We start from the raw sequence: 144,179 nt of genomic DNA on the forward strand, positions 1-144,179 counted from the left end.
TTTTACCTGCATGGACCTCAGTTTTATGAAGTATCTAATGACGCTGAGTTCTTCAATGACTGTGTGATACACTCTCAGACCAAAGGTTTCACTCCTGACCCAATTTTGAATGGGCAAGCTTACGGATGAGTATAGAGAAAGCTTTGTAAAATCTTTCCTCTGGATCCCATTAGGATCCTCTTCACCTTATTAGTTTTGAGACAGCATTTGATCAGCTTACAATATGATACAGTTGTGAATATGACTTGTATGATAAGGCCAGCTGCAAAATAAGTTAAGTAAGTAAATAAATAAATAAAAAGCACAGTGATTAATTCAGTGCTTTTCCTGTACTGCTTTTAATCATTCCGTATGCTGTTAATGCAGGAGGTGAATGTGCTTATCATTAAGGTTGGAAAGCACCACTAAGATCATCCAGTCCAACCCCAACCCACTACCACCATGCTCACTATCCACGACACTCAGTGCCACGTCTGTGCAGTTCTGCAACACCTCCAGCGACGCTGACTCCACCACTTCCCTGGGCAGCCCATTCCAATGCATTATCACTCTTTCTGAGAAGAAATTTTGTTAATACCAAACCTGAACCTCAGCTGGGGCAACTTAAGGCTATTCCTTCTCTATCTGACACTGGTTTTGCTGGTGCTCCGCTGCTACACAACCTCATCTGGGTTCCCTTTTCCCATCAAAGGTTGGACCTGAGGATATTTTCGACCTGGGCTATTCTCTGATTCTCTGACGCCCAAACGCCGACAGCCGAGCAGGGCGGTGCCTTCCCCGTGCCCGGGATGCCGCACGCTGACAGGTGTCAGCCAGGCACCGACTGGGGGAGCACAGCGGTGTCACACAACGCCTTCCCTCAGCGGAGCGGCTTCGGGCGCCGGGCACTGAAGGGCCGATCCCGCCCAGCGCCGCCGGGAAGGTGCCGAGCCGCCCCCGCCGCCCCGCCCCGCCCCGCAGCCGGGGCCGCGCCGCCGCCTGGATCCGCGCGGGGCGCCCGGGGCAGGAGGGGAGCGCTCAGGGCGGCGGCGGGAGAGGGAACGGCGCGATGCAGGCGGAAAACCCCGACGTGCTGCTGGACCTGGAAGAGGAGGAGGAGGAGGAGGGGGACGAAGAGGTGGACGGGGAGGATGGGGAGAGCGGTGAGTACGTGGCTCTCCCCGGGGCGCGATAAGGGAAAAGTTGCGGGGCGGGGGTGGGAGCCTCGGGAAGCGTTCCTCGTGCCGCTGCCGCCACGGCCGTCCCCGTGGCGAGGCGGGGCGGGCGGGGGGTCTTTGCCGCTCCGTCTCTACGCACGGCATCGGCACGCGGCGGCCGGCAGGGCGCTGACGGTGAACCTGTCGGCTTCTGTCCCGCGGGGGGAGGGCGCCGCAGCGGAGCTTTCTGGATGCAGAAGCGCTGCACGCGCACGGTGCCCCTCTCCTCCGGCAGCGGGAGGAATGCCGCTCTGCTGCCGCCCCCGGAGCTCGGCATCCCCCGGGCTCTCTGTGGAAGCGGCTCCTGTGCAGCGCGGCTCCGCTGCAGCGTCAGCGACGGGGGAAAAAAAAGGGATAATGACGGGGGCAAAGTGGCAAAGCGAGGAAAGACGGTCATTTCGCTGAGGGATGCAGGCAATAAAATGACCGCAGAGTTTTACACTCAACGGCCGGGTGTTAGTCTGGCCCTGACAGCAGCAGCCCGGGACAATTACTTTTGTAATTGCTGTGGGAATGAATTCTATTAAAGCAGTTGCAGCAAACAGCCCCCAAAGGGGCAAGATCTCAGCAGTTCAGACCGGCGGGGTCTGTTTGTTTCGTGCTGACTGACCTCAGTTCAGAAGCTGTTCTCAGCAGCAGTACCCGATGTATTCTGAAGTGTTTTCTTTCTGCTCGTTGAAATAGGTCCAGCAGACAAGGAATGCGGGCAAATGTCAGATGAGAACACAGATGATAGATTTGTATACAGAAATTTTATCACATAAGAAGGGTTCTTTCGTGCTATTCTTCAAACTGCTGTGGTTATTTTTTTCTGACAAGTGCCCAATTTTGATAATGTTTGACTACTGAACTGAGTTTCTGCATTTGTACAAAGCTCTACTGATGCCAGCTCTGATGCTTGATCTGCCTTCACGTACTGATCCTCAGCAATGGCCAGTGCCAATTCAGTCAGCTCAGGCCAACAGTGCACAGAGCTGGAGCCTCACCCGGGGTCTCTGGAAATCAGGGCACGTCTGTTCAACACTGTTCAGCACTGTTCCAGATGCTGTGGGAGGAGTATCCTTTGCTGTATAGTAACAGTCCAAAGACTGATGAAGTTTTCCATGTGAAGTGCAGCAGAGGGATTGTTTAACTCCATTCCTCTAGAAAGGGCGGATCAGCACCACAGTGCATGAATCAACGCGTGCCTTTTCCTTTCCATTCTTCGCCCCAGAGAACAACAAAATTGTTTCCTACTCATGACTCAAGCGTGGGGTTAGTTCAGCTCCCAGAGCCAGCAAGTGTGAGCTGCTCACTCTGCTTGCAGGATGTGGCAGTTTGGAGCAACGCAACGTGTGGTAAAATTAAATAAAAATGGAGTGGGACGATTTCATCAGTTGCTATGCAAAGAAATTCCAGTGCACAGCCCGGTTGTTATTCTTCCTTGCAAAATGTGTGAGTAACACTCCCGAGGTTTTTATGTTAGGTATAATCAGAGGAGAGCTGGTTTATAAGGCTGAAAAGCTCGGTGGTCACCCCTTGGTCTCCAGTTTTATGGTGCTGTCTGCATCTTTACCAGGGAAGTCAGCCTTGCCTTGCTAAGGAGGCAGGACTTCTGAGTCTTTTCCAGTTCATTCATGATCAGCCCAAAGCATGCATAGCTCATCAGGTGAGCATTACCAAGTCCTGACACATCAGGAGCACTCTGGCTGTTGCTGGCACGCAGCTGGTTTGGGTTCTTCGTGCTCATGACAAGCAGAGCACTTCTGCTGGAGCAGATGTGGGCAGGAGCCCAGAGGAAGACCAGGACTCAAGAGCCTGAATTCACTGCAGAGCATTGCACTCTCTGCACATGTAGCATTGAAACCCATTGTTCAGGTGGCTTTTTGTTTAGGGAAGGAAGCCTCTTCCCAAAGGTGGGCTTTTTTGACAAGCTGAAAAGCTTTTTTTTCCCCGTGCTTAAACTTTTTGTTTTGGAGGCAGACTGTTTCCAAGGGGAGTGGTACGTCAGTGACATCCATTTGTTTCTGAGATCTCCTCTTACCAGGCAGGAATGGTGGGAAGGACATGAAGCTGTGGTTGCCATAGAACTGAAGCTCCCCAAGCCCATTATTTTCTGCCTAGAAACTGTCAGGCAGTTTCATAAGCTGTAAAGTTTTTCTTTCCTTGGTGCCAAACTTCATGTAATGTCTAAATTAGTTTCTTTGTGTTCGAGGATTTATAGAATATCTGAGTGTGCTTTCCAGAAAAGCCATCTTCTGAGGACAATACCAAGGGTATTCACTCCATCCAACCATTCTGTGCCAAATACTTTCTTCAACTGGGTTACGTGAGCTCTTCCTTACTCTTTTTTGTCTTGTTTTTGCTCACAAATAATTTCTAGCAGTTCCTTGAACCTTGTGTGTACATCTTTTCCTGCCTTTGGAAGCTGCTGCAGTACTCAAGACCCATTTTATAACTGGCCAAGAAATGGGAGTTTTTATTAACCTTTTCCTTGTCACTCAGCCTAGATACCATGCTGATGAGATTTCCACTTCTTTATGAAAAATATTTCATGCCAATGTTCAGCACAAGTTTTTACCAACCACAATAGAAATGTACAGCATTTGGCTGATCCAAGGAGTGTTATTTGTGGAATTACATCTTCAAATCATCTGTGAGGAAGCATTCTTCTGCAGCCTATTTCCTTCCAGATTTGTGCAGCTGCTGTACAATGGAAATCCCGTCCTAATGGGTGATGTTTAAGACAGTGAACAGCAGATACAGCTACTCTTTACCCCATTGCTTCTGCTCGCTGTTCTGTTCTCAGCTTGGTTCCTCATAGTGTATACTGAATTTTGGCATAGAGTCCTTTGGGTTGGAAAGGACTCTTAAAGGTCATTTAGTCCAACACCCCTGAAATGAACAGGAACATCTACAGGTAGATCAGGTTGCTCAGAGCTTCCAGAGATGGGGCATCTACCTCATCTTTGGATGATCTGTTCCAATGTTTCATTGCCATCACTGTAAAAAACTACTTCCTTATATCCAATCTAAAATGCCCCTCTTTTAGTTTGAAATTATTTCCCCTCCTCCTATCGTAACAGATCCTACTAAGTCTGTCCCCTTCTTTCTTTATGTACTGAAAGGCTGCTGTCAGGTATCCCCGGAGCCTTCTCTTCTTCTCCAGGCTGAACAGCCCCAGCTCTCTCATCCTGTCCTCATGGGAGAGCTGTTTCATCCTTTGACTCATTTTTTGTGGCCCTTCTATGCACCATGTCTCTCCTGTACTGCGAACTCCACATCTGGATGCAGTTTTCCAGGTGAGATCTCACCAGTGCAGAGAAGAGGGGCAGGATCACCTCTCTGACTCCGCTGGCCACATTTCTTTTGATGCAGCCCAGGATACAGTTGGCTTTCTGTGCTGAGGGCACATTGCTTCTCATCCAACTGTACCTCCAAGTCCTTTTTGGTAGGGCTGTGCTCTATCCTAACATCCCCCAGTTTGTATTGATAGTGGGTGTTACCATGACCCAGGTGCAAGACCTTGCACCTAATGAACCTCATGAGGTTCTCCACTGCTCAAATCCGTCTAGGTCTCCCTGTATGGAATCCCATCCCTTGGGCTTTTCAACAGCACCACACAGCTTGGTGTCATCCGCAAAATTTCTGAGGGTCACTCGATCCCATCGTTGATGTAATTGATGAAGAAATTAAATAACAGCGATTCCAGTACTGACCTCTGATGGACACCACTTGTTACTGATCATTTGGACATGGAGTCATTGACCACCACTCTCTGGGTATGATCCCACAGCCAGTTCCTCATCCATTGAACAGTCCACTAATCAAATCCATATTGCCTGCTTAGACCCTCTAAATTTTCCTTCTCAGTAGTTTCATTAATTTGACCTGCTTCTCATTTCCATCTTGCAAATATTACTGATGCTCCAAAATGAACATGCTCCATACTGATAAATAACTTCAATATTTGCCTTCCTTTTCTGAAAAGTGGTCAATTATGTACTGAACTGTCCTAAAGGCATCAGAAAGTCTGAATAGTTGGATTTGTCGACGACGGCTTCATTGTGCAATTTATTGATTGTAATCCTCATGCAGTGGGAAATTAAGAATTTGTGTACTCAGGAGTCGGTGCAGGGATCAGATCTGATAACAACATGCAAAGGTTTTTAAGTAGATTTCTTTTAAAAAGAAGTGGACAGTATTCTCCCTTTCATTCTATTTACTGTTTTAAGTAGAGCTGCCCCTCTCTACCCTTTCACACTTGCCTTTCTTCTCTGTTTTGTAACCAAACTAAGAGTTGTTGGGGCATCCTTCAGTCTTCCACTCTCCCGAAGCCAAAGAAGGCTGGGGAAAAGGTGTGTCTGATGAGCTAAGAATCTGGGATTTCTGCACCCCAGTTCTGTGCTCTGCTTATGACACTACTTTGGTAGAAATGTGAAGATGAGCAACTCTGTGTGCACAAGTTTGATTTCACTTTTCCTTTCTTGTACATGTGCATCCAGCAGGTGAAGAACATGAGTAAGCATCCCCATGGGGTGTAGGTCTATAAAGATTTGACTTCAATTGCTGTGACTTAAGGTATTGAGGCAGCAAGAGGATCTTCATCATGAACTGGGGCACAGTTCTACCATGAAGGAGAAACTGATCTGTAATACTGGCCACAGCATAAACTGCTTTTCGTGCTTCCCTTTCCTCTCTCATCTATCTGTTACCCAGTGATTTACACGCATTTCATCCTCTTTTCATGCTTCAATTTTCTGCCTTTGCACTCACCCCGTTTTGCTGAATCCTGACTGTGTGGAAGGAATAGATGGGTCACCAAGATTTTGAGCTGTGCACTGTGTGTACTGCTCACTTTTTAATTTTGATGTAATTATTTTTCTACAAAACTACTGAAAAAACACAGCAAGAATATAAATATTTAACTACAATATAATTACTGTTTTGTAGCTATTTATAATTCATAAACTCTGGAGGAGATTAGAATATTTTGAGAAGAAGACAGGAAATTAGGAGTCTGATAAGATTAACAGATTCCCCAGATACTCTCTTTTTTAAGTTTTTCTACCACAACAGAATTCCCAATTGTTCGTTAGAAACTTCCTGTATGTTGAGAGTATTTTTGAAAGATCCCATGTTTCATATTTGAGCTGAATGTAAGTGCAGCTTACAGATAAGTCTGCAGTCAGGAAATAGGACAAACTTGGTGTCTGCCATTGAGCCAGCTTGGGCCATTTGCACAACTTGGATAGTAACAGTTATGCTTTCCTGCTTATTAAGTCATCAGCTTTGCCAGATATGTATCACAGGTGATATAAACTTTTATTTACACAGCTGTTCATGAGGTTTTTAAAAGTAAAACCAACCTGAGCGTATTTATGCTAAACACATTAGGTTTTTAATTTTTTTCAAGCATTATCATTTATGCAAAAAAAAAAATTATTAAACTTATTACAGCTTATTAAACTGATAAAATACAGTGTTTGTGTTGATAATACATAGGGCTTGTGTTACATGGTACAGGATTGTGCCTAGCAGTTCCGTAGTCTACAGTTATTGGAAGCAATGCAATCCAATACTCATGAGGAATGTCCATGTGTCACAAGATTTGCAACTTGTGCAGTGTATCAGATTCCAGGTAGAGATCTTGAGTTTCAGGAGACCAGAGACACGAAGGGGTGATCTATCTGTGGTGTAACAGACGGCGTGTCAGTCTATGGGTCACATAGATAGGCGTTTTGAATGTGATTAAATATGGATTATGAAGTTGATCTGCTATTATATGCATGGAAATTTCAACACGATTTTTATCATTTAAATCATTTCATCTTAGTATGTCTTGGTACCTGTCACTTCCTGGGAAATGATGGCTTGCATGCTGTGGGATTAAGGTCTGCTTTGCCACGAGATGTGTGGCAAACCCCAAGGGGAACTGATGCTAGAAATGATTTTTTCTGCCATGGTAGGGAAAAAAAACACGAGGGTGATGTTGTCTGAGAAAAATTACCTGTTGTAAATTAAATAGTCTTGTAATGCTCTCCACTTCACCCTCTATAAAGATACTTTCCTTTTTTTCTTTCATTTTGTTTGTTTTCAGTTTGAGATGATATGTTCTTGTACCCAACTAAAAATAAAGAATCAAAAACCAAATAAAAAAGCAGTAGCCTTGAGTTTAACTGTGAAAGATCAGGAAAAACAGGAAAAACAGTTGCACTTTTTTTTTTTTTTTTACAATAGGTGCCAGGTTGTGTGACAGAATATCCTCTGCATGTTATGAGAACAGCTTTGAAAAAGGTGTTGCAGGCATGAAACATGTCGAGCCCCTGTAGGTGTGCATGTAACAAGTGTTCAATAGAGTGTAGGTATCAAGGTGGAGAGGCAGGAAAGAACAGGGCCATAGGTTTGGACTATTTGTAGTTTTTATATTCAGAAAACAAAGGTGGGGAGGGAAATATAATGCAAGTGCTGGGCTCTGTATCCTACTGAATAGAAAAAAAACATCTTTCTACTGCTGATCTGGCATATGGTTCTAGTGCATGCCTCTGGCGTAGTCCTCCCTAGAAATCTGAAGTATCGCTCTACAGAATTTATGTTATTTAACTGTTATTTGATTTATATTTTTAATTAAAAAAAAAAACCCACACTGCAATTCATGGGTCTGATATCACTTGTGACTTTTTATTGGACTTTTGAATCAAATCCAGGCCTTGCTGTGAACGTGGGTAGAGCGGTTTTGCCACTGGATGGAGTATGTTTCCATCCACTGAACAAGCTAAGATCAAAGCTCACAAGAGCATGGTTAACATTTTGTGTTAGAATTTGGGGTTAATTAATCTGGAAGTTGAAATTAAAACCTTAGGATGTAACATCATAAACGTGTCAAGCCAGCATACACTGGCTTGGCTACCAAAAGAAGTTTCCTCCCCTGGCACCTCAAAGTAACAGCTTCAGTGTTTGTAACCTTTTGGCCTTCATTGGGGTACATTATTGGTATCACAGTGGAAATAGGAACTGCAGAGAGCTACACAGTACCCTTTAACTTAGTACTGCTCACATATGCTGTCTATGAGATTTCTCACCTACAGTGACTGTTGTTTATCAGGGATGGACTGCTGAGTGGCAAAGGGCAGGGAAAGGAGAAGACTTACTTCTTCCACTAGCATCAAACAGCCTGGTACATATTCTTCCATTGCAGAGTACAACCCAGTGGGGGTTTAGTCCCTTTTACTTATTAATGGAATCATGGAATCATAAAGGTTGGAAAAGACCACTAAGATCATCTAGTCCAACTGTCAACCCATCTCCACTGTGCCCACTAACCATGTCCTTCAGTGCAGTATCTCCGTGTTTCTTCAACACCTCCAGGGACAGTGATTCCACCATTTCCCTGGGCAGCATGACCACAATTTCTGAGAGGAAATTTTTCCAAGTGTCCAACCTGCTTTGTCAGAGCAGCTTCCTCTTCACAAGCCTTCCTAAGTTCTAAGCCGGATCAAAATAGATGGCCCATTTCCTATGCACTGATTGACCTGTTGGAGATCATAGTATTACTTAATACAAAATAACCAGAGTCCTATTAGCTCTGTCAGTGAAAATAACCATACTAACAAATTGTATGCTGTGTTTGTAAAATGATAAGATTCAGACCAGTACAGGCGCTGCTCACAGGAAGAATCAGGAAGACCATATGATTTTGGAAAGAGACACATTTAAACATCTTTAATTAATAGCAGATTCAGATTGGAAAATTAACAAAGACATACTAAAACACAAAGCGTCTGAACTTTAAGCAGTGCAGTTACAAGTCTGCTGGAGCATAAACATCCTTCTTTAATTGATTTCATGCCTCATGTGGTATAAATTGCAGCTTAGTTGTGAAGTGTTTGATAGAAGCTAAATAAGACTGAACCCTTCAATTCAGTATTTACATTAAATAACTTCCAGCTAAGCTACTAATCATCAGTATTCTTTAGACATAGCCAAAAATCAACATTTTGTGGTAGCTTCTACCAATTTTGCTTTTCTTTTAGAGTTACCCTTCCTTCCAGACTTGTGTTGGTGGATTCCCCCCTGATCCCCTTCATCTGGTCAGTCAGGTCCTTCAGCATTTTTTCAGTGTGGTTTCTCATAGGTCATTAAATATTTGCACAGGAGAGTGTTCACTGCAGTCAGAATGAACTGCTATGCCAGTGCTTTTCTGCAGCAAACAGCCACCACCTCTCTTCTGCCCAGGTGTGGTCTGAGAGCTGCTACTGCAGCAGGTTATGTGACTGAGAAGTGCAGTGTCCTGTGGGCTCATGGTTTGCGTGAGTCTTTAGCAGAAGTGGAGAATACTGGAACACAGCCAGATTCTTGGCTGAAGAGTTTGATAAAATAAGGAGTATCAAAGAGATGGAAAAAAAGTAGCTCTGACTAAGGAGGTGGAAGTAAAGGCATGGCATCCACTGAGACTGGGTACAGAAAGAGGAGAGGAGAGGAGAGGAGAGGAGAGGAGAGGAGAGGAGAGGAGAGGAGAGGAGAGGAGAGGAGAGGAGAGGAGAGGAGAGGAGAGGAGAGGAGAGGAGAGGAGAGGAGAGGAGAGGAGAGGAGAGGAGAGGAGGAGAGGAGAGGAGAGGAGAGGAGAGGAGAGGAGAGGAGAGGAGAGGAGAGGAAAAAAGTGAGAGGGGAAAAACAGTGTATTAATAAGAGTAAAACTACCAATGCAACTGTTCACATATGTATATGATAAGCAATGGCATAAAGATTATTCCAGGTCAGTTCATCAGGAAAATAAGCTACAGCATGAGGCTAAGGTAATATAACTGTGAATTAAAACAATTCATCTGTGGCATTTTCATACAGTTTTTTAATATATACTAAAATTAATAACGTGTCTGTAGGTAATTTATCCATCAGTGAAAATACTGTGTTTATACAATTAATTATTTGCAAAAAAGAAAAAAAAAAAAGAAAAACCACTGCTGTAGGTTTAGCACTGCAGTTAGAGATAATAACATTTAACAAAATAAGGATGAGATGATGATCCAGAGGGCTCTGTTGTTTCCAGAGAGTTGTATTAGTTTGCATGTAATATTACTAAATTTATTTGATCTCACTATCTGTATGTTTTTTCTTAAACTGTCTAATGGAGTTTTTATAGGCATTAATGAACAAAGATCAGGTCAAGCAACACACACTTTACCCTTGTGAGCTGCCCCTTTGATGAGAGTGAGAATAGCATCATTTTTGTAAATGCTGTTCTTAGTAGAGAATGCAGAATTAGTCCCTAATGAAGGAGATATCCGTATTAAATATTTCATCATTTCAGCATATACTGATCAATTCTAGGGAAAATAATTCATCCAGTTATCTGTTATAAAAGACAAGTAGGAATTTACACAAAGGACAAGTTTAAAAACTGATGTTCGCATTTAAGAAAAAAAGCCAAGCAAAGATTGGATTACTTAAACATGCAATATATTTAAAAACGAAAGCAAAACCATTATGACTGGAAGAAGGAGTGAATGCTGAGTTTTAATATATAAGCTTCAATGGCAGCACGGCCCAACCGAATGAAGCTCCATTAGACCTCTCCTTCACAGAAGTAGGAAGTTTTAGATAGAAGATGGTTATTAAGCATGCAGCAGCTGATTAGAAATAAAATCAGAAGAGTCCCTCAACTGCTGAAACTACAAAGTATTTCCTGATTAGGAAACCAAAGTATGCAGTTTCTTTCTAAGCTCCATTTCCACCACTGGAAATGCTTACAGACATGAGTCTATGCACCTACACATGCAAAGCTCAAAAATTCACATAGGTTTAGACTTTAAACAACTTACTATTTTCACAGTCAAAGTCACTAAAAGTATCTTTTGGGGACCCTCATAGTGTATAACAGCTGACTGTAAGAAAAATTTTAAAGCTAACGTTCTGAGAAACTCATTACAGAAATTCAATTATATCTCTTTTGAGGCATGTAAATTCGAGAGTGTGAGGTGTGATTTTATAAACACTCCTCAAACTTCAAATTTCACATTAAGCAACTCATTGGTCCACAGGCACTGAACTCTAACCAAACAGCCATTTGCAATTACAATTTGGTTAATCATCTCTGTTCCTCCTGAGGAGGTCCCACAGCTGCCTGGAGGCTTAGCATTCCTGATGAGCACCATGGGATCATCTCTGCTGCTAAAAACAGCTGTATGTGAAGCTTGGGGCATCTCCTGTAAAACATGCTGAAGGCGACATACGCTGCTTTTCCATGTAATTGTGCTGTTGCTTTGATAGTAAGCTTGAGATTGATCTCGGCATGCCTGTTGGATGGCAAAAGTGGCTTATCTTCTTTATGTTTCCTGCCTAAGGACAGCTGGTTTGGTTGCTCTAGGATAAAAGAATAAGAAAGGATTCACATTATTTTAGGCAATGAAGAAAAGGCCTTCAGCTGAAGAAGGCATGCTGGCAGAAACGCTGGTGCATTTGTGGAATAATGTACTTCAGCTCTGGAGCAGATGAAAAACAGTTTATCTTACTGTTGTCCAGAGGGTTAAGTATATGGTTACTGCTGAAGTATCAAATCACAGTCCTTCAGCAAATCAGCATTCAGAAATATACAGGTTTCTTAGGCCTGGTCCTGGGCACGCATGTGGTCTAGAGAGGGAAAGTAGCAGGCTCACATTAAAATGGTGAATGGCTTTCACTTCTTGTTTTTATCCTTTGTACTTCTTAAAACAGATATATTTTATGTTTACCTATTTAATCCTATCAGGAGCAACTGAAGGAACTGAAGGAGCTGGGGCTGTTTAGTCTGGGGAAAAGGAGGCTGAGGGGAGACCTTGTTGCTCTCTTCCAATACCTGAAAGGTGCTTCCAGTGAGAGCAGGGTTGGTCTCTTCTCACTGGTGACAGGTGACAGGACCAGGGGAAATGGCCTCAAGTTGTGCCAGGGTAATTTTAGGTTGGATGTCAGGAAACACTTCTTTACAGAAAGGGTTGTTAAGCACTGGAATAGGCTCCCCAGGGAGGTGGTTGAGTCACCATCCCTGGATGTGTTTAAAAACCTTTTGGATGTGGTGCTCAGGGACATGATTTAGCAGAGGGTTGTTAGAGTTAGGGTAGTATAGTTAGGTTGTGGTTGGACTCGATGATCTTTAAGGTCTTTTCCAACCTGAGCAATTCTATGATTCTGTGACTCTATGATTGTTTTGGTATAAATACCAATATTTTTGTTCAACATAGCTGAGTTAAATTAGATCTCACAAACAGCCAATCTGAAATTTCTCAGGGAAAGAAAACACATGTGACCACTGATCTGGTGTTTTATGGTGTTTGAGCCAAGCAGTACTACTGATGGCTGTTACATTGCCAAAATTTAACTTGCTCGGTCCATGGAAGGAATCCTGATTTTTACAGGATTACCTGCAGTTTGCTCACACAGCAGCAAGGAGTTCTGGAGCAGTGGGCTGCTGCTATGCCTGCATGTCTGCCTGTGTAGGGACCTGCTGCTACACAACATGAGAAAACACTTTTGAGTTAAATGGCACTGTCTACATCCACAAAGTTATTTAAGTATGTAAATGCTGCAGTCTCAGCCCCCAGGGACTGTGCACTGCTGTTCAGAGTGGTGGGGGTTTGGTTTTGTTTTCAGTTTTTCCATAGCTATTCATATTAGAAGGATAAATATTTGTCTAAACAATGGTACTCCATCTTTTAGTTATGTTTGGTGGATCTGGGGGGGCTCATTTCCTCTGAATGGAGGAGAATTCAATTAAATGTTTTAGGGATAGATGTTTATCCTTCAAGCTAGGACCGAATGTGTCCATCAGAGGTGTTTCCATATCTGTCACTGGGCGTCAATGAACAAACCCAGTGACCCTTCTGCTCAATTAGATTTTCTTGAGCAACCTCCTGCATACAGAAATAAACTCCAGAGAAATCCTTTTTCCTTTCAGGAAGTCTCACAGTTCCCTTTCATCCCCTTCACTATTTTTTTCACCTTTATCTTCTGGCAGCTTAGCATCAGTGATTCTCTTGGCCTTTGGAGTGCCAAGCCTGACTCCACAAGAGCAGCTCCAGCAAAAGAGAAATGTCACTCAGCCATAGGTCAGAAGTGACAGGAGATATTCCCAGCATCCAGTCTGCAAAGTGCCAGCCTGCAGCAAACGGGCAGGAGGGCTAATTTATTGGATCCTAATTTGCTGTCAGTTTCTAGAGATCTCTTTCCTGATATCAGACTGCAATTCATTAAATTCCTCTAACAGAGAAGTTTATTCTCCTTCAGCCAGAATTTGAAGTTGACACAAGAGATAGGAGATGCAATACTCTGGCTTGTGTTGTAGGGGTCAGGCTGGATGACCTTCCTGCTGCCTTGCTGCCTGCTTGTCTATGAGCTGCATTCATGCACTTCAAAAGTTCATTTGTATTTCTCTCCACACAAAAAGTACAATCTGCTGTAAAACCACTGTGGTTTCTTCTTAAAACAAAATTTAGCATAGCCACTGTAGAGGGTTTACGACCAGCCTCTTCACAGCCCACCACACTCACTGTAAGCCTGCTGGTACACTGCATACAGAGCTAACCTAAGTGTAAATGAAAGGTAGCTCTGTAGGAGGATGCTTTGTTTTTACTTTTTTTTTTTTCATCCTCTCACCTCCACAGTTCTAAATAAGTGGATTAGAGTCTCTGTAGAAATGCATTTGTTAAGAAAGGCATGGCTGGATCTCTCAGAACTGGTTGTAGGTTCATGAACGTCTCTAATGCCATATGAAAAGAGCAAGCCAGTGGTTCCCAGACCACACGTTTTGTAGACATTGAAGTAAAATGTCTTTCCATGCATTGCAAAGCAAAGGTTTCATCCCTTCCCTCCCCCTCATTATTTTTTTTAAGATTTTGTGAAATTATACAGTGGTAAAGGTGAGCTAATAGGAAAATGAAAGAATTTCTCTTTCGCGTTTTACTCCTTGTTAGTTTTACTTCTTGGCTTTGTTATAGCTGAATGGCATGTAAGATTCAAAGCCACTCATTTTTCATCATTGTCATTAGTGCATAGTGTGACTTCTTTTTGTTTCCTCCTGAGATAAGTTATCAAAATACATCCTTTCCATGTTTTTATGCTACCTGCCAATCTAAAGGAAATTTGTGCTTTTAAATTCATCTGCTTTCTTTCCTGATGAGTACTAAAATTGAATTTAATCACTTTATGATGGCTGGTCTTCTGGGAAGGTGCAACAATTGTTAGAAAAAGTATACAAAAGGCACTTTACATCACATAATACCACGTGCTTACTTTGGTTGGTCTAAAGCTGCCTCCAGTGTTCCAGCTCTGAAAGACCTTTTCATGGTGGCCCATGCTGAAATCTGATATATAACAATGATCATACTATATGTATTTATTATACATGTAAATGTAAAATCTCTACAGCTACCTGAAGGGAGGTTGTGGTGAGGTGGGAGTCAGCCTCTTCTCCCTTGTAGATAGAGATAGGACTAGAGGGAATGGCCTCAAGTTGCACCAGGAAAGATTCAGGTTGGACATTAGGAAATGTTACTTCTCCAGGAGGAAAGCTGGAACAGGCTGCTCAGGGAGGTGGTGGAGTCACCATCCCTGCAGGTGTTCAAGAAATATTCAGACGCTGTACTGTGAGACATCGTTTAGTGGGAAACAGTGGCGACAGGTGAATAGTTGGAGTGGATGACTTTAGAGGTCTGTTCCAACCTTGGTGTTTCTATGATTCTTATGATGTATATATACATCATTGCTCATCACACCCTCAAAAAGTGCTTGCCAAGCATTGGGAAGCACTGCTAATCTTTTTCCTTGAAGATCTATAGCATCTGCTTCAGAGGGTGTAGCAGTAACATATGTGAGAACATTGCTGTGCCACCTTATAGACAGGGGAGGAATCAAAAGTTACTTGTCCTGTGTTTCCCATTGCCAACAAGTATAAGAAGCAGTTGCAGGTTTAACAGGTACAGAGGGAAATATACGAGTTAAAAAGCCACAAGATCATTTAAAACAAAAATATACAGCTTCTCTCTGATTGTGTCCTCTGGGAGTTTGACTACCTCAGCACCCATATTTTATGCTTTGGCACATAGGATGGCTGTTTTGACCCAGAGATCCTCTGGCCAGTCTTGAGGACAGGAAACTGGGCTAGATAGACCTTTAAGTCGATCAATAAGTACCTACTTGTGTTCCTTTGTACTCTTGATATCTTTTGGTTGCACATACATACTGTTTCTTAAAAAGCACTGGCCTTGCACAAAGCTGGTGGACAGCCTTATAGCCAAAATGCAGTACAAGAATATGAACAAGCTCAGGCTAAGACCTGCAGCTGAACATCCACCACCAAGTGGCACATTCCCTTTTTATGTAGAGAACACTGATCAGGCTTGCAAACAGTCCCAACGAGGGCTAATGATGTTACCAGCCTTTCAAGGTTATGCCACCATCAGGCATCCTTCCTGTTAATGCCTCTTTTCTCAGAAAGTAATTTATAAACCTCTATGTCTTGGAAGCTGTAGCTGTTCAGCATGGAGCTGTCAGCACTCACCTGGCTGTAGCTGAGGGGCACCAAGCACAGAATTGTCAGCAGAATCCAGAATTTTGTACTGATAGTGATAATAAGCTAAAACACACAGTGTTTTGTTTTTCCATTATGGCACTGAATTCACATTAATTACATTATTCTGAACTGACTTTTAAAACTCAATAAATTTGATATATGAGTTGCTAAGAAAAAGTGTCTGTAGTTATTGTGATTACTTTTCTAACAGTACGCTTTGAAATTACTCATCAGCAGTGCAGAGTGCTCCTACATGAGGACCACTAATCAAATTGTCTGATTAGGTGAAATTCTAGTCATTCAGCAGTTTCCTCATGCCAATTTGCAATAATAATTTTTCCATCACTTCTGCTCAAGGAATCTCTCAACTGCTTCAGATATAATTTCATTTCTAAACTGACTGTATAATTAAATAATACAGTATAGCCAGCAGTAATCTTTCCTCAAATTTAAATGTAAATGTTACCAGTTACCAACAGGAGCCATAGAATAATTGGCTGTGGCTAATTATGTATTATGTCTAAAAATTGTTAACATTATGGTTGCAAACTCAAGCACTTACAAGTTGGGCAACGTCAGAATGAACGTTGCCCAGGCAACTTCCATTTTCCATCCATTTGCTTGCATGCATGTTACACTTTTTAATTGCACAATCATGCTGTTCTTTTTTTCCTCTTAAGTCCACTGCCTCATTCAGTAAAGCAGTAATAAGCAAAGATTTCTTTTTATCTTCCTCATTAGGAGCATGCCTCTGAGCCTTATTTAATTCAGATTATTCCGGCCTTACACAGCATACATTTTTATTCATCTCTTTCTCTATGTTTCTATGATGCTCTGTCTGTGTCTGAGCACTATATCAAAAGGGTGTGTGTGAGTGTCAGGTTGCCTAACTTCCCATTTAGGCAGGGCTGGAGTTTAGCAATCCAGACTCCTGTGATAAGAATGCAGGCTACTTAAGTGATAAGAATTGAGGAATGCTAAGCATTTTTTAACTGGATTTATGAAGAAGATACAGGACTGAAATGCTTGTACCATCAGCAGGCCTCTCTAAAACACATCTGTGAAGGTCCAAAGAAAAGAATTCATTCTCAAGCAGGCACTTCTGTACAACCTAATGGCATCATCATTCTGTGTCTGTGGCTGTCAATACAAAGTTGTTTGATGGCTGTGTATGCTTTTTCACGCGAAGCTGTCAATTACTTGTTCAATCACTGATTTTTATGAAGCAGCATTTCCCAGGGTTACTATTCCAAGTATTTCTGCTCCATACCTCTATTGTACTTAGGCACAACTGCTGAACTCTGCTGTAAAGGTGCTGAGCTTTGCAAAGGTGCTGAGGTGTTGTAGCAGCCTGGCCAGTTAGCTTGAACATTTTGCTGGGAAAAGCTAGACAAACCTTGGCTCCAGTAGCTTGCTCAGCATGCTGAAGCCAGGGCATAGAATGCACTCAAATTCTTCTTCAATCTGATAATCTTTCTGCCTTCCTACAGTTCCTTCCATCTTGTATACCAAGGGAGGTATGGTCTTAAAGAAAAAGAATAATTTGGAATTTATAGCAAAAATTAAAAATTAAAAATTAAAAAAAAATCCTTTGCTTTAAAATTTAAATTTAAAATCCACCTCCTGTGATAGATCAAGTGGTAGAATGTACCTTTTACGTAGTAAGAAACTGACATGAAATGGGAAGCTTGGTTTTTTCCAAATCCTGTTTTAGGCACCTACATCCTTTTTTTAATGCCAAAGACAGTGTTCATTTCAGCAGGTGTATAGTTTAGTGCACACTTTATTTTCTAATTTGTTGTTAAATGACTTTTTCCTTACCTATTAGATAGTTGCTTTTTACCCACAGTATTCATTAAGATATGTTTTGTGGCAAGGAGAGTTAATAAACCATGGGGAAAAGCAACATTGAAACATGTTTATTCATTGTCCTAAATATGCTGTATACATAAAAAGAAGGTGCATCTGCAAAACATGTTGCGTTTGAAGTAGCTTATTAAGCAAGAGAAATATTAACAGTGGCTAATTTAAATTGAAGGATTAATTAATGAAATTGATTGATTGATTCTGCTCTCTGAGAGCCACACGTTGTGTTTTATATGTGATTCATGTAATGAGGCATAAAGCCTGCCATTGCACTTGGACACTCTTAAATCTCTCACCAGGAATTTATCTGTAGCTTTACATGCCAGCACCTACTGCAGATCTCTCCTAATAACCTCTGCATTGTTTGATTAGCAGATCTCATTGTCCACCAACTGGACTTCATTCACTTTTTCAGCCTTAAAGAGGTTTTCCAAAGTGAAAAAAAAAATTCTCTCAGAACTTACGAATGCAACTGAAAACCAGAGATGTCTGCAAGGTGGTACTGATGTGCTCTGTGACCCGGTGATCCCTTGTGTGCTGCGTTCCTAATGGAGCTGAGGTTGTCATTTTTCTTAACCCTAGAGACTGGAAGAGTTTGCAGTTTTGACAGCTAGAGTCACAGCGTTCACACTGTTATTAAGAAAATAAGGAAATAAAGTTTGTGCGTATGGCTGTCTTGGTATGGAACAACATGACATATAGCAGGAATCCAGCATGAAGTGGGCTCAGTTGACAGTCAACATCACAATAGCTTCCTACCCAATGCCCTATATTATTAAAACAAAGCAGCTGCTAACTGAAATAATAATAATAATAATAATGATAGGAAGCATACTTTATTGCATCATTTTAATATACTTAAGTTGGTTAATAGAAGAAGGAAATGGAGAAGATGATCCAAGCCCATGTTCCAACCTGAGAGTAATTCCTGAAAAATTATCACTCCGCAGCCATCTGACCATTACTTTATACTGTGACAATGTTAGCTTGCTGTGTGACATCTACAGCCAGTACACAGAGAACGTATAGCAAACATTTACAGTTATAGCAGGCAAGATGTGTTAGCGCATTCTAAAAGCACAAAGAATTTCTTCATCTATACAGACAGATGAAAGCCACAATAATTCTTACTGACAGACATTTCGGCTGAGAGTGGATGAATGGAAATTGCTCAGCCTCAGACAAAAGCATTTAGAATATTCTTATGAGCAACACTTCGGCACTGATTTACAGTCAGCTGCTGTCTGCTGTGCAGGCGACAGAGGAACGCGCGGCCCGCCGGGCTCTGCTGTGTGCTGCAGCACTGAGGACCAGGCGCCAGCGTTTGCATCTCAGTGGATTCCTCTGGACTCAAAGAATTGTAACTAAAGAGATGTCAGCCCAAGCGTCTGCTTTCTAAACTGAAGCTGGGGCCCATCCAGGTCTCGTGGAAATAAAGTAGGATTTTTTGTCACAGGTTTTGGGCGAGTTCCACTTTTGGTGGAATCTTTTTGTTCCTCTGAGCTCTGAACACACACGAACTGTTTTAAAATTTGGTTACTGAGCCTCTAAACCTTCCAACTTGGTGCCTCCTAAATGTTCAGGCGCTGCTATCAGCAGAATCGTTTCCCCAGAGTCCAATTTCTGGTTCTGTAAGTGCTTGCTAATTATACAGATTTTTGGTGAGATACCTCAGCTCTGTGCTAGCAGTTTCAGGAAGCGGGCTGTTCCATTTGCAATTCTCTTCCTATTAGCAAGTGAACATGCTCTCTGTTTATAGCTACTCATGAAAGAGTATTTATTTTTGAAAGTTATACCACGTGTTCCAAATGCTTTGTTTGCACAGCTGTAAGAAAAGATAACGGGAAGAACGGTCTCTCAAACAAGAAAGAATTGTCTTCCAAGATGGCCATTTCACTTCCTTTGTAGCACAGCAGCGTGGGTGTAGGTTCATATTGGACATGCTTGTATGTCAGAAATTAAAATCAATGTTTTTCTTATTATGCAGCATAGAATAGATTTCACTTTGACAATGCCTGCAGATCTGCTCTGTGTGACTGCACAAAAATGTAATTTAGTGACAGCTTGAAAAGCCATTTTGGTGTTACTAATTGTCATAAGTTTTCTGTAGGCAACCGTAGGAGGAGAACAAGAATTTCACACTGAAGGCAGCTGTGTAGATCTCTTATCATCTCTAAACAATAGGTTATTAAGTACAGTTTGTAATAAAAATAATTCAGTTTTACTTTAAAAACATACCTTTTTCTAAAGTGAAGAACATAAGTTCAGTAGCATGTTTTCTTCAAATAAGGCCTACAGATATGAAATAAAACTGATTTAAACATATTCCATTGAAATAACTGAAGTTTAAAGAATAGATACTACTGATTGCCAGCCAAGAGTGGAATGAAGTGAAACCATTTATAATCTGTGATGATAGCTCTGCCCTTGTGCATGAGGAGGAAAGGCTGTGTCCCAGAGAACAGCCCATCTGCAGCAGTCACTTTAACTCAGACACAGCTCTGACTATCAACAAGATCCTGGCAGTAAGGTCTCCTCCTGGCAAGGAGTTTCAATGAGCTACATTTTGGAAGGATAACCTAGGAAATAATTTTCTTTATTATTTATATTTACCCAATTAAGCTGTGAGACGAAGGAAATGAGATTAGCTCAGGAGGACTTGATGATTGGGAGATTTTTTGTTTAAAATTGTCTAGGTGATTAAACTGTATACGTGGGTTGGCATTAAGGATCATGGCCGTCAAGAATAGCTTATGTTTAAATCTGACTTTTAAACAAGTAGCTCAAAGCAGCTATTTGCCTTGATTAATTCTGCTTTAGAACTTGAGATCTCATTGTCTCTTTCTTTCTTTGATTCAAGGAAGATGCGTATTTCTAGTTTTTCAGCTCCTACATTTTTTAAATCTGAAAGAGCTCCTATACATTGAACAGAACATACAAAATAATATACAATGTAAAGTACTTTGCACTAGGAAGAGAGTTTGTGGCTCTCAAAAAACAGTCTAACAGTTGAACAGTTTCCTTCCAGAACAATTCCATTTGTGCAATGGTTTTACTTCTCATAAAATTTCAGCAAGTATTATATATGGCTTCAATGTTTTACACTTAACTGCAAAAACATTTTATGCAGGTTGTGATCAGTTCTGAGATGCTTTTTTAATAATAACTATTAGATTAATTTATATGGGGAGAGATATAAAATCTGATATAAATTAAGAGAAGGGAAGGTAGGTTTTTATCTAGCCTAAACAGCACAAATCTTTGTCCATAGCCTAGGAGCTCATAGTCGTGTCACGTGGATGTTCTTAAGAAAGCTGACATCCACATCAGGTCCCCTGAAGGGTTGACTTCAGTCCCCACTTTGGAGTCAGGTACTCCTCTGGTTCTTTAGACTCAACCACCTGCTTGCCTCTCGTTATTATTTCCACAACTCTGTTACAGACAGTGGCTGCCATTTCCTTGCATGGTACTGTCTTGGATACATCACTTTTAGATAATTCATCATTTTTTGATAATTCTCTCCAAAACATTAGTTTTATTCAAGGCAGCAGTAGTTTCTTCTTTCGAGAGAAATAAGGTGAAAGTAATTTGGCTTGATTAGAGAGAGGGGCTCAGAGTAGTTTTCATTCACTTCAGAGCTCACTTCATATCCAGTCGTACTTCATATCCTTCGTACTTTGCCATGGCTTTTGAGACAGAATCTGTGAGGTGGGGTTTCCTGCTGGCTGCCTCTCAGGTTCCTACTTGTGATAGGACCACAAAAGCATTTTTCTGCTAACACAACTGCAGAGTGCTGTGAGGAGGCATCACCACAGTGTGTCTCAGTTCCTGAGGAGCTGCACTGCGCAGCTCTGGCAATCTGACATCGCTTCCAGGCTTTGCAGGTGTGGTTTGCTCATGAGGTACCATATTCGGTGCCAAGGCTAAGATCTTGTATTTTGCAACGTCGCACAGGTTTGTTAAAGGAGGTGAAGTGCCAGGTGCTCTGAATTTGGTATTGTAAAACCATTCTGGCTTCTTTGAACAACCCTCTCCTATTAGTTTGGCTCATGTAGGTGATTTGCAAGCCTAAAAGCTGTTGTTGTCTTTTCCCACCTTGGGTTATTTTCATTAAAGAAGAAATCTATGATAGCCAATATTTTCCTTGACAGTTTGGCAGCCTTAGGCATATTTGGTAATGTCTTTGCTTACAAAGCTAAGCCCAGCAGTCTTATCGAACACCAGCTTATCCAATATCTTTGCGATTTTCTTGTCGTTGCGTTTTGGGATTTGTTTTTGCTTTTGGTTTTTTTTGGTTTTTTGTTTCTTTTTTTTCTGACAGCATCTTTCTTTTCCCTCTGGATATTGCTTTTTCCCCATTTTCAGGCCTCTTAATTTATAATTCCATAAAACTGTTTCATCCTCACTGCCTGTACCTTGGGTTGCTCCTATTCACTATTCAGACTCTAAGGAAAGGTTTAATTCTTCTTTATATTTATTTCAAAGGGGGAGCAGCTTTCATGCCTATCAGTATGCCATAGACTCTCACCTCTACCAGAGCAATGGGCAGAAATTGCTAGCAGTAATGTTTGTGAAAGCTTTTGAAATTAAATCATTAAACAGGAAGGTCACTGAACTTCCTGAACAATTCACAGTCAAAATCAATTAACTAATTAATGAGACTTTTTACTTTGCCTCTCAAAGAATTTTAGGATCTTTATTCAATCCAGTCACAAATGTTGGCCAACTGTGGTTTACTTGACTACGTGATAGTACTTCATAAGCATCTGCACTTGATGTGCTTTGACCCAAACATTAACAGAGGTGACAATGCTTCTGAAGAAGAAAAAGATCAGCAGAAATACTATTTTAATATAAAATCTCAACAGAGTTGTCATTGTTGACCATGACTATGAGAACACCATGGGGTCTGGAAAGGACCTAAAAAGCTGATCCAGGCCATCCTGCTAAGATGCATGCCAGATTCAACTTGGCTTACGTTGTTCCAGCATATTTAATTAATCTGTGATGAAGAATCTCTGATGTTGTAGACCTCACATGACCTCATCAGCCTCCCCAGGCAGTCTGTTCCTCTGTTCTCACAGCTAAAAAGTCCCAGGAACAATTTTTTTTCCATGTCCTCTCTTCTTCAAACTGGTTCTATTATAAGAGGGAAGGTAGAACAAATAAATGAAGTTATTTGGGTGGTAGAAGAAAGCACTTTGTATGGATGCGGCTCTTTCTGGCAAAGCTGAGTTTCTGCAGCTACCACTTCAGTCTGAGAGTCTGGAATCATCTCTTCCAGCCAAAAGCACAAGTGTCTAAATTGACATAGCTGTCGCAACAAAACGCCATCAGAACGTATCTGACCTAAGCACACAGTCCTGTCTACTGCATTCTTTGCTCCACACAGACATTAACCTGCTTTTAATCTGGGAGAAGAGAGAGGTAGGTTCCTTTTGCTGGACTCTTTTCATTGTACCAATGGCCTAGGAATTTACTGGATGATATTTCAAGTAAATATGTGTTCATATGGTAAATATTGGTAAAATGGTAAATTGTGCATGACATTACTGGCCACAGACAATGAGGCAGAAGTAAACTGTGCTCACGTATAAATTTCTCAAGAGGATATTCCTGGCCAGGCCCAGATCCATCAGGATTTAGGAGATCTGGAGTTATTCTTCCTACTGTGAATGCCACGTTTCCTTCTTCTTTTCAGCTCTGGCTGAAGGGATTCTTAGACAGCATTTTTGAAGGATGTGTGGTTACACACCATGTAGATATCAGAAATAGGGCTTTTCAATGCACAATTCTTGTCACTGTAGTTCAGTGGCTGCCATAAATTTTCATCTCTGGATATACCAGTGTTCACATCTGTTTGCCTTGTGTAATAACACAGGGTTTCAGAACACGTGCTTGCATTTCAGAACAGCATGCTTATCTTACTCCTTCAGCATGCCCATTATGTATGAGAAGAAGCATTCCCTCTTCTGTGGGTTTTCTGAAGCACTTTGTATCTGCATATCTTCATGTCAGAAAACTTAATACCAAAGGAGAATAGGGTGATGCCCTTTACACTGACATCAAGGGTACATATTTGTCTTTCTCACGTAAGAATGAGTTGAACTCATTAAATTGTGGTAATGTGCATTTAGCAGCAATTTTATAGCTGAAATATGCCCATGTTTTCTGAGTTCTCATGTTGCAGTCTCAGCATGTCCACTAGTCCACATTTTACTGTTCTCTTTTTAAAAGCTGGCAAACATTTATAAAGATGTTAATGCTTTTAAGAGCTCCCAGTCTTTGAATATTTACCTGGGTCAGACTTGAGGCTATGACTCAGAGGTTTCTGAAGCTATGTTGATGGAAAAAATCGTGGGTCTCTACTGTATAGTATACATTATCACTACAGTAGAGATCTGGAAACTGACAGTTCAACATCTGGAACAATATCCCTACCAAACTCTAGGAAACTGTGTTTAAACCACATTTAGCCACTTAGAAACAATGAGAGAGTTCTGTTGACTTGTAGAGCTCAACAACAATAATAATCTTTCAGTGCTCTATTTTTAAGTGTTTTGACATATCTTCAGCTGGTTTAAGTAAGCATCATCAATGAAAAAAAAGCTTTTTAAAAATTCTAGAGAATTTGGATACATATCAGTGAAGTTTTTAAGCCAAAAAAAAAAAAAAAAGAAATTCAGGCAGATCAGTTTTGTTGGTCCTAGCATTGTATCTAATGAGCATTTAATTATCCTCCTAAACATGCTGTAGATTTGATTTTTTTAGAGTATTTTTTATTTATTTATGTTTTAGAGTTTTGGACTGTTCTTGATAAGTGGAGGTTATCCTTTCCAGGTATTACTGTCATCATGGTACCAGTTACATCCATGACCTCAGTGTAGGGCAGATTTTGCTAAAATGCTTCAATATATTAAGGCAGAAAGCAGCCTTCTCCATCAGTGCTTTATTTTATCTTCAGCTTCAGGATGTTAGCTGAGTTGTTCTTAAGACACCCCCAAGATACTTAAACTAAAACAAAAATATTGTAGACATTCTTGTAATTTCAGAGAGCTATTTTAGGATGAATTTGTGGGTTATTCAGTGGGTTATCTAGTGGCCAGCTTTCCCACTGTGTTTGGTAATATGGTATCACAAAGTAGCATACTTCACAGGATCATTTCTAAATTTTGCTCTATTTTCAAGAAGGCAAGTTAGTTTGCATGTGTTTTTTTCTTCTAACAGTTGTTACTGGGGAAACAGGTGAGAATTCATCAGGACATCAGTACACAGCAAACCCGTAGGTGTGATAGTAGGTTAGGTGAAAATCATTCCTGTTATGTAGTAAATGTCACAGCATCACTATCTGTATCATACCCATTTCAGGATTTCAGAAAAATAGTCTGGTATTGTTAATTGAGATTGCCTAAGTACAGTGATCAAAGGCCATAGACAAGAGTTTTCTGAAGAACTAAATAACACATCTTAACAAAATAGGCTTTGCATCACTGTTGCTTGGTAGGATCTCCAAGCATTAACATGTCATCTTGGTGAAATCTGTTTTGCTCTCTTGCCACCTGTTGGTTACTACTGAAGTGTGAGAGACAAACATTCTTCTGAGAAACAACCAAGTGCATGGTTCATCCAGAAATCATTAATTAAAAAAAAAAAAAAAAAAAAAAGAGGAAAAAGAAATATTAATACACAAAATGCTGAAGTATTTTATCTTTGTGTTTGTTTTGATTATTTTCAGTCTTGGAATTGAACCAAGTGATTATTCCCACTTACGGAACTGTGCCAGATCAGCAAAACCTTCATGCTCCAGAATGGGTGGGTACTTCTTTACTTTAACTATGGCTACCAATAATTTTTCTCTTGTGCAGATCCTTAACAATGGATTCCAACAGAATGGCATGCCACTGCATTTGCAGCACAGCCAGTTCATTTGTGTGACCATGCTGTATCTCTGCTTCCCTAAAGATACCTGAAGTCTTTGGCTTGGATGTAAGAGTGCAAGTTGACACAGTGACTGAACACAATTAAGAGTGACAAGTCACTAGATCAGTTACAACTATTTATATTACTATATATATTACTATATATATTACTATGAACTGATAGACACACACACACTTTCTTTCTGTGTACGGTTTTGTGTCTGCATGTACAGGATTTCTGTGTGCTTGTACAAGGATAAATATATGAATACACCCTACATACAAATATACATAAATTCAGACACACCCAGGTATTAGTTGGCCAATGTGAGTTCAGGGCTTTTTTCAGAGAAACCTGGGAAGCAGCAGAGACTGAGGTGTCAAAAAAGGAAAAAGAACTGGAGGTCTCTATTCCCTGTATCCAGAGTTCAATTTCCCCAACAAACCTAATGTTTTCTACAGCTATCAGGCTTCTAGCCCTAGCTGAAGATCTCCTGGATCTGATCCCATTTATCTTTAAGGTCTGGCCTGCTGACCCTAACAAGCCCTGCCACTGGATGTGCCATGGCACATGCTTTGCCAACCTGATGCCCATCTGGCATACTGATGAGTCCAATTTCATTTTTTACCCTAGTGAGATACTAGTGCAGTTTGCAGTTGCACAGGGATATAGATATAAGCCTGGACTCAAAAAGCTGTAAAATCATATATCTATTATAAAGCTATTGGAGTTACTCCATAGAAACAAGCTCTGTGTTTCATTACTGTAATGGCAGAAGTCATTGTCATTGGATTTTAGTGTGCATAGGTTGTAATATCTATTCAGGATACCTTTACAAGTGGATCAGTATTAAAGGAGGACAAAGAAACAGCTTAAACATTGCCAAGAATTGCTTTCTGGCCTAATTAATTTTGAGCACCTAAGAGCTGGTCATGGTTTTCACATATGGGAATCCATTCAAGAAATTGCTGCAATGGTGCCATAAAGTAATGAAATCTAGAGCTGGTTCTCAGTCAGCCCTGTCCAAGATATTGACATGTAAACTATTGCCTATTTACAAGTAACGGAAACAACCTGTGCTTTTTTCTCATCATCATCAACTAAATAGCATTCAAGGAATGACAGCCTGCTACTGCTGCTACCAGCTATCCCAGTAGCTTGCAGAGGAAGGCTATTATATGGGTGTGGAGAAACAGGTCCTGCTGATGTCTCTATATATGAGGAAATATTTTGTTTTCTTCATATATCTAAAACAGTACAATACAAGGGTCATGGTGGTTTTTCTCCTGCCTCTGATGTAGGAAACAAATACCAAATCCACTAGGAATGAAGTATCCTTCTGTGAGCTAACCTTGCCTCTGAGTACTCTTACAGGTCTTCATTTGATGCTGCTCCAGGCTCTGGAAGAAAATATTTAATGGTTATCTGAAGGAGGAAATGGAATCAAGACCTTCCATTTCCTAACTGAGGGCCCTGACAAGGATGTTATAAAAATCCATCTGAGGATTTCTTTGTGGTTCAATGATTATTCTTTTTTATGTCTTTATATGAAATGAGCTAGCATCAGAACAAACAATGCCATGTACCTTGTGGTTAGAAAATTCTTCACTGAGCAGTCAAGGTAGAATTTATTTTTATTTCTACTAAAAATCAACTGCCCAAGTCAATTTTATTTTTAGTTCCTCATGTTGACCAGCACTTGTCATTTCTGTTCAGTTTTAGCAGAATCTTTTCCACACTGCTCATTCCATGTTAGAACCTCCAGGGCAGTTTCAGTGATCAAAACAGTTGAATAAAATTCAGTTCCACCAAGCCTGCTCATGAAGTGGATGTGTGCTGCTTCATACAGCTGTAGCTAGAAAGGGAAACTAAATAGGAAACCTAGCCTTAAACTATTGCATAGAAGGAAGTGCTCTACCAATTGTCTAAACTTACATTATGTTTTCTAGCTGGGTGTACTTCGTGAAATTGATCCAGCAAGGTTGTACATGTGACAGAAAATTGCAGAAAAAGTATTAGAGGTCTTATATAGAGAATCTGAATACGGTCCCAGGAAATTGGATTTTACTCTGACTGTACTATAGAGCTTTTGTGCAAGACCTGTGAGATTGTGTACATCCAGCTTTTTGTCTATTTGCAGAGTGTCAAAGGGGAGTGCCTGTGGTTTGTTTGCATTAGCACATTGTGGTCATATATGGGCCTGAGGGCATTCCTCTCCAGAGAGAAAGGCTCTGCCAAGCACTCTAGAAAACCCAGTGTCTTACACTGGAATTCCAGATTCGGGAGCCAGGCAGCAGTTTTGACTAAGATTCCTCAGTGATCCGTGCAATCACTGTTAAATTAGGATTATACTGTTACTTTCTCTCCAGAGAGATCTTGTGAAAATTGATTTCTTAACACTTGTATGAGTAGAATATTGAGATTATAGAAGGAGAATACTGTGGAAATAGAAGGAAATCTCCATTTTTGGTGTTCAGACTACTTAGATGAAGTATAATAAAAAAGGCATTGAATAAAGAAGACAGTAAAGAGTGTAACAGAATGTGCCTTTGCAGCCAAACCATGTGTCATACAGTGTATAAGGAAGACAGAGTTACACAGACAGCCTTCATCTAAGCTCTTCCCAGCTCTCAGATGTTTTGCTTTGCAGCCTTAGCTGCTCCATAGATGGATAACTTGAATTTGGATTTGATAGTAAACACAGTTCTGAGATTCAGCATCTGCAGAGGGAATTCCTTGCCATTAACTGCTTTCCAGCTGTGTGAATGCTGTTCCTCAGACATGATTTCTGCAGCAGAAAGGCTTCAGCGAATTCTGATCAAGTGCTAGATGTTCCTGCATCCAGAAAAGGAGAGGTGCTGAAAAATGTGTTTTCAGGGGAGTACTGTCTTTGCCTTCATTAGAAGTGAGGGCACATGGTCTGTCTATAGGCAGGAGGAGCTGGGATTCTTCCTGCAGCCAGCAGCTGTATGGGGGCTCAGGAAGAAAGTCCAATGGGTGTCTCATCAAAAGTTAGCTCAGGAGGTGAGGCTTCCCAATTTCTTTGCATGTTAAGGTACTGAGAAAAACATCTTCTGATTCAGAACTTGCTAATAATCTCATTGTTACTAAAAACAGAACTGAAATAGTCCTTTGTTGTTATTAGCAAATATGAGTCATGAGGGAGAATGCTGAATGCACAGCAGTTATTGCCCTATAGAGGCACATACCAACATTAGCTTCTCCTGGTGTGCAAATGAACTTATAACCTGCAGAAGCAAATGCTTACATTGGTCTTGGTGTCAGAGCAGATGTCTCTAGTGGTCACTCAGAATAGAAAGTAATTAAACATCATATTATGTAGCTGTGATAATAATTAAAACTTCACATTTCTGTAACATTTTCACCAGAGGAACTCAAAGCACTGTACAAATAATGATGTTTCACGACATCCAGGTCATATTATGCATTTCCTTTTTAAATACGTGATTAAAGAGAAGTATCCTTAGGTCTGCAGAGAGAAGGGCAGCACTGTGACATTTCCACCAAGGCCAAACTCACTACTACCATGCAGCCTGCAATGCCTTGCCAGGTGGGTTGTGTGCTGGAGGGCTCTGTGCTGGGACTGGATTACATGGTCATGCTCTGCTCACCTGTCCCAGCACTGGTTTACCTCCTGCTGTGCTGCAAGAACCTGTTTGGAGGTTCTCTGAAAGCTATGTGATATTGCAGACAAGTCTTTTAAACCTCCAGTAATGATTAGTTTGCCACCATTGACAATCATACCAAGGGCTCCTGTGGACTAAACAAAGGACTTCTTTTATCCTTCCAATTAGTTACGCCTTTCCTGCAGAAACTCTTTTTTTTTTTTAATTTAAAAACAAACAAACAAACCATTTACAATACTGAGCTTGTTCAGGATGTAGTAAGTAATAAAAAATATCTGCAGTTCCCATTCCACCTATTTTTTCAATATCTAAAGGGGAGCTACAGGAAAGAAGGGGATGGACTCTTTAACAGGATCTGTGATGATAGAACAAGGGGAAATGGCTTCAAGCTTAAAGAGGATAGATTTAGGTTGGATATAAGGAAAAAGTCTTTTACAGGTGAGGCACTGGAACAGATTGCCTAGAGATGTGGTTGAAGCCCAGTCCCTGGAGACTTTCAGGGCAAGGCTGGATCAGGCTCTGGGCAACCTGATCTAGCTGTGCATGTCTCTGTTCATTGCAAAGAAGTTGGACTAGATGGCCTTCAGAGGTCCCTTCCAGCTCTAAGGATTCTATGATTTTTCTTCGTTCCTGTCTCTGTGCTGCCCTTCCCACCATTACCCTGCTGTTTGTTTAACAGTGCAATACCCTGAGGAAGCTGAAGAAGCTAAGACAGTTTCTGTGCAATGCCACTTTTTCTGCTCTGGAATGGAGCACTGTTGCTGCTGAGGAGAGTTCAGGTCTCCTTTATCAGCTACTGCAGCATCACACGTAGCTTTGGCTACAGGAGCAGGCTCAGAAGTCAGGTACGGCAGCTCCCTTGGGCACAGCCATCCTTGTTACATGTGAGGAATCCTGAGAAGCTCAGGGGTTTAGGGCCAGTTCCACCACCAGGGTTTGGTCACTCAGTCTGGGGCACCAAGCTGCTGGGAGCCAGGGGCAAAGAGCTCTGTGCCACGTACACATGTGTGGCAAGGCTGGCTGGGCTGGGCCTGAGCCTTCATGGCTCTTGCACGTCTGTCAGCGTGGTGCCTCACAGCACTGTGTCCCACTGTGCTGGCTGGGAGCACCACGGCACCACGGCTGTGACAAGCACTTTTGATGTTGTACGTAATGTCTGCACTATACACATTTCTGGGCTTTTTGTTGCTGCAGACCACCACCAAACTTATCCCTTGGAGCCATTGTCCACTGATCCATATCCAGATGTGACCTGAAGCACAGAGGTGCACTTCCTTCACTTTGCTGGCCTCACTGCCTCTAGGCTGACTCCCACAGAGGTACCCAAAGTGTTTCAGATTCCTCCTGCTAATAAAGCAGAGAGTGGCTCCCTGTTTCTCTGATGGCAATGATTGTACAGCACTCTGCAAAGTACTAAATATAATCACTACTTTACAGCTAAAGGTATTTTTTGTGTATTTATTAGTGTTGTTAATCAATATTAACCTGCTATCCACTTGAGTATCATTATAACGTTAAGGTGCACAAGCAGTTGTCTCCCTCAGTACTTAAAATGATTAGACTGAGGTTAAGAAAATTAGAAAGTGCTGTAAATAGACCCCATGTTTGCTTCTTCCAGAACAAAGAAGTATCAATGGACCTGTTCATTATTTTCAGTGATAATGTGCTGCTGATACTTAAGCAAAATTATGGATTGGAATTTCAGCCTCCATTAACTTGTGTGTGTGCGCACAAAGTTGTGTTCATTTGCCTGATAATAACATTTGTAATATTGTCAAATAATATTACATATTAAAAACAAAAACAAAAACACTGTCTCCAAGGAATTATTAACTTCAGTGTATAGCACATCTTTTTGGTTTCCAGCCCTGTTTCTCCCCCAGTAATCACGTTGAATAATATATGATTTTTCATTACAAACTATCCAGTAGGGATTATAAGACATACCACACATCTGAGTTAATGTAACTGTCAGAACCTTAACCATTGTGTTCCCTTTTGTGTTTTACTTCTTACTTTCTATTGCACAACTTTAAATGTTATGTTACAATTGATTTGTATGGGTCTTAATATTCTCTCTTAATTATTCAGGCTTAACGAGTCAATTATTTATTACTTTGTTGTTATATAAAACATTTATTGATAGATCAATAGGACAGTGGAAATTACGTTGAAGAAGTTAGCTTCATGGGTATGAACTCGTCTGTCCGGGTTCGTGCAGTCCAGTATTGATTAATCTTTCAGCTATATTCAATAATATATACCTGTAGTTTGATATATGTAGAAAAGTATGTTTATAGTAACATGCATAAACTTACGTCCACAAAAACATGTACGTAAGCAAATTCATGGGTCAGGATACTGATTACTGGGAATTCTCTGCAGCTGGTTATTGCCATTCTAGTTAAGCCATTTATTGCTGAGTTACACATTGGCTGTAAATGCTTGAAAGTGACTAGGTTTAAAGGAAAAATACTCAGTGAAGTTACACAATCACAAATTAGGAAAAGCTTGATCTAACATTTGCTGTTTGCTGTTTTGTTCTTTTCTATCCTTTTTTGTATGCATAGGTCATATAGGAAGAATAACTTAAAAATGTAACAAGACTTGAAATCTCTTAGTACTTCTATGCTTTGAAGTGCTTAAATTTTACAGCTAGACTCTTTTTCTTTAAACGAAAGTTACAAAGCTGCTGTTTCTAAAATTTAATCGGACCTCTTCCTCTTTTGAATATCCTTCTTGTTTAGACGCTGGTAACACTTCCCCTTGTTATTCACTGTCATAAGTCTGGGCTCTGTATTTCCAGCATTGCAACACAGGGCAATTTCAGCCAGGAACAGAGTCTGCTGGGTTCCCAGCAGAGCACATGGGCTGCAGGGGATGTGTTTGGGGTCCAGCTGGCCTTGGTCCTTGTGTCTTTTCACCTTGTGATTTTTTTACCTCAGTTCATACCACATTCAGACACAGTGGTGCCTGGGCTCCATGTGCTCCCAGTGCAGCACATAGGTTTTTCTCAGGCTTATCACTGTCCAACCCCATTTGCAGCCCTGAAGCTAGTGAGAAGCATCAGCACTGCAGCCAAGCAAGTTAGCAGCTGTGTGTGTAACAAGGGCATCAGGACACCATGCTTTTCCTGACTGCATCTCTCCTGAGCACAGCATGTGGTGCTCATGCTCAGAATACGAGGAGTGGCAGATAACTCCAGATGGGAGACATACAGCAGGGTCCACCTGGGAATTACATGTCTTAAGCTCTCACTGCAGAGAGATCTAGAGTGTCTAAGCATTGGTATGCAGTGGTACTTTACATTGCCTTCGCATTAGCCTATAGTCACCAGAGTCTAAGGGATAATTCTGCTGATCAAACATAATAATCTATATTGTTCCGTTACTACGAATTATTTGTAGATATTGGTACTGAGTTAACTGTTTGATAATTTCCCAGTTGTAATTTATTTTTAATGGGAATGCTTAGAGAAATTTTCAAGGCAGACTTTCTGATAAAGGCATCTGCCCTGTTTTGGACATGGTCTGTTTCTTTTGTCAGCCCCAGCAGACAAACATAGAGAAAGTTCATAGAATCATAGAATTATTAAAGTTGGAAAAGACCTCTAAGATCATCAAGTCCAACCATCCACCTACCACCAACACTGCCCACTAAATCATGTTCAAAAGTACTACATCTACCCATACCTTAAACACCTCCAGGGACAGTGACGCCACCATTTCTCCACGCAGCTTGTTCCAGTGCCTAACCACTCTTTCCTCTTGGTTGTGTTTTAAATGAGACTCAAAATGGTAGCAGCAGGCTAAATGTTACACCTTTGCAAGTCCTTAGTTGGAAGAAGTCTCACAAGAATCAAGGCTATTTGCTCAATGGGACTACTTCAACTCCAGTTCTCATGAATATAAAAATCTGCATCTGTAACTTGCTTTGGGCAGCAGAGATGCTCAGTGCTGTTGTGGTCCATCAATGCCATCTGAAAGTTTAAACCATTTCTCCTAAACCATTACAGTGTGCATCTGTCTGTTGATTTGATGGCTGTGTGTGGATATTACCTGATTGCTAGGCTAGGCTTTGAAACCAATACGTGACGTATCTATATGTAGTCACAAACCTCTTAGCAAGATGTAGGATTCAAAGGGAATGTTCTAACCAAGAATCTGCTCAAACTGTTGAAGCAAATAAGTTAACAGAACGTCTTTTTATATACAACAAAAAGTACTGAGTCTAAACTCCCCTCAGTTCATTTAAAATACGTAGTTTCTGTCTAAATTATGGAGAGATGCATTTTGGTCAACTGTTTTGACTGAGCCAATAAGCAGTAACAAAATAGTCTACAGAGAGAGGTCTAGAATAAAAATCATAGGGAAAATGTTATTTGGAAAAACTGCTGTCTTGTTGCTTAAATGCCATCTGCCCCTTGGAACTGGGGTGCTCCTGACAGACTATTGCCATTCTTGTTGATTTTACCAGCATCGAAAAGAAAACAATTCAAGCTGCAGGTGGGGAGACTCTGAGAACACATTTCCCTAATTTTCATCTGTGGACCAGGCATCCCAGAGTTCCTAAAACTGTATTCTGGGTGGCTGATATGCCTGCCACGCAGTTTGGTCTTCATTGACAGAGATTTCAGCGAGATTAAATCTGGGAATCTTTTCAGTGAACCCAAAGGCACAGTGTGTTCTTGAAATTATTTTGGGGCATTTTGCTGGTCTGAACCTACCCAAGGCCATCCTGCATGTCAAGCCCTCTGGAAGGGCTTCTCAACAGTTTTGCATGGGAGTCTTGCTGGCTTTTGGACTTTTACTATCTCTAATGCAATGCTGAGTCCTCCTTCAGACATTTGATATCCACTAACATTAGTGGCACTACCCATATTAATATCATGTATGGATCTGGCCAGGTATCTTGGAGTTTGCTACTCACTGCATAACATGACAACACTGATAACATTACAGTTATGTATTAATGGAGGGGAGGGATTGTAACATGTGATAGTGCCCACAGAGTATTCAAACTACAAGACCATTATTACAGAAACATTTGTGAGTATTCAGGTTTGGCCATCATCAATGTGTCTGTATTGTTACACACAAAATAACACATTAAGATGTTATTAGTGGATATGACAGTCTTTTCTACTTTTCTCTGGGGACTAGATAATGACTTATGGATATATTAATCCTTTTGATTTTTGCATATATTTTAACATGATGGATGTGTGGTATTCAACAATGTGTTCTGCTTGCTGAGATTTTGTTAATAAAGAGGGAAAAATAAATTCACATAGGATGGGTCCATTTTGAGAGCACATCTGCAGCCTGACCGTGTTCTTAATTCTCTGGGCAATTATTGTTTTGAATGTTAGCATGCATTAAGTGACTGTTTTTTGTTGTTGTTTTTTTAATTGCAGAGATGTGTAAACTTCCAGCAGGTACAGGGACAGATGGGAACACGCTAATTCTGAGACTCCCAACAGGAGACAACATATTTTGTAGACAGAATATTGTATCATGACAGCATGCAAATTATTTGACAGATGCGTTACTCAGATGTAGTGCTACATCCCAGTGCTCCTCCCATTGCCAAAAGCTAATATACCATTTGAAAGAAGAAAATTAGGTTAAAGTTCTGCTGTCTTTATATCATGAAGAGATCTGCCAAACTCATGAGGATGATTTTTTTTTCTCCAATTTACTCAATGCTAATTGTGATTCACTGTGGACTTCTTACTATATGTGTCTAATACATAATAATGAATAATGAATTTCTCTTTTCACTGAAATACTGTGTAACAGGAAGTAAGTAAGGAAGCGATTAGTAACATTCTTCAAATTACCCTAACCTATCTGCCTTACAGGCTGATTTTGATAATAAGCCTGACTCCTTGTTCTTCAGCGATGGGCAGCGAAGAATTGACTTCGTTTTGGTATATGAAGATGAAACAAAAATGACTCATAAGAGGAGTAATCATAAAAAACAAAAGGTAAGTTATTTTTTTAATAAATCTGAACATCAGTTGGGTGCTAGAGCAGTGAGCATAAAGGACAGTGCCCTTAACCAAAATGGCAATTGCATTGCCCTGCTGTGGGAGTACTCCTGTGAGACAAGCTCATAAACCAAGCACTGTGTCCATCAGCATGTGCTGGGGGACCTCAGAGCATGCTCCTTGGAGGGAACCCTTCAGGAGGTGTGAGCAGAAAAATACTGGAATCAGGATCGCAGTTAGAGATAGACACCAAGATCTTCAGACTAGGGCAGTTTTCTTTTTCTATATCTATGGTGCTTGAATTAGGCCCCCAATCGACTTTTGTATTAAAATCAGAGTATTCAGGATAAGCAAGGAAGAACCAGCTGACTGAGTGCTCCAAATGACAGTTAAATACGTAAGCTATGATATTTTGTCCACTGAAGTATCTGAGTTGTTTATGGGGAATACCTGTCACTTTGCCATCAGAATTTCCCACGATGCTTCAGCAGTTTGACCCTCTTTAAAGACCCTTTCTCAAGCAAATAATTGCTTGATGCTTCCTAGCAAATGTGAAGAGCAACCATAAATATTTTTTTAATGTTATTTTTTAATTATTTTCACAAGTCTGTCAGAGAACTTTATTCATTATGGCATCTGAAGCCATAAAAATGGCTTCAGATGCAGCATGACCGAGCTTTTTAAACTGCAAACTGCCTGAGAAATATGCACCCACTGAATGGTAGTTCCCTTGGAATTTGCACTCTCCCACCCACCACTGTCTTCTCTGACTTAGCAGTTCTCCATGTTCCAGCAGCCTCTGGTAGAGGCAGGCAGGCAAGGAACAGAAACACCAATGAAAGCAGCTCATATACAAACAATGATTAGAGGACAGAAGAGTAGGAGTAAAAAGGCCATAGCTAAACTGGTTGATATTCCTTACACGGTGTTGTCATTGGCACTGTCAGGGCAGCTGTAAGAAATGTGGTTAGTAGAGCTCAGGAGAGTCCTGCAGTGGGTGGACGTTGAATTACACATGTTCAGAAGATCAGCGATAAAAATGAATTGAAAGAGGTAATTAGCAACAAAATCTGCCCCCTTGGAAACAACTATTTTTATCAATTAGCATTTTAAATTTGTTTGTTTAGCCATTACTAGGTGTATGCAAAAACATGAGTGTATTTTCTAAATAGTGAACAGTGAAAAAGTATTTTTAGTGCTGCATGAATGTTAGAACAGTAGACAGAGGTAAGCTGTGAAAAATTAGACCAGAAGATTGTGAGCAAATGCACTAGGTTCATGATTAAAGGTCCAGGGCAAGTTCAGTGGTGGGCTGCCACGATGGTTAGGAGCTGGAGCACTTGTCTTGTGAGAAGATGCTGAAGGAGCTGTGCTTACTCAGCTTGGAGAAGAGAGGATTTCAGGAGGATCTAACAGCAGCTCACTGGTATCTGTGGAGCTATGCAGGAAGACAAAGTCAATTCTGTACTGTGTGCATAGGAGGTGGACAAAAGACAGCAGCATAGACTGAAGCAAGAGTGGTTCACAGTAGTTGAAGATGAACCATGAAGATGGTGGAACAGGCTGTGCAGTCCCCGTCCTTTGAGCTTTTCAAGACCTGACCACATGCTCCTAAGCAATGTGGTCTGAGCTCAGAGTTGACCCTACTTAGAGCAGGAGGTTGGGGTGACTTCCTGAGGTCACTTCCAGTCTGAATTTCTGTGTGATCCTCTGATCCTAAGGTATAGCCAACACATTACCAAGACAGCTCTCTATTTTCGTCATGCCTTTCAGTATCACTCTTCATTTGATTGAGTTTTTATTTACGTTTTGGCGAAACCAAAGACTATTTTCAGTTACCTAGCAAGTCTGCCATTGTGAGTCTGTAAGACTGCAAGGGATGGTGAAGATGTGTGCAGAGTTGATAGCAATTGTTGCATCTGGGATAGACATAAACAGTGAGAACCTGAAGCCAGAGGGGTACTGAGGAAGGCATGGGCAAGAATTTTGAGACTGGAAACGCGTATAGTGCTGAAAGCGCAGTAAAAAGCATAGAAGATTGGGATGAAGACGTGGAAATCATAGAGGATTTCCTAGAAAAATAGATACAAGTATGATGACACCAAGCTGAAGAACTAATGAAGAAATCCAAAGTTATAATGAAACAGATAGAATGTTACACAAACTCAGGTACCTGAGGACACTTGAAGGAAGGAGGAAGTAAAGAAAGGATTTTGTTCGTTAACCCTATAAAGATTGAAATGAATCATCTACTCATGACTAAATGCTTGTAATACAAATTGGAAATACTGACTCCCTTTCACCCTCCAGCACTTCACATACAGGTGTAATTAGTTTAGAAAGCATTTCAATTATCTATTGTTGAAGAAAACTTAAATAGGTAGAGATTTCCTAAATTCTCAGCATGGACAGGTGCAGGTCAGCCCCAAGCATGCAAGTACCTCAAAAATACAGAAGTACTTACTTTCACTTGAAGTCTGTTGCTGCGCAAGTGGAGGAAGCTGTATTCCCATGAGAGAATAAACATTTTGGCCTATGACAGTTCTGAGAAGGTTGCAGAGATTATGTTGCTCAAGATATATACAGGTTTCATCCATGTAGGCATAAAAGCAATTTGATAGCTTATGTCTGCTGACAATATTATTTGCTTGTTTTTTGGGGTGAGTGTTATTGCGCTTCCCTCCTGATCATGTGCTGCTGGAATCTGGTCTAAAGGAGGCAAAACTGAACTACTAAAATCACATCCTCATGGAAGCTTCTAACATAATTTACAGATTCAAAGGTTAGCAGATAAGGTTCATATGTGCAACTCAGTTTGAACTCCAAATCCTTTTAAATTATTTTACAGTTACTTCTGCAAGCAAATTTACAACAAAAGCAAACTATCAGGAACAGATTCCAGAAACTCTGCCTAGCAAGCAACTGAGATTCCAGCCCAAAGCATGTTTTTTAAACCTCACAAATTTATGTACTGTATTTGTCAAGACAGGTTGCCATCAGAAGAGAAATTAAATATCAACATCTCTTCCAGTATGCTCCTAAATATCACTTTTATCTGTCGGGATCCTGAAGTAACTCATTGTGAAAATTAAAAGGTCAATGCCAGACAGACAAACTCAAAATAAATTGGTGTGGAATGTCATTCTAGTCCATCTGCTTTCCCCTAGCAGAAATAAACTGAAAAGCTGTCAGTGACTTAAGTAGGAATGTAGACAATGTGGGCAAGGCTGGATAAGTTTGTCTTTTTAGGCAAACAATGAGCAGTTCCCACATCTAGATTTGTTTGGATTAGATAGCCAGAAACAAAAGCTTGAATAACTTTCAGCAAACCAATTGCACTTCTCCCTGTTGTCTGGAGAGTGTCACACCCATGGAGAAAGAACAGTGTTTGGGGTTACACAAAGAGCAGTAGCTGGGTGCTGTTTTATGCTGTAATTTGACACAGTGAAAGATGGCAGGCTGTATACACCTGTGGTGTGCCCAGCCAGCCTACCCAGGAAGTTTGATAGCAAAGGTGAAAAAGACCTTTGAACACTGGTATTGTAATGGGAAAGTTTGCTCAAAAAAAATTCAAGAAAAATATGAGCTGGCATTGTTCTATCACTGCAGTCAAAGGAAGCGCTCCCTACAGTTCACAAAACAGAAAACCCTGTTAGTGGTCTGTTACCAATTTCCAGACTCTCTCTTGTTAGTCTCCTCAGCTTGGCAAGACAATGGTCAGACACTGAAAGCAGCGCGGTGAGAAAGCAGCTCCCAAGAGCTAACCCTTATACGTGTCTGTAATTGCTGATAGGCATTTACACTATACTTTCCCTTTCTTAAAATTATGTCTGATTTTATATCCCATATTGTCTCAGACTGTTGTCTTGCAATTCAGTCATGAAAATCCATGTCAGTTTTACACTGGCAGCATTGCCATAGCTATGTTGTTGTTACGACTTAATCGTGCAAGTAGCTGAGCAAAATACCAGATACCAAAATGAAGTTGGAATAGTCTCCACAATCCAGCCAAATAAGACATTATATCTTTACACTGCATTCCCAAGTCAGTGCAAAACCACTGTAGAGTCCTTTGGGTAACAGTCTAGTTTCTCCATAGATAATCACACACATAATTCAATCATTTATATAAAATAGCAAAGCCCCTAATTAGCAGAAGTTCCCAGGGGCTTTATTTCTCACTGCTTGCATTAATGCATTATTAGAAATCTTAATATTGTCAACATTCCTCTAAGATTTTGAGGGCAAAATTAATTTGGGGAACTCCTCACCATAATCAATTATTAAAACAATCTGAATGGTAAGATAAATAATAATAAAAAAAAGCATTAGATTTATACAAATGTAAATCACTCAGCATCTGTCTTTCTTTAAGAGACATGAAAAAGGTATCTGGCCTTATACTTTATTAGCAAAAATGAAACAGAACTCAGGTTGAAATGTTTTCATAATTCAGTATTGTTCACCTTAAAAAGAACCATGTGAATAAGGAAGATACAAAGAGGTAGAATGAAATGAATAATTTTCAGCATGGTGGAAGAGTTAATAATAGAATGACAAATAACTCCTGTGTGCTACATATTTCAGTGATCAGGCAAAAGGACTGAGAGGAAATAATTATGTAATAATTGCTCAGAAGCCAAGATGACACGAACCTTTAGCTTTGAGGAAGAATGGAGAACACTATTACCCGTGAAATGTTGATAAATGCAAAGAAAGATTTCTGTGAGGAAAAGCCTCATTCACATTTAATTGAGCACTCAATTCAAGAAAAAGACTTAGATTTCATGGGAAGCATACATATTAAGGTACAGTTACATTGACACTATTTTATATATTTACATATGTGTAATAAACTATAAATATGCATTGTATGTATACAATATTACATACATAGGAAAAAAGCATAAAGATCATTACAATGTCATTAATAAAGAAGTGAATTAACAGGACATGGAGAAATACTTCTGTGAAAAGTGTGGATTGAAAGATTTGGATCTCACTGTTCCTAATCCATACAGAAAAGAAAAAAGAGGCAGAAAAATCTAAAACATGGAGGAAATATGTTTTTATAAAATACAGTACTAGTAGTATTAGCCATTATGACTATTGCTACAGGCAGATGCTGCAGTTGAGAACTATAAATTATTAATTTCAAGAACAGCCAGTTATGGAAAAGTGTTTTTTCTCCTTCAGAGATTTTTGACAGTCTTTAAACATTAAACAAGAGGATGAAATTTATATGGAGATAAAACTGACCCATTTCTGTGGAACTCCTGAAGACTTTTGCCCCTTTGCTGAAGAGTCTCAGTTTTGCCCCCTGGATTAGATGGGTCTTCATCCTGGTCCTGAAGACCAGTTTCCATATACCTATCAAAGTTTCAAAGACTGTGTAATTGCTTATTTATTGACTGTGGTCCTTTTGTGGCCACTGTTGTGGTTGCAGAGAACCAGGCTATCGAAGCCACTGGACCATTCCATCTTAAAGAAAATCAGAGTTGCTGTACTGGGAGCATAGAATCCCTTAAGCACAGAGTATATAAGCAACCAAAAAAAAAAAAAAAAACTGCCCAATGGCATGAAGATATCTATGAAGCAAAAGACTAATATATAGAAATTACTTTGAGGACTGCACTGCATACCTAGCATTGCCCGATTCAGGAATGATCAATTGTAAATGCTATCATCTTCTGCTGAAGTGCTCACAGAGGCCTCCCACCTCTCACAGCTGTCTACGGCCTACCCACCTTCTTACCCACACTGATACTTTGATATGCAGTGCATAGGCCAAGGAGAGCTGGCCACACTCCACTTTGTGAACAAGTAGCTCACTAGGGAACTATCCGGTTGGTGTAGATGGTTTTCAAAGTGGAAAGCTATACATGAATTTTCAGATTTTTTTCTAAATCACTTATGGAGTTCTGTATTTTTTATTCTGAGTAGAGAGGCTGTTGTTTGTTTGTTTGTTTGTTTGTTTGTTTGTTTGTTTGTTTTTGAGGGAGGGGAGTTGTGTTTGTGAATAATCAAATTCATTTCAGATTTGAAATATCAGCCAGATATGTTTCAGATTGTTTGTAACTGCCAGCCAAGTGCAGCTGCTGTGAGCTGAAATGAAAAGGATCTACGTATTTCAACTTTACTGAGGGAAACTTGACATATCCTTCTGGGGACATCGAATGCTCATAAGAAAGCACCACTGATTCCACAAGTGTTACAGCTATCAGTTTCTTCCTTTGGGGCTGCTTATCTATGGACTACAATGTAGCGGGATCCTACATTTTGAACCACTCTGTGAGCACATATGATTACTGTGGAAGAAGAATAAGAAGAGATATAATGAGAAGGAAAGTGGTTATTGATTTTCATGGAAAATCCATGAGAGAAAAAATACTGTTTAAAAGGCAGATTAATGGGGGAAGGGAGGCTGCCCTCAGTAGGTCACTTAATGCCTAAAGGCAGAGGAGGTCATAAGTTTCAGTGGTAATTGCTGTTAACTGTCAAAATTTAGGGCAAGTTTTTACCTCTGTAATATTCTATAGACTAAGAGAGTGAATTCTCCACAATTGCATTGGAGTGCAGTATTGCTCATCAGACCAAAAAAACCCTTATCTAGATTAGCAGGGAAAGCTGCACCACAGTAGATGTCAAGTGGGTTGTGGAGATAGTGACCCAACAAGTCTTCATTTTGGGAGGCAATTCTGTTATCTTGTGCATACACTTTTGGAACAGATGCTTTACAACTTCAATGCCTTTTAACAGAGGAAGAGACAAGTATATGAATCTAACCTGATAAACAATGGCCTGCAACTTGAAGCAACACGATCGGTGAGTGCTCTTTCCTTTGTGTGCCTGAGAACACAAGCTGCCCCTATGTGGATAAAGAACTGAATATATGAACTGGCTGTTACATTTTTCTCCTCTTCTTGGATTCTAGGTTTTGGATGAAAAAACTATTTTTGTGAAAGTACATGCACCTTGGGAAGTGCTGTGCACATATGCTGAGGTCATGCACATCAAATTGCCTCTGCAGCCCAATGACCTGAAAACTCGGGAGTCTGCTTTCAGCTGGTTTACTAGATTCTTCAGCGTGGATGAAAATATTATCAAACCCGAGCAAGAGTTTTTCACCGCTCCTTTTAAAAGGGAACATTTATCCAACTTTTATATTCAAGACAAAGATGCATTTTTCAATCCAGCAACAAGAAGCCGAATTGTAAGTCCGTGGAGTATTTATAGCCTGTAGTCTTAAAAGGAAAAAAACATTTAATCAAAACAGTGTAATCGCCCTCGTGAAAGTATCCTGAAAAACTGGAAAATATTGGGGATGCAACCGTTCTGTCATTTATGAAAGAAACTGGGGAGTCTCAAAGGACAACAGTACATACATCTGCCTCATTTCTGTTCCACTAGAATTTAAAGGGGGGGTTGAATGGTTCCACGTATGATTAAATTTGTCTGCATTGCTTACCCTTTCATAATCTGTGTGTTGAAACACGTACAGCCACTTACTTTCAGGTTGCAAGAGACACCAAATGTTTTCTAAATTTTAGGTTCATTTTATCCTATCCCGTGTGAAATACGCGACCAAACAGAATGTAAAGAAGTTCGGCATTAACAAATTACTGGACACTGGAATCTACAAAGCAGCATTTCCCCTTCATGACGTAAGTCCAGAACTTGCAGTAACAGTGTATATTTAGAAATAGAAGTCTGCAGATCAAGAGTGTGCTTTTGATAGTAAAAGATATAAGCCTTACTCACTGGTGTTTTTATCCACATGGTAGAATATGACATAGTCCATCTTAAGAGGATTATCTCCAAAACGCTGTTTGTTAAAAATGTAGCTCCATGACTGAAACATGATATATTTTATTTAGGATATGTTAGTCTTGTATTCTCTGGGAGATATAGGTCAGTAAAGTGCCTGGCTAACAGAGGAACCTGGGAGCACAAGAGTGATGGTTCCCATGATGCACTCTATCATCATTTCTAAATAAGTTTTCACGTTTTTGTACTACTTCATTTTCCAGTATAAAAATCCATACCAAATGTCAACACTTTAATCAAGATGTAGAACACAAGTCTTGTCTGTGAGCAAAGACAAAGATATGATTGTATCTACACCCACACACCTCCTCCCCCATCAGAACCACTCTTCTGTGCCTGAGGTGTATTCTGCTGAGAAGAAATTGAGAAAATGGGAGGTCAGAAATGGTAACTACGTGAGATGTTTGTACTCTGCAGAAAATATTCGTGAGGCCTCTGAGGATTTAAAGAAAATTTTTAAGTCAGAATCAAGACTAATCACGTTTTTTGGAAGTAACTCAAAGCTTTACAGGATAGAATTAATATCATTCGTGAATATCTGTTTTCAAGGTTGTCTTTTAAAGATTTAAAACCTGCCTTGTAGTCTAATTCTGTCATGGCATGGGGAATTTGGGCTCAGCATGCCTAATAATTAATGACAGTCTTTTTATACAATCAAAATTATATATCAGAGCTACTCTGAAAATCAGAAGTCGCCTATTGATTTCTACAAAAGTGATTTTTCTTGTCATATTACAGATACGGAATGGAAAATTCCATCAAATAAAAAAAGGTTTTACTGAAATAGGTTTTCAAATAACTTGGTAAAAAACATAAGGATTACCTCCAAGTCAACTGTCTTTTAAATATAAATACAAAACAGAGACTAGACTCCCTGGATTCGTCCCTTGAACTTTCCAATCTTCATTCCAGAACAATATTGCTTTAGAACAAAGCATGTTACCATGTGAAAGCTACTTAAAATCCATATTAAAGCAGTCTCAAATTAGAATGGATCCTTTTTTGATTTGTTTTACGAAGTGCCAAGACACTGACATGGGCTGAGAATTTAAGTTCATGGGGAGGGTCTGTTACTTTCAGTTCACATGTGTAAAGTACTTGCTTTAGTATTCAGAGTCTTTCTGACAGCCTTCCAGCATAAATCCTGATGCAATCTCAGATCTACTTCCCAGGTGTTTTCCTGGATTGCAGTGGCAATAAGGCTGTTCCAGTGTCTGGGTTCATGTCACAAGATCTGTGGAGATGAGAGTTAACCCATGCATTAATGGTTACATTAATTATCTTCTTCCTACATTTTCTGTTTTGCAGTCTAGTTTTGGGCACCCATCAACTGATCCTGACTGCCCAAGCGAACGTTATCTTCTCTACAGAGAATGGGCTCACCCTAAAAACATTTTGAAACTGCAACCCCTGGATTTCATCAGGTTGGTGGATGTGAATGAGCAGCATGGAGCTGTGTCAAGGTCAGGCTGGGTATACGAAAAGATTCTTCATCAGAAGGGTGATCAGGCACTGGAACAGACTCCCTGGGACAGTGGTCACGGCCCTAAGCTGCCAGAGTTCAAGAAGCACTTGGACAGCAGTCTCACACATGGGGTTTGGATTTTGGGTCCTGTCGGGAGCTGGGAGTTGAACTCGAGGATCCTTATCGGTCGTTTCCAACTCAGGACATTTATTCAGTGATTCTGTAGTGTGACTATGGCTGGACTAATGCTGAAGTATCTAGGAATTTATGTAACTAGGAATTTATGTAACACGTTTGGGTTTTGAGATGTCAAGACACAGGCAGGTACATATACCTCTATCAGCTTATGCATGGGGGCACACTCTGGGCTTGCTTTCATGATGAATCAATTCATGACAAACATCCACTTAAAATTTTTCTTTGCTAGGTATAATCTGTCTTTTATCATTTTCTTTCCCTTCCAGTTCTCATATGTGAGCATAAAAGAGGTGACAGAAATACATAGAAACACCTAACCATAATACTTCTGCAATCCCAATGTTCAAACTAGAGGAATCTGACAATGAAAGCTGTCATATTTGAAACAGAAATTTGAATTTACTTGCATTTAATTAAATAAAAAAATACATTCCTCTCCACAGGAAATACTACGGAGAGAAAATTGGAATCTATTTTGCGTGGCTGGGCTTTTATACTAATATGCTGATCGTGGCTGCAGTTGTAGGAGTTGGCTGCTTTCTGTATGGATTCTTCATGAAGGATAACTGCACATGGAGGTACCTAATTGGGTCTATTTTAATATTACATGCATTTTTTTATCACTCCTCCACTGAACACAGTTTGCAAGACATAGCACTGTAGGAGGCTGAATGAAATGAAATGAAATGAAATGAAATGAAAGAGCACAGGTTATGGATTTGAAAGAAATGGTATAAAATATGAGATAGATAAGTAATAGATGTCTCTGTGCCATTAGAGCACTAGACATGTGAGTCTGTTACCACAGCATTTTCTTAATACATCAAGTCAGCACATGTTGTGTAGAAATAAAAAGAACAATAATCAGAAGTCAGTATAAATTTCTGTAACATCATTTTCAGACTGGCAATCTTTAAAGGATGTATCCAAAGGCCCTGATAAAACCCCTGATCTTGCTTTCTTCTATTCTGAGAGAAGAAAACAGGAAGAGCAAGAGCACATGGGGCTTCAGCTGCCCAGGATACACTGGGAAGAGAAGCATAGAGATGACACATATTGTCTCATCAGAACATGGTGAGATTGAACCATGACACAAGGACCAATGAAAGAACACCTGGGTGCCAAATCACCTACATGACATCACACTGTACAGCCCCAGTCAGGGAGGGAGTTTGTCCTTATAAATCCTGCTGAAAGGCTCTTCCAGAACTCCACTCCAGTGGCCACTTTATACTCATCTAGCCATAATTATCACTTAGTTAAATTATAATAAGCCTCCGCCATATCAAACTAAAGAAGTCAGACTCTTGCCACCCCTTAGAAGACCAATTTCCAGTCTGAGCCTCTTTGGAAGAACACAGGTACTAGTTAGCCATTTTGGTTCTGCAGCTGCTCCTTGCTCTGACAGACAGCATTCCTACTCTTTCTCCCCTTGGCCTTGCCATGATAGCCCTCCCGAGTGTGCAAGTGTGTATTTCCTACTGAAGGACGTGAGCTCTTTGAAGAGATTTTATTTTTACTGTGACTAGTTTTGAGAAATGCTGCTACACATAAAGGATGAAAAAAGTATTTTCTGTCCAGGTCATCCAGTTTAGAGCTGAGGGCTAAAAAATGGCAATGGAGATGTTTTGAGGGAGGGGGGAAGATTCTCAAGAGAAGGCCACTGGTGAATTATTTCTCTTATCCCTGACATGATTGCACTGTCTTTGTGCACAGAAGGACTAAAGAATTTAGTGTTGGTGAGTGACTGACTAGTTTTGTTTTTAGCCAAGAAGTATGTGATCCCAACATAGGAGGTAATATCATAATGTGCCCTCAGTGTGATAAAGTATGTACCTACTGGAACCTCACCATCACTTGTGAATCATCCAAGGTAATTACATTTACAGCTTACAGACATGCTATTAACCCTTAGTTGCACTTTCCCTAGTACTGCATATAAAACAATGTTGTTCTCCTCTAATGTCCTGCATAATTACTAGAGCTGTGCAAATAGTTATGCCTTTTGATACAGCAACTGAACTATGAGAAGTTAACAATTAAAAAAGGTTCTATTTTGATCTAAAATGAAATGAATAAGACTTTTTAATTTTAGATAGCCCCCAATGTCTAAAAGATTTTTTTGATTGAAAATGGAACATTGTGGTTTCATTTTGGAGTATTCCTTTCCTTTTTGGTAAACAAAGCTAAACAAAACAAACATTCAATTACTAAAGACTTGATTGAGTAACTCTGAGTCAATTTTGCTTAGGAAGAGTTTAGAGCATGTTTTGACATTTCTAAATAACTCTCCCCTGTTTCCCCAAAGAAATTAGCTGAACCTGTGCCTTGAATTTGATACGAGCTGTCAAGAAGTGATGGGTACATGGGGAGGCCAATATTAGCCATGACAGGTGCTGTGAATTGCGTCCTGTTAACCATGGCATGGCATGGCCACACTCTTGTACTCAGTCCATGTCCAGAAGAATCTATCTTTCTTTATCTATGAACTTTTGCCACTAGGCTAGTGTTAGCCTTTTCTAATTCCTTTCCATAGATTCAGTCACTCCAAAGTTACATTTTTTTAGCTATTCGTTAAAAGTGCTTTGCCCTGCTTTAATGAATATTCTTGCTTCAGTGCACTTAACATAAAAGGCAAAAGAAAGAAGACAGGGAAAAGTATACTAGGGAAAGAAAAGACAAATACCACAGAGGTATCTCATCAGAATGCATGTTACTAACTACCTTGTTTTGTTGTCATCTCACTTATGAGAAGCAGAGATGTTCATTGCCTTTTTGTGACTGTATTAAAAATACATAGTTTTATACCCAGTTCCCAGGCCATAAGCACTGCTTTTCCTCTTCCAGTGCAACAGATGGAAGGAAGTTTAACAGCACACCACTCTATTATCCTCTTGCTGCATATTTCATTTATACTTTTAATGCCAAGCTTTGCAGTTAATTTCCTTAGTTTGCTGGAGGATGTTGTACATTGACAGAAGCTGAGAAAACTCTAACAATGAAGATTGTTTATTAAACTACACAAAAGCTAAAAACAACCTGTCCAGCAGCTTCAGTTCTGTTTCAGTGTAGAAGAAATTACTGTTTATTGTGTTTTAAGGCCTTTTTTCTGTTTCTTTTTTCCAGAAACTCTGTATATTTGATAGCTTTGGAACACTGGTGTTTGCAGTGTTTATGGGAATATGGGGTAAGTCAGTTTCGATGGCTGTGCTTTGTTGTGTAATTTTGGCCAAGCATACAGCATTGGCCAAAAAAAATGGATAAATTTACAACTGCTTCATTTTCTAGCACTCGGCAGTTCACCAGTAGGTAGTTCAGTAAAAGATACATACATTCATGATAGATCTTTTTAGCAGCATAGATGAAAACTTAGTATGAGCCAGCAGTGTGCCCTTGTGGCTTGGAAGGCAAATGGTATCCTGGGCTCCATCAAAAGAGGGGTGGCCAGCAGGGACAGGGAGGTGATTGTTCCCCTTTACTCTGCTCTTGTGAGGCCCCATCTGGAATACTGCGTCCAAGTGTGGAGCCCCCAGTACAAGGGGGCTCCTTCCTGTCTGTTGGAGCTGTTGGAGAGGGTCCAGAGGAGGGCCACGAAGATGATCAGGGGACTGGAGCACCTCCCCTATGAGGACAAGCTGAAGGAGCTGGGCTTGTTCAGCCTGGAGAAAGGAAGGCTGTGGGGTGACCTCATTGCAGCCTTTCAGTACCTAAAGGGAGCCTACAAGCAGGAGGGGAATCAACTCTTTGAAAGGGTGAGTGACAGCAGGACAAGGGGAAATGGTTTTAAGCTGAGGGAAGGGAGATTTAGGTTGGACGTCAGGGGGAAGTTCTTTACAGAGAGAGTGGTGAGGTACTGGAACAGGCTGCCCAGAGAGGTTGTGGATGCCCCATCCCTGGAGGTGTTCAAGGCCAGATTGGATGGGGCCCTGGGCAGTCTGGTCTAGCATTAAATGGGGAGGTTGGTGGCCCTGCGTGTGGCAGGGGGGTTGGAGATTCATGATCCTTGAGTCCCTTCCAACCCTGGCCATTCTGTGATTCTGTGAATCATAGAATAGTTTGGATTGGAAAGGACCTTAAAGATCATCTAGTTCCAATTCCCTTGCCATGGTCAAGGACATCTTCCACTAGATCAGGTTGTCTGAAATCCCATCCAACCTGGCAGATACTACAGTTGACAGATGTCTGTTCATCTGTTTTTCCCCTTACTGCACTGTTAAGGATAGATGGGCAGGTAGGTAAAAAGAGCTTATTGTGCAAGAGGATGAAAAGTTGTAGAACTTAAATATTGGTCTTCTGTACCTGTGTTTGTTTTAACTTGGAGAAAAGTCTGAAAGAAGTGATTAGAGCTGCCTTGTGTTCATCCAGCAGGAGCCACATGCTTAATTCCATCCAGGAAAGAAGCTGTTTTTTCCCAAAAATCCTTGCAGCTGCCTGTGCCTATTAACAGCCACGTGACTGTGCAAAGCAATTGAAAAATAGCCATTTACTGTATTTCCCATTTTTTTTCCTCTTGTCTTCATTTAAGAAAGAGTTTTTTGCAAAATTGTAGTAGTTACAAGCAGTAGAGATATTTTTTATCAGAGAAAATATATCTGAAACCAGGATATTTCCTGTGGGTGAAACCACTTAGCATCAATGGATTAGGAAAGGTTTATTTTCACAGAAACACTTTTATTTGTTCATATTAGCAACTTTCTTAACTGCCTTTTATTGCACTGCCTTATCCAGAAATTGTCAAAATAATTTACAGTTGAGGTATAAAGGGTACTGCAGAGAAAATAACTCATTTGACACTTACAGTTCATATGTAGGCTGACAAGAACGCATAAATTGTTTTCTTTGTAAAACACACTCTATACTTATTTTCCTAATAAGACCTAGAGTGCTTTAGAATAACTACTTCTTTAAAGAATTTTAAAATGAACAGTCATTTCAAAAAGAATATTTCTTTCAAAACACTTGCTAAATTCAAAATGCCAGCAGGAAATTAAAAATAAAAATAAAAGAATGAGAAGTTTGATACTAATGTAATCTTCCACCATTTGAATAGCTAATTTCCTTGTAATTTGCTTTTTAATTAAAAATTCTGCTTCCTGTTTTGAGGAAGGTTCCAAGAGTAATAATTACAAAGTTAAGCTGCATGGTTGTAATGATGGCTGCAAGGTCTATTAGTCTTCTCATTGTAAGTCCACTACAGAAAGAGGTGAATTGTATTACAGCAATTTGGACAAAATTGTACTGAAACCAAATGACCCAGGGTTCTGGTACAATTCCAGCTGCAATTTCTGCCTTGCCCTGTTACTTTGGTAGACCTCCTAGTCCAAAATAATCAAAAGACTATTTGATTTTTACATACTTTATCATTTCATCATCATCAATATACTTTTTAATAGATTTTTTTTTTAACTATTTCATTCAAAGATCTCAAAGCACCATAAAACAACAGGGAAGTTGGCCTCAAGAATTAACCCCCTGCACATTGGTGCTCTGGATGAGGGCTTTTGCCAGTTCTCCCCTGATGGCATGAGCAGGTTGGCAAAGCTCCTGGACAAGGAACAGCTTCCACTTCTCTTGCTGCCATCACTGGAGACCCTCTCTGAGCAAGATCAGCAAATGTTCTCCAAAATGCTGGTATAAAATAAAGGGGGAAAAAAAAAAAAAAGTAAAATATTGCAGCAGCTCCTTCCCAGTTCAGAAAGAGTAACTCGGCTGCTGTTACTTACTAGTAGTTTTCTTTGCCCTGGAGCTGTGAAAGCTGCCCTGTGTTATGAGCCCTACTTTTGCTGTTCGCATAGAGGGCAGCACAGACATGGGCCCTGCACTCCTGGTCTCCCCAGCAGCAGCTGGATTTGCAGCTGGAGCTAATCAGGATTGCCTACAGTTTCCCTCATTTGGGCTGGGGCCGCAGCAAGCAGTTAGAGGCTCGTGGAAGGCTGATCTCTTTGCTCTGCAGGCAGAGGCAGATGTGATTCCCAGGCCCACTGCTTGGAGTGGCCTTAGTGCTTGTGAGCGTGAGGTAGCGGAGAAATCCCTGTGAAAGAGGCCCTTGAGCAATCGGAGAGGAGGATTTCCAGGGGTTCTGCCTGCATGCAGATGCCAAGGTCATCTCGCAGCCCAGCCCTTGGAGTTTATTTATTTATAAATGCTTCAGTATGAGGTATATTGACCACACCTGAATTTGGAAATAACCTTTAATGTTTGGACTTATAACTGCATGCCATCAGTGCTTCATCATTCAGGATGAGGTGCCAAACTAATAAACAAAAAAAAGCCAAAAAACAACTTTGTGGAGGTTAATTACTCCCAGACAATGGGAGCGATGAGAGAAGTACAGTGAAGGCACACACTCACTCCTCCTGGAGGCAGTGCTGCAGAGCAGCGCCACTCATTGAATCTGAGGACATGCGACCACCATCAGTACAGCACCCCTGCACTCACACCCATGTCCTGAGCTCCTCCAGCCTTCCCAGCTGAATCTCTCACTGCATCAGACCTACCTGCATCACACCTCAGGTCAAGATCATGAGCTTGGTTAGATTGGTGTCTTTCAAACACCACGTATCTATGTGCCTGCTTCTCTTAATGTTCCCAGCTGCAGGAACATAGTCCAGGGAAACTGCCGACTCAGCCCAGAGGGTCTCAAAGCTCCTTGCCATGCAGAAAGATCTGCAGTCACTTCAGATTTGTGCCAGCAGAGGAGGAAAGGCAGCTGTGGTTAAGCAGTTTTACCTGAGCTAGCATCACCAGTTCACATAGTCTGCAAACTGATCATTTGTCCACACAAAAACTGCAGATTGAATGAACACAAGCTTTTCCCTGTGGCAATTTTTTGCTTACTAAGGTTTTCTTTGCAATAAATCCTGTGCTTTCCAACATTTTGTCTTCATCTGTCTAAACAACTTGCTGTCTTATGTATCCCATGGTAAACTTTTTCAAAAGCAGTCCATAGTATGAAATCCAAAGTGATTATATTCCAGCCTTGGGCAGAAAGCAGAAAAATGTACGTGTATTTTTTAGGATGAGCTTATGACACCACTTAGCCCAGGTTTCTTTTACTAAAGTACCTAAATGTCCAAAGCAGTAATTCCATAAAGAAGTATGTAAGTTATTTTCATGGGCACTTGACACCATCATACCCGCTAGTAAGGGTTATGTTCCATGCCTGTGGGAAGTTGTATGGAAATACGAGCCCAGCAGTTCAGTGTCCAACTGTTGCTCCTGTTGTTTGTCTTCTGGACAGTTACATTGTTTTTGGAATTTTGGAAGAGAAGGCAGGCTGAACTGGAGTATGAATGGGACACAGTGGAGTACTTAGAGCAAGAGGAACAAATTCGCCCAGAATATGAAGCTCAGTGCACTCACGTAGTAGTGAATGAAATCACACAGGTAAGGACTATTTTGGTAACTGGTCAGAGCTACTGCAATAGACATGTTATGGGAGCACTGTGAAAATGATGAATCTGGAATGGAGCAGAATAAATTGGCAGTGCTTCAAGGAGAGTTGATAAGCTGGCCTGAGGATAGTGAGCTTATAAATTCCAGATGTGTAGGAGGGAAGTTCTACTAATCATAGGCATGTCTTAGTTGCCTGTTGGAGGAGCTATGAAACTCCTGTGTCATTAATGAACAGAAATAGACTTTGTACCTAGCTTAGGAGACAGACTAAGTCTGCCTTATTAAATCCCCCAATAAACGATCCTGTGCTGCTGCCAGAGGCCAAGATCACAGAGCATTTGCTATCTTTGCCTAAAAATATGTCAGGAAAAAAAAAAAAGAAAAGGTGAAACAGAGGGAAGGATGTTGCATTATGTATAATGGCAAGGCATTTTTTCTATCCTGTTTGAAATGTATAAATAGGTATTGTTGCCAAGTGAATGTAGATGCAGTTACGATTAATAACAGCAAACTCACAGGACAAGGATAATCCTCATTTTAATGAAATAGGATTCATATTTATGAGGATCGTCGTTTAGATTTCTACTCATTATATATTTTGAGTAGCTTCTGCTTTTGCAGCTCACTTTAGCCCATCTTCAGTTTTTATTATTCTCTGTCAATATATTGTTCTAGCATTTATCAGATTATTTGCATTGCTTTCACACAAAATCCACATTATACTACTGCTTATTAGAGGACACTTGAAATGATTCCAGATTAACTGGTTTGAAAGGCAGTGATCCTAGATACTATGATCAGCGAAGAACGATGGATCCATTCAAAAAGACTATGCACTGTATTGTAGCTAAAGTCAATAAGAGCTGAGGACATGCAGCCTCTCTGGAAGTCATTTTTGTCCTAGAATAGGCAGTAAAAAGAGGCAGCTGTAATCAGGTAAGTCTTCTGAAATCATGAATAAATGTGAGTTTCCAGGAAAAAAAAGCAAGATATTCAGTGTCCTGTCACAAAGGGCTAACTGGTGCGCACAAAAAATGTATGAAGAAAAGATTGGATGCATCTTTGATCTGTTTCTGAATCTTTTACAGCAAGAAGAACATGTGCCGTACACTGCCTGTGGGAAGTGCGTGCGTATAACTTTATGTACAAGTGCAGTCTTCTTCTGGGTAAAGTTCTCCTTTTATTCTTTCACCTCATCAATTTACTTCTTCACTAAGTGTCTAAAGAAAAATTGTCCTAACCTGATCAAAAGATATCAAGAGAATTCAGTTAAATTTCCATCCGATGTGTAAAACAAGGCCATGAAATATGGATCCACATGGACAAGGTCACTGTAGCCAGCAGATAACTTATTAGCATGCAGTCAGGAGAAAATATGCACTGAAATATCCCACAGCTGTAGCTTTGTGAATGTAATCCGCTGTTTTTTCCCTCATTATTTAAAGATAAATGTATTTGCTTTTGTGAAGAGAGCAGGGAAGAGTTGTGGGTTTTTTTATGTGTTGTCCTCCCTGCCAGTGTCTGCCCTAGTCATTCCAGCTGTTTGGTTCAATATAATGTCTCACAGCTCTGGACTTCTTTCAGGTTTTTTGTTTCACTTAGAAGAGCAAAGCCAAGCGCTCTTTAATCTTCCAGAGCTGCCGCTTTAATTAAAACTTAAACTTGAAAGAAATTCAGCCACCCATGAAACTGTATCACATGGTAAGCATGCCTAGAGAGGTTGCCTTGAAAAGCTCGGTGTTTCAGCCTGCTGTATGTTCTCCTCACGTGTAGCATGAGCAGCAGCTGCAAAAGAACTCAAGAACTCATCCTAGATAATAGGAGACAAGACAACACTGGGACAGAATGGTGGCTGGCAGTCCAGAAGCACCTCTTAACAGCTGAAACACAACAAAAAGAAGACTGGCTTGCTGCTAGATTTAAATAGGCAGGCTTCAGGTTGAAGGCTTCGGGTTGAAATCAAAGAGATTTGATCTAGTTTTGCCATTGTGTTACTGTACTCTCAAATTCTGTGCTGGGAGCTTGGAGGGAGAAGAATTTATGGCATTTTGCAGATAGCAAATAAAAAATGCACAGCTCTGAGTATCTGAGTCTGAATAATAGCTAGAGAACTAGCAAGAAAGCAGGAAGAGAAGAGATGGAAAGTAACGTGAGGTGCCTGGAGCATGAGTACAGCTCCTGCAGATCGTATGACATGGCTTAAAATGTGTCTGTAATACCATCATGTGAAGGAGAAGCGACAGCCCCCTCCAGGGTCAGCATGGACCTGCTAGCACATTTGCCGCCCCGCTAGCTAGCCAGTGTCCTCCTGGAACCATCATGTGCCTTCAGGCATGAGATTTGATTACACATCTCATTATCTTATCTCACATGGCAACAAGGCTTGTTATTAGTCGTAAAACAGACCGTCTCTTTTTGTTACTGCAGATTCACTACGCTACATGAAAAATGCTTCTTTAATGGACTCTAGATTTATTGCCTTCTATCCCATTTGCACACCCTCTTGTACACATGGGATGGAATAAAAGGCACACAACCACTTTCTTTTTGCCTATTGTAAAATGAATTTCAAACTTTCTTCCCAAATCCGGTAGTTCAACATTAATATATTTCCTACATTCTCCTGGCAGATTCTTTTGATTATTGCTTCAGTTATTGGAATCATTGTCTACAGACTCTCTGTTTTCCTGGTGTTTTCTGCCACATTGCCGCGGCACATTAATGGCACACAAGCAATCCGCAAGTACCTGACTCCACAGACAGCCACCTCAGTAACTGCTTCAATCATCAGCTTTATAGTCATTATGGTTCTGAACATCGTTTATGAAAAAGTAGCGATCCTCATTACTGACTTTGGTATGTCTTCGCTGTGCCTCAGATTGAAACTTTGGCTACAACAGCAAGCAAAAATAGCATTTGTATTTATGGTCAGAACTCCAGTAAATGAATATCTATACCATGCTTTTCAGAATTTTCCCACCAAATCATATGATACCATCCAGAATTTTTCAAATACAGATTTTCTGACTGTCAGAGGAATGTGATATTCAGCTCTTTGCCTGGAAACTGCTTGTATAGCCAGCATCAAAGATGAATTGTTTACAATTTTGTGCTTGTAAAACAGGCAAAGCAAAGAAAATTACTATAATAACCAAGCTTTATGAAAACAGATCAGTAATGCATAACGCATTCAATTACATTAGCTTTTGTTTATGGGGAGAATAGCTATTTTCTTGTAAATAAATGAAACAGGGTCACTGTTCCAAAGCTAGATGCCATTCCCTTGTTATTAAATAGATAAACAGTCACAAATATTATTATTCTTTATATCCAGACCATCAGCTCTAAAGTAGCTATTTACTTTAGATGTGTGAAGTAGTGTTGTGTTTTAATATAGTTCATTTAATACTGTTTCATGAGTTGAAAGCATTACATTTGCATCTTTCCTGAATGTGCTAGATTTGGGAGATTTTTTTTCCAAGTTATTAGATTTTTTTCTTGCTTTTTACTGTCAGAAAACAAATTCTTTCCTTTTTACTACCCATACAGATTTAGAATTAGCATAGTGGCTACCGTATACATAGGGATTATATACAGTCTAATTTATAATGCTCTCAGTTACATTAAGGAATACAAGTCATATGCATACTTTTCCAGCTGAGGCTCCAAAGCAGCTTTTAGATACTTGCTGGTTGGCCTTTTCCTTACTTTTTTTTCTATAATTGCAGAGCTTCCAAGGACACAAACCGAATATGAAAACAGTTTGACCACAAAGATGTTCTTGTTCCAGTTTGTCAACTACTATTCTTCATGCTTCTACATAGCTTTCTTTAAGGGTAAATTTGTAGGTTACCCTGGAAATCCAGTTTATTGGCTAGGAAAGTATCGCAATGAAGAGGTAAGAATATATCCTAGCGCTTGCTTTTAAAATGCAAGAGCCATTAGTCCAGGTATTCTGCTGCATTTAGGATTGTACAACATGGTGGTATATAGTTGGAGCTCGGAATGTGACTGCCTCCCAAGCTACCCCAGTATAAGGACCAAACTGTTATAGAGAGTCAAGAGGAGGACTGCGAAGATGGTGAAAGTTCTGGGAGGCAAGGGGTATGAGGAGAAGCTCAGGTCCCTGGGTGCTCAGTGCAGAGCAGAGGAGCTGAGGGGAGGCCTGATGGCGGCTGCAGCTCCTCACAGCGAGTGGAGGGGCAGCGCTGAGCTCTGCTCTGTGTGACAGCGACAGGGCCCGAGGGAACGGCATGGAGCTGTGCCAGGGGAGGGGCAGGTGGGGGTTGGGGACAGGGTCTGCACCAGAGGGTGGTGGGCATGGAACAGGCTGCCCAGGGCAGTGGGAATGACACTGAGGTCCTGGAGTTCAAGGAGTGTTTGGACAATGCTCTCACACATAGGGTTTGAATTTTGGGTAGTCCTGTGTGGAGCCAGGACTCAAGGATCCTTCTGAGTTCCTTCCAACTAAGGATATTCAGTGATGAGCATGAGTAGATGCCTTCTTTTTCTGCAGGGTGATCCTCACTGATGGCAGTACAGTACAAAGCTGCAAGACTTCACCTGGTGTTTTGTGCTTTCAGTAGTGTCCTGTAAACTTATCATATGTGACCATATTTGGCCTGGACTTTTGCATAAATTAGTGTAAACATTTGCCTAAATAGTCTTCTTCTGTAGCTTAAAGAAGTGTTATTATCATAAATCAGAAATTCATTATTTTAAATGCTTCATTCGTGGTTGAAAGGTTTCTCAACTTCAAAAATTTTTCATGTCTCTCCCAACCTGTAGTGTGATCCAGGTGGATGTCTCCTTGAACTCACAACTCAGCTTGCCATCATAGTAGGAGGTAAAGCAATATGGAATAACATTCAAGAAGTGCTTCTTCCGTAAGTTCAAACTATTCAGTAACTTGCCCTTTTGCATTTGAAAGATGCTACTTTTGCTTGATCTGTTCAGGCGTTTGGTCACTAAATTTGATTGGAGCTTATTGCATTCTAAAAGAACATGGCTAGTCTTTTCTGACTTTCTGGAACTTTTTAAATAGTTTGGTTATTTTTGCTTTGGTAGTTTTGAGCTTCTGTTTCTGTCATTTTGACCAATATGAGTTCTAATCAGAATTGCTTTCCTCCTCTGCAGATTAGACTTCATGTGCATTGTTTTTGATACTTAAAATTGAGTTAGCAGAAGCTCTGAAAATACAGAACTAAATATTATTGCTTAATGTTGAATACAGTGATTTGTTGCTATACATGTAAAAATTTTGAATAATTTATTAATTTAACACATTTCGTTTTATTGTTATACGTAACCTTCAGAGTCCCTAAAAATGCCTTTTTTTAGCATGGCAGATCTCTGGAAGGTCATGTTTTAATGTAACAATAAACAAAGTGCTAACAGTGAATATTCTCTGTGTAATTTAGATGAAGTTACTATCCAGGACTCTGTTCCAGCTCTCAGAACTTGTTCTTTATTTTAAACTGATCGATAAATGCTTACACTACTTGGAGTAGGAAACTCCAAGTTTGCTCATGCCCTCCTGAATGCCATAAACACCAGTCCACAGCATATTCCATTTGGCTGTGGTTCTTCCAAACCCACAAATTGTGCAGCAAAGCACAGTTTCAAAGCATGTCACAAATACTGTGTAACTAGCGTGCTCTGCTGAGGTACGGTTTCTCCAGACCCAAATGCTGCCAGTTGCAGGATGGGACAGTAGACCCATCCCTCTTTTCAGCATCTTTTAGCTGGTTAAAGTGTCCCTAGAGTGAGCATGCCTGCAGATGTCAGTTACAGCCATAAACAACTGATTCCTACTATTTGTATGTAGGTAACACATTCACCTAAACAGAATTTTGAATTCACTTTCATAGATGACAAGTAACTTTTAGGTCCTGAAATACTGAGTATCATTTCTGGATGTGATTTTTAATTGAGCTCTCATTCTTCATTTCTGCAAGTAAAAGAGAAGTGTTTTATTTTCTTTCTCTGTTGATAGACATTCCTCCACCTTCTTTTTTGAATGTAGTCCTTTGACCACTGAAAATGTCTACAACTGATTCATCAGTTTTCTTAAATTTGTGTGCAACTCTTTTAGACACAAATTACAGCTGCACTTCAGTCTTTGTAGCAGCTAATCCAGGCACAAGAAAGTGATCAGTAGTTGGCATGGATTCACTCAGGGAGAAGTCTTACTTGACCAACTATTCTATGATGGAATGACTGGCTTGGTAGATGAGGGGAGAGCTATACTGTCTGCCTTGGTTTCAGTAAGGTCTTTGACGCTGTTCCCCATAAGACTGATGGGCTGGATGAGTAGACAGTAAGGTGGATCATCTGTGTTCAGAGAGTAGTGGACAGCTGAAGCACAGAGTTTAGTTAGAGGCCAGTAATTAGCAGTGTACCTTAAGGATCAATGCTAGAGCCTGTCCTATTTAACATCTTTATTAATGATCTGGATGAAGAGGGATAGTGCACCCTCAGAAAGTCTACAGAAAATTGGGAGAAATGGCAGATATATCAGAGGGTTGTGCTGCCATCCAGAGGGACTTTCTTAGACTGGAGAAATAGGCTGACAGGAATCTCATAAAGTTCAGTGAGGGAAAATGCAAAGTCTTGCACATGGGGAGGAACAACCATAGGCACCAGGACATTTTAGGCACCACGCAGTTGGAGATCATCTTTTCAGAAAAGGACCAGGGAGCCCTGGTGGATACCAAGTTGAACATGAGCAAGGAACGTGCCCTTGCATCCAAGAAGGCTAATGGTATTCTTCACTGCATTAAGTGAACTATTGCCAGCAAGTCAAGAGAGATGATCCTTCCACTCTAACATGTATGCTGCATCAACAGTGCTGAGTTCCCCAGTGCAAAACTACTGGAGGGAGTCTAGCAAAAGGCTACCAAAATTATTAAAAGACTGAAGCATCTCTCCTAAAACACCTAGGACTATTCATTAAAGATCAGGAGAGATTTTACCGATGTCCATAATTACCTGAAATTGCAGAGAGGTTGGAATCACACTCTTGTCAGTGACGCCCAGTGCCAGGACAAGAGGTTCCCTCTAAACACCAGGAAGCACTTCTATGCTGTGCAGATGATAGAGCATTTGGCACAGACTTTATAGAGAGGTTGTAGAGTTCCTCCTTAGAGATCTTCAGAAGCTGCCTGGACATGGTCTCGGGTAACCTACTCTGGTTCTGCCCAGAGGTCCCTGTCAACCTTAACCATTCTGTGATTCTGTGATCAGAAGGGATTAATCTGTCTGTCCAGAGGCCTACTTTTGTCTTAATTTTCTTCTACCTTGAAATGTCATTCACCTGTACAATATAAGTGTAAAGCACTGCAATTCTGATTGGCTTCCTTTTTACAATTCTATTTGTTGTTCTAAATAACTGCATTCAGGATAAAATGATACTCATGTTTGAAGGAAGTTTTCAGTAATTTGGGGATAACTAAAACCCGCTGTGTTATAACAGCAGGAGAATTTTTGTTTGTTTGTTTTGGGTATGTTTTGTTTGTTCACTTGCATTTACTGAACTTTGTAGGCTGTTTTACCAATTTTAGTGGTCTTTTTCTCTTTGACTGACAGTTGGGTTAAGAATCTAATCGGAAGATACTGTGCAGATGCTAGATCAGAAAAGATTGTTCCACGCTGGGAACAGGACTATCATCTGCAGCCCATTGGAAAACTCGGATTGTTTTATGAGTATCTTGAGATGGGTAAGTAGCCATTTAGTTCCAATTTCTTGTCTGTACTGGATACAAATGTGATCTAAGGAAAATTTTCATACAAGTAATACTTAATATGTTTAGAAACAGGAGATATATTAAATTTTTAAAAATCCAGTACAAGTTTTGATGAGCCGTTATAGCTTTGTGAGCTTTTATTAAGCAGCTTACCCCTCACTTCAATTTCTAGCTAAAAAACAGAATGAGCAGTTGCAGGTGTGCTGCTGCTTCGTTATCCCATCCTCCAAGAAACATACCCAGAAGTCAGTGGGTCTGCAGTCACTTACATGTTGCTGGTTTCCTGGTTGCTGACAGAGCTCTGGCTTGTTTGCCACCATCTGTTCTGCAACAGAATTGCAGCATACTTGTCACAGCACCCAGGCACCCATTACATCACTGTTAGCTCAGGCTTTGCATCACAGCACTGAGACAGATAATCATTAGATTTCCAAGTCTATACGGTGAAGAAATGAGAAATAAGTGAATGTTTAAATACCATAACAGTTCCTTGTGATGCATTGTGAGTTTTAACATTGTTCCGTCCCCTCCACGTAGAGGGTATTTCCAGTAGTGTTATGCTTATATATTCTCATGCACATAAGGTTCTCTAGGAACTCTGCTACTCTTCCTTGCCCCTCATTCTCTCAATTTGAGTATACAAAGTCTATGCTTATCCCCAGTAAAAGAACGCATCGAGGCATGTGACCTCTCCCTTTGCCAGTTATACAGTTTGGCTTTGTCACCCTGTTTGTGGCATCATTCCCCCTGGCTCCTCTTCTGGCTCTTATCAACAACATGTTGGAAATCAGGCTGGATGCGTGGAAGATGACAACCCAGTTCAGGCGCATGGTTCCGCAGAAGGCACAAGACATCGGTGCGTGGCAGCCCATCATGCAAGGCATAGCCATTCTGGCTGTGGTGACCAATGTAAGTACTGTGCCAGCCACTACAAAAGGTAAAATGCCTTCACTGCAAGTGTTGCATCTAAATTTGGAATGCCGTTTGTATCAATGTTTGTTTGTCATGCCAGAGTGGCTACATGAAGCACACAAATGATCCAAATTAATTACAAGTTTCAGTCCCTTGTGATGTTAGCCCCTGTGAAGCAGGCTTTGAGTTATTTTTCAGATGGTTTGGAAATATGGCTACAGTCTAAAATATTATGTCTAAATAAAAGAAATTGTAGTTAGAAAGATAGAGTTACTACAGCTTTCATAAAAAGTTATACATATAAAGACATATCTTTTCTGAGATAGTAGCACATAATAAAGAGATATTTTTGAGAGCCTACAATTAAGTGTATTAATTTTGAAAAAAGAATAGGGTAGAGATCAGCTAAGGCTTAATTGATTGTTGTTTCCAGCTTACGATTCTTAGGGTTATACCTGAGTTTAGCTTCGAGCAGATTTGCAGTTAAAGCAGTAATTCAGCTTCTTTCTGTATTTAAAAATCCAGTACATGCTCAACATTACAGTACTTATCTCTTGAGATAAGAATGAATTTCTAAGAATATGCAAATGAATCCATTTTTCACTTGCAGTTAGAATTAATTTTGAAATTGATTTATTTAACGTATTTAGAAAACTGTATCCTTTCCTCATGAATATACTCTTTAACAATGAAATTTATATGTTTCAAATTTCTGTATTGCTATGTCACCGAGATCTTGTGCAGGCTGCACAGTGGGAACAAAAATATTCCAAGTAATCCATTGGACTGTATCATTCTGAGTTGTTTGATTTATTCTTAAGCAGTAACTCATATGTGTTCTGTTTCTAAGTTTCCAGTGTTGCCCTTTCTCAAGGAGCAGTGACCACAGCTTTCCTCTGCAGTAGCAGTAGCTGTCCGTAGGGATTCATTCTGACATGCTCTGAGATGGCCACTTCCTCCAGGACCTCCTCCTCGCAGTAACAGTGCCTTGTTGCACTCACTGGGAGTTTCTGGAGAAACCTGTAAACTCTGAAGTTCACCTCAGCCTAAGCTGTCATAGGAGTCTCTGCCCATTTTGAGGATGGTGGAATTTGGGTAAGAGGAGAGAGATGGAAGTGAGCACTCTACCATATATACTACAGGGGACTTGTTTCAATGAACAGAGCAATTCACATTTAAACCAGGACATTAACTTACTTTCCTGTGTCTCAGGCATCTTTTACATTCAGTAGGTGCTCAACCACATGTTTGGGGTCTCCACCCCAGGGGTTCTACTTTTCAGAAATCATGAGACAGATATGTGTACCTCCCCTCTCCACACCCAGACAAGTTCCCCTGCATACTGCTCTTTTTTTCTCCACTATTACATGTCTTTGTTTTGCCCTGAAAGGAAGTGGATATTTTCAAGGAACGGGAAGGATGAGCTCCCATGGCCTATTCAGCTGCCACCTTCTCAGTAGTTTGTTTTCACAGTTACTGAAGCTGGGAGTTATGACCATACAGAAATTAGAATGTAGGACGGATTTCAATGATTAGGAATATTTTACATGACAACTTCAGATGTATTTTCAGGTATTTGGCTATAATTCCTTTCTAGAATTTTATCTCAAACTACAGAAATTTAACAGGCATGGTAAACATAGATAGGATGTAGAGAAGAGACTTAGGAAAACATAAAGCAGAGAAATAAACACAAAGAAGTATCAGAAGTAAAAAAATCTTGAGGATGGAAAATTTACAAAAGAATCTAGAAGATAGATAGACAATGAACTGGAGCATATGCTCCAGTGGTTTCACACAGATCTACTGAGGCACATCAAACATAAATGCAGCTGTTCCATAGGTGTGTGAAACATCCAAGGCCTACCAGCAACTGTGATGTTAAAATTTAAAATAAAAATGATGTGACTTTTGTAACACTTGTTCAAATTACTAGAAATGTCGAGTGACACCTGGGATCCTGCTGGGATCTTTTGATTTTACTGTTTGTGTAAAAAAATTGTTAATGACAGCTTTCCCAGCAAATTAGGGAGATTGTGTGAACACCCAGATGTAGCATAGCTATAGAAACATAGAGGCAAAATTAGTGCTGCATTAATGTCCTCTTCTGAGCTATGCTGCTACAAAACCTGTAAAATATAAGACAAAGCTTCTGGTGTCCTAGAAGGAAGAAATAGGTAGATAGATTGATATATAATGTGTATTAATTATGTATATTATACATATTATATTAAATATATATTATATACTTTCTACATAAATTAAAAAATAATATATATATATATATATATATATAATGTTATTGGGTAACCTGACTGTCTTTCCTCATCAATCCACCTAGGACTTGTAATACAACCATGAAATAGAAGACTGAATATATATCTTAAGATTATTATAAGCATTGTTACAAGTACCTTAATCGAAGACCTTATGATATTCAGTGCAGAGTTAAAGTTGGTGACCTTATGGTGACTCAGATGTGCAGGCTTCTGTTAGGAGTGTTTACATGACCCTGCTTTAGGTCCTGCAGAAAAGTGACCCAAGGATAGCTTTAGGTGTCTGTCACTACCCATTCACAGCCCATCTGAGGCTACTGCAAGCTTTACAGTGTTTCCATTCCAAATTCCTGATGTACTCCATCCCTGAAGTGATATCTCTGAAAACTCAGACCTCAGTGTGCATAAGTGCATTTACAGCTCGGTTTTGCTCCCTGTCCTCCTTGCCAAGCACTCAATCCCAGTGCTTATGTGACTGCTAACAGCAGGCATGTTTCTTTTCATAACCCTGTTTGGAGATCTCATGTGTCAGATGCAGTTAATCTTAGTATGAGCATAGTGCCTTGGCCACTGGCACCAGGCAGGCTGTTAGCATACAAGAGGCACAACAGTAGAGGCCATGCTCAGAAGTCTCTGCTGCAGGTGTTGCAAGGAGTTCAGAGATCCATATTTCTTCCTAATGAAGTGTGGTCTATAAAGCCATGTACTAGAGATCAGCAAATACTGAAAGCAGTTTTCTTCCATTATCTTTAAGTTCATTTTTTTCTTGTTTGACATCCAGGATCTGGATCTAGTGTAGGCCATTAATCTTGTCTTTGTCATTCCTCTGCCATCGCTATTTTTCATTAGAATATAGAAACTGCTTCTTTTCTATGTGACTCCTACCGCTGATTTTATTTGGGTAGAGTATCTTCCTCTCCTTCCCACACTGGCTTTGTAACACCTACAAGTATCTTATGAGCAACTTTTGTCAAAATATGTCCATTTTGAGGCTTGCCACTCAGGCACTGGACTTGCGACAGCATGATATCAAAGCATCTGTTGTTGGTTTAAAGACTGATTTTAATTAGTTACGGTATAAATGAAAAACTGTGCATGGTATAGCTTGGGAAGTAGAGAGTGTGCTATTTGTTTGTAGTTCCCCAGTACAATACTCTAAAATGCAGCCCATAATTCAAAAGGAAGAAAAGCTTTTCCTTTGAGAGGATGCCGTAGGATTAGCTTTCGTTTTTCTGTCCTTGTAGCCCTCTGGAGCACATCTGGAGATCATTCAGGGAGGGGGAGGAGAGTGAGACGGGGCTCGGATTTATGGTGATGGGAGACCTGGGGCCTTGCAAAAAAACCATAAAGAACAAACATTAAGTTATATAAATATTGTATTCTAGCATCTTGCTGAATGATACATAGAAGCAGCAGCAAACCAAATTGGTACAAAGGGAAAAGGATGTTTTCTGCCTTACTGTTCAGTTGCTTTTAGTTCTTTTATGGTCTGACTTGATGCAAACCTTATGGGCTAATAAGCAGTAAGAAATTATATTTAACTAAAACTTTCTGTGCTTATACTTCAGCTAAAAACAGTGTAATTTAAGTGTGAGGTCTTCTTCCTGAAACTACAAGGCACGGTAATATATATTTCTTGTCAGCCAAAAACACCTACACTGCATGTAAATATAAACAACACATAATTTTCACTTCATTCCTCACTGGCACGTATTGCTTAAAAACAGTTTTTAAAAGTGCATGCCACCTACATTTTATTTAAGCCAGAATACAGTACAAAAAAATCTTTTTGAAGTGTTGATCTTTGAAACTTTTAAACACTCTTAGTGATAGGATGCCTCTCTTTTCTTTCTCATCAGCCAAATTAACGTTCTCTCAATTGAACTAAATTGCAACAACATTCGGGAGAATGAGAGAAAGATTTTGAGCCACAGCCTCATACTTAAGTCCTGTTTCTGCAAGTTTGTCTTATGGTGTAGCAGAGCAGGGATGGGCCCAGCTGGGAACCTTCCCCACACAGGTTGTTGCCATTCATGTCATCAGGTATTGTTGTCCACTGCCATAGGACTGAAGAGTTCTCCTCCAGCCATGGCATGCAAATAACCCCTAATTCCTGGGCCCTGGGCACATGCCTGCCGTATTGAGTTGGCTGGGCAGCCTCGTGCTGGGCATGCAGCTGCAGTGGAAAGTCTTCCTCACGGGAAAGCCTTTTGAATTTGCAATAGCGGAGGAGGACACTGGATTAAACATAGTAAACCTGTGCTCCAGAATAGGATGTTTTGGGAAGTTCGTGCATTTTGGAAAGACTTCCTACGACAAACCCACAGATCCAATTTCCTGCCCAGTTTGTGACTAGCAGACTGAGTAGGACAGAGTAGAACAGGGCCTCTCTTGGGAGCTCGATAAAAACAAGTGGTCACGTCATATGTAAAGCAGCACTGTGCAGCTGCTACTAAAAAAGTGATCTTGGCATCAAGAGCAGTTTCCACATGTACTGACACTGAAACTCATGAGGCAACAACTGCCAGGACAAATTTGGACTGGCTGTCACCTCGGAAAGAGTGGGATGTTTCTAGGGTCAGAGCTGGATCAGCTATATATGTCATTTATTTAATTCTTTTATGCAAACTTCAGGCTTCCTGGTGAAATTTAATTATCTGTTGCTGAAGGATTCTGCTGCGGTTTCCATAAGTTTCACCAGGCAGAATTTCTTCAAGCATCTCATGTGTACCTCTGATAGCGAGCGTGTTTGCTGGAGGTTATCCTAGCATGGTGCGAGGTGAGTTTGGTTGCTGACCTCCCCGCCATGCTCAGGAGGATAAAAGTGTATCATAGCACAACTTTTTTGAGGCATCCAGCAGAGCCAGTATAATTTAAAAACTAGATGGACTGCACATTCCAGAAGGAGATTGCTTGTGCCTGTGAGTGCCTCAGTCACAGAGGGAACCACTGACTGGAAAAGCACATACTTTCTGTTTTTAGCTCGTACTGTAAATTTTGAGATACTAAATATATGGCAAGGCTACGTGTAGTAAGGCTTATTTCTTAAATGCTACTCTGCTTTTTTGTCCCCTCTTTCTAAAATGCAGGCCATGATAATTGCTTTTACATCTGACATGATTCCTCGTCTGGTTTATTACTGGTCCTTTTCAGTCCCTCCTTATGGGAGCCACAGCAGTTACACCATGAGGGGGTATATAAACAATACACTCTCTGTCTTCAATATATCAGACTTCAAGAATGCAAGCAAGCCATTTTCCCCCTGGTTTGGGAACCACACGACATGCAGGCAAGTGTCAAATAACCAACTTTTCCCAGTGACAAGGGTAAATATCACTGTTTTAATATCTAAATAATCCAGATCCATTAAAAATACGCAGTAAGAAATGTTAGAACACAGTGCAAGCAGCATACTTTGAATGGCAGAACTGAGTAAACTATCCACCTATAAGTAATACTTAATTCATTTTGTTTTCCTCATAACTTGTGCTGTCTCAAAAAAAAAAAAAAAAAAAAAAAAAAAAAAAAAAAAAGCCCCAAATGCTTTAAAAGTGACTTAAGAAGGTTTATCACTGCTGCAGTTGCATTCAGCAGTCTGTTCAGGCTGCACTAAGCCAGGACACGGCTTGCTCCATCCTCTGGCCACAGAGCCGTACTGCAGGTTGCTGACACTGGCTCCTGACTCTCTGCATTGCCTTCAGGTACCGTGACTTCCGCTACCCTCCTGGGCACCAGCATCAGTATGAGCATAACATATACTACTGGCACGTCATCGCAGCCAAGCTGGCTTTCATCATTGTCATGGAGGTAAGCCTGTAGGGGTTTTCAGCATAAGTGATTTAGACTCCTCTTTCCTCCCTGCAGAAAATCCTTGGAAGACGTTCTGTTCAGGCACAGCTGTCAGAGCTTTTAGTACGCAATGGTGCTGGCATGGGCTCAGGAGAGGTAAATTAAAGTGTAGCACTGTTAGAAAAAGTCTCTGAAGTGATGGCATCCATTGAGGATTGCCCCAGTATTTGCAGTCTCTCTTCTCGAAAACTGTCAAGCGATTTCTAGTATCAGAAATAGAAGGGATAGGAGCACCAAACATTTTTATATGTTTTTAGAGGTTTCATGAATACATGCAACGCAGCACGTGTGCACTGAGTGACCTGTGTGAAGTCAGTCACTGCAAGAGGTGAGTCTGTAGATGAGACTCTTTGGTTAAAGAGCAGTTGCTCTCTCCCGTCCAGCAACAGTGTGGGGTTAGGAAAGATAGGAGCCAGTCCAAGATCAAAGGAAAGGAATACCAAATATTCTTTCATTATAAAATGTACTTAGTGCCTGATCCAGGGACTACTGAAGTCACCAGAAATGTGCAGCTTGCTAGAGCACAATTCCATGGCAGAGGAATGTCTGTAGCCCTGGAGGCATTTGGACAAACCTGAAACAATTTAAAAAAGATCTGTAACCAATATTTCCACAGTCTGGGGGTAAAGGAAGCACTGGGCACCAGGATTCCCCCAGAGCAAGCAGAAAAGTCATTAGTAGCATCGGGATTAGAAAATCAGAAAGGTTTGTTTATCAGACAATTATTCTGTTCATCTCTGCTTTTTAGGATACTGTTCCAGTGTGGTAGATACAAAACCCACTCACAGCCTTAAGAAATAGGGTGGCATTTCAATATTTCTCAGAGTAATAATACCATCCTGTTCAACCCAACTGACATTTCTTTTCATTTGCACCTTCCCCAGCATGTCATATACTTTGTGAAGTTTATTATTTCCTACATAATCCCCGATGTGTCACAAGAGACCAAGAGCAAGGTCAAACGAGAGAAGTACCTGACGCAGAAAATCTTGCATGAGAACGACCTCAAAGTTGTGAAAAAAACCATAGGGAAAATCGCCGACAAAATTATCGAAGGAGTGGACAGCACTTTCCGGCCTAAAACTGAATAAGGACTTTTTTTTATATGGAGGAACAGTTTTTAACCAGCTAGTGCCTACCCAGGCATTACCAATTGCTAATCAAACGCTTTGGATGAATGTGCCTTACTAAACATGGTTTCCTGCAGCTGTCACCTGCTCTGTTGCCTGTTTCCCTTAGGCAAAAGCAACCACTGAGACTCAGTTTACAATTACCCATTTTTTTAAACCAGCTTTATTAGGACATATTTTAACATGTGAAGGTAAAAATTATCGTCTTAAAACGATGCAGATTAACTCTGAAATATACAGAGTGCTTTCCTTTTTATTTAGGTATACGCTAGTAGGTCTGAACTTGAATAAAACTTTAATACAAGAATTACTTGTTGTAAGAACACCACCACTTTCTCTGAAGGAGCTTCAAATACTTGGTGATGCAAACCCCAGCTAAAAGGAAAAGCCAAAACATGGAGGAAAGAGAAGGAAAATGCAACTCGCAACCATATTGTTAAGCTGTTGCAGTTGACTTACTGAGCACTGTTGTGTGCTTCGCTGACTTCGAAGTGCATACTGAGACTTAAATGGATAACAAGATATTTCAGTTAATCATGGGCTTGGATCACAAGAAGCAGCGGGACTGTAAGCCCGTCCTGTTTGCCAGCCTCTGTTTAAACATGAGAATTGAAATCCATGCATACAACTGACTTCACTGCACTTGGAGCAAGTGGAAAACTCGGTTATTTTATCTTTTCCCTCATCAGTGTACCTTCATTAGCTCACTTGGCCATTCTGTTCTGAATGAACACAGCCTTTAAGGTCTCCCAGCTGCAACAGTAATGAGTGTTAAAATTCTTACCATAAACTAAATAATTGTAGAGGGCTGTCTTTTGCCTATACCATAGGCATTCTCTACCCTGATTTTAACACAGAAAGAATGCACAGCTGGACCTGTTCTGGTGCAACACTGTAAGATAAATTAAATTTGGACAAGACCATGAATCTATCGAAGCTGCAGATCGGAATAAACCATTGAATATGCATTTACTGCGTTACAAAACTTTAAATAATCAGGAAGGTGTTACAAGTGTGGATGAACTTGCCAGAGCCATCAATCATCTTCACATTATGCTGCGGATCTGCTTGGCTGTTTTGGCCTCAGTTGCATCCTAGGAGTTCAGGAATTACAGGGTAAACGTGTATGTAGAGCTCCTGCAGCAATGATGTTTCCAATTATTAACTTGCTTTCTTTTTTAATGGTTCTAGTGCACCAATCCCTATGAATTGTGAAAACCAAAATCTTGAAAGAAAGGCAAAAGTATGTCTGCAGTCTGTAAACCAGATGATTACTGCTGGGTTTGTAATTTCGTACTCTTCAATGTAATTCATATGCACAATACTTAGGCAGATATTCGCATAGCTTTTTACATATTAAGAAGTTCGTTTGCAGAAACAAAGTAGCATTGGTAAGTTGTATTTTATCCCATTAATAATCAGAAGGAGTTAAACATCTGAATTTTGTAGAAAAACTTCAAAATACTGCTCAAAATACCTCAAGCCCATCCTTTTTAATGGCAGCATATGAACCAGAAGAGGCAACACATGAAGGGAATTATTTCAGCAGATGTGACACACAAGCTTTCACTAAGCACAACTTTGCAAAATGACTGCATAGGAGAATATGGGAGGAAAGCTTGATTCAAAAATCAAACAAAGGTTGAAAGATGAACGACAGGAACCCGAGGTTCCAGAGAAAACTTACATTTCTGACAACCAAGAACTGAAGTTTGCTTTATATACTGCCCAGGAAACCTGCTGCCAGACACTACCTGAAGATGAAAAGATGCAGGACAGAAAAACAAGATCATAACCATAAACAACGACTGACCAGAGCCATGATAAAACTGGTGCTTCTTTCCACAGGAAATTCTACTCTTTGACATATATTTTTGTTGCCAGTCAAAATCACAACAAGTCCTTAAATTTACGAGGAATCAAATATAAATTGGCAGATGGATAGACACTCAGAAGTTTCTAAACAAGACAGGACTTCTTGTTGAAATAAATCATCCCAATACTGATATAACCTTTTTCCAGAATGACAGAATGATTAAGGTTAGAAGGGACTTCTGGGTCCATCTGCCCCAGGCCCTGCTCAGCAGGGACACCCAGAGCAGGGTGCCCAGGCCCACATCCCAGCAGCTGCTGAAGGTCTCCAAGGAGGGGACCTCACAGCCTCTGGGCAGCCTGTGCCAGTTCTCCATCACCTTCTTAAATACAAAAAGATATTTTCTTATGTTCAGATGGAATTTCTTGTGTTTCAGTTAGTGCTTGTTGCCTGGCTGTCACTGGGCGATATACCAAGCTTTTCTTTATAACAAAATTTTGTCCAGAAGATCATTTCATGGAATAGCTTTGATGGAGTACTCAACTCCATGCAAGCTCAGAGCTTCTGATTTTGGCTTCAAGTTGGCATTTCCCCATATATGAAGTAGTATTTTCCTATCTGCAGCAGTGTTCAGCTGGGAAGTGCCATTTCCATCTCCTTGTAGAGGATCACGGTGCCAAAGTGCCTTAAACACCCTCTTAGGTGCTGTGTTGGAGAGCTGGTGCTAGCAAATAGGTATCGTGTGACAAAGGCAAAAAATAAAAATCACGAAATGGGCCATCTCAGTTAATTGTTTGGTCTTAAGGAAACTTTGATTGCCCTCTTTGACAAGTAAAGAGACAAGGAAGCAAAGGAATTAAATGCCTTGCCTGAGGATACACTATGAACAGTAGCAGAGCTTAAGACAGATTTTCAGGAGTACCTGGTATTCTGATCCTTTTTTTCTTCCTGTGCCTCCCAATTGCCCCTTATAACAAGCACTGCCTGAATGGGAGATGGCCCTGAAGGTCAATATTAAAAAAAAAAAAAAAAAAGTAAATAAAAACATGCTACACCAGCAAAGTCTATTTATCTATGACTTAGTCTCCTTCTTTAATAGACTCCTAACCACCTAAAATCATAGAATATCCTGAGTTGGAAGGTACTCATCAAGTCCATCACCTGGCTCCACATAGGACCACCCAAAATTCCAACCCTGTGTCTGAGAGTATGGTTCAAACATCTCTTAAACTTTATCAAACTTGGTGCCACGACCTGGGGAATGCTGGATGAGTTTCTGCATTACCATTTTGTTCACATCAGGAGTATGCTTGAAACTAGTCTTCCACCTGTCCCCCCATTTTCTGGGTGGTGGCTCACATCTGGTCTCAGAGCTCATGAACTGGATTTTTATTGTCCTGAGCCAAACCAGGTGATAGATCTGAGGTATGCACATAATGGCATACTTGTCTTTGGCAAACATTTTAGTCCACAGCTCTAAAACCAGAGCTAGTCTGCAGAGAGCAGTGAGTACTGGTGGGCATCAGCTTCTCAACATCAACATTTTGCTCAGTTATTTGCTTCCCAAGTGCCATGCTACTTGCTTAGTGTAGCCATAACATCTAATCTCAGAAAACACTGCATCAGGAATTCAGTTCATTTTGCCATATGCGTGGTGCTTTTGACAGCACAAAGTGCCTAAACCTCTTAAGCTGTGCAATGTAAATAAGCCTCTACCTCCACCTGCTGAAACCTCCAACAGTGAGCTCTGCAGAGGCATAGGAACAAAGTGCATGTGAGGTGGGGGCAATTGCCAACATACTCGTGTTTTTTTCAGGACTAGGTCACTTAAATGATGTTTAAAGATATGCTTGAAGGAAAAATTAATGTTGATTTTAAACTTTAGATCAGTTTTACTATTTTTACATTTTGTACAGGTCTGTTGAAGTCAGGATGAATTTGAGTCAGTCACCATTTCATTACCTTAAAATAAGATATGAGCAACATAAATTGCAGGCTGTTGCCACTGTTTTACTCTGTGTATGTTGATAAAATTCAGAATGGAAGAATGTACTTTTTTGTATTTTTTCTAAGAATGTTTGCTGTTAGATTCTGAACATTGCAATTTATATTTATTATCATTAAATAAAGTCTATTTTAAAATAATAATACATTTGTTGTTGATTATCCTTGTTTGTTTTTGTACAAGTGATACTGCTGCTGCCAAAGCCACATTTAAATTCTTAGAACATCATCACTGTCTAATTTCCATATTCTCCCTCTTTTTCAATCTTTTGTCATTAAACTGTTACTGCTGCTGTAATTTATCTCCTGTTTTTCCTGCATCCTCTAGATGGAAGTCATTCCTTTCAACCCCAAGTCGATGACAAGGACCATTATGTTCTCATACAAATAAACAGTTTAGGTCTTTATACCTTTTCACTCCTGTCATGATAAGCCCTGTGTTGTGTTTCAGAGTCATCATTTATTTCTTCATCTGTATCAAGTATGTGAGATGCTCCCACCTCCAGGCAGGCCAGATGCTGTGTTCCTTATGCAGCCCAGGCAGCAAGCAGTGGTACAGCACAGCACAGCCTCCAATGTGGCAGCTGCTTCATTTTGTCTGAAACAAAGGTGACTGGCAGAGTGCAACTAAACCAACTTCCAAATCTCACTCTCTGTGTCTTCTTGTCATCTGTCTTGATCGTCATCATGTCCCTTCTGCTTCTACTCCAGTTCTTCCTCACTGCAACACCAGCATCCAAGACATTCCACTGCTCCTGTTTCACAGGGACACCCCTGCATCGGTCTGGTTTTAAGTCAGAGTGAAACCAAAAGCAGCTTCATCACGACTGATAATAGAGTTATTTTTCTACAGGCAGAAGGATATCATCACAGGCCAAATCTGTATGAGGACAGTATGTTTTTAAATCCTTATTGACAGATACATTTAAAACTCTTCAAAGAACAAGCTCTAGAATTTTGTTGATAGCTACACAGATAGCCAAAGTAGCATATTATGATGTTCTTTCTATGTTCTTCTGATGTTGCCTGCTTAGTTTCAGCTGTTTCTGTCCCAGAATGGATGAACTGCTTTTATTTTGGATAAGTGTACATGCCAGATCAAAGTGCTCTGTGCTCTGCCCTATCTGGTACACCCTGCCTGTTCACTATGCACATCACAGGAGAGTTCAGCAAAGGTATCAGCAAGGCAGGTTCACCATCTACACCAAGACCCTTTTTTTTTTTTTTTTTTCTGTTATATTTCCGTTTTTACTGTGCATCAATAACAGATTAAAAAAGCATTGAAAAGATACGGATGCAGTTAGTCCTCCTCAAGGCTTGGGGCAATATTTTTGACACAAGAAAATAATGTATCTTAATAGGCTGGGAAAAGCAATGAACATTTTCCAGGAAAGCTGACAAATTCATTTCTATTTACAACCTGGAAGTGCATCAAAAAAAGAGCCTTTAAAAGTTTTTTTGTTGTTGTTTTGTTTTTTTTTAAGCACGTTTATTACATTCTCCGTTACAGTTATCCTGTATAAGCAATGCTAATAACTGGGATTAAATTTACATTTTATCAGTCAGCAATGATGCAAAGAAATTAAATCACTTCTCCTGCTTTTAGAACATATTAATCAATTCTGTACTTATCCCAAGCAGCTCTAGCACTGTAACTACGTAAGGTTACAGAAGTGCACGTGTGAACACATATCTTCTGCCCTCTTTCCAAAACACACACACATGCACACACTGACGGGTGTTCTGCCAGCTATGAAGAACATAACTCATCACCTGCCTCATTATGAAAGGCATTCATTTCCAGTAACAACAAAGAAAGTCTTCCATCCAGCAGTATGAAGGTAGACCATTCTCTATAAACATGTAAGATACACCAAATGCTAACGGGGACTAAAAAGCACACAACACAGATCATCAGACCATAGAGAAAATCCCACTAAGTTCATTGTTACAGCAAGCAGAGGCTTGGGCACCAAAAATCCACTTCTGGCATATGAAGAGAGAGTGGAGAGGGAAAAAGTCAAATTCCTAAGTTGTGCAAGAATAAGTAAATCACATCCAACTATGACAGCATTAACAACACAATGTCAAGGATTTATATTTTTTTGATGTTCCTGTAAGCCTCCCAAACCATTTCTCTGCTCCTGGGCAGACAACAGATGACAAGTGGATAAATAAGCTGTGCTCCCAGTCACATGCACCTGCCAGCTATCATCTTACCTTCCCGCTCTTGTGCGATCCCATTTGGACACCAGTAAGAAGTCTCCCCTTACAGCCGCATTGTGCTCATTCATGCAGTCATTCTCTAAACCAGTCTGGCAGCTCAGAGCGAGCAGAATTACACTTAAGCCTCTGTGACCAGGGCACTGCAGGATCCTTGCTTTTGGTCCGTTCCCTGCTGGAGTGGGAAGTGGTGACCGATCCCTCCCACACAGTGGGGAAGCCCAAATGTCCACCTACAGCACCAAGGATCCATAGCTTATAGAGTCTGTCAGGGTGAGCTCACCAAGAGGTGAGCCAGGGGTTAAAGTTATTTGTCTCATGACACATCTGCTCTTCAGGTTAGCTGGAACGGGCCACAGTGTGCCTTTAAGAGTGCTCTTTATGACTGCAGGGCTAGTCTTGGCACCTGGTCTCCACTTTCTGAATATCCCCATTCAGGGAGACCTATTGTGCTTTGACTTTTTGCTTCACCTTAATCCAAATGAGTTTTCAAGTTCAGACAAGCCCTGTGCTTGTTCATAACTTTAACTACATAGGACATAATACAGGCAGCCACAAACTGGCAGAATCCGGCCCTTTACTATTGTCTTAAGCACGGTTTTGAAAAGAATACGGCACTGTTATTTCTGGGTTTGCCAAAGCAAACTGTGACCTGGCATCTGAAAAAAAGGAAGGAGACTGGGACGCGTGGCAACAACAGATGTCTGCCGTGCAGCTGGGACGTGGACAAAGTCAGAGGGAGGATCTGCAGGAGGCTGTGGTAGGAGGCTGAGGCTGCAGGGCAGCTCCTTCCCCAGCCACAGAGACCCCATTTCAGTGCTGTCAAATGCTCCAGAGCAACAACTAAGAAATTCTTTCCATATCTGCTGTTAATTAGTAACTGCTTATTTACATCTAGGAAAGGCAAACGCTGGTCTGCCTCTCCTGGAGTGCCGTGCTTCAGGATTAGCAACAGACAGACCTTCTGCAGCTCACGACATTTACCTATTGTATTCCCTTTAACTGGTACGTATGCTAAAGCACACTGCATATTATAACACTGTTTTCACACCCTACTACAAATTAATAATAAAGAAGAAAAGGCCTGCGTTTGTTAAAACCTCGTGCTTCAACAAAAAATAAGTAAATAAATTAATAAAGAAAATCTGATTTCTTTTCTTGTCAGTCTGTTCCCAATTTTTTTCCCCAATGATCTATAGGGGAAAAAAAATGTCACCACCCCCAAGAGGAGCCATTAACAAATCCTTTATTACCTTGCAGCTGAAGTAATGAGATCTTATTGACAGCACAGCAGAGCAAACAATGTCTTACTGAAAGCTTCAGTGCTGGATTTGGGCTGTCCTAAGGACCTGGGACCAAGTAAAGTAAACAGGTTTTGCTACTGAATGAAAGACAATGGTTGTTCTACTTCATCAGTGGCCTGTAGCACTCCTGGACATTCAGAAAGTATGCACAGTTGACTGAGATATCATTTGCTAATTTTGTACTTCACACAAGTAATTAGACCAGCTACAGATATTTCTGAGGACTGAACTGAGTCAGTGATTTGGGTTTTTGTTTTTCATTACTGTGTAAGATTTTACTAAAATTACTAATGTACTTTTATTCTTTAGGTAGTGTCTCCCTCTAAAATCTCCTTTCAGCATCCTGTAGGTAAAATGAGATTTTTGCAGAACCAGTTATCTAAATTGAGTCCATTATATACATTTGATTTTGTCAGGTGTGTTCTGATGTTGATGCAACTCACCAGTCCAGCCAAAAAATACCTCTATTTTCATATATTCAATCTTATTCTGGATCAGTGAGTCAAAACGCCTCATTACAGACCCAGCCAGCACCAGCAGCAGTAGAAGGTATGGTACATGCAGGCAGAAACTGGGGCCCATCAAGACCATTTCCACTCTTCAGGTATCCCTCTTCAGTGAAAGCTGAATTCTCAGGGAAAGGAAATGTTAATAAATACTTATGTTGACTTTTTTTTAATAGAGAAATATCAGGACATTCCCAGTGGTTCCCTCCCCTTGTTCACTCCCGTAACTCCTACACAGACATTAGAGGCTCTGCACTGCACTCTCCTAAGGGATCATTCCTCATCTAATGAGCAAGAGACAAGCTGTGGATTCAGACAGATAGAACCAAAGACAAACTTCAGCACAATGTACAACAGGATCTCCAATTTGCATATTCTTCACCCAGGAAGGAGATATAAACATGCCTGATCTTTGAGGTGGATTGCTTTTCCTTCTTCCTGACTCAGGATTGCCTGATTTGTGCACATGGTCCAATAAGCCTACTCTGATTTGTCTTGCTTTCATGTAAATCAGAACCACCTACTTCATCAACTTCTAAATCCCTGAATGAGACAATTTGGCAAAAATTCCCAAACCTTTACTTTCTCTTTTGCTTCTAGTTTTTACCTGGAATTGCAAAGAAAGAGGACCAACTATACTTACATTCTATAATATTCTATAGCTAATGCTTACAGTAGCATCACAGCAGTAGTTCTTCACCACCCCACGCTGGTGGTGCCCCTCAGGTATGACATCCTATGGACTTGTAAGAATACAGCACACCACATCTCAGTCCAACATGTGGCCCTGGTCAGCCTCAGACATAGACCCCGACACTCAGCATCCTATATCTTGTTAGCCTTTTCTGCTTTATTTTCCCCGTGATAGAAGTTTCATCTCGTTTAAACAACCTATCTTTAAATACAAACAGATTCATTTGGCTTATCTATAATGAAGAGGTATGAGAGTAGTTTATTTTCAATTCACAAAGTAGTATCATAGATCAACAAGTACAAAAATCCCACAAATTATGTGTCAGGCTTCACACTTATTCCTGTTGTATGGCCTTAAGTGAGATTATTACTTGAAAGGTCGTGGTACCATGTAGATAAACTTTCTTGAATGTCCAAAACCAGAAACACCAGGAAAGCTGAAACCATGTAATCTGAAAAAGCAATTTATTTGCCAAGAATCTCCAGCACTCAGTTCACAGATATCTCAAATTCAGGTTACCTCATTATTTATCTGCAAGCACACTTATGAGAATGGAAACACTGCGCTTAGTCAGTTTGTAAAACTGTTGCAATTAAATCTAATCAATTACTTTCACCAGTTCTAACTGCAGGAGCCTGAAGTATTTCACCTCTATTCTCAATGCAGACAAGTGTCTTTCCAAAAAGGAAATAGGGAAGATCAGAGAATCATAGAATCTTTAGAGTTGAAAGGGATCTTTAAAGGTCATCTAGTCCAGCTCCTCTGCAATGATCAGGGACACCACAGCTAGAACGGGTTGCTCAGATTGCTAGATCAGGTCCAGCCTGACCTTGAACGCCTCTAGGGATGGGACATCCACCACATCTCTGGATAACCTGTTCCGGTGCTTTATTATCATTACCACAAAAAAAAAACCTTTTTCTTTATATCCAACCTAAATCTCCCCTCTTTAAGTCTGACCCCATTTCCCCTTGTCCTATCGCCACAGACCCCGCAGAAGAGTCCGTGCCCTCCTTTCTCACAGCCCCTTCAGACACCGCCTGAGCCCAGCTCTCCCCGCAAACTTCTCGTCCCCTGAAGGAACGAGCAGCGGGGGCAGAGAGCCGCAGGGCCGGGTTTCGCCTAAATCAGCATGATAATCACATTGCTTTGCAGAACATTGTCCTTAACAGAGGTTGTTCTTAGCCTGATCCTTAATAAAGGGGATAATAGTTCGTGAGAACAACGGTCACAGGAGATATTTCTAGTCAGCTTTTGTTCTTGTACTTGGCCAGTTTGTGTGCTGCCTAAGGGTATAAATAGAGGGACTATAGAGGAGATTAGCAGACTTTCTTTCCAGCCGGACTCATGTGCCAAAGCGATGACTCTATTAGCATTGTTTCCCCTGAAAGGTTTGTTTCACTCCGGCTTTCAGAAACCAGCACAAAGGCACCAAGCCCTTCCTGAGGCCCCGTTTTCTCCTCCGAAGAGGAGCAGAGCAGATCTTAATACCAGGAGCCTATGCTTCCACCTGGGACAACCCAACCGCTCTCCACCTCCCCTCGGCACCAGCGGCAAGGCTGCTCTGAGGGTTTTACACCTCCGCGCATCTCAGCACCGCGGAGCCGCTTTTTGACGACAGCATTTAACACTCAGTATCTGTAGATGAAATGGAAGTTAGCGATGGCTTTGGCCTTTCATATGCCTCAAAGATAGAGCACCCCAACACCACGTGTTAGAGGACAGAGAAACCAGGGAGTCAAAGGCTGGGCCTCACCTCCCTGAGCTTTAGAGCATGGACAGCAATATATGAGAAAGTCACCCTGGGATCCCTTTGTAATTAACAAATAGGCACCTTTCAGGTCTGATCCTTCTGATCCATTTTGACTGATGTTGGTATGCAGTGAATCACCTGGGGGTAAACAAACACATACACCGTTGTCTGTAGGTGACCAGGCAAGGTTGCATTTCTGCTTCAGTTCTCTATCACATGGGCAATTTACTTTAACCGAGAAGCCCCCAGCTTCTCAGTTTTCTTTCTCTCTTTCTTTCTGATTCTTCCTTCCCTCCTTCCTTCCCTCCTTCCCTCCTTCCTCCCTTCCCCCCTTCCCTTCCCTTCCCTTCCCTTCCCTTCCCTTCCCTTCCCTTCCCTTCCCTTCCCTTCCCTTCCCTTCCCTTCCCTTCCCTTCCCTTCCCTTCCCTTCCCTTCCCTTCCCTTCCCTTCCCTTCCCTTCCCTTCCCTTCCCTTCCCTTCCCTTCCCTTCCCTTCCCTTCCCTTCCCTTCCCTTCCCTTCCCTTCCCTTCCCTTCCCTCCTTCCCTCCTTCCCTCTCATCTTTCACAGTGTACTTTTCATGGATAGAGCTCACGGTAACACAAATGTCACCGAAACACTGGAGAGACACACAGGAAAGAAAGGTGACTTCCCAGTGGAGCAAGCACATGGAAAATGACAAATGTGACCACATCCATCACAGAAGGAGCTGCCAGATATAATTGCGCTGAACACTTCATAGGATCCACCAGAATGTCTGTACATGTGTTTAAATGAATTTAAACATCTTTCTGGACTGGCTCTAGTGCCTATCATGGCAGAGGACTAAGCTCTTTCAGTATAGAACCACCAGCATTCCCAGAGACCAATCTGAAAAATCAATTGTTTTGATTGCATCCATCCATGTGGTGTGCAGAGCTTTTCTGGTACAGCATAATCATCTCTGTGATCCAGTCCAATATGCACAGTGCTAAATTTCAGCAACTAGAAACAACAATTTGAATTCCAACATAATCATTCATACCAGGTGCTTAATGGAACACCAGGATGAAGGCTGAGAGCCATCTAAACAGCTAAGTGTGAATTACTGCACCATAACTCAAAGTCATTGGTAACTTTTATTAATAATTTATAGAGCTGCATATTATTAATATATGCAGAAACAGCTGTCTCTCTCTCCGGTGGAATTTGCTTTTGTGAGCGATTTAGGGGAGGCCAAGGAGATTAAGAAGCAGAAACCCAGCAGAGCTTTCCTGAGCAACGAAGAGGAGAGCTGCAGAAGTAGGTCACAAAACCTTTCAGTAGGTGGATGGGTCCTTCCCTCATTAGTCTATTTTTAAATAGACAGGACCCAATCCTTAGCTGGTATAAAAGAACTTGGTCCCATTGACTCATATGCAGCCATCCTGACATATTGACACACTTTGAAAACCTGACCCGTGCTTGTTTTAAGTGTAAAGAAATACCCTGACATGCACCAATTACAAGCCTGGGTGATATTTTGAGTGTGCAGTAACACAAAGCAGGACATGCAATACGCTGTGATAGCAGTGAAATTTGAATATTCTTCAAGACAGGGGGCCAAAGTGCTGCTGTGTGAGTGCCATACTGCTGCATGATGAATGTATTACAGACATACAGCTGCCTCTACATATTTGTAAAACAGATATTGCCTTCTTATTCGCCAGCCCATGTGCTTTACTTACTGACTCGTTAGAGCTGCCCTCTAGGATTTCTTCCACTTGAGGACTGAATCTCTGATCTACTCTGGAAGATTAAAAAGCACTCATGGTTTTACAGAAATCAGTTCCTCTTATTTAAACACATAATTAATTTCATGGCAGGCATTTCCCAGCATTTTTTTTTTCTTTCCAGTCTATTTACAGGCCTACTGTCTGCAGCAGAGTTTGTTTAATGTGCTAAAACTTGTACATCAATTACTTCATGAGAAGACAACCTTCAGAAATGAATTATCTATCTCTTAGCTACCCTTAAAATTGAGCATAATAATAATAATAATAATTTCTAAGGCTGAATGGAAAATATTTTCACTCTCCAGATTTAGGAGTCCAAGATGTTTGATATTGCACAACCAGGGAAACACAAGAACTTGGGAAGTTTCCCACAAACAGATTAAAAAGCCTGAGAAAAGCTGGGCTAAAACGTTTTCACCTGAAACTCAGAAAAAGCGAAGTGAGATCCTGATGTCAATGTATAATTATCTAAAATGACAACATAAAATGATTTCATAAGAGGAAATTCAGGGAGTCCTTCTCAGCCAATGTCCAGTAGTTGGATGCGCTCTTGCTGAGTTTGAAGGTAGGAAGGTCTGGTTTGAATCAAGATCTTCAGCATCCCAGGATGGGTAATGGACATTCATCCACTGCAAGAGGAAGAGGAGAGTCATCCTCTCTGATAGTCTTTTCCCTTCTCCTCATCCTGTTTCCTCCCAGCTTGGAGCAGAAATGCAATAGTTTAGCCAGGAACATTAAAAATTTCAACTGTCAAAGAGAGTTGATTTTAAGATTTTTGTTTCCCTTTTAGCTGGTTTTTGGTGTTTATATCTGTCAAGAATGTGGATTTGGTTTTTATCCTTGCTGCTCTGGAGCTTTGAGGAAAACCTGAGGTTAGAGGGGTTTTTAGATCATCATAGGTGTGCTTTGGGATCTAATTCTTAAGTATGTACCAAATATCAATTAACAAATTTTCAAGATTGTAAATTGGAGAAAAGCACAATATGTAATGATCTTGCCTTAAACAGAAACAAACAGACAACACTTGAGTACTTACTTTGGATACTTACTTCAGATACTTACCTCACTTGCAAGGTCTGCAAAATTTTCTGATACACATTTCATGTTTGTTAGTGGTGATTCTAGACTACAGATATGAGCAGAAGGTGCTGCATGAGGCAAAGCACTAACTCACACTGCTTTGGATTTCTTCTCAAAGCTCCTTTCCTGATTGTAAAACCAGACCGGTTTTAATCACTTTAGCACAAGTGTGCAGTGCCTCAGGATACCCTGGGGTGAGCTGTGCTCCTGCTGCAGGAATTGCTGCCCGCTCCTGGCACCATGGGAGACCTGCAGCATCACATGGCTTCTGAAGGCATCTTCCAGTCATCGAGGGGTTTCTAACCCCATGCTGTGCTGCCAGCAGAGCTGTCTCTTTCGGAAGTTTTTAAATTATCCCAGGTACTGCTGACTTGAAAGTTTTCAACAGTGCATATTCTTTTCAGAAAAAAAAATAAAAATAAAAAAAGCCAGTTCGTCAAAAAGGGAACTTTGAACAGAAATCTGTTGAGAACAAAATGAGAGAAACAAAGAAAAGAAGATTATTGTCCTTTGAGAAAGTGGAATATCTGCTCTAGTCTAGAGAGACTGAAAGCCCCAGCCTCTCAGAACAGCATCCTTACCTGCAATAGCCATTACCTCCACATCTGTGCAACTCATCTGGCAGAAACAGCCTGGGGTTGAGTCCCCAACACACAGAATCCAAATTAGATTGGTTATTTCTGCAGCTAGATAAGAAGGCGATGCTGCTGCAATGGCTCACCACATCATCAATCTCAATGCTGAGGTTTCCCCAGTCACACCTGCATTCCTGTGTTGAAAGAACTATTGCAGCACTGCAAGATCTGTCTTTGTTCCACATTTTCTCATTTATTAATATGTTGGTTGCAATTATCCCGTTTGCAAGAGCTCAATTTCAGTAGTAGCTTTTCAAGAATTTTTTGGTGGTACAGCTTAAAAATCATACCATCGATAGCATTTCTCATAAAATGGATGCCATGCCACCAGCCCACAGACACTCTCTGTGATGGCCATCTGGAAACACGAGGAGGTCACAGCTACCCTGAGATACCCTTGCAAAGCTGGCAGCTGAGGTTGCCAGCTGTCTGGCAACTGGGGCTGAGGTTGTTCTCCCCATGAAGGTAGACCTGAGATGGTGTGTGGATGGAGGGTCTAAACCTATCCTTTTGTGTCTAACCACACCTGCCAAGAGATGTTTTTGAGGCTTCATTTTCAAGTTCCCCACAGCATCCACAGTACCACTGGGAGGCAGCATACGGCCTGTGCAGTAACAAATGAGGAGATTTTAAAGGGACTTTTCTAAGCTTTGTGACTCACCCAGAAACAGGTGATACTGTCATCCTTCCAAAGTTAAACTTTTTCCCTCAGACTTTTCTGATCTGGGTATGTCTCTCTTCGACTAGTAAATGGTAATTTAATGGGTTGTTTCCTCCAATATCCCACTTGTGCTGGTTAAATGCAATACAATTTACCTGTCTGATGGAGAGCATTTCCTCCTCATGTAATGTGAAGCTTATAAGTCCCATACCTCTGCTCTCCCCATAAAGGTGCAATATAGAGTTTCGTTGTTCTTTCATAAGACAGGGCAAACAGGAACAAGGCAGAAGCTGGATAGTTTTCTTCTATATTCATTTATTTATCTGTTGCACTCCTGATTTTTGGTGTTTCATGTTTGCTGCTGCTGTAGTGAAGCCAAGACACACACATACACGTCTCCTCATCCCTACAGCTCCATGTAAAGCCAGCCTTAGTGAAGTTTAGAGCTGCCTGTATGCTGAAGGGAAATCAGCTGGCAGCCAGCAGCAGAGTCCATTTCTAAATTGAGGTCTGCACTGAAGATGGGCTGCAAAATAGTGTTGTTAGTGAGCGTGTTAAAGAGGAGCAGTTATTAGCAGTTGAGTGCTAAACTGTACTGAACAGAATAAAGGTAAGAGCATTTCATAACTGAGGCAGTTCAAGTTACATTATAAATTTCAATGGCATGCTACACAGTTACATTAAATTATTTTCCCTATATTTTAACTTTTTAGTTGTCCCCTCTTTCCTTAAACAGGGCATTCTCCTATGCAAAATCATTAAAAGCCTATTATCATGAAAAGGCAAACTTCTATGAATATTAATAGATTATGAATGCATACTGTTACACTTGTCTTCCTTCCTTTGTTTGGGCCAGGCCCACTTCCAGAGGTGGGCTGATAGAGCAGGAGTGGAGCATGGCTGACCCTCTTTGCTCTTAGCAGTGTGGGTACCTTTGTAGGTTAACCTTTGCATCCATATGCTGAGGTGCTGATTATGAGTCTCCAGTTGTGAAAATCTTCAGAGAATTAAGATAGAAAGATGGTGGTTTCTGTCTTCTTCCTTCCAGCTGACGTGAGACAATTTTTCACAGTCTAAAAGCAGATTACTTTTATTCTGGAAAAGAACAATATGGAAGGCATCAATAGATATGTTAGAAAGGTGATTTCTTTAGAATCATAGAATCCTTAAAGTTGGAAGGAACCTCTGAAGGCCACCTAGTCCAACTCCCCTGCAATGAATAGCAATATCCACAGCTAGATCAAGGTGCCCAGGGCCTATCCAGCCTCACCTTGAAAGACTCCAGTGATGGGGCATCAACCACATCACCAGGCAACATGTTCCAGTGCCTCACCACCCTCACTGTAAAAGATTTTTTCCTTATATCCAATCTAAATCTACCCTCCCTGAGCTTGAAATCATTTCTCCTTATTCTGTCACAACAGACCCTGCTAAAGAGTCTGTCCCCTTTTTTCCTATAGCTCCCTTAGATATTGAAAGGCCACTCTCAGGTCACCTTGTAGCCTTCTCTTCTGCAGGCTGAACAGCCCCAGCTCTCTCAGCCTATCCTTGTATGGGGGATGTTCCATTCCATGAATCATTTTGTGGCCCGTCTGTGGAGGTGCTTCAACAGGTCTATGTCTCTCCTGTACTGAGGACTCCAGATCTGGACACATCTTTACTATGTCTACTATTTCACTGTTTTGTCCATATACAATAGTCAGTTTTCATGTGAGCATCTCAAAATACTCTCAACCTCCCATAAACTGGGGTGTATGTGACTGCCGATGTTCCTCAGATAAACTCACCTGAGTGAGTTTGTACCTGCAGACCTCCAAGAACATGAGGAGCAGAAGGCCATCCCATAAAACCACTCCAGTATCTACTTTGCAGCTGGTTTCTTTCTCCACATCTCCTCTAACAGCTGTACAAACCATTTCAAGTGAAATGACATTAACTGGGTGAGAAACACGAGAAGAAAAAAAAAATAGAATAAAAAGATAGCAAAAAGTATGGTAAGGGGAATTGAAATGAAAGGAGCCGTGTTTGCAGAGCACATCCCATCCAGCTGCTTCCCTTTGAACTTGGGGTGTCCCAGTTTCTGTGGGGGCCTCAGCATCGCTGGGGCCAGGGAAGCAGTCAGGGAATTGCTGCAGCCAGACCCTTTGATATGAAAAGTGAAGGCTCTGCAGGCGGAGGGAAAGGAGTGCCTCGCTCACCTCCAGCCTGTTCTTTTTTGGGGGGAGGTTGTTGATTTCTTGTTTGAAGTGATAAGCGCTGAAAGCTCTGTGTCTGGGTTTCCATGCTACACACGTAAGCTAAAAATAATTTTACAAAGCTCATCAGAGAAAGTAGCACTGCATCAGCCAGGCAGTGCGGAGGCTACTCTGGTAGTTTTTCTTCCTTGATTGCTTACAAGTTTAAGTTTGCTTTGAAAACTAAATGGTACTTCAAAACACGGGAGATTTAAGAATAAAATTCCCATTAGCAGCTGTTATCAAGAATTATCAGGGCAAATCCCTTCATACAAAGACAAGAACAAACTTCTAAAATTCAGAGGCTCTCACAAGAAGAAAAAAAAGGAAAAGCCCCACAGATAAGACTCCCACCCCCGCCTCCAGCACACATGCTCACCTGCAGGGCTCAGTCCCCACCAGCAGGGGCTACAATATCTCACTATCATGCACAAAGTGACCAAACACCAACTGAACTGCAGTAACACAGTGCATGTGCGTTGCCAACCTCCAGTAAATGCGAGATTAAATGTGTTTGCTCTGATTTATTTTCATTACTTCACAAGATGCTGTGTCTCATGCTGACCACTGGGTAGGAACACGTGGTGCTCGGTTCAGCTGGTGTGTGCTGAGGGCTCTGCTCGTGCTGCTGGCTCCCTGCTGTGGCTGAAGCATGGTACCCGATCCTGGCCTTTCCCAGGGATGCACTCTTGCTCTCTCTCCTTGTGCTGTTGTCTCCCTTCTATATCAGTGAAGCTATGATCAAATCTCCTAGCCAAATAGAAGTGGCCTGCATAACACTAAAACATTGGCAAAGGAACTGTAGCCAGTGCCCCAGTCAGCTGGTACAGCTCACCTTTACCAGGCTGCTGATATTCCTTTGGGACCAATGCATATTCAAAAAAGAGAAATGGGACTCATTTCAGTTGGGAAAGCAGCGTCTCACATTGTCTTATCACCTGCCTGCTTAGCAAAGCCATTGTTGAAGACAGACGTATGAATGATATTTTTAATTACATCAAACAGTGGGGGAAAAAAAAAAAAAAAAAAAAAAGGAAGAAGAAGAAGACAGAAAAAGAACCTGAGCTGAGTGTCTTGTATCAAAAAGTGGAAGCCAGTTGTCTCTTGCTGCAGTGACAGTCAGTTGACTCAGGTCACCATCCAAGCAGCTCACTGTTCCTGTTTTTTTGTCATGTTATGTTTCTGACCGCAGTGTGACCACATCAGCTCAGCAGAGCCCAAGGCAAATACCAGTGGTAGGAATGGCAGGGTGCAAAGTGCTTCTTCATTCAGTGGAAGCAACAAACTGCTAGAACAGCTCAAGACGTAACGTATTTTAGCCTGCTTATCTTTGTCTTTCAAGCTTTGATGACTTCAGTGTTACATTAGTCCATAAATAATAACAACAAAAATAAAATGCATGTGGTCTTCTCAGCCATAGGAATGGCTTGTGCAGAGATGTAACTAAGATAGAGTGGGGTTCAGAAGAGCACAGGAAGATCCCTTTTAAAAACATAGTCCACTGTCTGAAATGAAATTATTTGTACAAGTTTCTCTTCTAGACAGTGCATTGCTGGATTTGAACTCAAGGTAGGAGCTATTGCTCTATTGAAGAAGAAATTACTGGATAGAGATCAAGGTGGCAACATGGCACCAGTGCTAGCACAAAGATGTGGCCATGCTCCTTCCCATCCTGCCCATCCTAGCCCATTAGGTACCATGAGATCCCCTGCATTAAGCAGGAGTGCCATAATTAGTGTGTCACATTTTGTCCCCGTTGCTGTAAGCTGCTGTAAATGTGCTAGCAGACCCTTAGCAGCTCTTATAACTTGGTGAAAATCTTGCTGCAAAGCACAATCTCTTCAAATGTCATTTGTTGTCTGGCCTCATTAACTTTTGGATATCATGCAGAAAAGCATCTCCCTTTCTTCTAGCTTGGAAGATGTGAGCCTCCACTTTCTATGACTACCCCTTTCACGAGTGGGAAATGTGAACAGTGGCTGCCTCACCTTCCCTATAGTACTGTACTGGTTTTCAGTCTTTGTATCCCAGCAGTTAAAAGAGACTCAAGCAGAGAGCCCAACAGTGCAGCCAGCCAGAGAGGAGAGAGGAGACAGGTAGCAGGGCCTTAATTTGATTACATTGCCATGGACCTCTAGAGGTCCTTTAGCAGATCACAAAGGGTGTGTGGATAAGTCCTCCTAGACTATTTATTATTTTGTTTCCTTTTTTTATGTCTCCTTTTTATTTGTCTCATTTCTAAGAGAAACAACTTCAGCCTTATCAATCTCCCTTGATATGAGAGCTTTCTTCTGCTCTAGTCATGTTTGTCACCCTTCCCTGAACCCTTCTGAATTCTCTTGTTATTACTTTGAACAAAGATGGATAGAACAGCATTTCCCCAGACACACAATTTGCAGAAAAACAGGTCAAGGCTGGCCTGAACTCTCTGAGCTCTAGGGAGGTCAGTGGAGTCACCCCAGGAATGAGTGTACTCTTCAGTTTGGTTTCTAGCCAAATTCAGTTTCCTTGCTGTTGCTCAGGCTACAGAAAAAAAAACATGTTATTGACAACAGTGCATGCAGCTGAAGTCTTCTGAAACATACATTGGCTGCTACAGAAGTAATGCCTCCTATTTTATTACATTGGCCCATGACGTCAGAGGAGGATGGTGGTGGTACAGCAGGAAAGGCTGAACCTTCCCACCAATATTGCATTCCATGTTGTTGCTGTGTGACAGATGGCAGCAGAGGGGCAGTCTGACACATTGGTGTCTGACATGGAAGGCATGTCACTGAATTCCTCCATAGAGAAAAAATGGCACCCACTGACATTCATCGACACTTGATGAATGATAACAGAGACCAACCAGTGGATGTGAGCGCAGTGGGGCAGTGGTGGGGCATTTCAGCAGTGGTGACAGTGACAATGGGGCAGATTTTTTACAAGGGCAGCATGCAGGTGCTTGTTCATTGCTGGCAAAAATGCACATCTAATGGTGGTGAATATGTCGAAGAATTGTGTTTTGCTCTATCAAACAGTGTCATTGTGCTGTAAACGTGGTGCCTCTTAGGAAATGAATGCCTAAAGCCATCTGAACAGAACTATAACACCTGACCAGAGAATTGATCTGGCCATCTTAAGCTCTTGTTCAGATCATTGCTAAAATAAAGAGGCAAGAAACCCACTAGCAGTTAATTAGGGTCATTTTTTTTTTGTCACGTGGTGCTGGCAACAAGGTTTAGGTTTTTCGTGTTCTCCATACAATGACATTTCTTCACTTTTATTTTTATTAAATCCTTCATTTTGATGCATCAGTCAACACTGTAAATTAATAACGCACCACTCAGGATGGGCTGCTGTTCTCTTCCATTTAAAATTGTCTTGTTTTGGCATTATGCAGAGGAACAAATAGGAGACCTTGATTTTCTATGACTTTCATTATTTTCGGCCTCCTCCGCTCCATATAAACTATATTCATACAGTTACTTTTTCATCTGCTTTCTGTATCAAGCAGCTGTGTTCCCTCCATCTCTACACAGAAGTATTTCCATGTTTGTGTGGCAGGACTCTGCTTTGTCCAGCTGCTCAGTGGCAGAAAGGAACCCAATTACAATACAACCAAAGTTCTGCTAAGTAGAACAATCAATTATCTCTTTATATGTTCTGGGGCCTTAGTGACTTTCAATCAGGGAGACAAATTTAGACCAGTATGATGCATACTTCCTACCACTCCATAGTCCTTGCTGTGCTGGATTATGTACCTAGGGCAGCTGGCAGTTCTCAGCTCCTGGGACTTTTGTCATCCATTGGCTTAAGGATACTGTGTAGAAAGAGTGAGATGAAAGCACGTCAGATGAAGTGAACTGAACCAAGATACATAACAGGGGAGCACTGGAATAACTCTTCGTTGGTCTGTCTCACAGCTACACTTCATGCCCTGGACCTGCAAGACCTTCTTTAGGGTACATGTTTTCAACTAGGCAGTGACTGTAATTGCTTTTTGTCTTAGGGATACACAGTTCAGTACAGTGATTTGTATTCAGAAGACAACTGCAGAGTCAACATTAATAAAGAACTAACCAGCAAAAGGCAAAACAGATGGCTAGTGATACGTGTGTTAGTGCTGAGCTCAGAGAGGTTCCCACAGTCCTGAATTTCTTTATCAAGGACCAAGCCAAAAAGCTGAGAGTGGCCCAGTTTCATGGAGCAGGACCATGGTTTAGGAATCATTGTGGACAGCTTGCTCTCCAGCCACAGCCCCCTGCACCTTTACCTGCACCACCTGTACTGGAGTAACCTCATCTTCCTCACCTTGGAGCTGGGCTAGACTTGCAGTCACCTCTCTGAGTGCTGCCCTCCTTCTCCATGGAGTGCAGAGGGCTGTGCAGTCATGGCTGGCTCCCAGCTGGGCTGTGCTGACCTGTGCACCACAGATCTCTGCAAGATTTGCAGTCACGTCCAGCAAAAGAGATATTCATGAATTCTCACTTTAAATCCTGTTCCATTTCAAAATGCTGTCCCCTTGAGGGCTCTTTTTTTCAGTACCTGCAAGCCTGCTAGTTTTTTTTAACATATAGATAGGAGCATTTAGTAAAAAAAAAAAAAAAAAAAAAAGGGACATTTCCTATTTTTGAAATACATCTAATAGAAATACATTTCTCTATCAAAATACATCTAATAGAAAGAGCTTTTAGGAGAAAAAGAACTGAAAAGATTCACTGCTTTTAAGGAACAGTTGAAACCTATCTTTCATTACAGCAAGACTTAGGGGTGGCTTTGATCTCTCAATATTATCGGACCAAAGCCAGTTAATACCTAGAGTAGCAGCATTAGCTTTTGCACAGAATTCTTTAAATGACTTCTAGGGCCGTTAGAGTCAATTGTAAAACACCACTGCGTTTACCTTACCAGAATTTCCCCAGCAGATCAGTCCACAAAAAGCTTTAGATGCTGCAATAGCGAATGTTGCAGTTTTGAACTTTTAGTACTTTGATCCAGTTACATCCCACTGACTTTGGGAACCTTAGCCAGGAGCATAACCTTGCTATGCTCCTCTAAAATCACGGGAGATCTCTGGAGAACGAGTCAAGCTGACTGTCACATGGGATGAAGCCACGATCTTAGCAGCTGCTGAAATGCCCAGCCCTGCATTGTGTACCTGGGCTCCCTGTTGAACACATGAACTCACATGCCTCTGGATGGGATCTAGGAAAGCCACCTGAGGAGTCCTCTTACCTCACAGACACGAAAGGGCTGGAGATGAAAGTCCCTTCCCAGCCCCAAGAGGCTGCAGGTGCCTTCTTGCTCTCCTTCCTTTCTAGGAGCAACAAGGACACATCTGGGGCTGTGGTAGTCTTGCTTCCACTTTCTTCTCCAGCCAAGGTAATTTTAACCTAGGCCTTCACGTGGCCAACTGCCTGTGACTGGGTGGTACCCTTGGTTTCTCCAGATAAATTCTTAGTACTGCTTTCAGCTCTCTCTACAGCATGAATCTTGCAGGAAAGTCCAGTGGCTGCAAATAGAGGACACTCTGGGCTCCTTTAGTCTTGATCTCTCCCACACACATAAATGGAGGCATGCGTGAAGTCCGTTTTCATGAATAGTTGAAAAAATAGGTGAATAACTATGTCACTTTTGAATGACTCAAGAAGCAAGTTGATCTGCTGTCTACATAGTACTCACCATGAAATACTGGCATTATGTGTTTGCCAAAATAAATAAATAAGTAGGTTTTTACCTGATAGTCTGAAAAATAAAGCTCGCAATGAGAAGATTTGTTTTAAAAATGTAAACAGTTGTTAAGAGACAATAGTGTACCATTCATGAGTCTACTAAGGTTTTGTGAAAAACTGAGGAGACAGAACAATCTGAGGATCTCCACCGAAGGGAATGGAAAATCAGGTACTTTAAGCAAGGAATCAGTTCAAGGAAAATGAAATATCAACATAAAATATTGAATTATTAAATGGACAGGATACTAAATTAAGAAAAAATAAAAATGAAAAAAGGAAATCCACACAAGGACACAGAAAACAGAAAAACTGTAGAAAAGAAGAGCCATCAAGGTCACCAATGAACAAAAGAAACTTCTGAGAGTTGTTCTCATGCATTTATGCACTGGAAACAAGCAAGTTTCTATATATGTAGTGTGTTTTTTGTTCCCAGGGCAATCTGAAAAGTTATTGCACAATATATTCTTTATTTTATAAAGCTCTCATAGAAACTACAAACATACACATTAAATATATAAATATTATAATAAGGTTACTCATTCCTTACCTTCATAGTGAAAATGACCTAGCTTTTAGCAATGAAGAGGAGAATCAGATTCAGGTCAATGAGAACATTTCTCTGATCAACCTTCTCTGTAATCAATGACTTGAAGTGGTCCGTCAGTCATCCATGCCTAAGTAGCGTTGCCAAATGAAGTCAATCCATACTAAAAAAATGTATAGAAAAAAATCATGGTCCACTAAATAAAATCTGGAATAGTGTAAATGAACACTAGGAAGAGCTCACTGAGAACACTCAAACACCTCAAGATATGCTCTTCATGACCAAATTAATAGAGTTTACGGTCTTACCGGTATTAAATACCCAAGTGAAAATTGAATCATAGGAGGAAAAAAATTCATGGGCAATTAAAAATCCCATAAGATTTTTACTTGTTAATGAAGACTATTCTGCATACTAGTGACTGAAAGATAATTGTGCTTAGCAATTGGCAGATGTCATTCCTACATGTAAAATCAGCTGTTAGTCTTAACCCATCTACTAAAAGTGAGAATGTAGCTGTATCATTAAACCCTGTTGTGCTCTGGGCTCATTGAATAAGGACTGAAGTTTGAGAAGCCAAAATGAGGAGATGTGATGGACTTGACTTAATTCCCTCTGTCAATACTGTGGTTAAATTATCCGTATAGAACAATGTGAGGAAAATCTCTTTTCCCTTCAGGTAAAATCCATTTTTCCTCCAGTGTGAGGAAAATGCCCTTCCAGTATCTGTTACGGAGATAAATACAGGTGTCCTTATCCTGAAGCAACCAAGTAAATACCTGAAATGCCACTAACTTTTCTTTAAAAAATAAAATCAAAACCAAAACCACAAGATGCAAGTTCATCCCAAAACTGGTCTGCAGGCTGTCAAACACTCAAAAGTCGTTGTGGGAAGAGATGTATGAAGCCATTTGGGGTTTTCATTGCCCCCACTGAAGGTATAAATCAGGTATCAGTTGCTGGAAGTTTAGAAGAGCTATTCCTGTGGGTGGGTTACTACATCATTTTGTTGAACCTTTCTTTGAAATGTGGTACTGGCCACTGTGCAAGAAACAGTAATGGGCCTGTCTGTCTAGTGGTCTGCTAAAATATGGCAATTCTTCTGTTCCTGTGGTACTAAATAGAGAAAAAACAACTATAATTCACCACTAATTGATTAGATAACTGTTGATTTTTGTATTTATGAGCTGTCACACACAGAGCTCCAAACTTTCAAATATGGTTATTATTCCAAATTAGTTGTGATTCCCTCTATAAAACCCTCCCAGAGATTAGAGGGTTCGTTAAGATAAAATAAATGGAGAGTGTGCACTGAATTAGTAGGCTTTATGTTGTTGCAGACTTCAGACAAGCTCATAGCTGCAAATAAATATCAAAGTACAAATTGAAAACATTGAGTATTACAAATGAATATGTAATGAAAAACGGATTTTTGAAACAAGGAGCATAATGTATGCTACACAGATGGCGAAGGGTCTTGAGGGCGAGACGTATGAGGAGTGGCTGAGGTCCCTTGGTTTGTTCAGGCCAGAGCAGAGGAGGCTGAGGAGCCACCTCTGGTGGCTACAGCTCCTCACAAGGGGAGCAAAGGGGCAGCGCTGATCTCCTCTCTGGAGTTGTATAAGGGAAGAGTCAGGTTGAGGGTTAGGAAAAGATTCTTCACCAGAAAGTGATGGGCATGGAACAGGCTGCCCAGGGCAGAGCCCCAAGCTGCCAGAGTTCAAGGAGCCTCTGGACGACACTTTCAGACATATGGTCAGTTTTTTGAGTGGTCTTGTGCAGCTGGACTCAATGACCCTTATGGATCCCTTCCAACTTGGGATATTTGATGATTTTATGATTCTGCGCCTTTTATGCACACCTGTCACACAAAGCTGCAAAAGATATAATGCTTAAAACCCAAATATAGTACGCATTGAATTTCAAATGCCAGAGATATATGGCCTAAAGATCTTTTTTGGCCAAGTTCTGGCTTTTCCGCAAGCCAAATCAATGGACAAACACTGCCTGCTATTCCCCAGCACTGTGCTCACTAGAAGCAGGTTCGGCATACAGGATCAGTGATGCTCCCACCTCATCCATAGCTCCCACCCCTCTAGCAGGGGAAGCATGTGGCCACTAACTTGATTCTTCAGCAGCACTTTCTTAATTATGTTTTGCTAATTATGTTATTGACCTTCCTCCGAGGAAGTTACTCTCTTGAGAGAGCAGAATTAACTCAATTAATTTAAAAATGAAAGGTGTTTCTTACTTTTTCTTTTTTCCTTTTTTTTTTTAGTGGAGCAGAAAACAGTCTAAAAATGGCACGGAAAGGAAGGAAGGCTGCCTGAACTGCCTATACTCAGCCATTTCAGACTCATGGAAATTACTCTCTGTATGCTGAACTTAGGCCATTGGTTCACTTCCTCTAATCCACTGTGAACAGTATATTGTTCGACTTTTTTGACAAAAAAAAAAATAATAAGTGATTGATATAAACAACATACTGAACAAATCACTGAACAGGCATGTCCAACATGCAGCCCACGGGCCGCATGCGACCCTGCACATCTCACAGTGTGGCCGCCCTCTGCCCCACGCACACCCAGCACTCAGCAATGACCAAACATCAGAGTGTTATTAGCCCCATCTGGGCTGAAACCAGGGCACGAAGTGAGCACAGTGCAGTCCCAGCTCAAGTTATGGCCGTTTAGTTTATGGATTTTGATACATTCACTAAACACAGTCCTGTGAACAGCAGAAAATATGCAGCCCTGCTTTCCATTTTGATACAGGAATTTGAGAACAAGTTTCAAGATTGCAAAAAAAAAAAATCTCTTTTTTTTTTTGGTTTATTTGTGACTCTTTTTCGTTGACATAAATACACGACCTGCAAATTTTCAAATGAAACGCCCAGAGTTGCAGTCATATATTCAACTGAAAAAACAGCTGGTTATCACCTGCTGGAGAGGAGCTCTGCGGAGAGGGACCTGGGTGTCCTGGTGGACGACAGGTTGGCCATGAGCCAGCAGTGTGCCCTTGTGGCCAAAAGGGCCAATGGCATTCTGGGGTGCATTAAAAAGAGTGTGGCCAGCAGGTCGAAGGAGGTGATCCTCCCCCTCTACTCTGCCCTGGTAAGGCCTCATCTGGAGTACTGTGTCCAGTTCTGGGCTCCTCAGTACAAAAAAGACAGGGATCTCTTGGAAAGAGTCCAGTGGAGGACCACAAAGATGGTGAAGGGCCTGGACCATCTCTCCTATGAGGAAAGGCTGAGTGAGTTGGGTCTGTTTAGCCTTGAGAAGAGAAGGCTGAGAGGGGACCTGATCCAGGTCTATAAATATCTAAGGTGTGGGGGTCAGAGCGGCGAGGCCAGACTGTTTTCAGCAGTGGGTGGAGACAGGACAAGGGGAAACGGCCAGAAACTGGAGCATAGGAAGTTCTGCACCAATGTGTGCAAGAACTTCTTTACGCTGAGGGTGACGGAGCACTGGAACAGGCTGCCCAGGGAGGTTGTGGAGTCTCCTTCTCTGGAGATATTCAAGACCCGCCTGGATGCCTACTTGTGTGACCTGGTGTAGGGAACCTGCTTTGGCAGGGGGGTTGGACTCGATGATCTCTGGAGGTTCCTTCCAACCCCTATGATTCTGTGATTCCGTGATTCTGTGATCATGTCTCTCTACTGGACTTTCATAAGCGCTCTTTTATCATAGAGAAATATCCCTCGCTTCACAGTCACTCCTTATTCATGTCATCACTGTTGGCAGTACATACCTTTGTGAATAACTGTTTTCAAAGATGAATCACAGGAAGAATAAAATTTCATCAAAAACCTCTGACAAACACCTTGAGAACTCAATGAGGGTGGCAACCACTGCCACTGAACCACTGCCAACCTGATGCATTAGTTTCACAAAAACAAGATCCAATATCCCACTAGTTTTATGGTTTTGTTGCTCTCCTATTTATGTTTTAATAAAAAAATATTGAAAAATAAAACGTTTTGTTACTTATATATACATTAACTATAATATATATAGCTATAATAATATAGTATAGTATAGTATAGTATAGTATAGTATAGTATAGTATAGTATAGTATAATATAGTATAATATAATATAATATAATATAATATAATATAATATAATATAATATAATATAATATAATATAATACTATAATAGATTTATGAGGGCTGCTCCAAAAGTAGTACCTCCTTTATTTTATTTATGCTGTTTTATTATGTTGGCCCACAGTCTCAGAGGAGGATGCTGGTGGTCTGACAGTAGAGGCTGAACCTTCCCACTGGTATTCCATTATATTTTGTTGCCGTGTGACAGATGGCAGAAGAGGGGCAATCTGACTAAATGGTGCCTGACGTGCATATGAAGCAAAGGTGTGTCACTGAATACTTCCACATGGAAAAAAATTGCACACATTAACATTCACCAACACTTGTGAATGTTTCTGGAGACCAACCAGTGGATGTGAGCACAGTGAGGCAGTGAGTGGTGTGTATAAGCAGCGGTGGGCCACCTCCACCAGTGCAGATTCTTACAAGCATGGCATGCAGAAGATTATTAATCAATAATAAAAAGGCAGAGCTAATGGTGGTGACTATGTTGAAGAATAGTATTTTGTAGCTGAGAACTGGCTCTATCTATTGTAGTTTCCACAGAAATGAATAGGAGGCATTACTTTCAGAACAACCTACATATATACGCCCAAGACAATTTTTCTTTCCTCTGTGCAGCCCAGGTAATTCAAAAGGTTGGACACGTGCATGCCCTAGGAGGTCTGTAAAGAGTACATTTTAGTGAGGAAATAGTGAAATCTTGAGGAGGTAGGTCAGAAAAACTGTTTGAGAGACTAGTGAAAGGAATAAAAAAAAATCCTCAAATCTTTCCCAAACGCACTGGAAGCCAACAGCCTGACAGATAATTGATAAGGCCCAAGGGGCTTTCAGAAAGGAAAAAGCTAAGTGGACTCTAAATACTGAAGAGCATTTCAGGGAGATTCCCATAGCATGGGCATTCCTGGTGAGAAGAAAATGGGAGTAACTCAAATTTAGTAGGGAAAGATTTAGGACGGATCAATAAAATAAGCAGTAATTAATCAGCAGGACTGTATTGTATTTCCCCAGGGCTGTAAAAGACCCGCTAACTGCAGTGTACAACCTACCACTTAACAGGTGTTCAGGGAATAAAAGGTGGCAAAGGTGATCCCAGCTTGGAGAGGAAAATTAGGAGAGGTTCAGAGATTAACAGATCCATGATGACTTGGGAACACTAACCTGGGAAATTTATGATGAAGCATATCATTAAAAGACACAGGATAAACATGATACAAATGGAAGAAAATACAGTGGCTTCTGTGGAGAGAAAATCTTGCCTCATAAGTCTATTGAGCTCCTTTGAAAGAGTCAGTGTGACCACAAGTTGTGGTGGTGTTAGTGCTACAGGATGCCTGTGTTTGCAAAAAGTTTTTGACAAGATCAAGAGGGTAGATAAATAAAGATCTCATAGTGAGTCAAGAAGAAAGAGTAGGAATAAATTATATATATATATATATATATATATATATATATTTTTTTTTTTTCCCCAGAAAAGAGTGAGTTCCAAGGGAGTCCCACCATCATCTACAAACAGCGTAGCAAAGGTTACTGACATTGTCGAATAGTTTAGGACAATATAGACAAAAGCTGACTGCAGAGTGTCACAGAAACAGCTTTCAGTCTAACGCATAGAATTAATCACATCTAACCATGGACATCTTCAACATAGTTGTTAGAGATACTGAGACACCTGAAGCTCATTAGTAATCAATGGCAACAGGCATTTCAGAGGCTGGATTCCTCTGATCTGTAAGAAATGTTAGAATTTGAGGAATCATAACTCTAGAAATGCCTCTTTCTCTCCATTTTCACAGTGAAATGTGAATGAATGGCTGAGGCCATTCATCTACATTTAGCCTGATGGACCTGCCCTGAATGTGCAGGCAGTAAAATAGTAGACAAAATTTAATGCCAATAAATGTAAAGCAGTGAATATTGAGGGAAACAACCTTAACTGCATATATATAATTTAATAGGTTTTAAATTGGGTATTACCACTCAGGAAAGAGAACTAGGAGTCACTGCTGATAATTCTATGTGGAAAGCTCTCAGTTCACTGTTACCAGTGCTCAAAAAGTTACTAGGAAAGGCTTAAAATCAAAACAGAAACTAAATGGTGGCACTGTGAAGATGGTGCGTCCCTCCTGTTTCAGTGGGGACAGTTCAGGCCCCATCATTTCAAAAATCATGGTAAAAATGGTACAGGTGTAGGACAAAGGCAAGAGGGTTACCCAAAAGTTGGAACACCTTTTGAATGGGAAAAAGTACAACAAGGAGGACTCATCATTACTGGGACCGATGCTCTTTAATATCTTCATCAAAGTCATAAACAGTGGATTGAGTGCACCCTAAGCAAGCTTGCAGACAACACCAAGTGGTGTGGTGTTGTCTACCTGCCTGAGGGATGGGAGGCCATCCAGAGAGACCTAGATAAGCTCAAGCAGTGTGCCCAGGAGAACATCATCATGTTCAACAAAGCCAAGTGCAACGTCTTGCACCTGGATCATAGCAACCCTGCCTATCAATACAAGCTGGGGAATGTAAAAATGGAGCACAGCCCTGCCAAAAAGGACCTGGGGGTGCAGGTGGATGGCAAGCTGGACTGAGCCAGCAATGTGCCCTTGCAGCCCAGAAAGTCAACCATATACCCTGGAATGCATCAAAAGAAATGTGGCCAGCAGGGTGAGAGACCTGATCCTGCCCCTCTACTCTGCACTGGTAAGACCTCACCTGGAGCACTGCATCCAGATGTAGTGTTCAGTACAGGAGAGACACAGATCTCGAACAGATGTTGGAGCACATTCAGAAGAGGGCCACAGAAGTGATTCAAGGGACAGAATACCTCTCCTACAAGGACAGGCTGAGAGAGCTGGGGCTGTTCAGCCTGGAGAAGAGAAGGCTCCGGGGAGACCAGATGGAGTTTCTAAAGGAGAGCTGTAAGAAAGAAGGGGACAGACTCCTTAGCATGGTCTGTTGTGATAGGAAAAGGGAAAATGATTTCAAACTAAAAGAGAGAAGATTTAGACTGTATATAAGGAAGTTTTTTGTGGTAAGGGTAGTGAGGCACTGGAACAGGTTGCCCAGAGAGGTGTCGCATCCCTGGAGATGTTCAAGGTCAGCTTAGACCAGGCTCTGAGCAACCTGGTCTAGCTGTAGGTGTCCCTGTTCATTGCGGATGGGTTGTACTCAATGACCTTTAAAAGTCCCTTCCAACCCAATCAATTCTGTGATTCTATGATTCACATAGGGTCAATAAAATCATGTGCTGTGTGAAGAAAAACAGAGCATTGTTGTAATTCTACGGACATAAATGGAAGGAGGAAAACTTTAGTCTTGGAACTGATTTGCCACTGGCATATTGACAACGCCATCAGTCTGAACCCAAGGAAGAGCAGACATTGAGTCATGATATTCTTCTGCAGCAAGCTCCCATGAAGGGTGGGAAGATCAAAAGCAAGATCTACAAGGGCAATCTCTAGAGGAAACCATAGATGGAAGAATGAACAAACAGCAAAACTAAAGGACAACATGCACCACACACTGCACAGCTGGGGAGTCAGGAGACTGCTGAGAGGGGCTGCAAGGGCAAAGAATTCAGAGGAACAGAAACCCTCTGCATAGTGGAAGATAAGTCAAATATATTGTGTCTTCTTAAATCTTCTGTAATCCTCTAGCAGCATAGTGTCTAAGTAGAAAAATTGCATATTTGCTGTACTGACTGATATGAATCAGGGACAAGATGTTTCCTTTATTTAGATAGATTATTCAGAGTTGCCTATGTCTAGCAAAAGGCCAGTAAGTGATCTTCCAGGGCTTCCTTTAATGAGCAAAGTTTAAAAGGGTCCCAGTAAGGCACAGCGAAGCAGAACTGTGGCAGAGGATAGGACATGCTGAAACCCAGGTGGATCTAGCAGATTGACTAGGGACCACAGCAAGGGACCTCAGTGGAACCCTACAAAAGCAATCCATATATCTTTATATTTGATATATAACATACTTTATATAAATACATAATATTTTTTTTAAAGTCTGCATACAGATCTAAGTTGCTGTTTGAAGATTGATTCTTAAAAACTGCCAAAACTGCAAATCCACTAAAGTGCCACAGAAATTGAGAATTAGCAGTTTCTGCCTTGGAGAACTTCCAAACACAGAGATAATACTATGAAAAATGGCAGAAGAGAAATGAACTAGAAATCTTTCATGTCCTTCACAGTGGATATACCACAGCTTCACGAAGGAAGGAGTGTGGATGTGTTTTCCCTTGTGTCCCCCCAGTCCTGCAGTACCACTGCTGCCACTGAAACCTTCAGCACATTTTCAGGAACCTGCCCAGCCCCTCCATGGGGACATGTGGCACAAAGCCACTGCACCATTTTAGTTGGGCTCTCTCTTCTTCAAAAGCTCATGCTGGATGATGTCAATCTTTGTGGTTAACAGCTTATTTAATAAAATATTGGTTTTTTTTTCCTTGTGCTTTAGGAAATAAGACCTTCAAGCACTTTGATGAAGTACTTTAGTTTCCTTAAATTCTTTCCAAGGTCTTAACGGAAAGTCTGCATCCTAAACTTAATGTTTTCTATTCAGTAATGCTCACATCTCTTGCAAGTCCTATAAAGTATGTGCACCAAGTTGGCCAATGAAGGAGCACACCACAACTTTTTTGATTTCTCCAGAGGTAGGGGTCCACCATCAGCTGTGCATGGAAAAATGTATGAGTGTGATTTTGAGAGGAAAACGCCCTCACAAACAGCACTGGGGTAAAGCATGGGGCAAAGCATCAATATCTGTAATAGCTTCTTGCCAACCAAAACTAAACAAAGTGGAAATGAAGAGGTTTGTATATCTCAAACAAGAAGTATATGCAATTTGGATAATGTAAACTGCAGTTAAATAGTGTATGTAAGAAATGTACATTATTTACATCTCATTAATGATTAATAAAATTAGTAGCAGAGATGAGGATGTACTACAAGCTGAGGTATAGAGATTTGGTTTATCCCTGAAACAAAAATTTTGAAAACAGAAACCATTAACTTTTTAAATAATAAATGAAAACTAAAAAGTATTTGTAGGGTTCTGAAACAGTATTTAACTGAAGACCTAATTTTCTAAAACATAGGAAAAAAAGACACTATAAAGACTTTTATTTCAAGAATATACGTGGTATTTCTATTAGTGTTCATTATAATGCAGAACTGTACTAAGGAGTAACAGTCCATCTTGCTGTTGACATCTAGGAATTGTACCTGTACTGATAAATTTTGAAATGAGGTAGCATCATCTGAAATACAGAAACCTCATTTTAAAAATTTCTTTATCTGGTAAGTTTGTAATTTACTCTTTCACAAAATAAATTATTTTAAATCAAATTCTGCTTCTTTCTTTCTTCTTCTGTGGTTTTTTTTTTTTCTTTTTCTTTTTTTTTCCCATATGAGTTCCATGGAATAGATACAGAAAAAATACTCTTGGGGTCTCTTCCAATCCAAGACATTCTATGATTCTTGTCCTGGGAACTTTGGAACTTTTCTGTACCACCAGAAAAAAAACAACCATCAACCAACTTCAGGTATGCTGGAAAATTTCCTGGGCCAGAAATTCAGTTTGCCCAGTGAAGACAATCTGCTGCATAATTGTTATAAGCAGGTTTAACATTTCTGTCACTCAGGCAGGTCTAAATGGACTCTTGGTTAGAAAAGTTGTGGTCTTTGGCCATCTCTGTACTTTGTTTAAATGTGAGATAAACACGAGTTCAGTGCACGTAGCTGAAACTCTTTAAAAGTGTAGGCTGCTCACTAGTGCCAACTTAAATCAGCTGAGGATCAAGTCAGAAATATTGTCCAGAGCACTCACCCAAGCCATGCACAGATTGACTGCATATTTTCAGCACGCTCTGTAAGAGATTGTGCTGAATAAAGTCGTAGGTAAATGCTGTTAATATCTCCTCTATGTTATCTGCACCAGCAAAACATGCTTTATGTTTTTCTCCTTTTAACTTTACACGATTAGGGCTTGCAGCTATTAGCAAAGAAGTCTGGGCAGATAAAAGATCTAGCACTGCAGTGTGGTACTAAATAACACCACAGCAAGCGTGCTGGGTACTTAAACCAAGAAGAGTGAACAATCTTCAGAATAGTAACACTGTAGCTGGATGAAGGGCCCATCAGCTTTAATAGATATCTCCAGGCTGCTCCTTTTATTGGGGCGTGAACATAGAAGAACGGTCTGTTCATGTGGTGTGTGCTAGTGGCAGAGCTGATGGAGAAGTAAAGGCTTGGGAGAGAAAACGCAAACACTGATTTGCTTTACTAAATTCCTGAGATAAAAAGGTTAAACAAGGCATGGCTTTTTTTTTTCTTTTTTTTTTCTTAAACTGAGAATTCAGAGGCTGCATCTGAGGCAGCTCCCCATCAGTTCCATCCATCCACAAAATACTCATAATGGGTTTCTGCTGAATTTCAAAACTGCAGAGACAGGTAATTAGGCACTAAATACAACAGACATGAGGAAGCCCTCCTAGATCTTCCAAAGCCTAGACTAAAAACGAGGCTGGATGTGGTTCTGGGCAGCCTGGTCTAGAGATTGGCCACCCTGTCTGTGTCAGGGGGGTTGAAACTAGATCTGTGAGGTGCTTTTCAACCAGGCCATTCTATGATTCCACGATACTGTGCTTTCCCTCTTAATCTTGATCACCGTTACTGGCCACTATAAAGAAAATAAAAGACACTGTCCATCCCAGCTATATGTAGAATTGTGTCTTTGTTTGGTGGTTGAGAGGCAGGAGTTTGTTTCATAAGGACAACTCATGGCTCTGAACTGAATGTCCAGGAGATCCATTCCCATAGTGGGGATGACCGCCACAGAGCAGTTGCCTTAACGTGGGATGCAGGGAGCCCTCTGAAAATATAAAATATAAAATTCAAAAGATGACAGTGAAGGATGTTCCTGACGTTCCTACTGTTCCCCTTTTCAAATGCAGCATTAGAATCCCTCCTCTGTTTGCAGCTGATGAAATATAGCTGTTGTAAATTGCTAGCTAACCACATTTAGCAAATGGAGATAATCAAATAAAAATGAAGTTCTACTTACCAAAAAAACAGTTTCCAAAACACAGACTTTGGCTGGGGGCTGTGTTTTGCTTCGGAGTCTGCCAGGAGATCTGTGGACTATTTTGTAAACAGTTCTCAGGCTGGTGTTTGTGGGAGAGACACATGGGAAGGGGATAAGAGACAGATGAACATATGAAATGCATCTCAAGAAAAGTTCATCGGGAAAGAAAAGCTTGAGAGCTGCTTTGATGGATATCCATGAAAACTGCATAAGGTATAAAGAGGGTGATAGGGAATCACTATGTGCTGTTTCCATTGCTTCCATTTTTTCCATTGTTGCACAGGAGCTAGGGGACAGCTTAGACTCTGTGCTTAAAGCAACAAAAGGAAGTATTTTTCCCACATACTGCATAATTTATTTGCGTAATTTATCATTACCGAAGTTATAGATGAACTCTTTAGGAAATTAGATGGGCGTGTACAGCATGAGGTTACCAAGACATTACTAGGATGGTTTAAGGTGCAATCTGCCGGCCCTGGCAATCCAAAACCAAAACTGCTGAAATGGTGTCCCTTGGCACCAGAGGATGTTCCTTCCAGAAGTGGTCTTCCATCGCTACACAGCTTTCTTTCCTGTATTCAGACCACAAGGTTCCTTCCAGTCCAAATTATCCTATGGGCCTATGATACTGTGATAATAGTGAGACTACTTTCTTTCACTCAGATGTCACTATTTTTTTCTATCCTGGTCATTTTAGATTAATTGATTTCGTTTTTTTAAGAAATACCTTTTGTTGCATACTTTTGTCTGAACAATGATTATTTTACCTAGTTTTTGAGCTGTTAGATGTGAAGCCATGCTGTGTAGCACTGCCCATAACATGTTTACCTGCTCTCTCCAGATACAGCAGAGCTCCCTGCTGTTGAAGCCTGTTGCCAAGGCAGGTCATTGCCCAGAGACACAGCAATTCAGGCTGCAGGATCAGTGCTGAGCATCACAAACCCTCTGCACTCAGACACCCTATGCCCCCTGCATGGCTTCTCCATGGTCAGGCACTGTGCACCAAGACACCCTTCCAGAATGGTTTGGGACAGAGGGGAAGGATGCTTCTTTGGATGAGATCCATCCCTGCTCAGGCTGGAGAGCTGCACCCACCTTTAAGAGTGTGGAGAGGAACACATCCATGAGCTCAGTGCTTCAACTTCCCTACACAGGTCTTTCTCAAGTAAGGAAACATGTAAGCCTTAGGTTATTCATGAAGTTAATTACTTCTCTCATATTTGCTCAGGCAATTTTATCTTTCTGAATTATATGGAAATAAGAGTAATTAGCTTTTTGACTATTGTTCCTTTCATTTGTTTCAGCTGCCAATTTCCCATTCTTCTTTATAGGGCAGCTAACAGTAGATATTTTGCTCAGACTGCTTTTAAGAACTGGAATTCAAAGAATACAAAATCATATTGTCACTTTACATTTCTCCATATCTTAGAAGGCTCCCCCCACCACAGCCCTGTGACCCCACAGCTCTGCCCTTCTCATGGTGCCAGGTGAAGCAGTATTCTGAACACCAGAAAGCTGAGCATTAGGGAGCACAGCCAGGCAGCATAGGGAGTGTAACACAAAGCTGTCTTCAATGTGAAGGATAGTGGAAAAATCATTAACAAATGTCATGCCAACAAATATATTTAACTGCAAACTTTGGTTGTGTGCGATTCTTCTTGAGCCAGAAGGATGGGAAGGAAGATCATTGCAAGATGTTTAAATAAATTAACGCTGTCTTGAAATTAAAAGATCACTGCTGTGGAATCTGATGCCATTGTCTTGGAACCCATGGGGATCTTGTACATAGGGAAAAGCTACTGTACATTTTTCCACAGTAAATCTGAATTTATTATGACAAGCATATAAAGAATATTGTCACCCTGTTCTATTAGAAATGTCTGTAATTTCAGAAGGGCGGGACTGAGGATGATGATTGCTGTCTATACCTTAAAGCACCTTCCTCACAGCGAACACATTTCTGCTTGTGGACAGTCTGAGCAGCAACGTGGCTTTTTGAAATGAAATCCAGACCCATAGAATGACCACTTTGGTTTTATTGATGCATTCCCTGCATCTTTTCCCCACTTGTCCCCTAAAGCCCTGTGCTACAACCAGTTGGTGCTTCCCTTTTTGTCTCCTGAGGCTTCCTGTTTGTCCAGTGGTTTGCTATGGACTCTTGCTGTACCTGGTGGGAATCCCTGGCCTTCTCTCATCTTAGTACTAGGCAAGATCTATGCTGCTTGCCTTGCAAGGAGAAGTCTACAAAATATAGAATCATTTTTGCTAGAAAGCACAACATAATCTTAATTTTATTATTAGGTTTGGACTACCCTTATGTCAGGAGATATAGTAACTTTCTTAGGGAGAACTTCTAGTTCCAGTGAAGCCCTTAAGCATTATTTGTACCAACAACTTTCTGGGAAACTCCATAAGGATTTTTTTTTCTCTGTCACAAGGCACAACTACTGTGTACTGCTAAGTTGAGACCAGAGTTATGACTTGTGCTATATGAGATTTCTGAATATATGAAACCCATCATTTTTGTATTTTCTCCTTTGTTTTTAATGCAAAAGAATGGGACTACAGTATCTTGGACCAATTATAGGCAATATTTAATAATCTCAGCACCACTTAACTTTTTAAAATGATAGAGGAGGTAGACTGATGGCTTATTTTTTGCACCTGGTATGAAAGTGCTTGTATCCTCTCATTTCAAGTAGTTTTTCATAATAATAAGAGAACAGCTTTAGATGTGTTTTAGGCAACAGCACCCAAGGGGTGCAATTACAACTTACTGTATTCAAGCAGAGAAGGTATTGTACTCTGAGAAAAACAATGATTTTAGAAATAAACATTGCTTTAATTTTAATTTTATTTTTTCCAGAGGGTACATACTAAATCATGTAAGGCATTTTTCTGCATTGGTCACATCCATCCATTCATCCATCCCTCCATAGAGTCATAAAATCATTAAGGTTGGAAAAGACTTCTAAGATGATTTAGTCCAACTGTCAAACCATCACACCATGCCCACTCATTGAGTCATTAAGGTTCGGGGAGATCTCCAAGATTCCCAAATCCAACCCCAACCCATCCGCACCATGCCCTCTAACCATGTCCCTAAGAGCCACAACTCCACAGTTCTGGAACACCTCCAGTGATGGAAACTCCACCACTTCCCTGGACAGCTTGTTCTAATGCCAACAGCCTTCTCTGTCAGTCTGTCTATCTATCTATCTACCTATCTATCTATCCATCTATCTATCTATTTTGGAGGTACAACCAAGTGAATATTAGACATGCCAAACCAAGAAGGATTTAAAACATTAAGTGTTTAGGCATGCTTGCCTGTAGTAGATAACTTCTACCCAAACCAGCCAAGGCTCAGTGCTGTACAGGGCAGAGAGGCAGACAATGACAGCAGGCTCTTAGCCTGTAGCTGCAGCCCTACCTGAGCTCTGGGAACATTGAGCCTTCAGCCCACATTAACACTGATTAAATCACCAGGGTATGAAAATAAATAACACAGACGAGATGGTAAAGGAAAACCAGCTGAGGCATTAGTGCTGCTTGACAGTACTTCTGTACACCAGAAACTGCTGTAAACTTCTGATCACCACTTTCTGATCACCTCTCATCTTCAATAAAGCCATGCTGTGAATAATAATAATAATAATAATATTTTATTTATTTATGTATTATTATTGTTATTGTTGTTGTTGTCTGGAGAATAGGAGGCTCAGGGGAGACGTTATTGCTCTCTATAACTACCTGAAGGGAGGTTGTAGTGAGCTGGGGGTCGGCCTCTTCTCTTGTATTTTTCTGAAAGAATGGGCTGCCCAGGGAAGTGGTGGTGTCACCAGTCCTGGAGGTGTTCAAGGAACGCTTGGATTTTGTGTTGAGGGATATGGTTTAGTAAGAACTATTGGTGATAGATGGGTGCTTAGACTGAATGATCTTGAAGGTCCTTTTCAACCTTGGTGTTTCTGCGATTCTGATTCTATTATACAGTCCCTTGCAGAGCAGGATCCAGGGCATCAGGGCTTCTGGGTGTTTCCTCCTACAAATAGCATGCAATCATGAGACTTCCCATCCACCTTCCAATGAGAAGAACAAAAGCTTTAAATCAGTCCATGTGAGCCATGAATAACTTGATTAGAATCAATGTCTTCAGCCTGTGCAGATAAGATAAGGCTGAGCCCAAACAACTCAGTAATCAGGTCTCAGGATGGTGTTGCATGATGAATCATAGCCTTACTGATTTAAATGGGACACTGATTTTACAATGACATACTATTGATACATTAATGGATATCTTATTTTCTTGATACTTTCCTTCGTGTTAAGAGTTGAAGAAAATGTTCAGGAGGGATAACCAACTGTGTTGTTATTTCATAAAGGTGATATAGGCTATAGGGTATGCACGTAGGGAAGTGCACTGGAACCTCAGTATGGATCCACAGCTCCGCACAGCTGTGAAGTATTGTGAAAGCACAGAAATACAACATTAAAAGGTATCCAGTGAGTTAGATTGAACAGAACAAACTCAATTTCTATGGACTGCCAAGGAGAGAGCTCATGGGAGAAAAGATCACAGAATATAAATACCTTCAAAGGAAGAGGATAATTCACACAACCAGAAAATGACGAAACAAAAAGTAGTGCTTTCAAACTAGGAACACAAAGTGCAGTGGAGTAATTGTTCCATAAACAGAGTATGATGCCAGTGAGGAAAGAGCCAGGAGGGAAAAAAAAGAGGTGAGAAGGGACTACAGGCATAATTAATGTAGGTTTTGGAATACTGAGGGATTAGCAGTAGGCACAGCAATGTTCTTCCTCTCTGCACAAAAGAGGTCTGGGGTCGGCTGCAGCTGCCCACCGCAGCCCTCATCTCCAGCAGTCCTCTCTGTGCATGAGCTGCTGTCTGGGAGGAACAAAGAGGCAAGATGAGGGCTGGCAGGATCTATACAGGCCCTGTGCACAGCTCCCACGCAAGCCTGCATCCACTGAGCTGCTGGAGGGACAGACAGAGTCCACAGTCTGACCAGGCATCTGATTTGCCCCAGGAAGACATCAGGAGCCCCAAGTCTTCTCTAAGTTGCCACCATGGCTGGAGGACCTCCAGATCAATAAAGCAGCAGGAGCTGGGAGGAAGGCCTGGGCTGTGGATGCGCGGCATGCCATATGTCTCACGGACAGCTTGCTGTCTCTCTCCTAACACCACAGATGCATCTCATGGCCCCAGGCAGCAAAGGCCTCCTACTGCTCTCAGAGCCCTGAGGCTGGGCAGGCACCCGGGGTGCTTCACGTACTGAGGTTTTGCTACAGGTTTCTCCTCCATCTGTTCACAGCATCGGTTGCCCTTCCAGGAGGCTGCGATTGAGATTTTCCCTTTAACTTTGGTGCTCATCCTTTGTGAGCACTAAAGGCTTTTAAAATGTGCTACATAATAGTATTTAGTTAACTGCATTAAAACTAGTTGCCCTCTGTTATTAACATCTCATTACACTTTTAGATTCATTCTAGTTCCTTTCCCTGCATAGGGAACTCCAGATAGGTAAAAAATAATCTCCTTTTTAAAGAAAGAAGGAAGCACTGGGAAGAAATAATGAAGACAGAGAATTCTGTGCCTTCTGAGAAAGTGTCCATGTTAGTCAACAACAGTCAGAAATGGCCACATGCCCACACGTGCAAAGATATCCTTTCTTCCACTGAAGTAATGTCTTAACTAAAGATAATTCATTTTAAAAACACTTCTCAATTTAAAATATTTGCTTATGCTTATTGGAAAAGGGCCGTGGCCAAACAATGACACAGCTGAAGCCTATCAGAAGTGGAACTCAGGTTTGAGACTGTGCCTCTGAAACAGACATTAAAATTGGTCTTCTAGTTTAGAAATTTTTTGAAGTAATTCATTCCAAAACATACACGAGTTTAAAATATTGCCATGATTTAAAATATACACTTGTGTTTTGACTGAGTAAAGAAAATTATAGAAGATGGCAAATTACCATGCTCCAGCTCTTTTTCCAGAAAAGCTGTGCCTGATTAGTGCATAGTTTAATCAGGTAAACAGAGGGCACCGACTCTATAAATAATATTGGGTTTTATGTCCATAAAAATTAGCAGGATGAGATCTTTACCATCTCAGTTGTTTCCAGATTAATTGGAATACATAATGAAAGTAATTACACTCTGGTATTTTGTTGCATGTCTCAGTGTATCTTGGAAGGAGTCCAGTAAGCTGTCTGTCTATAACCGAGTTATGGAATGGTGATTTGTCATTGAAATTGCTCCTTATGAGCAATAAACAGGGAGCATTTGTACAAATAGTAAACGTCTCTTGATTTTTACCAAACTGATTTGCATTTCTGTGCCACCCATAGATATATCTAGGAATAAATTACTGACATTATTTGTGATTTAACCCTCCCAGAAAGCCCCTTTTGAAGATAGAAAGTGAACATTGCCCAGAAATTCAATATGTCTATATATACTGCAGACGTGCATGTACAAACCATGCTGTATTCATGGAAATATATTTGTGTTGTAGGAAAAGTCTCTTCTCTGCTAGGGAAGCCAGTCTTCCAGTCATCTTTTTTTTCTTTTTTTTTTTTCTTTTACAGCAGCGTTGATAAAGGAGAATTGTGAGAAAGGCTGGTTTAAAATTACTGAGTGAGAGCAGGGCATGACCTGGTGCACAGAACAATGCTTCACAGTATTTTGGGTTTTTACGCAGTCCCTTTCACTCTGTTCATTTAAAAAAATGATGCTGGATAACAGATGAAATTGGAGATAACATTTGGGGAATAAAAAGGCTCTTGAAGTTTGAAGTCATTATGTCCAGTGGCTGTGAGTCTTGCAGCAGTGTCATGGAATTAGCTCCTTCCCTTCCCGGGGCCCACTTTGGGTCCCACTATGCTTCTCCCCACCTCACAATTGTTTTCACTCTGTTTGCTCTGCAGGGTTTTGGTCTGCTCCACCAATGTGTTCCAGTGCTCCTGGACCCACATCAGCAGGCTCCCCAAGTGAGAGTGATAAAATAGCAGACTCAGCTATGGCAGGTAAAAGAATCACAGAATCACCAAGGTTGGAAAAGACCTCCAAGATTACCCGGTCCAACATCTACCCACCACCAATATTTTCCCACTAAACCATGACCCTTAGTGCACCATCTAAATGTTTCTTGAACACCTCCAGGGACAGTGACTCAACCACCTCCCTGGGCAGGTTCCCATTCTAGCATCTGACCACCCTTTCAGAGAAGAATTTTTTCCTAATATCCAGCCTGAATCTTCTCTGGTGCAACATGAGGCCATTTTCTCTCTTTCTATCGCTACTCATGTGGGAGAAGAGGCCAATCCCTACCTCACCACAATCTCCTTTCAGACAGTTGTAGAGAGCAATAAGGTCTCCCTTGAGCCTCCTCTTCTCCAGACTAAACAATTCCAGATCCCTCAGCCAGACCCTTCACCAGTTTCATTGCTCTTCTCTGAACGTGCTTCAGAGCTACAAGCAAGGAGTCTCAAAACTGAGCACAGTACTCAAGGTTCAGCTTCAACAGAGCCGAGTACACAAAGATGACTGCTTCGCTGCTCCTAAAGGCAGCACTATTTCTGATACAAGCCAGGATGCCATTGGCTTTCTTGGCTACCTGGACATACTGCTGGCTCATGTTTAGCTGAGCATTGACCAATGCCTCCAGGTCCATTTCTTCCACACAGTCTTCCAGCCGCTCTGCCCCAAGCCTGTTGCATTGCCTGGGGATGTTTTGACCAAAGTGCAGGACCCAGCACTTGATCTTGTTGAACTTCATCCCACTGGCCTTCCCCCAGCAATCTAGACTGTCCAGATCCCTCTGTAGGGCCTTTCTACCCCCTGGCAGACTGACATTTCCTGCCAACTTGATATCATCTGCAAACCTACTGAGGATGCACTTAATCCCCTTGTCCAGGTCATCAATAAAGATAATGAACAGGACAGACTCCAATTCCAACCCATGGAGAACTCCATTCGTGATCAGTTGCCAGCTGGATTTAACTGCATTCACCATCAACAGACATGTTTTTGGGTTGTAATTTTTATCTTGAATTTTTCTATGAGCCACTGCTCAGGTGACAGGACTAGAAGTTTAAGAATGCACAAGAAGAGCTTGTTAAAGTAGTTTCTGCAGGTAACATCAATGACCCTTTATCTGTTGTCTACAGATGAAAAAAAAAACAACACAAGTTTTTAAACTATGCTTTGCTTTAAAACTAATATATTACACAAAAGAAATACTAACTCTTGTTAGTGAACTGACAGATTGCTTCTGGTCATCATGGGCCTGATTTCCAAAAGTATTTGGTGCCTAATAAAACAGTTCATTTGCATGGAATTTTAGAGATGTTGCAGTAGGCCAGCTGCCATATCTCCACTAAAATTGGTAGGAGTAGGATGCGAGGCACTTCTGAAAAGCACTTGTCTGCAGCACTATGTGCAAAACTATCTCTGTAAAGACGTCCAGGTATTCATTAACTTTCAGATTCAGCTGATGCTTTTTCTTGTCTATTTGGGGTTCTGCTTGTAAACAAGAAGTGAGAAACAGGAACCCTACTATGATAAAATTTTTGAGTTCCAAGTTGATGAAACGTGCCTCAGGGTGTTGGCCCTTCTAGTTACATCTTGTCCTGTCAATTTGGTATTAGCATAACAATCTGGCTTCTTTTTTTATTTCACCACGACACCCACAGTCAAGGCATGAATGTGCTCAGAGTGCAAATCTGCTTTCTGCAATTCATTGGTGTAATCTTCCCAGTTGTGAGAAGTTCTTTGGGTCATGCCTAGAAAGTGAGAAGAATAACAACCTACTTGTGTTGCTCTCCCCTGTCCCCTCCTAAAGACACACCAACTATTCTGATGATACCTCAGTACATAATAACCTCTTTCAAGCTGTATTTTCCAAATTTTATTGCCAGGTTTCCTAGCAGTAGGCTGTAATTGGAATCTGACTGTGAAATAAACAGGTACAAAATGATTGACAATTCCCAAAGATGTAAAAATACACACATTTTAACCCCATGCTGTTAAAATAATCCTGCACTGATTCTATCAATTATTGTCTTTACCTGAAGCTGAAGAACCACCTCCAATCATTGGGATCTTTGGCTATTTAAAGCAAATTCTACCATAATAATAAGCTTGCAAGGTAAGTTAGTGTCATTTCACTTGATGTTTCTTTGAGCAAAGTCAAAGAAACAGCACTTGTACCACACTTACACAGTATTCCCTCTATTCTCTCTCCACAAATTATTTGACCAAAGAAATACATACTGATTTTTTTCAAATGAGGACAGGACCAGTGTTAATGATCTTATAGTCTGTGTGGTTCTCACCTCAAATTAACATCATTAAAATGAAACAAATCTGTAAATACATTGATTCTACAACTGAAACTTATCAACTGCAAATAACATATGATGACCCCATCATATGTTCAGTAAGAAAAATCACATCTGATTCACTATTACTGCTCTTTCCAGAGATATGAGCAAACTGAAAGATTTCACTACACATATTGTGGAAATTGCACAGAAAATGCATTTCTACTTTTAATTTTATCATTATATACTTTCACATGTTTTCAGCAGTACTGTCTTCATACTAGTATCATAGACTACCTGGTGACTTGCCAGGGATGCTGACTCTTGGAAAGTTAGGGGCACTGGTGAGTCACAGCTCAAAATTTGAGAAAAGCAATTATGAATCAAATGGTCAAGGCTCTATGTTGTTAATGCTGCAAAACTCTTCCCAACACAAACCCTCCATTTCAGTCATAACTCTTCCAAAATTTAAGTGTGGAGAATGGAATTTTTCATGTTTGGTTTCCAAAAAGGTGTCAGCATGGATTGTCCAGTTTTTTCCAATAATAAAGTCACCAGAAAATATATTATTTGCCGGTCATACTATTTACTACAAATTTACTACAGTTCTGTCAATAATTTCTGGCAGTATGACAAGGCAAGAAGTAAAATTTCGCACTGAATAGCCTTTGTGTGATGGAGTGCACTTTCGTAGTGCATCTATGTGTGTGGAGGGGTATAATGTTCAAATGTAGCCAAGTTGTTAATAATTGAGAAAAATTCTGATTGCGTATGCTTAGTAGCAGTTGATCAATAGCATTTTCTGTTCGTGCTAAGCCAACATTCTTCCTGACCCCAGGATAAAGAAGGCTAAAACAAGGCTTTCCCTGCAATTGCTAGTCTCAGGTGCTCTGACTCCAGAGCTGGACATGAAACAAGGCTGAGGCGGTGTGGATCTGACCCCTGGCTGCAACAGAGAAGCAGAGAGGAAGGCATCAGTCTCCTTTTACTGCGGACACCCACAGGGCAGCACCCCTTTGATGAACATTTCTCATCGCCCCACGGCAGGGACATGAGACAGATCTGACACAGCTGGAGAAGTTCTTTCTTCTTCACATAAAACAGAGGTGCTCTATTAGGCCAGACAGAGTGCAAGCAGGCTGGCTGAGGCAGCAGAATGGAAGAGGTCAAGCTCCAGAAGGCCAGCAACCCTGTGATTCCTCCCCAGGCTCAGCTGAGCAGCTCTGGTTCTCCCAGGATGTCCTTGAAGGGTTTCAACAAGTGTCCCATTGTGAAGCTGGGCTGATACCAAAGACCTGAAAATGTGCGAGGAACTGGAAAGCAATTTCCACCCTAACTCTAGGTGGAATGCATGTACCACTCAAGAGAACAAACTGCAGTAAAATAAAAATTGATTTCATAGTTAAGACAGCTGAACACTGGCCTGGAGGCCTGAAATCTGCCACTGACTGACAGAGCTGCTGTGTGAGGCAAGGTACTTAAAACTTCATTTGCTTCACTTTTGCTCTCTTCATTTGAATCAAGACTGTACCTTTGTTGTGCAGGAGCACTGGGTCCTCACACATTACATCAGTGAGGACTGTGCCATGAACAAAAGACTGCACCAGAATCTGATGATAGTGGTTTTATTTTTTTCCTACTCAGTGTCCAAAATCTGTAGTTAGTCATTATTTATATTCCTCTGCTTCAGTTTATTATCTGAAAAAATTGGACTAATAATACTCTTCATTGCAGCAAAGTAGTATGTCAGAAGTTCATTACTGCTTGTGAAACAGCTGGATACTCTAATGATGACCATAAAAGAAATGGTCATAAGGAAACAAATAATTCTGAATTAAACCAACTTTGCACAATGTGAAATTAATACGGCATTAGACACTCAATGAACACAAAGATAAAATCAAATACTGGGCTCATTAATGTGCCATCTATATGAACTATGTTTCCATGCCAGGTGTCTGACTTAAAAGAATTTCAAGAGAATAGATCTATCAGCAAGTACAAAAACAAAGTATGTGTTCTCTTTATTAAAGACTGATTGCAATGCACAAACCCAAAGGAAGCAAAAATTGCACAAATTCTATCCAGAAAATACTAGAATTGTGTTTTACTGATTGACTTTCAAAGCTTTGTATCCTTTTAATATTTCTTCTAGTAGATAATGTTAACACATGCAAATAATAATAATAATAATATATATATATTTAAAATGCATGATGGCTAAACTGAAAATTATAAACTTATGGCTTTAGATGCTAATATGCTTTCCTAGGAGCATAATTCAGACCACATGATTTTGCAGTATGTAGATGTAATACAAGCAACACTGAGACTTGACATAGTACTTACAATATATTCTTGAAGCCCAGAAGAGACAAGAACAAAATCAGCCTCAAAAGTCCTACAGAAACAACAGCTTTAATGTAAATAAATGCAAACAAAACTTGGGATGACAGCAGCGACACATTTTCCATTTTTTCCTGACTTCTTGCAGAGGTTGATGTGATTTAGCACTGAAATGAAATCCAATGACAAACAGTAAAAATCCCTCTTTGATGCATCTTCACAAAGCAGCCTCCTTTCATAGCATCTTTTGCGTGCACATAGGCTGACAACTGAGAAAAAGTCGGGCTAACCTTTTACTTTGTTTTCTCTAGCCTGGTGAATTAGAAGGCCACAGTAACAGGCAGGGATACCAAAAGGGAGAACCAAGTGGACATGGGCAGCCTCTTTGGTCCCTCTTTGTGAGCTGTGGAGGGGTAGCCCAAGGTGCAGGTCCCATCTGAGTGACCAGCCTCCCCTGCTGAATGCTTCCTAGCTCCTCCCTCGGCTCCGTGCCTCTCACTTGGCAAACCAACATCCTTGAAGCTCAAACCATCAACAGCTGGGTTACAGACATAAACCTGGAAAGATTTCATCCTCCTTACCACCACAGCCTTCAACAAAAAGGAAGTTTCTGGCAGCTTCCCCTCCATCCTGTGTCCTTTGTAACCAGGAAGTTCCTGGGCATAACACAGCCCTGCTTGCCTGTGCTTGAAGGACATTAATGTGGAACAGGGATTCGGAACCCACAAATTAATCCTGTGACTTACAATAAGAAGATTTCATACTGTCTTGCCAGATATTTTTAAAATTTCCTTGTCATACGTTAGCATAAAATTAAAAATATGCTTTGTGCTCTGTAGACAATATTTATGCACTGTTCTGGGCTCTGGACAGTGACTTACGTGCATCACACACCCTGCTCCACTGCTCCTAGGCTGCACATGCAAGATAACCTGGTTATCAATAATGCCGTGGCATAGCTTGGACTTGCCAGTAAAGTTAAAAGCCATTTCTAATCATGAGGAAAATTAATATACTGTGTACTTCTGACTGTAACAGAACAAATGAGTACTAGCCATAACACTGCATTTTTCACTTACATTTTCTTCCCCGGAATATCTGAAGAACCATTTGGATATTAAATCAGCTATCATGATTGATCTTAATGCATCAGTCATATATTTCTCTTCCTCTTTCAAATTACACTTACTGAAGAAATAGAAACATGTGGAACAAGGAACAAAACTATGTTCTCAATACAAAAAGAAATGTGTCCTCAATTTTGAAGTTGCAATGAACTAAAATTTTTGATTTATTAATCCAATGAAATATTTCTGGTTATTTTCAGATTAATCATGGGCAACGAGCTCCCATTGAGACTATATTTATAAAGATTATTCAAACCTTATTTATTTAGCAAGTCACTGAGTAGACTGCATTGGTGCACTTCCTGAGGTCCCCAGAATATGGGATCATCCTTGAAGTAATGGTGGCCCAGTCTTGCAAGGTACTCATCAACTCCATCTTTCATTGCAATAGAAATGTTTTGCATCCTTTAGGAATAAACACATGAAAGAGCCTGTTCTAAATTAGCTGAGAAAAAGCTTCATGCAAAATTTTGCATTTGTTTCTAATGAGGAAAGTTATTTCCAACAGAATAGTACAGCAATGACAACAGAACATTTGACCCATTGCTTTCAGAATTTCTTTCCATTTCTGAGAAATCTCCCATACAGAGAAAGACTGGCTTGTACATTGCCCAGTTTTGCTTTGTTTCCAAAATTTCTTAAGCACTGCTTAATAACACTTCCAGAAGTGTTCTGAGGGCTTACAAAATCACTGTAAAGCACTTCATTCCAAGTAAACTACCCATAAACAACAAATGTAACCTTATGTTGGTAATGTAACCTCAGCATACATTGAAAGATTTATCCGTGAGGCAGAGAATTGTTAATCATAATCCTGAAGTCATCTGCTAAAAAAGAGATCTGTGCAACCTACTCTAGGGAACCTGCTCTGTCAGGGGGCTTGGGCTAGATGGTTCCCATAGGTCCCTTCCAACCCCTATGATTCTGTAATTCTGTGATTCTATTATAATAAAGACCTTAGCAGAATGCTAATCACTTTATAAAGGAAAAGAAAGCATTGCACTACATACCAATATTGCAAAGGCATTCCTGTTTTCTCATTCTTCTGGTTTCTTTTCCACATTCCAGCTGAAAGGTGTTTTTTTTTAGGAGTTTGTTCAAGTACCTCATCAACAGGACTTACCTGAGCTTCACACCCAGTGTATGAGTGCCATCGCCTCCTCTGCCCTATACAAAGGAAAATTCCAACAGCTGAGCTTGCTGAAATTGTGCTAATTGACACAGAATCCCTCTCAGCTTCTGGGTCTAACTACTGGCTGGATCAACCATGCTGAGTGAGCGGCACTTGCAGCAACATGCTACAGTGAAATTCTGCATTGGAGCAAGTAAGCCAAATAATTTGGTCAAAAAGTTTTCCAGGTTCAGTGGAAGCAAAAGGTGACAAAGGAGAGAAGAGGGATGTATTTATCCCTTCTACAAACAAGACTTTTGAAATTCTTTTGATCTTTGGCATTGTTCAAAGCACATTTTTCAAATGAAAATTGATTTCTGTGCTTTGTAGAATTGTTTTTTTTAATCTAAATCTCCCTGAAGTTTGGCATATTGGACAGTTTGCTCTTCAGCAGTCATGTTCTGAACAACTAATAGCAGGCTTTGGTACAGAACTTACACATTATCAGTTCCTTAGTTCATTTTGTGCTATAACTAAACTAAGAGAGACATTGAAATTGTCTACTTTAAGAAAGTTATTAAAAAATAATAATCCTGAGGTTGTTTAGTAACAACATTCAAAGCATATATTTTGTTCCTTCTGTTTCTTTCTTAATATTTGCCTTAAGATTTGTATCAAAAAATATCAGCAAAATACAAAACAAACAAAACAAAAATTACAAGATCACTGATCCTTTGTTTGCTTGTCATTGATTCTTGTTTATTTCAACTCAGTAATCAGAGAATGTTATTGAGTATGAGAGGATAAATTAAATGCTAAATCTGACCCGATTGTATCAGACTCACTGCCTACTTTGCTGCCCTGCTGGTTCACACAAGGTGAAGAATACAACCTAGTTGTGAAGGAAAAAAAAACATAAGTTGACTCCTGCTGCACCCATTTGTACAGCCTGCACATCTATCATCTGCCAGGAGTAAAAGGTGGGTTGAGCTGCAACATTTCACAAGGAGAGTATGAAAAAATACACTACAGTCTAACCACAGTAACCACTGCAATTATCCAGCTCTGCATCAGCACTGGGGAAGTGGTCAACAAGTTCCTTCGTCTCATGAAGAGAGCAGTGAGCTCGCTGGCAAGTGGGAAGGATAGAGCCAGCTGTGCCAGCTGTATCTCTATGACTCCAAATGTCCCACAGCACCAGACCTATCTCAAGCACAGATGTGTGCTGCCCTCTGTTTCCAGGTAGTGAAGGCACAAATAAGAATGAGCTTGTTATTGGATTAAGAGCTCAACTGCCCTCCCCTGAATGGAATATTGGAATATATTGGAATATATGGAATATGCCATTTCCCTTTGCAGTGACATCCTAGTTAGACAATTTCAGAACAATTTTGTTTGCTGGAGTTTTATGTGTAGTACACACCTTTACTCAATCAGAAAACAGCTAATATCTTCACAGTGCTTATTATATCAGAGCAAAACATAACATGTATCTGCTTGTTCTTGTTAGCCAGTTTGAGAAAGTGGATCCCTTTGGCTGATGACATCACCTGGTTTCCGATGCTTTGCTGTGGACAACTCATGATCAGGTCCTAAACTTACCTGGAGTTGTGCACGTGGTCTCTGTAGGCAGTGCAGGTATATTCCACACTGAGGTAGGGCATTTACTGCTCCCAACAGCCAGTACATGAGCAAACTGCAGAGTAAGCTATAATAGTATCAGTGCCTGATATCTATTCACACTCTGCATGCCTGTGGTTACATGCATTGACTTGCAGCGTGAGTCACATAATGATGGGTTGCATCTGTGATACCATATCATAAGCATGGCACAACAGGAATGGGAAGGGTGAAAATATAGACACATGTCCAGATGAGTTATATGGAAGCAATGATAATACATGTGTCCACCAGAGCAGAGGAGTGGGTTACAGGAGGAGCTTTCATATAGACCTAAGACTAACAACGAGGTTTTCCTTGTAATGATAGAATCATCTTTTCCAACACGAGCAGTGAATTCAAAGCTAAGGCATCACTCAGCACAGACACACCGAAAGTCCTGAGTAAAGATAAGGGTCCCTACCAGCACTGGAGCAGTACGACCACATTTCTCCCAGCCCTTGCTCTTGGTCCTGCATTGGTGTTCTCCTCAATCACCTCACAATGCCATAGTTCATGTTAATGAACTGTTTTTATCACTTAACAAGGCAGAGCTACCAGGGGAGAAATGATACCTACCTTTACTATATGCGAGGCTGTCTTCTGCTCAGCAGCCAAGTTTCCAAGCTGGCCAGGACATGGGGAGTTGCAGGTTTGTCTCTGATGCATCAGGCAAGCAGAGCCACAAGGGCACAGCCACTGTGACAAAGGTCCTATGTGGAGGTGTGTTTTACTGTGAAAATAGCAACATCTTCACAGAGGAAAATGATTTTATGTCTGCAGAGGTACTTTATGGCCAAGATGTACCAGAAGAGAGAGCCCGGAAGGGTCTGCAGGAGCAACTGAAACTTGAGAGCATGGAGAGTGAAGGGAAAATAACGCAGCTTTCTCCACACCGCACAGGTGTGGGGCAGGCTCAGCTTCGCTTCTTGTGAGAGAAGTGGAGGTAGGAAAAAACAGATAGATAGGAAAAGCAGGTAATCCAAGTTCAGGAGTTAAATGGTCTTAAAATTCATTCTCCCACTGAGATGACAGCTTACACGTGGCACAGCTGTGCACTCACCTTGCCTCTGCTTTTAAACTCGTGGGTCCTGCCCCCACGTTGCACAGCACATAAACCAGGAGCCTCACTCTGCAAGGTGATTTAACTGTTGATAAGTAGATTCTGTACGTAAGGTGCAGTGTTCCTATTTTGGAAGAAAACAACGAAAATAAGCCATCCAAGCATGTATATTGTTTATGAGACAGGTCTCTGTATATTCTTTTGTGCTGTTATCTCCATATATTTGCCTTTTATGCTGTCTGCTGACAGCATTTGATGCATTCTTCCTCCTGTGCTTATTTTTAGTTGCCATAGGAACTTTCTTATTTCCTGTCAGCTGATGTCGGTGTTTAATACTATTAATTGTATAAAAGGGTGTTGAGTCTGGTACTCTTAGGAAGGCAGAACACACATTTCAGTTTACTCAATCTCTTTTTTCATTTATTTCTATCAATATTTAATTCAAAAAGCCAGATACTGTAATAACAGCTGTTAGCACATCACTGGAATCCCGAGTAGATCCTCCCCAGCTATTCTTTCTTGTTTGGTCTTAGTCTCCCTCCCACTACCACAAACACACTCATTTGAAATAGTATCTTCTGTCATCTTAGTTTGTTGTTGTTTCATTCTTCCTCGGTCCCCACACACCCCATCCTTTTTTTTTTTTTTTTTTTTTTTCCCCAAAAGAAAATCTGCTGTTAAAATGAATGGGAATGAAAAGAAAAAAATTCAGCGTTTAAAGAATTACTGTCATCTGATAAAATATTGGGATCTGAGGAGGGTTTCTTCCTGGCAAAGTCTAATTTTTCTCGTCTTAAGTATAACTGGTTATTTTGCAAAATATAAATTTTTTCTATTAACCGTGTTTTGTGACCAGAAAGCAACAAGGAGTGACCAGGATTGACTGAGAACTACAATAGCTTAAACCAGCACTTCCTTTATTCACATCAACTTCAAAATCTCCGGACTTTCCCATGAACTGATCATACATTTGGGGAAAGGTCTTGATCAATACATACATTTGAACTTGAACTAGAATTGTATGTTATGCAATGTACATTCAATCCATTCCTTCTCTGGGAAAAAAAAAAAAAAGAGAGAGAAAAATAGCAGCATTTCAAACCCTTCTGTTCCTTCTTCTATTTCACACCAATATTTTTCAAAAGATGGAGGAGAACAGGTAGCTCAGAATAAAGAAACCAACATACAAACTATCACTTATGATTTGAGAATCAGTGTGACTTAAATCACGCAATCCAAGGTTTTATCCAGAGTACCTTAAAGACAGCTTTGACAACTTCAGGGGCCTTTGGATTAGTCCCACTGAATGAAATAATGGGAGCATTAACGAGCATGCTGGAGTGCAGTGAGGATAATATTCCACTTGGGAATGCTCCCAAAGCATATGGTGTGTGCTGTTGCTGAGACAAGCACTGCTAAGTGTTTTAGAGGCTGTAACTCAGCAGGGCCCCAAAACTAAGGCAAACGGTTTTCAACCTGAACCATGAGGTCCCTCCACAGATGGCTACTCCTGCAGAAGTCCTTGGTACCCCGATTTTCCTCCATGAGAAGAATGCATCCCAGGCCAATGTGCTCTGCCATGATTGAAAGCAATCCCATTTAGGCCCTTCTAGTTTAAGGTAGGATATTTGTGAAATGGCACAATATGTTTTTATTGTTATAGTGAATGTAAAATACTTTGAACATCTATCTTTTCATCCAAATAAGAGGAACTGAAGGTTTCAGGAACTGGATATTTACTCTTTTGAATGGTTTGGGTTTTAAGAAGTAGATTTTTAAAAGTAATTTGTTTGGAAATGAAAATATTCATGCATATTAAGGGTTGTATTTACAAGAGTTATTCATAGAGAAGATAACTATGCAGATTATTTCACTGTTGGATTGTTTGGGATCATGAAAAACTTTGAATACTGTTTTTTATATATATATATAGAAATAAAAATATAAAATAAATACGCTATCAGTCCAATCTATATAGAAATACTGGAGTTGTCTCTGTAAGTCAGCCAAGCTAGGCTGAAAACAACTTCCAGTTCAGTATCAGTGATATGCAGTGGCATTTGCTGTATCACATTAAATTCTGAGGAAACTACAAAGATAATTAACACTGTCCAACTTTCCTGGCAAAACCACGGCAGAAGCTCAGATTGGCACATCTGAAGTGGGTGTTTTGTTTCCATCCCCTTTTCATACAGCTGATGGGAGAGAGCAGAGTAGCTGCAGGACCAGGGTGGCCATGCTCATGGGAGTGGAGCTCAGTGGCTCTGCAGGGAGTACTATGGGGTGGGATCTGGGGCTGGGGCTGGGGGCTGTACCCCACCAGGTCACCACAGGACAGCAGAAGGAAGACAGGCTCACTGTGTGAAAGCAGCAGGAAAGAAGCAAGCAGGAGTACAAGGCCAAAACATTATGTGAGGTCAAAGGCAGCAAAGACCAACACCGCTTCTCTGAACAAAATTGGACTGTTCCTCTTCCTCTTCTTTGGGTCACTGCAGTGGCGATGGGAAAGCAGCAATCCGCTGCCTGTCTTGCACTGAGTCTGAGCACGCTTGCTTTATCCACTGAACAAATGCTGGCACAGCAGTGACTTTGTAAGATTCAACAAAGGATGAAACAAGTTATGAGAACCACCCCACTAAGATGAGATTCTAATAACATCACACGGACATCTCAGGACACTGTTGTATTTAGCAGAGCATGAGAATCAACATCATCCTCTCTAAGTTAAACAAATGAGAGACGGTTATTTAGTGTTCATCTGGTTTTGTTCAAGAGATAGCAAATAACTGTTCTTCAGATAACCATGTAGGGGTCTTGATTGCTTCTAGCTGCCAGAAAACAGGATTTTTCCTAACCTACTACTGTCACTTTCCATGTCATCTGAGACCTAAGTGAGGCATTCCCATTTTATACCTCTTTCATTAAGACAGTATGATTGCTTTGTTTATGCAACACATATTAGTACAGCTCAGGGAATAAAAAATTAATAGGTACTATCCAGCAGAGGGAGCACAATAACATAAAAACCCTTCAGCTGTAAGGTGGAGAACTTTTCCTATTAAAATCCACAATATTTAGCAATCCGCTTTTACTGATTCAACATACAGAGTAGAAAAATAGAATTTAAATTGAAAAATAAAAAATAAAAAGAGAGAGAGAATAGGAGGGAAGGATATCAAACAGAAGCAATAAAATGATTGCTTTCCTGGAATTTTCATTGATAATAATGGAGATATAACTTTCAGATTGAAGAACTAAGGTTTAATAAGAAAAAGATCACAGAAGTCTTCAGAAGACTAGTAACGTTTGTTTTAAAATGCTGATTTTAATTTATAGAGAAGTGGCTGCTCTGGCTGAAAGATTCGAGTGCTGCTTTCAGTTTTACTGTGCACTTCCTCTCATTTTTTATGAAGTCATCTATCAGAAATAACTGATGTACTCATTCATTTGGTTTATGTGTAATTTTCAGCATCCAATACAACAGAAATCTTACTAGATATGTTCTCTGTTCTATAACTGTTACACTTTCTACTCCAATCATGCTGAAATAACTGTGAATTAAAAAAAGAAACTAGAAGTGAGCACCTATTTTATAAGAAATAGTCATATTGTGGAGAAAGAATTATAGCGTTTTAATAGGACTCACATGCATACAGTAATTAAAGGAACAACCTAATAGTGCAAAAGTGTTGCCATCTTAAATGCAAACATTTCTCAGGGTGCATTTCATTAATATATTTATACCACAAGATTTTTTAATTAGGACATCTAAATTCTAAGCTCTGCCACTGACTGTTATTTGACCTTTGGCAATTCACAGTCTTTCTAAGAGAGTTTCTGTTATCTTTGTAATGAAAATCATATTGATTTCACAGCTGGGTAGAGTGTAACAGCAGCTTTGCCTGCTGGTAGAAAGTACCGTTGAAATAAAAACATAATTTTAAAAGGAAAGAGAGAAGAAAGAACTGGATGTTCTGATCGAAATGCTAACTACAGACAACATGAGGTAGACTATATTTGCTTTAACTTTTACATGTTTTCTAAACAAAATGCCACACGTGATGAAGACTAATTAGAATTGTGCTGTTAAGCAAACTGCTTTTATTTTCCCCCCCCCACAAACTGGCAGTAACATTAGCACTGAAACAAAATATCTGTACTGTTGAATATTGCAGATGCCAACATCCAGCAGGCTCTTAAATTTGTTGTATAATGTCCTAAAGAAATAAGGCTTATGCAAGCACATCAACTCACTATTACCCCGCTTTCCCTGGTGATTTTTCAACCTGTTGGACAATTTCAACCAAATTTAGAAGAGAGGAGATGATAGCACAGGGATAACATGGAGCTAGTGAAGACTTTTGACCATCAGATTCAGATGAGAGTGGATGAAATTTAATGGACATTCACTACCTTTGCTAGCTTCACATCGGACTGATTATTCCCAAAATAACTCCAAAAGTAGACTGAAAGCAAGACATTGCTAGAGGTTTATCATCCCTGTTAAAGACACAGCATCTTTGCCCTGACAGGACAAGCCATCCCACACGAAGTAAAGGCGTCATCTTGGGAAAGATCATTATTTCTTTTAGCATATCAAATGATTTCTTAAGCATATCAAAATTCAAACTGTTTAGCTTTTATATTTGTGTACTTCACAGCTCTTCTAGAATATTTTATTCTATTAGTCAAACATCAATTAATTTATATTTACATAGTTCTACATTAGTCATGTCGGAAGGTCACAGCGAACTTGCAAATGCAGTATAACATCCTTATAGAATTATGATGACTTCACTAAAATTATTAAAGTTGCAGTCAAAATTGCATGCATTCAAAAATGTGCTATTGGAAGTTTCTTATTGTTTATCACGAAAGCATTCTCCTGATCCTTTTTAGATATGCAAATCCAAGAAAATAATGTTTACAAGGTTTTATTGCCATTTCTCCAATTAACAAATGCAAATACCTTTCGCTGGGCCAAGGCAATCCCTCATTATCTCATGACAACGAACAAAATGTCCAGCACAGGCAGTTCCAACAGCCCTGCTCACTTTCATGTACATGCTGCTGGTGCCAGCACCTGCCGTGTGGTTAACAGGTATGAATAGCGACCAGGAGAATGAATTAACCCCAGGCACACACATGTGGGGAATTTTCTGTGATTCAGCTTTTCACTCTTTCTGGAGGCAGCTGGACAACTAGCGCCTAACACCTGCCCTCACAGACAAATTCTTTCCCAGACATGCAGATAACTGGATGTATGAGAAGATATCTCGTGTGAAATACCTGTGAGAAGAACCCTGTGTGAGAAGGATCTTAAGTATGGCATGAGCTAGCTGCAGGGATCTGGGGTTCAGAAGTTCCACTGTCCATCAGCAATCTATTTCGGACTAATGCAAAGTCCCTCCAACCTACAGGAGCCACGTGGAAAAAAACCTGCAAATGAAAGAAGCTTTGAAATCCAGAGACTTTATGTTATTATCAAGTCTCAAGTACTCAAGAGGTCAAAGGGCCTTGTGGCAAGAGGCCTAACAGACTGGAATCCAAACCATCTGTCCCATGTTTTTGTTTGTTTGCTTGTTTGTTTGGTTTGGGTTTTGTTGTTGTTGCTGTTGTTTTCTTCTGTAAAGATTGTATTTCAGGTGGACAGCAGAGAATTTAACAGCCTTTTGTCTGTTCTGCACATTAAGCATGGCTAGAGTTGGCACTGCAGTGCCCCATCTTTGTGAAAATAATCACCAAAGTGTTTCATTAAGGTGCTCCACAGCACACAGGCCTCGGGGTTTGCATGAGCACAGAATAACGGCTGAGGCACAGCTTGGCCAAAACACAGTGAACCCCAATCCAGAGCTTTACGCAAAGCCTATGCTGGCCTTCAAGATCTGTCATTCCAATGTGCACACTTTAGGGAACTGCTGCTATGCAAACACATCAGTGCTAATGCACATTAGATATACATGTTTAGTTTTAGATTTCAGTCATTTTAAACATTCACTCTAAGTTATTAGTCTCAGACTCAAGACTTGATTAAAATTTAAAGTCTTCAACTGTGGAGAATTAAGTCATTTAATCCAATTTTCTTTAAACTTGCTTCTTACTTTTGTCATTCTCATTAAGGTTCATGCAAATACGCACTATGTGCAGACAGACCAAGATACCATGTAATACATCACAGAATCACAGAATGGCCAGGGTTGGAAAGGACCTCAAGGAACATAAATCTCCAACCCCCCTGCCACATGCAGGGCCACTAACACCCATGTAATACTAGAACCAGGCTGCACAGGACCCCATCCAATCTGGCCTTCAACACTTCCAGGGACAGAGCATCCACAACCTCTCTGGGCAGACTGTTCCAGCACCTCACCACTCTCTCTGTAAAGAACTTAAAATCCCAGTACACTGAAGCAGTACTTTCAAAACACAGCTCATGTTGCCATTTAGTAATCTAGGAGAATATGGGAATGTCCCTCAGCCTACGCATGTGCTGCTGGGTTCTTCCCAAATGCCTGCATCGTGCCAGGCCTCTGTGCAGGGCAGGGAAGTCACAGCCCCCTGTGCACATGCTGTGTTGACACAACGGCTCTGCCTGTTCTGCCTCCGTGAGCAGGGTGGGTGAGGCACTTCTACCAAGCCTTTGTCACGAGGAGAGATGGTGCAACTTCCTCTGAGATTTACAGCTGTCCTCCCGCAGCCAGCGCTGCAGCTCTGCTAGGGGGCTCTGCCAGCACAGCTGCCCAGGCCCAGGTTCACGGCACCTGGCCTTAATCACAAAATCCCAGGTCCTGGGTCTTGCCCTTCTCAGGGCTTGGCAGTAACTCCATCGGGTGTCATGGGGCTTTCCTCCCCTGCCCTGGCAGTAGCAGTGTGTTGTGGGCAGGGCGTTCTTTTCCAGAAGCGATAGATATGGTATGTCCCAGCAGCACCAAGGAGCGGCGTACCAGAAATCAAACATCAGGCCGCATTTCTGAAGTCCAGCTGGCTCTGTTTCAACAGGTATAGGAACAATCATCTGAAAATCTTTAGGAATGCATTTTAAGCTGATGTCAAGGTGCGTACTCAACTTTTCAAAAGTTTTGATTACTTGCTAGGCTATGCTATCAGTACTAAATTCCAGAGAAATGTACATTTCTTTGGTTGTAAATGTTCTTACCTTTTCTTGAATGCTTTTTTTTTTTTTTCTCCTGATTGCAAAAATTCACATGAATCTGCTCTGTAAAATACAATTGTGAAAGAAAAATTACAATAAAATTCTTAGAAACAGATGAAGAGAAAGATTTTTTTACCCACAGACCATTAAGGATGCAACAAACTGAAATTCACTTATCTAGGTTAATGGCCATCATGAACCATCCGTTGCTATGAAACTGTTTAAAATCCATTGTGCCTATTCAATGTAAGGAAATGTACCTATAAAACCACTTTGAATATGTGCCTGATCTCCATTAGAGAACACGAATGCCCAGAATAGAGGTGCTAGTTTTAAAAAATGCTACAAAAATCTGTCAGGATTCTTGCTTCTTAAAACTACTTAATTTTGTGCTTCTCAATTAAAAAGTTGACTGTTTATTCAACTTGTCATTTTCAAGTGTTCTTCATACAAACATGTGTTATTAAGAGTTAAATCCACAATGAGTTTAACTACATCAACAAGTTGCTAAATGGTGCATATTCTTAGCACACAGGGCCACAGTTCACCCTTTTTTATGGACATCTAGGAACTCTTCTCTTGTTAAACTCTCAGTATTTAAACATGTTCCAAGAAATGTGCAGGTCACAGATTGAATAATATCAGTGGCAAGGTGCTATTGAGCTTGCTTTAAGCAATCGGTTTCACACAGTAGAAGCTGCACGATTTTGAGAAGTCAGGGCATCTTACTGATAAATTTAATAAACACAGCTCCCTATTACAGGGACCAGACTCTTTCCGAAAGCTGACCAGACTTATTTACAGTTAACTTCAGACAACTATACTGTGCTGAAGTCTATGGGACATGGATGCCTGCAGAAGCATAGGTTTCCAAGTCCAACAGGTTGCAGCCCTCAGCTGGTAAAGTGATGTGCACTCTGTTTGGAAAAAGGGTGATCTTTCTGGATTTCCTGGAACCTGGACAAACCATCAACTCTGACCTATACAATGCAAAGCCAACTAAGATGGAGGCTCAAATTTCCAGGTCAGGTCAGAGAAAAACACAGCCCTTTTCTTGCAACACCAAAATGCCAGGCCCCATACCAGTTCGAAGACTGTCATGTATACCGCCAATCTTGTCTGGACTGTTGTAGCACACCCACTGTATAGTCCGGATTTGGTGCCTTTGGACTTCCACCTGTCAAGCCAATGGAAGATGGAGCAAATGGGCAATATTTTCTTAGCAATGATGTCATCATAGCAGCTCAGAAACAGTGGGTCACCTCCACCAGTGCAGATTTTGACAAGCATAGCATGCAGGCTCTTGTATGCAGCCGATGAAAATGCACAGCTAATGGTGGTGACTGTATTGAGAAAGAGTGTTTCGTAGATAACAATTTGCTCTACCAAATAGTCTTATTGTGCTCTTTGTATCCATTGTGGTTTCCATGGAAATAAATACAAGGCATTACTTTTGGAGCAACCTATGTACTTAGAACAATTGAATCAACATTCTGTGATATCCTGCAGTAGAAGTACTATGCCCCAGTCATTTTACAGAAATGTAAGCAAACTGCAATAAAGTTATAACGCGAGATGCAAAAAATTAAGGTTGCAGAACTAAACAAATGGATTCAAAGCTCAGTGTTAGGAGTATCTGTTGGAGAACAGTTTTTTACAAGTCTGGAGCCAACCTCTGCAGCCCAACCATTTGATTCTGGATGATTCAGACACAAAGCTGTAATAGGAATATCTCTGAAATGTCTAGATTTTCTCTCATTTTTTTTTAATGGATTTCACATGGTACATACAATTTTTTTGAGAACTAAAGTGCTACTTCTAATACTTCCAGTTAAGTGAAATATTTGAAACAGAAGAAATGATAATATAAAATCTAAAACTATATTTAGTATTCTGAATACAATTAGGGCAATTTTATTCAATTGATTTCTGAAGTTCCCACATGAGTGATCTACAGTGATATCATTCAGTACAACAGTAACAGGTGCTGAAAAAGTAATTTTAAACAAATGAATTTTATCACATTACATGTTTTTCCCCTATTATAGCCAACTTTCCAAGTGCTTCTGCACAATTATCTAAATGAAGGTATATCAAAAAGTACTTTATTCCAAGATGTATTTCCATTTTTCATTACAAGATCACAGAACTAACAGCATTGTTTACTCTCTTTTCCAGAGAAGGATTTTATCAGTGCTTGAAGACGATAAGAACATAAGAAGAATACAGGAATCCTATCTTTTAACTTACAGTTTTACTACTAGAATATATAGTAGAGCTAGGAAGAATCTTGTAAGACACCTAATCCATCCTTTTTCCTGCAGGAAGCAGTTATTCAAGTACTCTGATCTTACAGATCTCCAATGGAGACAGAAACTCCAAAAGCTTGCCAAGCAATCTATTCCCTATCCTTGCCATTAAAGTTTTTTGAAATTTCTAAAATAAATCTTTCTGGCTGTAATTTAAGCCTATTACTTCTCGTTCTATCAAACACAGGCAAAAGAAATAGATTGTTCTCTTCCTCCTTGCAGCAACCTCTTGTGTAATACTATCTTCGCTCTCTCTTCTCTGTGTCAAACTAAACTAGCATAATTTTTTTTTTCTTTCTTTTAGGTTATAATTTCTACACTTGTCACTGTTCTCTGGACTGTCTCCAGCTGATTCACTTCATTCTTACTGTGGTATCTAAAACTGGGCATGGTATTCTAATTCACTATGAAATTAAGATTTGCTTATCCCACATTTCATCTGATTATTTAAATAATGAAGCTGATTATCTCCCAGGAGAAGGATACCAAAGCTGTCATTCTAGCACATACTAATTGTCCTGCTGGAAACAAAAGTTGTGAGTTAGATTAATTAAAACACAGTTCAGTTAATATCAATCTAAAGAAATTTGATTTCCTTTGGAATTGTGTCTTAAGACTTACTGATTTAATATCATAGGAAGCACACACTCTAAATCAGGTTTCCTTTGATCACAGTATTTATATGGACTTTCTGGTGTCCAATAAGAAAGACCATACAAAGTCTTTCCCTCAGTGGGGTTTACATGCCTAAGAGCATATATACAAACACATTAAAACAAGAGCAGGGAAGCTTCCTGTGTAAGAGCCTCTGGATGACAGCTGGAGTAGACAGCTAAAGAGGAAGAGGAGGAGACAGAGGTTGGGCCAAGTCGGGTTGGTGTGGTTTTAACAGCAGGTTCCGTGTTGTGCTGTGATTTTATGGCTAGTTCTGCTGCAACTGAGAAAACAGCTCCCAGCATAAGCCCACCATCAGCTACTCTACACAGTCTCTAGAAACTTTGCATCTGTGAGAGCTTTACTTGCGGTGCATGGTTGAAACTGGTCACATGCTATTTTCGGGGGGTGGCGGAGTTGGACACATACAGATGTATAAACAGCATGATTTCACAAGCCTTTACTTCTTTAAGAAACAGGCTAAATAGTTTCCTCACTACTTGTGAGCTGTGTAAACAACACCTTTTTATATACTACCTTGCTATATTGATTTTAGATCCCCCGCTTAATTAAAGCATATTAAAGCTTTAAACAAGATGTTCAGGTGAAAACATCTCTATACTCTTTCTTTTTTTCTGTACTCCTTCATTTAACTGCTCTACTCTTTTCCCAAGAGAAAACATGCTTTTGAGAGCTGGATCCTGACATTCAACACATTGTCATTTATTTAGTTCTTACAGTGATTCAATAACAAAATTCCATCATACTTAGGTGGAGTCACTCAAGAACTACTTAGCATATTCATGACACAAGGCTGCTCTGTTCATTAATTCCTAGAGGAGTACTGCTTGTGTCACTAGTGACGATACCAATTGCACTGCAAAGAGTTATGATGTGACTCTAAGATTTCAGTCATGAATAAATAAGAGGGTACTGGTATTTCCATTTGCCTAAAATTTAAAAACTTCTCTAGCAGACATTTTATACAATCACGATGAGTAGATGCATTCCTCTGGTATTCAGGTTAAACTGAATACTGAAGATCTCAGGAACAATACCAAAAAAGCTCAGCAGCACCTGAGCCTTAAGAATCTGCCTCAATTTATTGAGGAAATGTCTTATTTGCTTATAGTTACTCTGACAGCTTTGATATGAAGGGTGTTGACATGGTCTACTTCAAGCATCTGTCTTCATTATTATGTATCACCTCTTCAAAGAACTCTGCTTTTTTTAAGTGATCATACAGAAACTTCAGAGGCTATTCCTACCAACAACTCTCCAACACAGAGTGCCTAACACGGCTTCCCCTTCCTTCTCTCACTGGTGAATTAGATACTAAAAGTACAGTACATATTTCCACCAGTGAAGGATAGAGGAAAGGAGACAAAATATCACGAAGAGATTCTCTATGGAGCAAGCGGTGAGTGATCTGACAAGTTGGCTGCTAACCGAAGACCTGAAACAAGGCTACTAGGGCAGGAGATTGGAGCAGGTAGAAGGATGTGAGTAAAGGAGAAAAGAGGAAGTCAGCTTGGTTTGGCTAGAGAAGATCAGAGATAAAGACTGTGATGATACTGGTGGAAACAGAAGTGTCTGTAAAGAGGACTGGAGCCTTCTGCTTGTAGGACAAGGATGTACTATGGAAAGAGAGAAAGAAGAAAAGAAAGAAAGAGAGAGAGAGGGAAAAAAAAAAAGAGAAACATAAAGAGAGGAAGAGAGAGATTAAAGTCCATATGAATATCCTGGGAAAAAAAAATTAGGACTGGCTAATTGAGGAGAATGTGAATAGGACAGAGAGTCACAGACAGCTATTAGAATAGACTAGAAAAAGTTGGGAAAGATGGGACAGATTAAGATACAGTTGGTGGAAAAGCATATATAAATAGTGTCTCAGCCCCAAGACTTATGTATTGTCAGTAAATGCATGTCTCACCAAAACTGAAGCTCACCAGGTGAAGATAATATCCTGCAGTTATTATTTATCTCATTAGGTCCAGCTAGCAGGGTTGTGGTACAGCCACAGACAGCACAGCAAGGAAAAGCTAGTTTGCTGTAAGAATTTCTCTCCTTTCAATAGCTCTTTTTCAGATGTGCAGTCAAAGCTTCTGGGGTTAGAGGATCTTTTTCAGTAATACCTGTGATAATTTCTGTTTGACATCTAGATTTGATAATGGATGCACTATTGGTAGTCACAATTAAAATTGATTACAGCTCTCCTGCTTGAATTTTACTTCAGTTTTTATACACTGGCACTTGCAATGCCTTTTTTTCCAGTATAATAGTTTTCCCATAACATTATTCACTTGGTGTAAGCAAGTTGCTGTCTTTGTCGGCATCGGTGGACAAGGGAAAGGCGACCGATGTCATTTACCTGGACTTGAGCAAGGCCTTTGACATGGTTCCCCACCACATCCTTATCTCCAAACTGGAGGGATGTGGATTTGATGGGTGGACCACTCGATGGATAAGAAACTGGTTGAAAGGCCGCAGACAGAGGATTGTCATCAATGGCTCTATGTCCAGGTGGAGGCTGGTAACGAGCGGTGTCCCCCAGGGGTCTGTCTTGGGACCGGTGCTCTTTAACATCTTTATCAGTGACATCGATGATGGAATCGAGTGCACCCTCAGCAAGTTTGCTGACGACACCAAGCTGAGTGGTGTGGTTGACACAGTTGAAGGACGGGATGCCATTCAGAGGGACCTCGAGAGGCTAGAAAGGTGGGCCCAGGTGAACCTGATGAGGTTCAACACGGCAAAGTGCAGAGTTTTGCACTTGGGCCGGAGGAATCCCAGGCATCCCTACAGACTGGAGGGAGCGGTCCTTGAGAGCAGCCCTGTGGAGAAGGACCTGGGGGTCTTGGTAGATGAAAAACTTAACATGAGCCAGCAGTGTGCCCTTGCGGCTCGGAAGGCAAATGGGATCCTGGGCTCCATCAAAAGAGGGGTGGCCAGCAGGGACAGGGAGGTGATTGTTCTCCTCTACTCTGCTCTTGTGAGGCCCCATCTGGAATACTGCGTCCAGGTCTGGAGCTCCCAGTACAAGAAAGACAGGGAGCTGTTGGAGAGGGTCCAGAGGAGGGCCACGAAGATGATCAGGGGACTGGAGCACCTCCCCTATGAGGACAGGCTGAAAGAGCTGGGCTAAAAAAGCCCAGCTCTTTCAGCCTGGAGAAAGGAAGGCTGCGGGGTGACCTCATTGCAGCCTTTCAGTACCTAAAGGGAGCCTACAAGCAGGAGGGGAATCAACTCTTTGAAAGGGTGAGTGACAGCAGGACAAGGGGAAATGGTTTTAAGCTGAGGGAAGGGAGATTTAGGTTGGATGTCAGGGGGAAATTCTTTACAGAGAGAGTGGTGAGGTACTGGAACAGGCTGCCCAGGGAGGTTGTGGATGCCCCGTCCCTGGAAGTGTTCAAGGCCAGATTGGATGGGGCCCTGGGCAGTCTGGTCTAGCATTAGGTGGGATGGTTGGTGTCCCTGCGTGTGGCAGGGGGGTTGGAGATTCATGATCCTTGAGGTCCCTTCCAACCCTGGCAATTCTGTGATTCTGTGATTCATAAAATTAATTCCCTAAGGATACAGACAGGCAGTCAGCAAAGAAGATGCATCTTCTCTCCCATGACATTTTTTTCTAGATTTCATATTTATTTCTGGAAATGGAAACTAATTCCTAACGTAGACAAAACTGTGGACAAAGAACCTCTGCAGTTTTGCTTAAATCATGGGAACAAATTGTTTTAATGAAATAACCTTTAATATGCATATGTGCATATGTAGTACAGCTCAAGAAAACATGGGACAAATCATCAATATTTGTGTTTTACTGAATGACACAGCATAAACAATATGGACTGTTTACTTATTACAGAACCCAACTTAAGGGCACTATACAACATTTTTCAAATTGTAGTTAGCTAATGGCCAGGGAAGAGACTCGTCACAGGTGCAAAACCAGATTATAGAATTCACACAACGGAAAAAAAAATCTTTGCAAGTGTAAAAACTGTTTTAGGTTGTTATTCTGGGCACAATGCTGAGATACCACACATTTTTGCTATTTGGCATCAGCTCTTGGACATTCAAAGGCACTACATAAGCTCACCAGTTGAGAGAACCACTGGCACTAGATTCCTTGCATCCCTGTGAACTTAAAATTTTGCTACAAGGCAAGGAATCCTAGCCTTATGATTTTGACACAGCTTTGAAATCTTATAGCTCATCCTTTAAGCATGAATGAGATTCCCACAACAGGACGTTCCCTCCCTGCCTCATCTGCGGGGGTGAATCATTCCTCAAGAACAACCACTCAGCCAGTGCTTTGGCAAAGGGAGCTGGAGCATTTGGCACTAGCCAGGATACGCTCCCCCGCACACCCCAGTGGCACAGCAATTAGGAAACTCCCCTGGAATGCAGCCATTCCCCACCAGCTTGCTCAAGGAGCTTCCTGATCAGAGGTTTCTGTGAAATTCACTCCCACTTCTCTTCCCACACCGCTAAGGAAACCTCAGCAGCTCACGTGGGGTCACACCTTCCTTCAGGCAGAGGGCACCCAGGATTACACAGAGGGATGCGGATCAAGGGAAGAAACAACTGGGGTTTTGAGGATTTCAGTCTTGGAGTAAGTGGGGGAAGAGCATTCTTCTCATGTCATGATACCTGAGACATCTTAAGAAAGAAATATAAGTTCCTATCCAGATGTCACACTCCAGAGTTGATTAACAAAAAACTACAGAATACCAATTCCCTAAATTTCATGCTGTTACTAATTTCTTCCTCAATTTACGCAAAGTAAACAATAGTCAGTGAAGGATATCAGCTCGTACTGCCTCTGCATACTTATGGCACCCTGTCAATCTGAAAATAAAGCCTTTAAGGATTACCCCATCTGTGATGAAAAGTGGTATTGGTGGTACTTGCTTATAAGGATCTACAAACTACCAGCCAATGCTCTGGAGCATCTATTCTGTCATCATTTACCCCCAGCTGCCAGCAGCCCATTAGGGAAGATGTGGAATTAGGCATTAAAAACTAACCCAATTGAGATGAAGGAAAACACATAAAAAGGCACAGTGTTTGGAGGAAATGACAGAGTAAAAGCCACAGGTCTTAGAAGATCAGGATTGCTTCACCCTTTCCTATTAATGTTGATCCATCAGACTTAAATTTCCTCTCTCTATCTAAAGCACATCCACAGCATCAACCCAACTGTTAGACGTTTCTCTTTCTTCTTGAGAAGCATGGAGATAGGAGGTCCAGAACAGTAAGATGTCTCTCATTTACCAGCAAAAAAGTTCACATCCTAGACAGAATTTAACACACATTATATAATTATGTTGAATCCAAATTTCTATCTGATAATACATGGCACACTTCTTAGAACATTTAGAAGCACTGCATTCTGGAAAGCTTCAAAAAGTACCCAAACCCTACGGAACTAAAATAGTGTAGCCGGATGCTAGTTTACAGATACTCATATTAGACATGAAATGATTCAGACCTAAGTAACTGGAAGTATATCCAGTCTAATTGGTTTTTGTTTGTTTGTTTGCTTCTTTGTTTTAGAAACAGGCATTCAATACAATTTAAAAGTTCTGGAGCTATTTAGAAAGTAAGCCTTCTAAAGTGTAAATATGCTTTTTATTAAAGTCAGTTTTTCAGAAAAAATAACACCAAAGGAATGTATTGCGTTTAAATGATGAAAGCACCAGACACTCATGTATGGAGTATGAAGAGTTCCTGTGTAGGAAGACTTCATGCAGGCAGCTGCCAGTAATTTACAGCTATCTCCATGAGGCCCAGACTGCACTGGTCACAATTGCAACTGCAATGCAAACTGTAACACCAACCTGTTCTTATTGTTTCAATCCACTCTGAAACAAATGAGCAAAAACATCTAGGGAATGTAATGGTAGAATCCATCTCATCCAGCTTGACATATCTAGATCAATGGAGTCTAGAGAGTGATTCATCTGACTAAATGTAGATGCCTGCTTTAAAATTAGTTGACTCATTTTCTGGACAGTATAGATCCTCATTGACTATGACTCCGGGCCTATCAGCTGCCTTTACTCACTCTAAAACAAGAGAGGAATTCAATGGGTTTGACTGAAGGCTAGGGATATTTCAGGACATGATCAAGTAAACTAGTAGCAAATACAGACTATCTTCCAGTTCTCATTGTAGAGGAACTATTGATGAACTTACAGAGACATCACCAGGGCAGAAATTATAGGGAGACTGTGTGCTCAAAACAGGCATTAAGTAAAAATAGAAGGAAAGTTGGAAAGGAAAGATTAGGGTTTTTTAAATCTCCAGTAAGCATAGTGCTATTTTTTTTTTTTTTTTTTTTTTTTTACAATGATGTTTTTACACTTGGCCTTTATGAATATTCACCATGAACCAACAATGTATTTTTATGCAGTCAAAGTCTTGGCACATGAGGAAGATCATCTGTTTGAACGTTTTCAGATTGTATCACAGGCTTTAAATTACAGCTTAAAAAACATGCAGATGTTGAATTTTCAAAGATATTTAAACAAATTATTTTTCTTAACTATGAGAAAAGAAACTCATTAGTTAAATCTTCTTTTGTACAAGCATATTCTTGCAATCAGCATATGAGTGACGCTTTTACTAGATGCATTGAAACTGTTATGGTTTTTTTAGATCATAGACACTCTTCCAAAGCAAAACTGAGCAGCCACAGATTTTTTCTTACCAAGCATAATATAATTTAATCCAAGTGTTGAAAGCTGATAAATATTTTCTTCTTTGCCCACTTGGAAAATCCCATTTTCCCCTTCCCAATATTTCTAATCAAATATAAGCTAGTGTGTGGATTTGTTAAACATACTACTGAGGAAAGAAGAAGAGAGTTTATACTCTGTTGTCACAAAAACAGAACCTATTTTTAATCAAACTAATGATGCAATGCTAAATTTAAGACAAAATCCAAGTAATGTTTTCTAGATATCAAAGGTTAAAAATACGCTGGACATTTTTCTTTATGGTAAGGGTTGTAATTATCCACTTCCTTATATTCATCCTGTTATCTATAGCTGTGGAAACTGTTGCCACATTAGAGATCTGTCTCTATTTTGCTAAACTACCCATGATTACACAAGGATAAAGAAAAATCACATAGTCCATTCAAACACGTATCATCTACATTAAATTTTTAGTGGGAAATGAAATAGATTAATACTGTTTCTTATAAAATGTATTTGATCACAATCATAAGGAGATAGCTGGCATTTTCTTCCAACCATTGTTTAGGATGTGCACACCTTTTAACAGCAAGTTAATAATAACCTGACTGCTACGTGCCAGCTTTTCACTTTATGCAATTTTTGTAATGTACAGCTCCATGTACCTCGGCAGACCATTTTCTGCGCAGCAATATCACATTCTTGTATAGTTTTGCTCATACTGAAGTTGAGTGTTAGGAACACAGGAATTAACACCAGTGAATTGATCTAATTCTAAATAGGTGTCACTTGCAGTCCCGCACACTAGCTATCAACAGACAATTATGTGTTAACTATTACATAGATAAGAAATCCACAAAGGAAAACAGCAATTTGCAGACAACAGGGCTACTCCAAACCATCTGCCACTTTCTACTATCTTCAATCTCATCTGAAGGCAATAGGAAGAACTTCCCTCAAACTAATCCCAATTAACCATCCTCTTAGGTTGTTATATCTTCGGTTGAGAAGCATGAACTCTTTCAATGTAGAGCCATGTTTTTCAAATTCCGTTATTATGAACCACATTCAAAAATAGATTCAGGCTGGTTTTATGGTTCTACATTGAAACACAGTTTTCAAAATCAAATTTCAGCTTTCCCCTTTTGGCACTGAAATGTGGAGGTGCCTCACCTTTGACACTCAATCTCTCTGGTGGCACAGAGATCTTAACAGATCTGCAATGGCAAACAGTTGCCATCTGCTCTCTGACTTGTCCCTCTGATGGACAGGTTTGAAGTGATCTCGAGAGGTCATCCAATCCACTTTCTCATTCAAAGTGCCTTCAACTAAAACAAGTTGCTCAGCTAGGTTTTGCGTTGTTCCAAGGATGTAGGCTCCGCATCTACTGAAAACCTGTACCACCATGTCAATGCCTTCATGGTGAAAATATATTTCCTGCAGAACTTCTGGTGTTGCAGCTTGTCTCCATTGACTCTTCCTAATATCGTACATCCAGAAAAGTCTAGGTCTCTTCTCTATAATCCCCCTAACACCTCTCCTCATATACTTATGCTCCAGCCTGTGTGACATTGGTGACATTGTGCAGCATTCACACAAGCACATCAACATCTTCTCTGTACTGGGTAACCAAAACCATTTACCCTGAAGTTGTTTCACAAGTACCAAATATAAGGGAGTCATTACTTCTGCCGACCTGCTGTTATCCATCTTGCTAGCACTGTGGAGGGTATGCTTCACCTTGTTTACTCCAACTGCTGACTTGTGTTCACCATGTCCACAAGGTTCTTTTCTGCTCAAGTCAGTTAACCTCCAGCTTGTGCAGCTGCAAGGGTTATTCCATGCCCAACATGACATTTTTGCCTTTGCTAAGCTTGGTGAGGCTCCTGGAAACCCATTCCTCTAGCTTGTCTTCATCCCTACAGACAACATCCCTCCAGCACATCAAATGCTCCCCTATGAGATGGTATCATCCATGCATTTGCTGACAGTGTACTCTCTTCCATAATCCAGATCATTAACAGTGAAGGCATCAAACAGAATCAGTTCCTGAGGGGGACTGCCACGAGCAACCGTCAGCTGAAATTTGTACTGCTGATCACAACCACATATAGCCTGGTGGTTCAGTTTTCCATCCACTTTATCATTCCCTTCTCCTGTCCATATCTCATCATTTTGGCTATTAGAATACTATCAAAGTCCACAGGAAAAGCTTTGCTACAGTCAAGATGAACAATATTCACAATCCTTCCTTGTTCATCTTACCTTGGAAGTCAATCAGGTTGATCAGGAACACTGCCTTTTTGCAAATGCAGGCTGCCTGTATCTAATCATGTTCTTGGCCTTCATAAGCTCAGAAATGGTTTTCAGGAGGAAATCTTCCAGGAGATTGAGGTTAAACTGCTTAGACTACAGTTTCTTGGATTTTCTCTCTCAACTGTCTTGAAGATGAGTAGTTGGCCTTTTTTCTTCTGTCTATCAGGGACCACCTCAGTCACTGTAACTGCCAAAGACGATGGTTAACAGACTCACAGCAGCATGGGTTGGCTTCTTTAGCACCCCTGGATGTATCCTATTTATTCACATGACTTGTTTACGTCCAGTTGACTGGACCCCTTCTCTGCTGTGGTTATGGCTTTAATCCCACAGATTCTACTATTAGAATTATGGTTAATTCTTACCAGTGAAACAAAATGGAACAGTAGGCAGAAAAGGCATTGAACATTTTACCCATCTCAATACCTTTTGTTTCTGAGTCCCCCTGACAGAGTACTTGGCTCACTTTTTCCTTAGGCTTTTTGCTACCACTTAAGCCCCTTCTGTTGCCTTTCACATCCTCTGCTATTGCAACACCAGCTGAGTTTTGGCTTTCCTAATTCCCACCTTGCAGACTTGGGCAATATCTGTATATTCTATACAGGTAGTCTTTGTACCGCTTCTTCCTTTTAAATAGTCCTCTTTTGTGTTTGAAGTCATTCAAGTGTCATGTTCATTCATATCAGCCTTGTACCACATTTCTTAAACATTCTATGATTTGGAATGATCACTTCTATGTTCTGAGGAGACTGCTCTTAAAGATCAATTAGTTGTCCCATGACTCCTTGACTCCAGGGCAGTCTCCCTACCAAGCAGATTCTGAACAAGCTGAAATTTGCTCCCGAGAATTCCAGGCTTCCAATTATACCATTTGCTGTGCTCGCTTCTGTGAGAACACAGCCAAAACTTCCCTCAGTCTTCACATCCCCAGTTTGTTCACAAGTAAAAAGTTCAGCAGAGCACCTCCCCTACATGGCTCACCAATCATTTCTGTCAATAAACTGTCATTGAATTTTTTTTTGCACTTAACCCATGCTTCAAGGAGAAATGTGATATCGAGTCATAAAGGTTGGAAAAGACCTCTACCATCATCAGGTGCAACTGTCAACCCATCACCAGTGTGCCCACTAAACCACATTTCTCAGTGCCACGTAAGTGTCTTTGGTTATCCTTTGTTTGCAACAAGATTCTGGGTGAGACAGATCTTATGTTCAGGTTCAAAATCCGTGACTGAGAGAAAGGCAGAAACTTGCAGCACCTGCCACATCAGGCCTTGGTATTATCTTCATCACCTTTGATAAAGTTAGGAACAAAAAGGGAGTCTAAGGAAAACTCAGGTTGTTGGTGCTAGCTATGGAGATGAGCAGAACAGTCCTATGTTGAATCTTACCCACTCATCAGTGTCCAAGAACATGTAGTACTCCAAGGCTGAACAGTACCAGATGAGAAAGGATGCATGTTTGAAATCTCTCCAAGCAGGAAATTATCAGGTGAAACAGCGCTGGAGGTGACATCCTTCTGCCCTATTTCACTTTCCAATGAGCTACCTTGGTAATCTCATGCGCTCAAGAAGTCTTGTTATAGTGAGGGTTAAAGGAACATCTTCACAGTATGACTTTTTCGAAGAAAGGATTCAAATGGGTTCAGTGATTAAGGCTTTTGCCAGTGCACAGCTCCTGCTTATTTACTGTGGCCACAGACTTCTCAATTTAACGATGTCTTCACAAGCTTCTGATCTCTTTTTGTTCTAAAATAATGATGGATTGAGCATTTATCAGGAATGCATCACTTTCTAAGGCAGTTAAGGCTCTGTGTTTGCACAGGAGAGGATAGGAGCCAGTCTTTCTAATTCATGCTGAGTGAAAAGTCGTCTTTAGAGAAGACTTGCAGAGGCACACGCGCATCTTATGTCTAATAAAAAGAAAGCAACTTACTACTTGTCAGAAATTCACTGCAGCAAGACTCTCCACCTCATCAATGCCATTGAGAGTAACCAGTTTGGGGCACTGCCAGCATCACAGACTATAAGAATGGGGAAAAATTATCTGATCCTGAAAAGCAGAGCATGCAAATATCCTAAAAGGTGAGTACAGATGTATTTTATCACTTAAAATAAAACTTGGCTTATCTCTGGTGAAGGCCGTAACTTCTAGAAGCAAGAAAACAACTCTTCCTCCCGAGGAATCATATTTTAAATGAAAGAACATAAACACTAATCAGGACAGCACTCAAGGTTATAAATCTCAAGTAAAATAGTTACCTGCTGACAGCAGTACCAAGTGCCCTAGCTTTAAAAACCTCCACGATCCTCCTTTGTGCAAGATGCTTTCACTAGGTTAAGCTGCCCCTCTCACTCGAGTCCTGCAGTTCCTATTTCAGGGCAATTATTCTGTCCTTCTAACAAGGTAGGTTTGACATTTAATTTGAAATTGTGGATTCTCCTGCTGACTGACTGATTACTAGAAAGCTTTTTCAAGTATTACAGCCAAGCTCCAAGAATATTTGGGGCAGGATACCATGCTTAAAGTTCTTCACCTACAAGTTAGATACTATGCAGTCCAGATGTTCACTTTTTCATCCAGACTCAGATTTTCCTTTTCCTTCAGACGAGAAATCTCATTTCTTTGGAAGCTGGGTTGCTCTTCAAGTGTAAAAGAGAACCTTTGTTCTCTTCATCAATAAATATCATACCACGAATGTTAAAGGAGACCAAATTTGGGCTCTGCAGAAGTGGGAATATAGTCTGTATGGGTCATCCCTACTCACAGCCAGGCTGATGAGAAGGGCCATGTAACAGTTTCGATTTTTCTCTTAACATTTGTTAGCCAATTTAAATCCAGTTGCAGTAACTTACTTAAAACTTCATTTTATGGCTAACCTTGACTATAAGTTAAAGCAAACACATAAATAGAAACTTACTGTGGTAGCATTAAGATACCCCCATTAATATGTCATATTTTAATCAGAATTCTATGTCCAGCTGATAACAAATTGTCTCCAGGAGAATCTGTTTGTATTTTTATGGCACTTTTCTTCAATTTATCTGTGTGCAGAAATTCACACATGAATGATCTCATAATGTTAATAGAAGTTTCACAGCTATAAAGCTAATACACATTTTCATATTATAGGAAGGTTCACTAAGATAGGAAAATATGTGTGAAAATGGAGTTTGGTATTGGTTAAACAATCATGTTTAATATAGCAGTGTCTTTACATTTAATAATTAGCTGTTTCTGATGGTTTTTTTCCTAGTGTATAGAGACTAAGAACATATTTGGAAAAAAAGGTAAGTAAACTAAAGGGATTTACAGCATTTTAATGAAATAAAAATCTTGTGTGTGAGGCATCAATGATATTTAAGAGAAAAAAAAACCATGATGCTCAGTTCAGTCACAGCAATTCTGAAGCACCTGGCACCTTTGATTTTTAATGGAGTGTTGATCTGGGAGCTGTTTCAGGAGAAAATTGAAGTTACGTGAAAGAGAAATCCTTTTATAACACTAAGTTATTTATACATTGTACTTCTCACACATTGGAGAAACAACAGCTGGGTTGGAAGTGTATGGACCTTGTAGCTAAAATCTGAATTAGCTGTTTTTAAAAACAGAGAAAAGCAAGTTAGTCTGTCTCTTTAATTCCCAACTTTCCATATTCTCTGCTCTAGCTCATATACATAATTGTAATTTCTTATTGTGACAAAAAGGTTATAGAAGAAGAACATGAATTTAGATAACTTGGAGAACTCTGAACCTATCCCAAAGCTTAATCTGCATGACATCTCTTCTAACTACATATGCTGAGACATTTGACTTATTTTGGAGCTTCCCAAGGCTTCCAAGCCGTTCAAGGCTGTACTGTGCTGGAACTGTAACACATTATGAGCAGTTGCGCTGCTCCTCTGAAGCCAGGGCCCTTGCTCCTGAAGTAAAAGAGCGGAGGTGGTGAGGCTGATCTTGCCACATCATCCTGGGCTTCACCCCAAGCCTTTTCCATCATCAGAACAGTGGTACTTGCACTGTGAGGTGTTAAAGGAGCTGCTTCTCCCCTTGTTTTTCTAAAACACAGCCCACATTTGGTATGACTTATAGGGAAAAGGAATTTTCCTAATTGAAAACAAATAGTTAAAGTCAATACTTTCTTTTCATTAGCATAACTGTACTGTATATACCATCAAATTCTAATTTGGGAATCATTTAATTCTTCCTTCTGTATTTATGGAGAGTTCATGAATCCAGACTGATGTGCTGCAGCTCCAGTACCAAAAAGTGTTGCAGACAGGAGGAATAGGAAGCAGAAGTTGGAAAGAAGGATAAAACAATCAAGACTTGACAGAAATTAAAATATGCATGAAGATGCGTGAGAAGCACAACCGTTCCAGCAATATCCCATATTTGCACTACCTTAGTCACGGAATTTATTTCATATGTGTATATACACACACACACGCACATTAAAAATTATGCAAAGCAAAATATAGAAAACATATATAACATATAAACATATATATGCATAAAGAACTTAAATATAGATGTCGTACTGTCCAAAAGGTTCTATCCGTTCTTCGACAATTCTTCCATTCATGAAGAACTGTGATACTTATTTCCAACTCCCAGTCCTTAAAATAAGCAACAAATACAGATCTTTACGGATATTCAGGCTCCACTTCCTGCCAATGTCAAGTACAACAGACTCCAAATTTTAGATCTTGGGATGCAGTACAATGTTCTGCAGCATAAAGGCCCCAAAGCAGACAACATGAAGAAAATGTAAGGTGTTGATAAGCAAAAAAGCTTTTTTTCCTAACTGATTTCTGTATTATCTGCTTCCATTCCATCAAGGACATGCTGCATGAATAATGAAAGTAGTCTTCTATTACTGCTTCCTTGTAAATACCACAAAATGACAGTTGTACTCCACCTGCTCTGAAAAAAGAAATAGAAGCACAGTTGACTCAGCCAGGTGCACTCCTTTCAAAACATTTGTGGCAACGCAGCTACAAACCAGAGGAAATATTTATCGGAAGACCCACCAACTCTCTTATCATCCTTTTAAGCAGCAACAGGGAAGCAGTATCAGTACCTGCCTTGATTTCAGGTTCCTTGCACTTCTTAATTGGCATGAACAAGAGGAACAGTGCTTGCTCCCGATATCCTACCTGAATGATGAAGATACTGGAGCCTCTGAAGATGCAACAGGGGAAGAAAGAGCCTTGCCTTCCCCAAGCTGATTACTTCCACCTTCTCTTGAACAGAATCTTCTTAGGTACACCTTTAAAAAGTAACTTTTACATCCTGTACATTTTCAGCTGAATTAATCTTCATCTGGGTTACAGTATGGCTGCAAGAATGTCAGTGCCAGGAAGAAGGAAGAGGATGAGGGTGAATTATTTCCTCCTTTTCAGAAGCAGCAGTAATTTAACCTGTAATTCAACAAATTGTTGAAAAATTCACTATTACCTAACATCTAGCAGTGATGCCACAACTTCACATATGAAGAAATGAGTTTGAGTATTTAGAGTGTAACTATAAAAAGCTATTACTGCTGTTCAGAAATCATGTTGTCAGACTGCTACCAATCCATGAGCAACTACCTTGGCAAGTCAACTACTGTTTTATATTAGTGATGCCATTAGGCAAATTATTTACCCTCATCAGGGATTTGCCTAAGATTGCAGTTGTTCCTAAAATTAGAGCGCACAAGAACCACGTTGGTTAAGAAGAGATATGGATACTGTATTCATACATATTCATGACTAAGAAGTGAGCCCATGAAAACTGACACCTAACTTATACAATATTTCAGACTTTGAGGAAATTTGAGAAGCTCTTACCTCAATACCTGTCCAATAGTCCATTATTATACCTGTCCTTGTAGTTGTCCATTACATTTTTCTTCCCCAGCCCAAAAGTTTAAAGGACTCTGAGGTGCACGGAGTATTTTGTCCCCAGTTAGTTTTATGGACTGGGGTATGTAAAGTCTTAATATATAATTTGGCAAGCAGTTCAACAGTAACTTCCCGTAGTAGCTAGTCTGTGGTAATGACATGTCATTTCTGTACATTGTGTAAATTGCTGGCTCTGACTTTATACTTCAATAAAATCCGTTTGCATAGTTTGTACTTCTCCTCTCATTGCTATTAGGCAGGCAGAAATTCAAACAACAAAACTTCACTGTTTGTGTCTCTAAGTTAAATAACCAATGCAAAGGATATTTTCAAAATTCATATCAGAACAAGGAAATCACTGCTAAATTATACAGAAATTGTGCTATACTTTAAGAAGTGACTGATGTGCAAAGGAAGAACACAAGTATCAGATGCTTGACATTCTCCCA

The 144,179-nt window shown here is 40.6% G+C and overlaps 2 protein-coding genes across 2 annotated transcripts in view; one reads left to right on the forward strand and one right to left on the reverse strand.

Annotated features, from left to right (window-relative positions):
• Positions 1–832: 832 nt before the first annotated feature.
• ANO6 (anoctamin 6) lies at positions 833–71,872 on the forward strand. The gene is made up of 20 exons (XM_031589559.2): positions 833–1,142; positions 25,319–25,395; positions 35,014–35,139; positions 41,902–41,967; positions 42,077–42,355; positions 42,693–42,806; positions 44,278–44,393; positions 45,076–45,210; positions 46,400–46,505; positions 47,759–47,819; positions 51,873–52,018; positions 53,116–53,193; positions 54,658–54,883; positions 55,756–55,925; positions 56,816–56,913; positions 59,615–59,745; positions 60,476–60,681; positions 66,050–66,249; positions 66,662–66,767; positions 67,694–71,872. The coding sequence occupies exons 1-20, from the start codon at positions 1,049–1,051 to the stop codon at positions 67,898–67,900; spliced, it is 2,742 nt and encodes a 913-aa protein (XP_031445419.2). The 5' UTR covers positions 833–1,048; the 3' UTR covers positions 67,901–71,872.
• A 33,053-nt stretch (positions 71,873–104,925) lies between these two features.
• Positions 104,926–144,179, reverse strand: part of LOC116226637 (uncharacterized) — a 49,393-nt gene continuing 10,139 nt past the window's right edge. The window contains exons 3-10 of the mRNA XM_090136332.1: positions 126,944–127,037; positions 125,864–125,923; positions 118,708–118,831; positions 118,224–118,377; positions 117,588–117,693; positions 115,885–116,041; positions 115,131–115,279; positions 104,926–114,304 (exon numbers count right to left, since the gene is read on the reverse strand). Of these exons, the coding sequence (XP_089992458.1) occupies positions 115,132–115,279; positions 115,885–116,041; positions 117,588–117,693; positions 118,224–118,377; positions 118,708–118,831; positions 125,864–125,923; positions 126,944–127,037 (843 nt within the window). The 3' untranslated portion in view covers positions 104,926–114,304; position 115,131. The remainder of the gene's footprint in view (positions 114,305–115,130; positions 115,280–115,884; positions 116,042–117,587; positions 117,694–118,223; positions 118,378–118,707; positions 118,832–125,863; positions 125,924–126,943; positions 127,038–144,179) is intronic.

Source organism: Phasianus colchicus, chromosome 1 (assembly GCF_987193195.1).
Source record: "Phasianus colchicus chromosome 1, bPhaCol1.hap1.1, whole genome shotgun sequence".
In the NCBI taxonomy this organism is placed as follows: domain Eukaryota; kingdom Metazoa; phylum Chordata; class Aves; order Galliformes; family Phasianidae; genus Phasianus; species Phasianus colchicus.

Coding starts and splice junctions, on each gene's coding strand:
- ANO6 (XM_031589559.2), top strand. CDS start 1,049: ATGCAGGCGGAAAACCCCGACGTGCTGCTGGACCTGGAAGAGGAGGAG. Junction 47,820..51,872: donor AGTGTTTATGGGAATATGGG/GTAAGTCAGTTT, acceptor TCTTCTGGACAG/TTACATTGTTTTTGGAATTT. Junction 55,926..56,815: donor GAAAGTATCGCAATGAAGAG/GTAAGAATATAT, acceptor CCCAACCTGTAG/TGTGATCCAGGTGGATGTCT.